The sequence below is a fragment of the Ochotona curzoniae genome, unplaced genomic scaffold, assembly GCF_017591425.1.
Source record: "Ochotona curzoniae isolate NIBS_2020 unplaced genomic scaffold, NIBS_Ocur_1.0 contig_430, whole genome shotgun sequence".
Lineage (NCBI taxonomy): Eukaryota > Metazoa > Chordata > Mammalia > Lagomorpha > Ochotonidae > Ochotona > Ochotona curzoniae.
Genome location: NW_024466219.1, coordinates 28,354,556 through 28,498,734, shown reverse-complemented (window position 1 = coordinate 28,498,734; position 144,179 = coordinate 28,354,556). Strand labels below are relative to the sequence as shown.

Below are 144,179 nucleotides of genomic sequence, written 5' to 3'. Positions count from 1 at the left end.
TTGAAGGCTCTTCCCTGTGCTCTCCATGCCAGCCCTGAGGCAGTCAGGGACCGGCTCCTGCTTACCACTTACCCAGGGATATTTTGGAACTTTGTTATTTCTTATTAGCCAATCCTATGCTACAACAACAATTCTTTGCATTAAACATCACTCAAACTACTATGTGGTTGTTCTCTCCTGGTTGGAACCACGCTGATATAAATTTGAGAATCATTCTTTTGGATCACTAGTTCCACATGATGTTAATAACAGTTATTCTGTGGTCAAGTAAGTTCAGGGCACTCTGAGTTAAACAAAAGGCAAATGGAACTGTCTATGAAGGACATTTCAGAAATTTAAAAAAAAAATGCTGCTGGGATGGAGGAGGACAGGGGGCTCCTGCCCCCAGAGAGATCCCAGCACCATGTTCCTGACTTTGACCTGGTCCAGTTCCAGTTGTTGTGGCCATTTGGGAAGTGAACCTGTGAATGGAGGCTATCTCTCTATCTCTCCCTCTCACTCTTCCCCTTTGTCTCTCTCAGTAACTCTGCTTTTCAAATAAATAAATCTTTAGGGGGTTAGCATTATAATAGAATGTGAACAGCCAACATCCCATATGAGTACTGATGCATATCCCTGCTATTCCACTTTTGATCCAGCTCCCTGTTAATGCACTTGGGGAAACCAGTATGATGCAAGTGCTTGGTCCCCTGCCATCCTCACAAGAGACAAAGAAGACACTCTTGGTTCCTGGCTTTGGCCTTGCTGTGCTCTGGCCATTGTAGACACTTGGGGAGTGACCTAGCAGATGGAAGACCAATCTCTCTGTATCTCTCCATCTCTTTGTAGCTCTGACTTTCAGATGAATAATGTAAACATTTTTTAAATAAGTAAATAGGAGCCAGTGCTGTGAAGCCTTCCTCTGTGTTGCTAGCACTCCACATGACTGCCAGTTCAACTCCCAGCTGCTCCACTTCCAATCCAGCCCCTTGCTGATGTTCCTGGGAAAGCAGCAAAGAATGGACCAAATCCTTGGGCCCCTGCACCCACAAAGGAGACCCAGATGAAGGCATGGGCTCCTAGCTTCAGATTGGTTCAGCTCTGGACATTGGGATCCTCTGCAGAATGAACCAGCAGATTAAATATCTATCTATCTCTCTTTTCTCTGTAAATCTACCCTTCAAATAAAAACTAAATAAATAAATAATAATTTTTTAAGATACATATGTTCAGAGAAAGGATTATTAGGAGTAGCATTCCCCAATCTTAACATGGTTAAGGTGGTAGTGATAGGTGGTGTGTTTTGTGTGTGTGTGTGTGTGTATGCACACTAATGGAGCACTGCCTGGGACTAATATTCTTAGATTCACGCTTCAAGAAATGCTGAATTAGTGTCATATTTACTGATTGGGGAAATATTTATTCTGGTTTTTTGCTTACATTCTTTAGATCCACTTTTTTGTGCCTTTCTATATTACTTCACTGTTCACTCTAACTTAAGCCTCTTCAAAGGAACTAGGCTTAACTTCTTGTAACTTGTGAAGGAATGTACCTGTGATCATTGCATGGATTTTAAAAAACATATAGAGGTAACCTAATTCTCTCCTGTGATGCCAGGTGTTCCACCCAGGATAGATCCTTGGAGAAGCACAGCATCACCTAAAGAGGGCACTTTTTTCTAAGACAGTGCTCTCAGCAACTCCAGGACATCATGTATCCTCTTAGCCCCTACATTTTATTATGAAATGCATCTCAATAGAAGGAATATTATAGTGACTCCCCTGCCAACCCAAACCTGGGTGCTGGCCTTAGGATGGCCACACCCATTTATCTATTCATTGCTCTGTCCACCCATTAACTGCTCTGATTTTTGATGCATTTAAGAATAAACTACAAAAGCATGTACTTAGTCTGGTGGTTAAGATGCCAGTGAGAACACTGGTGAACCATGTCAGAATAACTGTATTGGAGTCTGGACTCTGGCTCTTGACTCCAGCTTTCTGGGAGACAGGAGGCGATGGCTCACATGGTTGAGCTCCTGCCACCCATGTAGGAGATCTGGATTGTTTTCAGCTCATGGCTTAAGTTTAGCCCTGTCTCACCCACTGTGGACATTTCAGAAGTGGGCCCCCAAATAGGAATTCTCTCTTTTTTTTTGCCTCTGGATAAGTAAATAAAATTTACTTACATTTCCCTCTAACTACTTCATCATATCGATAATTAATTAGAACTCAATATTTGCTTCTTACTCTGGGATAAAATTTATATTAAACAATATACAAATCTTAAGTATGCATTGTATAACCCAGAAAATAATACATATATGTATGTATTCATATAACCTGAACTGATTTCAAGATATAGAACCATGACTCCAGAAAGTTCCAATACCCCTTGCCAATTGATGCTATTGTAATTTTTCTCCACCACATATTAATTTTTCTTATCATAGAACTTTATATTAATGGCATTGTGGAGCATGCATGTTCTTATTTAAGGCTTTTTTCCCTCTGCATAATGTTTCTGAGATTCATTCTTTTTGTTGTGTCTATCAGGGACACACTCTTTCTAATTGCCACATTGCTTCCTGTTATATGAATACGCTGATTTGTTTTTCCACTTTACTATTATAACATCATATATTCTTGAGTCAGCGATCATTGGCCTTAGATTGCATTTGTGAAAGATACCACTCTCACATGCCAGGAGCTATCTTGTACAAAGCAGGGACACCACACATAATTACTTGTAGAATACTGACACAGAGTGATAGATGATACATCAACTCTAGAGACAACAGAAAGGATGGAGGAAGCAGAATACTTTCATTGTACTTTGAGGTGCTTCTTTTTTTAACATTTACTTATTTTTATTGGAAAGTCAGATTTACAAAGAAAAGGAGAGACAGATAGATATTTCATTTGCTGGTTCACTCCCCAAGTGGCCGCAACAGCCGAAGCTGAGCTGATCAAAGCCAGGAGCCAGGAGCTTCTTCCAGGACTCCCATGTGGGCCCAAGGTCTCAAGGCTTTGGGACGCCCTCAACTGCTTTCCCAGGCCATAAGCAGGGAGCTGGATGGGAAACAGAGCAGCCAGGATATGAACCAGCACTCATATGGGATCCAGGAGCATGCAAAGTGAAGAAGACTTCAGCCACTAGGCTACCATGCCAGGTCCATTGAGGTGCTTTGTTTTTAAAGGAAGCCTCCTTGTTCTGTGTGTCCCTTTTCATGATTGTATTATTGCTGAGACAACTTTTTATTATTATAATTTCCATTGTTTGTATTTACCTCTCCAAATAACTATGAGCTCCTTGATAGCAGACACTGTTTATTTGGTGTCTCCAGAACAGAGAAACAGGTGTACAGTACACATTCAGCAAATATTTGAGTGACTGAGTAAGTGAGTGAGTAAGTGAGGAAAAAAGCATTTATTGAGTGACTTCTTTCCCCAAACTGCAGCCTCAATACTTATCTACACAATTTAGATGGTTTATAAATGTTGTTTCAGTTGTGTGTGCTTCAATTTCCAACTGTCCTCTCAAAATTGAAGCCTGGGGCAGCCTGTGTCTTCTGCATCCTACACAGGGCACATTTCTGAAAGCCTGATTTCACCTCAACGCTGGTTAGTCAAAGCTTGCCTTTGGTCCCAGAAGATGGTGAGATAATTGAGTTCCATCTATGGGTTGCTCCAAAATACCAGGAACACCCAGTGGGTGGAGGATGTCTTCCTTATTTTTGGGTTTTCAGAACCCAGATTTCCTGGCAGTTGCTGGCACTTGACAAACACTCAGAAGAAGGAGGAAGGAGAAGAGAAGGAAGCTGGAAAGAAAGAAGGAACCAAAGCCAAGCTGTGAAATTGTTTTGCCAAAACTTGCATCAGAACCCAGATCTCTGCCTTCCCAGTCCAGCTCTGCTGTTACTGGATTATTTGCAATTTTAACAGCTCAAATGTACTCTAAGATGGCATCTGTTTTCCTGTTACTGTTGGCGATTTTATGCCTAAGGCGGTTCTTTGCTTTGCTGCAGCTGTTTCCTCCACATACCTGAAATGCTAGCGTTCCAGCTGTCCTGATTGAGAGGCCCAGTCTGCAAGAAAACAAGGCAAATGCTTTGCTGCCTTAATTCTAGTGGGAATTTAATTTAATTAGCATCTGATTCTTCACAATGCACTTCTGACAGCTGTGTTTGTGGAGTCTCTGTGGAAGCAAGAAATTATCATCCATTGAAATCATCATCAAAGCTGATTTATCATCCTGCCACATCTTTCCAGCCTTCAGCACTGGGGACTTCTGTGTGTTTATTGCACACTTTATGAAGGTTATGGTAAATAATATTCAAGAAAAGTGTACCAGGATTTGCGGGGTGTTTAGTGCAGGCTTGTTCCAGTGCCTTAATAGGAGGAATCTGAAAATGAGGCTTTAGAGGTCTGATCAAAGGGCAGGTGTCTTTTAATGTTGGGTTTTAAGGACCACTAAGGATCTCAAATGAGAGAATGCCTGCCACCTGGGCAAAAGAAGGCCTCAGTAGCGCCACTCAGGGCCTGTGCCGTCATTCTACTCATTCGAGATCAGGAAGGATGTGCCTGGTGTGAGCTGGACTCTCCCTAGGGGCTTCTTAATGACCTGGAGCCAGATGGGGCAGCCAAGGGATTGCTTATAAGGTCTTCGTGTTTGTGTTCTCCCAAGTACAACACAGTACGAAGCAGCTGCTGAGTAAGTGAAGAAATGGGATGACACTGGATCTGTTACAGTCATTTACTAGCACTATGTTCAATAAATCCATTTTCTAAAGTTTACAAATCACATCAGAAGAGGGATTTCAGATGAGAAAGGTATTGACCACGAGCTGAGAAAGGAGAGCTCACATCTACATAAGGATTCGAGGGAAAAGCTCAAAGAAGTGGTGTTACATTGAGTCTTGAATGATCTCAGTGTATTTAGAAGAAGACATAAGAAGTGGCAATCCCAAGGACAGAAAATTATGTGAACAGAGATGCAAGTAAGATAATTTTTAAAAAGCAAGGAGCTTTGGCTTATGGAGATAGGAAAGGAAACATAAGTTGGGTCTAGACCATGAACGACTTCAGAGAAGTTAAAATCTTATTTTGCAACACTGGGATTTTTGAGGATTTTTAAGAAGGCAAGAGATCTCACTAGATTAGTGTTTCAGAAGAAAACCTGAAGCAGGAAGGTAAAGAAGACACACAGGAGGAGAGACTTCTCACGTCCTTTGTTAGTTACAGAGACTTTCAGTATTCCTTCCAGTAAAAGCAACACTGCAGAAACAGGTTTATCAGCAAAGCCTGGAAGTAGGATTGCTGACATTTCCAAGAGTTTGTAGAGTTACCACAAAGGATGGATTGTCAGGAGTTTGCAAAAATAGATTAATGGCTGAGAGTCAAGTTTACCCCTAAAGTACTGAGATTTCCAGCTTGGCTGACAGCAAAACTGGTGATGCCATTAAAAAAATAGAAAACTTGAAACTTGAAACGATATGCCGGTAAAAAATAAAAAATGTTTCTTGTTTGAGCATTACTTCATATGCCTAGCAAATATCCATTGTCTTGGTACCATTCCAGCTGTACAGAATATGAATGTTAGAATAAAAAAGGAACTTTACAGATGATCTGGTTTAGCATGTCTCAAAGTAAGTTCCTTAGACTTCTTGAAATGTTCCATGCACAAGTGATTTTACGACCAAATATCCTGGGAAGCATTATATATGGTATTTGATTTTTGGACCTGAATGATGTACATAAGCGTATTAAGCACTCTGAAAATCAGTAACAATAATGCTCGCCTCATTTTTTGTTTAAACAAACTCAGATCTTCCTGGTTTGTATAGAACTTGCTTATAGCCAAAATAACATTCTTGGACTAAAGCTATTTTGGCTCAAACTCCTTCATTTCATACGTTAGAAAACCACATGCAGAAATGACGTTTCCAAGGTCAGACAGCTTTTCAGTGGCCAAGTCAGGACCTAGAATCTAATTTTCATAACTCCTTATATAGTGTGCTGCCCAGCAGCTTGGCTTTCTAACTGCCCTGGAGGTGATCTGTGGAGCTTTTGTGAAACAGGCTCAGAGAGTTGGGGACTTGTTGCATCCTGTGCTGCCCTCCCCTGGCAGGAAGCTCCCTCTAAGCGGCTGGCTTGAGGAAGAGCTGAAGCCCTCCTGCCAAACCTCCCCAACCTTTCCAGGGGGTAAACCAAATTAGTTCCTGAGTGATCGAGAACCTCTGAGAGATCTCTGTACAGAGACAGAGCTCTTCAAACAGTCGGTGTGAGCCAATGTCTCTTCCTTTCGAGCTGATCATCACTGCCTCTGTCTTCTTCCTTGCTTGCTGTGCAGCTCCCCCCTTCTTGCGCTTTGTCTTCCTCCTTCCCATGGGGTCCCATCTCCTAGCTGAGGAGGCGCACCTTGGGGTACTCTTGGACCCCTGATCAGGTACTTATATGCTCTTGTACAATCCTCTCTTACTTTTGCTGCCTTAGGTGTGACATTGTATCTTACCAAGCTCTAACTTTCCTGGGGGAAACTCAGGGCCATATATGCATTTTTCACACAATGAGACATCCCAGGAGTGGCAGCTAAACTGAACCATCTATAATTCTGTATAACTGAGGGGTGGGAGGTGAAGGTGATGGTTTTCATTTTCCATAGAACCATACCTCTAGCAGGAATAAAAGCAGAGCCAATCTTCAGAATAGGCTTTAGCATATATTCTCCCTGTACAGTCTTCTGCTTTGAGGTACTGTCCGTAGGGACTGCAGAGGTTGAGTGGGGGAAAAGAATTTACACTCCTACGCCATTGAAGCAAGGATTTGAATAGTACATTCACATACAGGATCCCAATTTATTCTCATCCGTCTTAAGGAGGTCAGTTGTTTTGTTGTTATTGTTTTTAATATCCCCATCTTGAGGACAACTCTGTCTATGGTAACCCAGCTAAAAGCTGGAAAAAACAGCACTAAAATCTAGCTTTCCTGGCTCTGTGATAGTCTCTATGCTTTCCCTTTAAAACTCCGAGACATGTTTCCTTCCCAGATTCCAAGCATTCACTTTCAGGCTCCAGGGGTGGAACTGCAGGGCCTGTCTTCCATCCACCCAGGGTCTCCCAGCCAGCTTGATGGAGGATTTCTAATTCTTAGTTACGCAGTTCTACGTGATTGCAATTAATCTGTAAGAAGAGTGAAAAAGACCAGATACTTCTTCATAAACATCAGGATGTTGGACGTCATTTGGTGACCCTGAGGAAGCCAAGATAAAGTTTTTGCATAAGAATGTAAGTTTACGTGTGTTTAAATCTGTGCCATTTGAAGCAACCTGAAGCAGAGAGCTCTGTCCCGAGCATTGCATAATGGTCAGAGTGGCAAACTGGCCTGTGTAATAGCTCACTAAATATGGTAGTGCTAACTTCCTAAACAATTGCTGGACACCAGCTATATCAGAGTTTTCCAAAGAAACAGACTCAACAGATTTATTTCAAAGGATTGGCTCACATACTTATAGGGTATGGCGAGTCTGACATCATTCGGATAGGCCAGGAAGTTGGAAACTCAGGCAAGATTTGATACTATAATCTTGAAGTAGAATTTCTTTCCCTCCACAAAACCTCAGTTTTGTTCCTCCAGGCCTTCGACTATATTAGGCCAATCATCTTCGCCTGATTGAATTAGGCCAATGATTCAAAGTAATCCGTATCAGTCAGTTTTTGTTTGCCATAATGAAATACCTGATGCAAGAAGCTTCATAAGAAGTGATTTCCTTTTGCTTGCAGCTCTGGAAGCTCATTGCCCATTGGTTTGGCCCCCAGTGACTATGTTCCTGTTGGCAGAGCCCTGAGGTGACACACAGCATTGCTTAGCAAAGGACAAGGAATGTGTATGTCTATGTTACAATCACTAGGATTAAACATAAAGGCTCTACAATACATGCCGAACAACCACTGTCTAAAGGCCCCAACTCCAAGCGCCATAATTGGACTAAGTTCCAACCCTCTTAGTACCATGAATGTAAGACTTGGGTGGTCAAACTTCTGAGTTTAGGGCAACAAATATTCAAACAGAGCTTCCTATCTACTCAAAGTCAACTAAACTGTAAATGTTAACCACATCTACAAACAACATTTATATTAATGTTTCATTGAATAAATTGGAACTAAAGCCTAGCCAAGTTGACACATGAAACTAAACATCAGGTCAGCCAAAGAGGAAAAATGGCTATTTCAGCAAGTTACTTAAAATAAGCATTAATATTTTTGCACATAAAATTGTCACTGGGGGGAGGGATGATGCTGTGTCATAGTAGGCTAGGCTTCTGAAAATGGCACCATTATCCTGTATCTATTTCCTTTTGAGTAATTTGTGAGATGTTCTTCATCGTTTTTCACAGTGCACATAGTGCCCCTCCCTAAATTAAATTTAGATTAATAGTACCATGTTACTCACTCCCCTTCTACTCCCAAATTAAATTAAGACTTACAAGGACAACTTCCCACAAAGATGCTCATTATTTCTCCAATTTTGTCTGCAAAGTTGATTATCCATTTATCAGCTCTTGGCAGATTTACATAAGGTACTTGAGAAAGAAAAAGGTTGAAAGTGTGGTTGGGTTCATTTTCCTGTAGGTCTAGGAAATAATTATATCTTTCGGTTGGAGGTGGTACAGCTTGGCTGAAGACAGAAATGCATGCAAGGATAATTGCATGGCAGCAGCACCCCTAGCCTGTAAAGATGAAAAAGACCCAAGCAATTCTTGGCAGGCTGCTCATTCAAAGAAAGATGTGTAAGTGTTTTATGCATAGAGATAAAGGAAGAACTACATGTGTGCGTTTTCCAAAGGGCATCTCTGATTATTGCAGGCTACCTGAATTTCCACTCTGAAGGTTAAAGCTTGTGTGACTCCATCTTTGGAAAGAGAAACAGCAAACTGGACTTTCATTTACACACATTACATACACTGGAGTGGTGATATAACCTAAAACATCCATGATTAGAGAATTGTTTAAATTGGGGTTATTAACTCAAAAAACTTCCCGTTAGGTAACTTATCTAACTGGAAGTATTTCTGACTTGGCACGAGTTATTTACCTCTTTCGTAATAAATCATGGAATCTTGGAGGCTGCCAGAGAGTTGGGTAATGCATTTTCTCCATACACTGTTTAGCATCCATTAATTTATAAGGGACATAGATGATTTCTGGGAGGAAAAAGAGTCAAACTTATCCCAAAGTTCAAAGCCACAAAAATGAGTTAGGAGGGATTGAGAGCATATTGACCAAAGTTAAGCAGCATAAAAGTATAATAAAGGCCCAAGATGAACCTTACTAGCAAGGAGGGTGAGTCTATACTGGTGACAAGGATGAGGTCAGGATCTACAGTGTGGCTAGGGGAGTGTTGGTTCTGCTTATGGGGTGTGGTTAGGGATAAAACCCTTCCTACTAAGTCAATCTGACATTGTGCGTTTTAGGCAAAATAGTGATGGATGTGTGAGTAAGAGACTTAAATCACTTTCTGGGAGCCTAAACTTCTTTACTTTAGAAGACACATGACTAATATTATAGAAAAATATTCCCTTTAGTAAATTGAAGACCCTGTTGGCTGAATCAGCATGGAGCAAACACAGAACTGATAGCAGTGATAAATTAAATGCCCAGATTCAATTTAAAAGAGATGGTTGCCTGGCTAGACCTCCAAACAGTAAAGTAGGAGGCCTATCTACTATAGCTCTGCGATGTCAGTCTACCCTTGAAGGGATAAACTTAATTCCTGCTTTCCAAAACTATTGTGGTTTCTTAGATGAGCTTAAGCATCCTTAGGAATCCTTATGACCATTTATGAATGGAAATTATATGAGTTTCTCATTGTTATGTAACAAATTATCCCAACATTTAGAACTGTAAAATAATCAATATTTACTTTCTTACGTTTTTAAAGTCAGAAGTCCCAGTGTGGACTTGTTGGAGTGTCGTGAAGCTTTCATGAAGCTACAGGTAAGCTGTTGATTGGAGCTGCAGGCTAGAGGAATAACATCTCCAGGCATTTTCCCATGGCTGCTGGAAGACCTCAGTTCTCCACTGGCTCATCACTGGAGACAGTAGTTCCTTACCATGTGGACCTCCTCAAGATCTTAGGATGATGCTTTCCCAGGCACATTATCATGGAAATGAATCGAAAGTGAAGCAGCCAGGACTAAACCTGGCACCCATATGGGATTTAGGTGCTACAGGTCGAGGATTAACTTGGTATGCCATGGTGCCAGCCCCAGAATAAACATTTTTTTTCTTTTCTTTCTTTTTTATTTTTGACAATCTTGACATAATTAGGGTAAAAAGGTTCAAGCATAAAAGGAAGACTGGCAAGACAATTAGTTCCATATTGTTTCCTTAATATATCTGATGTAAAAGAAGATTTTAAGGGAGAAACCCCACCAGAATAAACATTTTTAATTCAACTTCCAGCAAACCATTTGCACAGGATTATTTAATTACTTATCTGTCCCCTGGTTCACTCCCCAAACAGTCACAATAGCCAGGACTGGGCCAGGCTGCATCCAGAAGCCCGGGTCTCCTAGAAGGGTGAGAAAGGTTTTTCCATTATCTGTGGCTTTCCTCAGCAAGAGAATGGAGTGGGCACTCGGGCACTCTGACATGAGATGGGGTGTCCCAAGTGGCATCTTAACTGCTGCATCAAATCCCCAGTCTGCTAGCTCATTTGAGTTCCCTTTTACTCAGAGCCACCTTCACTCACACCTCCACCACCTTCACCAACACCCCCACCACTACTACAAAACTCCTCCCCACAGGATCCCAGTTGATTGAAGTAGGAATTGATTACCTGATAAAAAGGCTTATTAGATTCTATTCCATATATGTCTAGAAAAAGAATGGAAGGTCACTATTTCAGTCACATGAACAAATGAATCTCAAAGAGCAAGACAGTGGTCCTCTTTCTCATGTGCCAGAAAGATGAGAAATGAAGAGCACCTGCTTAGGTATTTGCTGGCTAGATTGTTCTAGAATTCCTTGGTACCCATCTGTCCTTGATGCTCATAAGACACTTCATTGTCTTTCCCCCAAATTTATTTTTGTTCTGGTTAAATTGGATTTGTTTCCTATGTTAAACTTATTTTGTAAATAAGAACACTGTGTACTTTGCATTGGAATACTAGGTTATAAAGAGGCAACAGAGCTGACATTAAACCAATAACCATATTGACTCTCTAGTCTATCATCCATCTATCTGTCAGTAAAAAGAAGTATTTTCTAAACTGTCTCAGAAGGCTCACACCCCCAAAACTTGATTATGACCATGAAACTGGCTTTGCTGAAAGAGGCCTAGTGGAGGTGGCAGGAATCATTCACAGCAGAGCCACTGGTTGCAAGTGCTTAACCCCTCATTCTGCCTCTGCTTCAGGAGTCCTGAGAGCCCCACAGGACGAAAGACCCAGAAGACCAAAGACACAGGGATCCGCGCATGTTGCCGTAAGTTAAGCTGACACTTGCCACACTAACATTCTATTTCCGAGTGCCAGTTTTGAGCTCTGGCTACTCCACTTCTGACCCAGGAAAAATAATAGATGATGACTCAAGTAGTTGGGACTCTTGCCACCTATATGGGAGACCGGGACAGAATTCCTGCTTTCTGGCTTTGGCCTGGCCTGGATGTTGCTGTTGTCACCATCTGAAGGTTGAACCATTTGAACCATTTTGGAGTTTCCTCTTTGTACAACACAACCCATGTGTTCTTACTATATCCGATTAATCACATTTTATACTCCAGGCCTACTTTTGTGATTGATTTATTATCAAATTAATTCCGGAGAGCTGTGATTTCAATCACATGTGACTGTATAACCACTCCAGAACACTAAGCAATCATGATATTATTTCTCACAATTCTGAGGGTTGATTGTGCTAAACTGAATGGTTCACCTGCTTCTTATAGGGTAGCAGAGGCTTCATCATGTGACTGCATTTGTCAGAGCTGGGGTGGAGCTGGGTATGTAAAATGGTCTTTTATCCTGTCATGGATGGGAGGGCTTTCTTCTTGCCTCTCTTCACTCGGAAACCCAGTTTAAGCTTAAGAAAATGAAGTTTTTTTTTAAGACAAGCCCCAGGGTGCAAGTGCTTCCCTGCATCCCATCTGCTACCATTTCATTCTCCTAACCAAGTCACACAACCAATCCTAGAGGCAGTGTGGGATGAGCCCAACAAAAGCCTGTAAGACATGGTTTCTGTGGATCACCAAAATAACAGGCGATAAAATGCTATTATTCGAGTATTAACAAACATCTTCAGTGTTAGACATGCTTTCACATTTATTATCTCATTTTGCTTGAAAATAACCATTGAGGAACAAATAAATGCCACCCATGCCTTACAAAAGAAAGATGTTGGCTCAGAAATCTGGATGCCTAAAATCACACAACTGGTACATGAAATATCTGAAAGTTGAACTCAAGGCTCTAAGTCCTGTGATTCTGCAGTATCACCATCACCACTGACCCAACACAACTTGTGCTCTTTGGCCATGATTTCCATATTTAATCTTCCCAGGTTGTGAAAATTTGTTGGATTAAAAATGAGAAAACCATCCACATTTTAAAACAATATTCTTTCTAGAGATTACACTATGTGTTTATGTATTTAATTTGTATTGGGAAAATACACTTAATTCTAAAAGATTTTTATACAAATATTGTAACAAGGCTGTTAATAATGCTTGCTTACCATAAAACCAGTCCCAATTAAAATATATACCTTGTTTCAAACCCTGCTAATGGATTGGTTAGACTTTGTGGGTTCCCAACTGTATTCTGAGGGATAGAACTTCTTTACTGCACCCTAACCCCATGAGAAAGAATTTTAGCCCCAAAGTTCCAGGTCCCAAATTCTCTAAGAAATGTATACTACTGAGCCATAAATATACTATCAGAACTTGAGAGAGCGTCACAGTGTAAAAGATTAGAAAAATTTAAATTGAGAAAGTATCCAAAATTACATTATTGCCTGTAACTCTGGATGCTTGAGAATAAATTCTGAGACTGGGATCCAACCTGGTTCATAAATACTATCTGTGGTTCTGTGGCCATGGTAGCCAGTAGCCCAGGATCAGAGACCCTTTGGCGCTCCAGCCACTTCTGTCCATCATGGACTGGCCCCAGCCTTGTGGTCCTTCCTGGACGATGCACCACATTAAGGAACAGCCTTTGCTCTGTCTTGCTAGCGGGTCCCATACTCTCGGCCTCCAGCCTCCAGGTGACACTTCTCATCAGGAACTTCAGTGTCCTGGGCCTTTGATTCATTGCCTTCACTTTCCATGTCATTTTCCTGCAATGGAGGAAAATCGGGAAAAGCTTAACTCTACCATCCAATCCCTCTGAGCTCTTCTCTAGTAGAAGTACTGTGTTGGAAACTTCTGTGAACAGTCTCAGGCTTGCTACTCAGCTGCCTCCTCTGACCACTTCACGACACCCTGACTTTGCAGGACTGAGGCCAACAGAAGGCAGTGTCATGAAACAAGATGTATTAGAAAAAGAAATAATAAGACAATCAGGAGCAGGCACTTGGCACAGCACTGCATGGGATACCTGCACTGGAGGCCAACATCCTGCTAAAGTACATCCTGGGAGGCTTCATCGGGTCCCTGACATCCATGGAATGGGTTTCAAGTTGCTGTGTCCCTAATATCCATTTGAGAGATCTGAATCGAAATCTGGCTCCTGGCTGAGGCCCCAGCTGCTGTGGGCATTTGAGGACTAAATCATCTCCCTATGTCTCTCTGATTCTCTCTACTACCTTCTAAATACGTGAAATAAAACATACTTTTTAAAAATTAAAAATCAAGTCTTGGGCCCAGCACAATAGCCTAATGGCTAAAGTCCTTACCTCACACCCAGGATTCCATATGGGCACTGGTTTGTATCCCAGTGGCGCTACTTCCCATCAAGCTCCCTGCCTGAGGCCGGAGAAAGCATTCAGGGATGGCCTAAAATCTTGGAACCCCGCACCCGTGTGGGAGACCTGGAAGAAGCTCCTGGCTCCTGGCACAGCTCCGGCCACTGCAGCTGCTTGGGGAGTGAATCAGTGGACGGAATACCTTCCTCTCTGTCTTTCCTCCTCTCTGTGTATCTGACTTTCCAATAAAAATAAACAAAATCTTTTTAAAAATTAACAGTCAGTCTAACCATGGGAACTCACAGAAAGTGTAGTCCATAATTGCTAGAAAGAAAACTATGTCTACACTGTCTGAAGTTGGAACAATCACCATTTTCATCTTAGAGCTCCCGTGTCCCCATCAGGAAATCACATACCTTACACCGTATCCTATAATACTCATCTAACACATACTGGTATTTGGGCTGAGTGAGACCAAAGAAGGCTGCAAATCTTCCACCGAGAAATTCACATGCTAAAAGAAAGAATAAGTACTTGGGTAAAGTGAGTTAATAATTGAAGCTCAGCATCAGTTGAGGTGCTAAGACTTTTTAACTTGCTAGTGAGGGATGCTTGCTACAATTAACTTCGAGGCTGATGACAGATGTCAATGACCTTTGTCTCTCAACAAATTCTAGGGCTCAAAATAATTTTTCAAGTCTTGTTTTTCCATGGATCACAGTTAATCTGTTCTTTCCAGGTGAATATGTCAGGAGGAATTTTCAAATTACCAAACAACAGGTAAAATATAGGTCCTGAGCAATCAGAGCAGATACTTTGATCATCATACATATTAGTTGAGCATCAGCTGTGAAATATTTCAGATTATACTAGAAACTCAAATCAGTGTTACCAAGACCCATGTTAGAAATTTTTCTATTTATGAAGACAAACTTCTTAACAATAGTTCAAGGTTTCCTAATTGTGCCTCCAAGTACAATAGTGATTCTTAGAGTCAGGCAGGACTGAGGGTTTAGCATGAATGACAGGTGGGTTTTTAGATGTCTTCTGAAGATATTTCCCTTCAAATCACAAGGTCTTTCAATTCCTGCCCCTTCCCACTAAATTATAGAACATTTTGAGTCTCTTGATTTATTCTACCTTTTGTTCAGTGCTTCAAAACAATGCTATTTTTTTTTAACCTATGTCTTCTCTTGTTAGAGTATCCTATCCCTTTACTCTGTTTTGTTTTGTTTTTTACCATAAGTCTGATAAATGCATAGAAGAGAAATCTTTAAAATAGTAGAATAAATCTTAGGAGGCTTTCTTGCTTAGGATCTGTTAAAATTTGTAACTGAAAAAGTTATCAGAGTCACCTGGGTTCCAATTCTACCCAAAGTTTCTGTGAAGAGATCAGGGCAACATCTGCTGGTAAAAAATATTTATCCTTTACTGCAATTGAAAAGCCTTAAGCAGGAGGTATGATAACACTACAATTCTGTTTGGAACCCTCAAGGCAACTATCTTCACACTGATTCTATCCTTGCTGTTTCGTGTCAAAACTCAACACACAAATCACTATAGTTCCTGTTCTCCTGCTTACTCTCAACCCTATATGAAGTTCTCCTTTTTCGGCCTAATCTTTGCTGTTTGGAAGACAGAATTTTTCTGCCAACATATATGATCACGGTAGGATCCCTGAAGTAACTTCCAAATCATTAAACTCCAACCCTGGTGTAAAACACTTAATTCTTTCAAGGATAAAGTCATCTGATAAATCATCTCCTCTTGTATTGCAATGTAAAGACTCCAGTCATTTGCATGGTCTCCACGTTGACCTTAACCTCTCATACTTGTGGAGCTCCCTTCCATCCACATGCTTGGGTCTCCCAGTTTGCAGTCTCTTGGCTCCCCCTTCTCTGGTAATTGTGATCCCAGATTGTCTTGGTGAACCAGGCCATGTTCAATGGTCTGTATTATGAATTGACGATGGAGCCCCTTGAGAACAGTGACTCATTTTTCATTTGCCTTTGTGTCTTCGTGCCCAGCACAGTGATGGACATATCAGAGATACTCAGTAATATATTTTTAGTGAATGAATGATTCGTGTCAAAGAGCTATATTTTACATTTCTCCCAATTCTTGAGGTAGTTTTTATCTCATCTTATGCATAAACAAATGCAGATCTGATCATAGCACTCTGAAGAAAACCACCGTCAAGAAAAATAAGATATAATACTTTATCTGTTGTAAATAGCCACTTGTGCCATTCCGAATCCACTCTAGGAAGATTGTCAAGTGCTTTCAAAATGTGGGCCAACATCTAAACGAATCTACTGAAAAGCACTGGCAGAAAGTGGAAGGATCTGCCTAAAGATTTGAGTCTACACTATTGGGAAGGTTAAAGCACAGACTCCTCAGAACGCCACAGAATGAATTAAACCATTGGAAGTCCCATCTAACTATGAGGTGTATGGGTACATATTTAGGACAGAAAAAAAAAAATCTTAACAGTACTCACTGGAAAATGATGTGCGTGGCTCTGTTAGAGAGTACGAGGCGTGAAGGGGTAGGCGGGGGGTGTGGGGATGGGAATCTCGGATAAGGAGGGAGACCATTCCAGGAAGGGTAGTCGTATAAAAAAATAAATGCTAACACAAATCAATATGATAATGGTCAAGAACACAGTTAGTATGATCTCAGAGCGGGGGTTAATCAAAGTATTTTAAAAATACTGGCAAATAGATGGGGGGGGTGGGGGGGCGGGGAGTTGTGACTCTTATAGGGGGGGGGATAGGGGGGGAGGAGGGGGGGTCTAGATTCTAAGATTAGATCTAGTATATTAACTATATATGCGGGTGAGTTGTGGGGAAGGGGGGGGGGGGGGGGTTTGTGTGGTTAGAGGGGAACGGGTTGGCGGTGGGGGTGAGGGGGGGTGGCGGGGGTGTGGTAGGGGGGATGTATATTTAAAGGTTATCTATTATTGGGATATATTAAGAGGGGGGAGGTGTGGCGAGGAAATAGGAATATATTGTATACAAACTCTAGATATAAGGTAGATGGGGGATTTGGAGTATTAATGTTGATTTAGGAGAGAGCGAGGTTAAAGGGATAAATAGGTGTAATGTTGGGAGAGGATAGATATAAAGTTAGGGGAGGGAGGAATGGGGTTGTGAATGTGTAATTTGGGAGGGAGGGATGGGGAGGAAGAGAGAGATAATATAGGAGGGATTGTTTGTTTTATAGTTGGGGAGTGTTAGTGGAGAATGAGAGAAGATGAATAAAAGGGTAGGTGTTAGGTTGTATGTATTTGATTATGAGGTTGGGGGGAGAGGGGGGGAAGAGGGGGAGGAGAAGAAAGATGTGGAGAATTGTGAGCCATCAGCAAAATGGATAATTCTTCTGGGAGTAGTCATGCTGGAAGGTCCACTGTTCTCTGGCTGTAAATGCTGCAAATTATCTTTCTCCACTAGGAAATACACCACAGGAAATTAAAAACAAGACACCTGAGGACAGGCTTCCCCAGGCAATGTTTATTTGACTGGAAGGTGCCTAGTTCTTTTCAATGGATGGAGAAGATTGAGAGTTCAGCAGAAATTAGAGCTGTGATCTCATCAGCTCTTCAAACCAAGAAAGGACTGTTCAGTTTTGTACCAAATGGACGAGATTTATTAAGAATGAGAATGTGAACTTAGGGTCTTGAAACAAAAAATTCAGCAGCCTTTCCCCTACTGTATTGTCACTACAAAACCCACAACTTCCAGTGGAAAGGAGCCATGGTTGCAGAAACTTCTCAATATTCTACTTATAAGTAAATACTTTTGGGCCGGCACAGCAGCCTAGCAACTAAAGTCCTTATCTTGCTTGCGCCAGGATCCCATATGGGCACTGGTTTGTATCCTGCTTCCTATCCAGCTTGTGGTCTGGGAAAGCAGTGAAGGACAGCCCAAAGTCTTGGGACCCTGTGCCCACGTGAGAGACCCAGAAGAAGCTCCAGGCTCCTGGCTTTGGATCAGCTCAGCTCTGAGCATTGTAGACACTTGGGGAGTGAATCAATGGACGAGAGATCTTCTTCTCTGTCTCTCCTCCTCTCTGTATATCTGACGTTCCAAAATAAATAAATCTTTTTTAAAAAGAAATTTAAAGAAAAAGTACTGACTTTTCACAGACAGGGAAAAATTTACGAAATATACATAAAACCAGGAAGGACTTGTGTTCATAATATTTAAAGAACTGCTATAATTCAAAAAGTAAAGAACAAACACCTCATTAAAATATAGGCAAAGGATTTTAATAGACATCAAAGGAGATTTGTAGGTGGCAAATAAACACATGAAGAGATGCTTGTCACTGATCATTACGGAAGCACAAATTGAAACTGTGATAAGATACCATAATATACTTCTGACAATGACTAAAACTTAGAAGCACTAACACCTAGTGTTGGGAATTTGAGAAGCAACAAAATTTCTCATACATGTTTAGCGGCAATGCGAAAGGTTTCAGTGTGGAAGACAGTTTGGCAGTTTCTTAAAATACTTACCATATAAAGTTGCTATTGCACCTGTAAGAAATCTACACAAGAAAAATTGAATGCAGGCATCCATAAAGATTTTTTATGTGAGTATTCATGTCCATTTTATCTGAGAGCCACAATATCCAGCAACTGGTATATGAATAAACAATATGTGGTCTATCAATTCAATGGAACACTACTCAGCAATAAGGAGTAATGGACAACTAGCAATTGCAACATTATAAATGAGTCTCAGTGAAAGCATTACTCATTACTCTCAGTGAAAGCAGCAGACACTGCATAGTATATCATTCCATTTATGTTAAATTTTAGAAAACGCAAAGTTACAGTAGTAGAAAACAAATAGTAGGTGTTAGAGGTGAGGAGGTAAGGAGAGATTAGCCACAAAGGAGAAAAAGGATTCTTCCGGGGTAATGACAGTGTTCCAATAGGTATCACGACTGTAGCTGCGGTTACTTGATTATATGTACTTGTTAAACTGAATTAAATTCTATACTTATATTAGTTAATTGTATTATATTTAAATTATATCCCAATAAATTTGAAAATTAGGAGCTGAAAAGCAAGGCTTAAGTTTTAAAAAGTCTTATTTTTATTTTGTTTGAAAACAAAGAAAGAGACAGAGAGAGAAACTGCTTTTATTTGACAGTTCATTTTCCAAATGCCCACAATCACCAGGGCTGAGCCAGGCCAAAGCCAGGAGAGGGGTAGAGTGAGAAGTACTGCTATGCTCCTAAATCTGTGAAGTATGGGAAATTTGTTCATGTTATATGAATGAAAAAGAAGAAATTTAATACACTAAGTGCTGATATATTTTTAAATTATTTAGCAAACATGGTAGACAGCTGATGAATATTCACTTCCCTCTTTTAAACATGTAGAGATGTTGGATAAAATTAAACAAGCAAAAACATTAAGTCATAGCTGCATTAAGGAAGTGATTAAAGAGACAAATGAGAGCCTGGGGACAGGCAGGCATGAAGGGAAGGAGAAAAGAAGGGAAGAGAAGGAAAAGGAGGAAATAGCCTCCCAAAGAAAAAAAAATGGGACACCAAGCCTGTACTGTGTGGTAGTGTATGGCCTACACCCATACTGCTCCCACTGTATGAGGACAAAGGTGAAGTAGAGTGATCTAAGGACAGTGTAACCCGCAGAACTCAGCCAGAAAGCAAAACCTCCATGCAAAGGCCTTCAGTGACACTGTGTACAAGGAATCGCCACTAAAGCCAACCCCCCGTTGAGGACAAAATCATACAAATCTTCTGGCAAAATCATACAAACCACAGGAAGAAAATTGTCAGGAGAATACAGCAGGTGAAACCATCAGGAGGGTCCTCACCAAGAGTTATGAAAAACAGAACAGTGGAGAACTCAAAATGGGTGTGTTTCTTTTTTTTTTTTTAAGATTTATTTTATTTTTCATTGGAAAGGCGGATATACAGAGAGGAGAGACAGAGAAGAAGATCTTCTGTCCGATGATTCACTCCCCAAGTGAGCCTCAACGGCTGGAGCTGAGCTAATCTGAAGCCAGGAGACTCTTCCAGGTCTCCCACGCGGGTGCCGGGTCCTAAAGCTTTGGGCCATCCTTGACTGCTTTCCCAGGCCACAAGCAGGGAGCTGGATGGGAAGTGGGGCTGCTGGGATTAGAACCGGCACCCATATGGGATCCTGGGCGTGCAAGGCGAGGACCTTAACCACTGTGCCATCGCGCCGGGCCCAAAATGGGTGTGTTTCTACATAAAAAGAGCTACATGCGGAAGTAAAATTTCCAAAAAGAACAGACTAATTAACAACAAGAACATTATGAAGGATTGATGAGAAAGTTATATAGTTCTAATATCTAATAAGAATTTCAGAAATGAACAAAAAATGGAGGTGGTGATGCTTGAATCTGTAATGACTAAGAACTTTCTATAAATGAAGAAAGACATAAATCTTCAAATCTGATAAACATATACAATGCTAAGAGGGATAAATAAAAATAGAATCAAATATAGTCGTGAAAATGATAGAGATTTTACAAGTTTGAACTAGAGAAGGCAGACTGCTCATATAAGTCAAAATGATTCAACCAACACTCAAGTTCAAAGCAAAAGAAACCAGAAGACAAAGGATTCATGTCAAAAAGGACCCAATAATCAGCTAAACATTAACTGAGGAGTAAAATAATGACATGTTTAGATCTACCAAAACTTGCAGCTAGACCAACTCAGAGGGAAGAGTCATATGTAAGGAGAAGTGAATAAATTAGTAAAGTGAATGACATATATTAATAAGTATTAACTTTTTGGTGTTTTAAAAATATTTATGTATTTATAAAGTCAGAGTTATATGGAAAGAGAGAGGAAGAGAGGTCTTCCTTCTGCTGGTTCAGATGGCTGGCATGTCCACCGCAGTCAGACCTAAGCTGAAGTCAGGTGCCTGGATCTCTCTCAGGGTTGCAGGGTCCCAAACACTTGGACAATCAATCTGTTGTTGTTTTCCCAGGCCACTACCAGGGAGATGGACTGGAAGTGGAGCAGCTGGGACTTGAACTGGTGACCATATGGGATTCCAGCATTGCAGGTGGTGACTTTACATGCTGTGCCACTACTTTAGCCCGCATAAACACTAGCAGTGAGCATGAACTGCAGCAGTTGATCACACTGGGACACCTGCTTCCATACCAGAGTACTTGGATTCAAGGAACAGCTCTTGAATCCAGCTCCCTTCCTAATGCACTTTGTGGGAAGCAGCAAGTGAAGGCTGAAGTGCTTGGGTCCCTGCCTGGGAGACAAGACTAAGCTCTGGGCTTTGGCCTTCAGTCTGGGCCAACCCTGGCAATTGAGAGCACTGAGGAAGCAAACAAGTAGATAGAATGTTCCACTGTCTCGGGCTCTTACTTGCTCTGCTTTTCAAACAATTCTTAAAACACACTTTTGATGAGGACAATATAAATACAAAGCAGTATTAAGTAGTAAACAGCAACAAAGATACGAGGTGCAATCTCTTAAGTGTTGTTCTGTAATAGGCTGTCTAGTATAGGTTGGTAAGAATTTAAAGAGAACTAGAAAAAATAATGGAGTTGGAATGCATAGCTTCAAACACCATAGGAAAAATAATGCAACTGATAGAAGGTGAGAAACAGGACAGAAAATGAGCAAGGAAAAACCACAATCGGAAAAAGAAAATTGGCAATCACTCCAGTAAATCAGTAATCACAGGAAATGTAAATAAATTACCAGTCAGGTGTTAAAATGAAGACTAGCACAGTTGAAATAAAAATTTTTTTTTTTTACTGACAGTAAAACCATAATGGAATATGTGCTCATATAAATTATTATTTACATATGTTTATGTACATATGCCTACAATGCCAGATCTTAGCAGCAGAATGCTGAGGTTATACTTTGTCAAGGGCCAGAAGATGTGAATGATCAATGTTGTCTGCCCCAAGTTAGTGCCAGTAAATTACAGAAAAGCCTGGATAAGACACAGAAGACGTATTATCATCTAGCTTGATGCCAAAAGTAGCAAAAACACCCGTTAACTTTGGTAACATCAACTCTGCATCCTGAGCACAAGGCTGGAAAAGTATCTAGCATCAGAACCCTTAGAAATCAGTCAAAACATCAAAACATTTTTAAAAAGCAACTCACATAAATCCTCTGAACTTTTCTTTCATTGCTTAAATTGGTTACATCTGGTGTTGAAAATAGCACAAAGTCTGTTGCTAGAAGTTGCTTGATGTTTAAGTTAATAAAACTAAGCCAAGGCCCTCCGAAGCCCTTGCCCATGCTGACGTGGAAGTGTTCTCCTGTGTGTCTAAAGGGTGGAACGTGTTTGATTTGTGGGAAGGTGTGCCATATTTACACATTCTCCAGGAACTTAACTCAGCAGCTCTCAAACTTGGCACCTTGGAATCATCTGAGGGGACTTTTAAAAACAGGCAGTGCCTCAGAACTACTTAAATCCCAATGTCTGGATGGGACTTGAGCATAAGTCATTTTTGAAACTGCCCAGGGCATCCCAATGTGCAGATAAATTTGGGACCAGTGTTCTAAGAAGAATGGAAAAAGAGGCAACTTCCAAATCACAGAGACCTGTGTTTTGATAGTTGGTATGTAGTCAGAGTGCAAAAGCAGGTGACTTCCAAGACAATTGAAATTGACCTGTGATTTAGTGAGTTTTTGTATGGTCAAGGGCTCAAACAGCTGCTTCCAAGACATTGTTTTCCAAGAAGTATTTCTTACTTTCTGAGTCCCCTTCCAAATTATAATAAAAAATAACTTGAAAGTGAAGCCTTTACTTCTTTCAAGACCATTCAAATTCATATTTTCAATCCATGAAATACGAATTCACACCCTTATCTCCCATACACCTGGGTTACTTCATTATAGTCCAGATTGTTATCTGTTGGTGCTTAAAAATGCTAACCTCTGTTCTTCCTAACAGTGCTGTGCATTAAATAGACATATACACGTATCTTTAAATTTAGAGTGCTTTTAGGGAGGGAGAAATATGTAAAGAAACCAACTCAGCTCACAGCACATTTTGAATGTTTTTTCTGCAGATGGAGTCCTAGCTCACAGTCGATTTAGTGAATGTGTTTCTGCCACCTAATGGGCATTTGAGAATATGCCACGCAAGATTCATTTTTGTAACCACAGTGCCTGTGCAAAGAGGAAGATCAATAGTGAACAATTTAGAATCTACTTATTTTTGGTTTACAGAGGCCTTGGCAACATATATGTATGACAAATACCTAGAGATGGATGTTTCATGATTTTCCAGAGGTCCTGATACCACCGGCAACGTGTTTTTCATTTATTTATATTTGAAAGGCAGTGACAGAGACATAGGCAGAGAGGAAGAGAGAGAAAGAGAGACAGGAAGGAAGGGAGAGAAGGAGAGAGGAAGGAAAGAAGTTAGTCTTCTATCTCTAAGAGCCAGGCAGGGCTGAACCAGGCTGAAGACAGGAACCCAGAACACCATCCTAGTCTCCCATGAAGGTGACAGGGGTCCTAGTATTGGAACCATCACCTGCTGTCCCCCAGGGTGTACACTGGCAGGAAGCTGGATTGGGAGTGCAGAGTGGGAACCTGAGCCCAAGCACTGAGGTATGCGATGTGGGCATCTCAAGGAGTGCCTTAACTGCTGTGCCAAATACCCACCCTCACAGCCAGCTTTTTGCTTCAATTCAATTTGATTCCCCCCCCTTTGTTTCTTTTATGTGTATATATATTTTTTTTTTAAATTGCATTTCATTTTATAACAACGTTTCATAGGCTCTGATGTTCCCCCTTCCCTTTTCCTTGCCCTCCCCCCATGGTGGACTGTTCACCTTATTGCAGTATTACAGTTCAAATCCAGTCTTGTTTCTTTCATTGCAAGCATGTGCCATTCATAAAGTCCAGTATCTTATTGCCCAGCTGAATTCAACAGTTTCTTGGGGAGACCAACCCTGGTCTGAAGACATAGCTGGCAGAATATCGTTCCGACCAATTAAAAGCCATAACATAACATCAACAACAGTTTCCAACATTATGGGGTTAATTAACATTGTATTGAGTGACCGATATGTTAGACAATGTGAGTTCTTAACCACATCCTGTGACTACTTCGTTAACATTTCAATTATAATTTGTATACAACTGGCTTCTATCTATCTTAAATTGGCTATAGGATACTATTTAGCTGTCTCATGTCAATTTTCATTTTAGTTTTTAGTAGTTTATTGTATTGAAGCATAATTTTTACTGAACTTGGCAGTTTTTGGGATAGTCTAGACTGGCTTATACCTCCAGCAAGGGATGTGACACCAGTTGAAGCATAGAACACTTTTGGGAGGGGTGTGCAGAGAAATCCTTCCTACCCTAGTTAGGAGTAGTTTATTTTCGTGTCCTACCTAGTAAGGTATGTGAGTCCCTACTGATCGTTTCTTGTCTAGTTCTAAGCTTTCCTTGATGTTCTCTGACTATTCTAATTTTTTTTGTTGTTTTTTTTTGGGGGGGGGGCCTCCAGGGCGATGCTGATGGTCATTGAAAGAGAGGGTGGGGAGACCACACAGGAGCTAATTAGCACCATTAGCCTGCACTACCTCTGGCAGCCCCTTCCAGCTTCTGTCTTCTTTTTCTAAAAATCAAAATCTTGGTGAGAGTAAGGACAGGACATCTCAAGTCCCACTGCTCAGCCTCAGGGGTAGTGCTGCTCTGAGCAGCCTTTGGTACCATTTCTCTTCAATCAGTGGTGTGTGTGTGTGTACATGTACTTGGGGGTAGGGGTGTGCAAACAGTGACATAGAATCATGTGGGAAAATGTGAATTACAAATAAATAAAGGCATAAACAAGCAACAGCTGCTCCTTGCAAATTTCTGACAGAACATTGCCTGGCAGGTTTTTTTTTTCTAATTTATTTATTTTTATTGAAAGGCAAGTATACAGAGAGGAGAAACAGGACAATGTTCCATCCATTGATTCACTTCCCAAGTGGCTGCAATGGCTGGAGCAGAGCCGATCCGAAGCCAGAAGCTGGGTCTCCGTGTGAGTGCAGGAACCCAAGACTTTGGGCTAATCTCAATTGCTTTCCCAGGCCACGAGCAGGAAGCTGGATGGGAAGTGGGGCCATGGGGATTAGAACTGGCGCCCATATGGGATCCCAGTACATGCTAGGCGAGGACTTTAGCCCCTAGGCTACTGCGCCAGGCCTGCCTGGCAGTATTTTTTTTTATTGAGTACTGAACTGTGCTCATGCATGCAATTACCTAAACACCTACTCCACGGCGAGTGTTATCCAACATTTTCCACATCACAGCATATGATCAGCCTGGGAGCTGCAGCCACCGTAGGTCCTGCCCAGCCTGCCACTGGGAATAGCCTTTTAGGTAAACCATTAGAAGTTGGGCATTAGGGAAGCATGCTGCGTGTCCTTGATGACTGAACACTTTCTCAGAGTGCTTGTGGGAATTCATCCCCACTTCAGGCAAAACACAGGCAGCATTCAATACACTGGGGTACCAACTGCAGTCCTAGCTGCTCCACCTTTGATCCAGCTCCCTGCTGATGAACCTGGGAAAGTAGCAGAGGACAGCTCAAGTAGCCAGGCCCAAACACCCATGTGGGAGACCCTGAAGCTCCTGGCTTCTGGCTTTGGATTGGCCCAGCTTTGGCTACTGCACTCATCTGAGCAGTGAACTAGTGGATAGATGTCTTTCTCTTTGTTTCCCCTTTTCTCTGTAACTGCCCTTCATATGAAATATTAAAAAAATTAAAAAGCACAGTCATTCTGGAAAACTAGGAACTATTTATGAATACAATTTTAGTTAGGAGTACACCCACGAAGAACTGAAAACACCACCTCTAGCTTGCTAAGTATGTTTTCTACAATCTTGGGGAGTACAGTGACATGGAGTAGCTCAGCTAACCACAGTACAGAAACATGGTAACACTGCATCAGAAAGGCCAATCAAATCCTACTTTGCAATCCTACTAGGCAAAAGGCACTAAGAAACACAAGTAGAAACTGGATAGGTCAAGCATTATATATTTAATGAACTCATAAGGCATAAAACAATGATTGTGAATATCTATGTCATTTGAAAACATAGTGAAAAGAATTATGATTTTGCATTATATTATTTGTTATTGGCTAAGTAAATTAAAAATATCAAGAAGCAAAAAAATTCCACCATTTATAAGTAAAATTATTTATTTTCATAAATAAAAAGATAACTCATTATACAAATAACACCTTTAGCAGAAGTTACATGTTAGCTGTCACTGCTTGAGATGAAATGCAGTTAACACAAATTATTACATCTCTGTATAATCTTCACACAACTTCTTTACATTTGATCATTTCCCCAAATCTTCAATGCCAAGCCAGAAAGCATTATATATGATGGGATAGGATATTTCAATCACAAAGCATCATCTTAGCTGAGCCAACAGATTGTTTAATTACTGATTTAAAGTAATACCATGTTTACTGAGCTCTATAGAAGCACTGAGGATATTTCATGTTTCCAATTCATGTTTGGTGATAGAATCCACAAAAAATGTCAATGTGAAAACATTGTAACTAGGTTAACAGGCACTATTCCCTAAGATAAATAAATCCTATAGGTAGAAAACATCTGAGTAGTACTGCGTAGTTGTTAGCGAATAGCTTACAGCAAATGGGCTTTGTAACGGGCATCACACAAAATATGTGGAAATTTATTAAGTTATTTTTTCCTACAGACATCAAAATAAATCTAGAGTCCTGTTTGTTATTACTCCAGCTATTCTGGAAGCTGCAGCCTCAAATATCAGATATCATAATACAAGCAGCAATGAGCAAATCTGTATATTTACAAAAAAATCCCCACACTGTGTAGCTTTTCCTAAGGAGTGTCTCTATGAACTGTGAGCTACGATACAGTATGGAAATAGTCATTCATCTGAAAAACAGTGACTCAGAAACACATAATCTATTCATCCTTCATAATGAAATATGTATTCTTATGTCAGTATTTTATGCAGCTCTCATTTATTTCTCACAGGGCTGCTCTGTGGAATCAACAGTTTATCGTGTAACTAATCAGCATAGCACCTGGCACACAGCAAGCTCTCAATACACATTATTATTATTGTTTCTGTTTTGTGGACCAATCTGTCCATTACAACAGGAAAGCTAGCCAGCATGCCAGGAGAATAATCAAAAGGGGACAATCTTACAATGCAGGACAACTGTCATTGTGATTATGCCTCCATTATTTCCCAAATCTGCATATACTAATCTAATTCTTGGGATTACAATCTATTGTTCGGATTATACTGCATTTAAATTTGTCCTTTAAATTTATACTGTGGCCTGCAACCTAAATTAATACAATCCCAGAGGAACACTTGTATTAGAAAACCATATAAAAGCAAAGTATACTGAAACAGGCAACAGTGGCGTTTTCCTGTAACTTCTTTAACAAAGTTACCGGTGTAATTCAGGACAACCTGCCTCATAAGCTTCATTTCTTCTTTACATCATGCAAAATTTTACTTGAAAAAACACTTTCCATTCTCACTGTCTTCTTTTCCATAGAAACATTAGCAGCTACTACAAAGTTCTTTCACTAAGTAAAAAACCCATCAGAAAAGGTGCTTGTAAAAATCAACTAGGGTTATTGAAACAATGAAACACAGGGTTACAAGAATAGATATATGTTCCTGTAAGACTCAACATACCTATAAACACGGATTTTCAAGTAAATTACAGATTCTAATGTACGTAAGCAATTTGGTATGAAGGTGGTCTGTCTTTAAGTCACAGTTTTTCTACTAGAAAAGATAAATGACCGAGAACATTTCAAGTCTGTACTAAAACTAATAAAATGCTGAGGAAAAAAAAACTCTTTGTTAAAAAATTTCCTATCATTCCTTTTTTGTCAAATAAGGAGGAACATAACTTTTTCTTGTGAAAACATAAAAATATACCTGAATATGAAAACTACATGATTAGGTTCTGTGTCAACCTGAAATTATTACTACCCAGAGTTCAAAACAAGATCTACCCCAGTACACCCTTCAGAGGCACAAGAAAAACTTTCAAGTATTGTCCTGATTAAAAAGGAGAGTCTGGAAACAAAGCATGGAAACTTCTCCACTGTATTCAAAATCAAGAACACATAAACCGAAGGGAGGTTCCCTCTGAGTGAAATTCCGTGGTTCAAGCTATCTCGGTGTCTGTCTGACCTCCGGAGTCTGTTAGGATAGGTAGCACCCAGTGTCCTTCTGAGGTTTGATATCTGGTTCTTTCACAGGTTTCACATCGTCTTCTGATTTGGGTTTGGCCTAAGGAGGAAGAAAAACAGCTAAGCTCAGGATGTAAACATTAGATCTTTTCTATCTCAGGCTTTAAAAGTATGCTAGATGAAAAAAACACTGGGGTTTAGAAGGCTATTCTAGAAGCCACATGCTAATTTATTTTAACACATAATGTGAAGACAACATTTCACTGATGATGAAAACCAAAACTGGTGGGCAAAAATTAAGCCACTCTTTTCCCAATTCAATGTTCTTTCTGAAGAGGAAGTAAAAAAAACCTATGAATTCAAAACTTTCAAGTTTCAATGTAAACTAGTACAGTAATAGGCTATTTTAGAGGCCTAGCAGGATATTACAATAGCTCTTTCAGTGTAATGTCAGGAAAGGAGTTATGACTGCAAATATTATTTTGTTAGTTTGAGCCAAAAATTATCACTTAATCTACATCTTGAGTTATAACACCAAAATATACTTACATAAAAGTGAAAACAAACACATAAAAAGCATTCATTTTAGCCTTTAATTATTCATGGGATTTTGAAATGAAGTCAAACCTTAAAATGACCTACAATGTGCTAAACTGAAAACAGCATTGCTATGGCAACATACACATGATTTTTTCACCTAAGTACTAAACATGAATCATCTGTTCCTGCAGTATTCTTAAAAAATGCATCATCAAACTGAAGGGAAAAGATTGTGTTGAACACAACATCAAACCATTTTGTAGACAGTAAGAAGACATTTCTGAAGGCCCAGATGTCTTGTCTCTGACAGTGTTCTTAACAGAGCACACCAAGCACTGTAACCAACTACTTTAACATTCGGCAAATACATTTTTCTATTTAAATAGAGAAAAATATCAAAATGCTAAGTATCTTTGAAAAATTTTTAACTCTCATATATTTATGCAGTATAGCATGATGTTTCAATGTGTCCACAACTTATGCCGATCAGCTGAGGGTAATGTGTATGTCCATCACCTCAAACATGTATTATTTCTTTGTTGTCGGGTACACTCCAAATGCTTTGTACTAGTTATTCTGAAATATTTATCAACCATAGTTGTCCTCCTGTGCTACAGAACACTGAAAGTTATTCCTCTTATCCAATTGCACTCATCTGAACTAACTTTTGTGAATGGAAAAAATAAGCACATACACTGTCATCCTTGGGTCTCTTGGTGAGGTCAAAGGCGGCCAACGTCTCTGGTGTCCACTGAGTACTTGTAGGAGGAAATTCAAAAGGTACAGGCTCTACAAGGCCATAATTTGCTTTGAGTTCCAGCTGCGGAGCTTCAGTTGGAATTTTTTGAAAATAACTGTAAAAAGCAATTTAAATAGCAATTCATTCTTTTATTCAGTAACTATTTGAGTGCTTAATATATTCAAGATCTTTTGGAGGTGATAGCAATGTAATGATGAATGAGAGGTATTTCTGCTTCATGTACTCTGATGTAGGTGAGAAAGTTAAGAAACTTCTCAGTCACAATGAAAGGTAACTGAAGCTATGAAGGGCTATGAAGGATGCAGAATGCTACCATAAAATGGGCAATTAGCCCTGACCTAAGTATTCATTGACTATTCCCAAAGGAAGTGTTTAGAGGTGAACTCGTGATATCTAAGGAATGATAAAGTCAACACAAACAGACACAGAATAGAAGGCAAAAATGTAGAGAGAGAAGTGGGAGCAGACTAGATCTACTCACCTACACAAGTGGTAACTCACAGTGTGAAAGACACTGACTTAATCATGGGAAATGTTTTAAAAGTACTAGGAAGAATTGCAAAACCTCGTGCACCTGCTAAGTAGCTGAAATCAGACTGAGATGAACCAGACAGAGAGAGGTGAGCAGATCATGTCTCATACCAGAAAAACTAACAAGGAAGGATCCAGCGGCATGGCCTAGTGGTTAAGGTCCTCGCCTTGAACACGCTGGGATCCCATATGGGCGCCGGTTCTAATCCCGGCAGCTCCACTTCCCATCCAGCTCCCTGCTTGTGGCCTGGGAAAGCAGTCGAGGACGGCCCAAAGCCTTGGGACCCTGCGCCCGTGTGGGAGACCAGGAAGAGGCTTCTGGATCCTGGCTTCAGATCGGCATCGGCCGTCAAGGTCACTTGGGGAGTGAGTCACCGGACAGAAGATCTTCCTCTCTGTCTCTCCTCCTCTCTGTATATCTGACTTTCCAATAAATAAACAAATCTTTAAAAAAAAAAAAAAAGAAAGAAAAAAAAACTAACAAGGAAACACAGTTGACGGAAAACAGGCTGGTGTGAGTGTCCTAATGACAGCTATATGCTAATACTACTTCATGTTTAAACTTTAAAACCGCTTTAATTCTCATCAGCATAAGGAGAATTAAAAGCTAGGTTTTAGATGATTGAATTGATACCAATTTAAGCAGAAAGTTAGTGCTAAGCTGCAATACAATTAACATAAGTCTTTGAGGATAGAGATCAACAGAAATGAAGATACCACTAGAACTACCAATATTTTTAGTATATGTGCTGCCGAAACGAGCACAAGAATTACTAATATTCTTATATGCTTTAAGTATACGCCATTAATATTACTAAAGTGACACTAGGTTGTACTCACATAAACCCATTTTCTCTCTGACATTTTTCAAGTGTATTCTTCACAAGGTTTCCAAGCTTCCTGAAGAACAAGTGTCCCGACGGTTTGACTGTTGGTCCAGGTCCTTTGGTTTCTCCATATTCTTTGCACAGTGCTTCTGCTTTTGCATAAACTACATGTGAAAGAGACATAAAGTCGTGTGAGCATAACTAATCATGCTTGCTTATACTCAAAAAGCTTTATATCAGACATGAGACTTACTGCTTTTTACCCAGAATAATAGTAACACTAGTAAAAAATAACTGTAAAGGGAGAGTAGTTTTTATATGTTCTAGGTTTTACTCTTTTTTTCCAATCACCTTGACCCATTCCCAATTCCTTTTATGAACCAAGCAAGCCAAAACCCCTTCATTAACTACCCCCCAACATGCCTTATACTCTGGTGAGAAAACTTATAAAAAGAACATTACTGTGCTGGCACAATGACTTACATTTTTCTGCTTCTTGTAGAGACCTGATTGCTTCACCACATTTATCACTAGCCAACAAAGTCTGACCATGGTAACAGTAAGCCTGATGAAAGAAATACATTTTTATTCATTCTCTTTTAAACCGTTTTGATTCGTTGTTTGAAACATCAATGCAATCCTGTATCTCTACTCAAGTAAGCATTCCCTCATCTCTCTTGATATACAAGGCAGAAGTACACCAAGACTTGTACCAAAACAGTCTTTTAACCATGTCCTGAGTACCCAAGTTACTTGTTGAATTTAAAAACAAAGCCAAAAACCAAACCAGAACCACAAAGATTATTGTACTACCCCAGAGGGAGGAACAGGGTGGGTTCCGAGGTTAAGGACTAAGGCAGTTTCAAGAGAAATGTATCAGCTTGAAAGGTTATTTTTTAAAACTTTACAACAGTACAAGGATTTACGGAGTAGGCTCGAAAACAAATGATAAGAAATAAAAGTATCTACTCAGAACTCAAAAAGTTTTTTTCAGTTCTCTCCTGCAGTATTCAATCAGGAAAAGTAGGGTGAGTACAAAAGGCTGGTAAGGGACTCATTAGTGATCCTTCACCTGGCAAGGAGACACATTCACTGTATGTCACCTCTTAAGGTTAGCATGAGAAGTATCTCTCTCAGCCTAAAAGATGAGACAACTGAGAGAAATCTCATTCAATATGCAGAGTCTGAATGAGTTCTGAAGCAGACAGAAACTCTCTCCTACAATTCTACATTATCTCTTTCTACTCATTGTTCCACAATGGCTCCCTATCACTGCACAGTTACTGAGAGCTCTCCATTCTTTGCAAAATGCTAATGAAAAGTGCACTGAGATGAGAGCCCTGGCACACAAGGGACTGGCCAATCCTTTGCAGTGATTTTCTAGGTTATAAATACTCACATAAGCTGTGTAGAAGCACATTTTCAAGTGAAGATATTTTCTCCATTTAGCAGAGTATGCAGGCTCCAAACTGGATAAAGTATGATCTAAAGTTACATTTTAAAAAGCAAAATATAATTTCACCCTGATTCACTTTCAGTTAATATGTTCTGATACTAACTCAAGCACTTAGTCAAATAAAATTCTTTGTTCAAAGTGATTTATTTCCCCAAACTGTATTTTAAGCCACATAGTAAGATTAACTTCAAGGACAGCTCTTTGATTTGTTGGTTCTTGTAACTTTAAGAAAAAATTCATGTAACAACATTCAAGTCAGAAACATGGAAAGCCCTCATATTTCATCTACTCCCTCATCCATGAAACTTGTATAAAACACCCCCACGTAGCCGTCTGCCACTTTCCCAATTTACGTTTCATTGTCTTTGTCTAAGCTTTCATTTCCTTCATAAACTATGACCATTTCTTAAAAAAAAAAAAGTTTATTTGAAAGGTAGAGCAACAGGGAGAAACTGAAAGATGTTCTGTATGGTAATTCATTAGCCAAAGAAATGGCCAAAACAGCCAGATCAGGACCAGGTTGAAGCCCAGAGTCAGGAGCTTCCTCCTGTTCTCCCAGCTGAATGGCAAAGGCCTAAGAACTTGCTTGGGCAGTATCTTGCTGCCCTCCCAACAGGTAGCTGGATAAAGAGCAGAGCAGCTGAGATGTGTCTTGACGTGGGATGTGGGTGCCTTGAGGTATAGCTTAACCACTGTATCCTAAAACTGGCCTCCAAGAATTCTAAGAGCTGAGTAAAGACAGCCTGTTACTCTTTGATGTGATAAACTTGGCTCTCGGAAAAACGTAGGAACGGTTCTTATATTCAAACTTAAGGCAAACTTGCTTTGTATTCTTTAATAGATCCCAAATACCCACAAAATAAAATGCAAACTTTCCAGACTTAGAAATCAATCCCTGCTCTCACACATGCACATTTTCCCAATCTTGATTCCTACCCCTCATCAGGTGTTTCAGCTAACAGCAACAGTGTAAAGGTAAGGTAAGTGTAAGGTCCCAGGACACACTAAGTTTTTATCTCTGTACATACTAAAAAATGTTCTGATCCCATATGCCACATTTTTAAGGGTGGGATATACAACCCATTGGCCATGTAAGGTCTGCAAAATCATTTGGTTTGTGTCCTGCCAAGGCAACTGCAGTCAGGACAACAAATTCAGTAAGACTATAGCAGGCTAAGTTAAACTGATAATTTTATATGGCCTGAAAATATTACAAACATTCAAATGACCTTTAGTAGAAAAAGGGTTCCTAACCCCGAAAGCTTTCTAAAAAAATTTCTATTGATATTTAAAACTAAGGCTAAAACACAACCTCTCTCAAAAAAGCTTTCTTCGCTCTAGTCCATGTAGGTTGTTTCATTGCTGTAATGACTTACTTCATGACAAAATAATTTGTTCATATATTAGTCTCATACTGTGAATCCATTTTATTTTTCTCTACTCAGCAATTAAAACAGTAATGATCTCATGAACAGAAGCAAGCATGTTCCTAAAATAAGTGAATGCGAAGGATGACAGCTTAATGAAAGGGAGCATTTCCATTCTGAATCTCCCACCTGACAGCAGTTATGTTGTAAATTAGTCATGTCAAGTCTCTAGACTTCAGTTTCTGTGTAAAGATTATATCATTACCTTCCACCCCCTAAAATTTTTTTTAAAAGTTGTATGGTTATTCAGTATGACAGGTTAAGAAGTATACTACTGACTTATCCATTAGAAGTTAGGCAGCATGTTAACTGCGATCAGGTTACCTAGTTTTTATGTTCAACAAGCTAACTAAAATCACAGAAATACTGTTTTTCAATAATAAAATAATCTAAGGACTTTTATTTTGTTCCCTATTCATCCACAAGCAAGTAAATCTGAAAACTGAAAGTGTAATAGAATCTTAAACTCACCAGCTTTTTGATAGAAATTGGCTGTTTCATATGCCAAAGCAGCAATTAGTCCAGGTGCATGTTTTAATTCAATTGCTCGAGCAATTGTTACTGTAACCAAATACAACAAAGTAAATGTATAAATTTAATTCTATGTTTCCAAAATGTAACTATAAATGCAAAATAAAATCTGATGGTGTTTTTGGAATTTTCCTAGTGTGTTAAAAGTCGTAGCATGAAAAGTAACAGAAAGTACAGACATGAACAACAGAAAACACCAAGGTTTTTGGTTTGATATCATTTCTTTAAATAAATTATTAGCCAATTACTAGCTCATCACAGTGATTTACTACCATAAAGCAGCATGATATGGTAGGAAAAATACTTTCAGAGAACTGGAGTTTGAAATAAAAAATAAAAAGAAATTACATCATCACACTATTCCTATCACTTCTTGCCAGTGAAAAGCAAGGACTTCAAGGCAAGCTAAGACAAACAGTGGGAGATGAAAAATAATGAGTGTGGTATTCTGGGGTGAGTGGAAGTTTATGCTGTCAGAAATGGCATGAAGTAAAAATGTTCTTAAAAGGTTGTTTCTTACAGAGAATCAGGGCAAACACTAAAGATAAAATTATGCCTCACTATAAATTTCTCAAAATCTGAAACTCAATTGCAGCAAATTCTGATTTTTTCAAAGAACTAAATGCCAATATAGTCTTCCTTTAAAAAAGAAAATATTGCAACGTATCGGATACCTTCTTGAGCTTCAGCCTGACACTGGATAATATACGCATCTAGGAGCCGAGCCTCTAAATCCCTTCCCTTTTCTGCAGGTGTGATAAGTTTTGGCAGTTGACTTTCCTGAGGGAGAAAGAAAACAAAAAAGCCACATAGCATTTCAACCTGTTAGAGATGAAGAAAATGGAGGTTCTGATACACTTGATTTGAGGGCTTTGCAGAAATTTAGGGAAAAACTAAAAAAAGTACAAAAAAAGAACAAAGGTAAACTCACACAAAATACAATAATAGCAAGAAACCCAAAAATGAAACTTGGGTTATAACAGATTGCTTAATTTGTAAGCCACACCTCAATTTCACAAACTATTTAAATTGTAACCAAAATTTTCTTTTGCCTGAATTGTCCATTCACAATAATTAAAGACATAAAAAAGAAAAAATAACTCCTCCTCCCCGCCCCACCAAAGGCAGGACCACAGCTTCTCAAGCCCTCTGAAGGCACCAGGTCACTTGTATCTTATCATGAGAAAAAGCCAACGCTGGCCCCCAGGAAGGCTCTGATAAACAGCGGCTTAATCAAAAAGGGTGCAGGGACAATCTGGCTGGAAGATACATTTTTTCTTTCTTTCTTCTGGTTCCCATCACATCTTGGACATACAATGTCATCAGGCTCCTCTCAGCACTGCACACTGATGCTGAGCTCACAATCACAAGCTCAGCTTAGTGGAATCATGATTGCTCCTGGCAACTGCAGAATGGTAAAATAACGGTCACAGCCACCGATTTTTCTGCTTTACTTTTTCTTCTTTTTAGAAGAGACAAAAATGAGCAGCATATTACAGTCTGAATTTTCTAATTATAGGAATCAATGATGATTTTAAGATCACACCTAATATCCAGTAACTGGCTCCTCAGTAAGGTAATAAACGTGAGGAAAACACACACACAGATTTGGTCCTGTATAGTCCAAAGGTTCCCAATCTGCCAGTTCAACCAACCTCAAGTAGGACTACGTGAAGGGGAAAACCGTGTCAATGAGAACATGTGCTGGCTTCTTCCCTTGTCATTATTGCCAATGCACAGAACAACTATTCACGCAGCACTGAACTAGAGATGATTTAAAATATGCAGCAGAGAGGATGTGCACCTATCACATGCAAATTCCATGCCATTTTATATAAAAGCTTGAACATAGAAAGTTAAGACCATGGGATCAATCCCCTGAGGATACCAAGGGACAACTTTATTAGCTCTTTTCATATAATCAAACAGTTCTTCACTCTCTAAAACAGAAAAATGTGAAAATTATTTAAAAATTGATGCTTTTTTTTTTTTACCTTTAAGTGCTTAAAAATCCCAGCCGCAATCTTCAGGCTTCGGTGGACATCTTTTGCTTCTTCTTCTGTTATGCTTAAAGAAAGTGGTCACACTAGTTTAGAAGATCAAACCTGTTTGTGGTATTACAGCAATTAGTACTGTATCATAAAACCCAATTAGGCAATCATGACAGCCTCTTAACAGAAGGTCATATGCACAGAGCTGGAGACACCCCAGAGTGGAGCAGGAGGACAGGAGGAGGCTTGTATCCCAACGCTGGAGACTCCCAGATCTTCACCAAGGACTATATCCCAACTGCCAAGGAGACCACGGGGAACTGGAGTGACCTCACAGACCAAGAACTCTGAGGTCATCCATTCCCTATTGGATCTCCCACACTGGATGGAAGAAGCCCAGATCCTTCCTTACAGGATCTAATGTCATCGGAACAACAGCCAGGATCCCTTAGTGGTCCTCAGAACAACAGTAAACTTCCTTTGGGACTCAGGAGAGGAGTTTTCTCTGATCCTTACTTAATTCCAACTTTGGATCCCCACGCTCTCTGGCAATGATCATTAGGGTCACTCCAGAGCCCCCCCCCCCCACCACCACCCAAAAGAATTAGAGTAGATAGACAGAGACCAATAAGGAATGCTTAGAACAGACAGGAAGCAGTCAGCTTGGACTCACATATACCTTATTAGGTAGGACACAAAGATTAGTTACTCCTCACTAAGGTATTGAAGATTTCTCTACACACCCCTCCTAAAACTGTTCTGCGCCTCAATTGTTAACATATGCCTGTTAGAGTTATAAGCTTGTTTGGACTATCCTAAAATTATCCAAGTTCAGTAAAAATCATGCTTCAATACTGTAAGTGGTAAAATATAAAAATGAAAATAGATATGAGACAGCTGAATAGTACCCTATAACCATTTAAGGTGTATAGAAGCTGGTTGTATATAAACTAAAATCGAAATGTCAATGAAGTAGTTACAGGATGTGGTTAAGAACTTGCATTTTCTAACATATTGGTCACTCAATACCATGTCAATTAATTTCATGATGTTGTAAATTGTTGAAGTTGTGCTGTGGCTTTTCATTAGAGGGGATGATATTCTGCCAGTTCTATTCTCAGACCAGGGATGGTCTCCCAATGAAACTGTTGAATTTATCTGGACAATAAGATGCTAGACTCTATGCATGGTTCATGCCAGCAATGAAGGAAACATGACTGGATATGAACTGTAATACTGTAACAATGTGGAGGAATCCAACATGGGGGGAGGGCTTTTTGGAGGAGCTGAGGTAATCCCAGAGCCTATGAAACTGTGTCATAAAACGAAATTAAAAAGAAAGAAACAAAGAAATCCAGAGAGTAGAATATGGAAGAATTATAGGATATCAGCTTTTCCCCATGACAGTCATAAAAAAAAAAAAAACCAATTAGGAAATTGTGTTTTTGTCAGTTTCTCTTCCTTTAAAAAAAAAAAATCTAAATTTGACACTTACAAAGCAACAAAAGCACAGATACTTAAAGAGAAAATACTACACATGAAAAAAAAGCCTTGCGGCCCAGCGACGTGGCCTAGTGGCTAAAGTCCTTGCCTTGAATACACCCTGGATCCCATATGGGTGCCGGTTCTAATCCCGGCAGCTCCACTTCCCATCCAGCTCCCTGCTTGTGGCCTGGGAAAGCAGTCGAGGACACCCAAGGCTTTGGGACCCTGCACTCGCGTGGGATACCCAGAAGAAGTTCCCAGCTTCGGATCGGTGCAGCACCGGCCATTGTGCTCACTATATCTGACTTTGTAATAAAAATAAATAAATCTTAAAAAAAAAAAGTCTTGCCTTCAGGTAAAGACAGAAATGCCCTGCTTTCTTTCCAGCCATCCTATATATATTAAAAAGTATAAAATATTATACATTTAATATTTAGTTATCATTAACAACACATAAAGTGATAGCTGTTTCATGACCCCAGTCTTGCTTTAATCACCTTAATTTAGAGATAGCTTAATATCAACACTTACAAATTCACTTCATTTTTAAATAGTTGCATGTTATTCTCACATACAAAATACTGTGCCAGTTTCAAATTGTTGTACATACTTCAGCTATTGTAAGTTACACTGTAATCTTGCAATTCTTCAATTCACAAAAACACATTTTCACATGCTTATAGGCCTTCCATATTTCTCTTTTTGATTGCCTAGTCATTGTCTTTTACTATTTTTTTTCAACTGACTTGGTAGTCTGTTGATTTGTAAGCATATACACTTTAGAAACAATTTACCACATGCACTGCAAGGTTTTTGACCAATCTTTTCCCTTTTTTCATTTGATAATTATAGGTAGTGAAATATTAAAATCCCTTCCCCTATGATTTCTTGCTTTGGAATCTTCAGAAAAGCCTACAACAAAATAACCTCTACCCTCCTTAACACTATCTCTGTAATTGTAGCAGTTAACCCACTAACATTATGAGGCAATTTCTTGTTTCTCCAAAGTACCTTTTAATCAACAGGCTAGACATTTTAATAATGAAGTACTATATATTTGAAAAGCAACATATAAACATATGCCCCTTCCCTTTTAACTTACTTTTCTTTTCCAGCCAGTCTTGAAGCATACTTGGTATACCATAAAGCTACATTAAACCCCATGGAAATCAATTCAAAGACAGCATCCTGCTGGGCACTGGAATTCAAAATACAATCATTAGATTCTGCTGCTGTATCAAGATGCTGAACATCAAAATCAAAACGATAGAACTGTATGTTAACGGCATATACAAAATGAATTTTATGTTTAATAAAGATGGGGAGACAGAATCCTCAAGTAATTAACAATGAATGGCTACATATAATGGCTCAGTATTTTACTACACCATTTCATAATAAACATGGGATAAGTAACTCCTGAAATTCACTAGACACAAAGCAGCTTTAAAAACACAGGTTCCTGGGACTTCAATCTCTAGACAGAAAGTCTAGAAGGTAGCCCGGAATCTGTGTTCTTTGGAAGCACTTGGCTGAAAAAAACACTAAGCAGAAGCACCTTGCTGCTACATGCTGTTACACAGCAGTAAATATAAATCCAATATCCATGGCCTTCTCACTGTCCTGTAACCCCTTGTCCAGGTATTTCAACTATCTCCATACTCTTCACTCTGTTTATATAAAACATTATTTTTAAAGCAAATGAGGAAATTAATGGGTGTGTCAGAAATTCAGTGGTGCTTTTAAAAGATAAATTTCAAAAAAAATTAGGTCCACTGTGAACTTTTTTCTGTTACAATTTCCAATGAATAATGAAAAAGCTTTGAAGCTTTCAAGAATTGAAGAAACAGGTAAGGGAAGGAACAAAATAAACACTGTGAAACAAAAGTGTACAGAGTTAGAGATCAGTGGACTAATTAGCCACATCTGAATGATCCCAGGTCAAGATCTGCTCAGCTTGACCTCAGCACATTGTAACCAGGTGGGGTTCACAATTCCCAAACCATTTTTCGTGTGTTGAATCTAGGTAAAAAATCTGCATTGATTATCTCAAAAATTTATATAATCTGGGAGAAACAAACTATGTTTACTTAATGTTGAGTACCAGAATTTAAGTTAAATGCTTTAATTTCCTGAGAAGAGAAAATGTTGACCATTCCTACACATTTCTACCTCAAACACAGAAGCAATGAGTTACACGCTAGTTACATTGTTAAGAAAACTAGCTTCAATGTAGTGTTACATCATCATTGCTTACCTGGGAACCTGTCCTTGTAATGTATCAGTCCACTTGAAATTCTGAATATATCGTAACTTGCTTTCTTGAGTAGATCCATCCAATGAATTTATGAAACCTTTAAAAGGATTCAAGACAATCTGGTTTTAGAATATTTAGTGATCTATTCAGAAACATTTTCAGGGGCCAGTGCCATGGCATATAATCTAAACTTCTGCTTGTGGCACCAGTGTCCCATGTAGGTGCCGTTTTGTGTACCAGCTGCTCCACTTCCCATCCAGCTCCCTGCTCTGGCCTTGGAAAGCAGCAGAGGATGGCCCAAGTGCTTGGGCACCTGCTACCCAGCAGACCTAAATGGAGTTCCAGGCTCCTGGCTTTGCCCCAGCCTAGCCCCAGCCATTGTGGCTGTTTCTCTTTCCCCCTCTAACTCAGCCTTTCCAATACAAATAAATAAATCTTAAAAAAGAGAGAGAGAGAAAAAAATATTTTGAGACATTTACCTCTTCAGGTTTGGGTGAAAGCTTTTTTTTTTCTTTAGACTTATTTATTTTCCTTGGAAAGGTAGGTTTATAGAGAGAAGGAGAAACAGATCTTCCATTCACTGGTTCATTCCCAAATGGTCACAAAGGCTGGAGCTGAGCCAATCTGAAGCCAAAAGCTAGAAGCTTCATTCTCACACATGCATGCAGGGGCCCAAGGCTTTGGGCCATCCTTGCTGCTTTCCTAGGCCACTGAAGCGGCCAGGACATGAACTGGCACTGATATGAGTAGGACCCCCATGCTTGTAGGGGAAGGACTAGCTAATTGAGCCATCTTGCCAGGTCCCGGGCGAAACTTCTAACTCGTGTTCCTTCTCCCATCCTAACCTAACATTTAATTTTCAGAACATCACAAAGACGATATGTGATGATTGCATTCTCACAGTTCTTAAAAGTAAGCATACCAAAGAATATAGCCTTAAAAAAACCCAACTATATAGAAGTCGACAGAGATAACTAACCTTGTAAAAGTGAGAAATACAAATCTGCTGCATTCTTCATCATTTCTGGATTACAGCTTAAATCAGTGAACAGCTCAAGGAGTCTTGTTCTGGATGATCTCAACTCACTTCCAGGAGAAAGATGAGATTCATAAGTACAATTACAAAGAAATTATGTAAAAATACCCAATACGTTTCAACATACAAGCTATCCAGCACCACACAACCTTCCCCACATACTGTTTCTAAGCTATTACCATGTGTACCGGAATAACTTCAATTCAGTCTAAAAAAGATAAATTAAGTTTCTAATTGCAATTGTTTTTAAAATTGTACTGAAATAAACCCAATCCAATCAGGGTAAATCACAGATAATATCATGTAATAAAAATACAAAATTTTAACTTAAAAAATCAAACTGCACATATCTAAGACAGGGAGAGGAATTATGAATACATTTAGCTGGGTAACAAAAGTGCTTTGAAAAATGAAAATGTAATCTTAGTTTAATACTAGCATCTACTTAAATTTCCAAACTAGACATTAAACAAAGTAATATGTGTTACTAGGTGAGAAGTCATATCAAAAATGACATTGCATTTTGTAATTCAAAACACACATGAAAAACATATAAAAACAGTTGTCTTGAAACTGCCTCATCTCCATTCACTTTTGCTTCTCTGCAGCAATAAATACAAACAAATCTACTAAAAACAATCTACTTTTCCTTCCTGAAATTCTTGTCTCCCAGGACTGCATTAACATTGAATTTTGCAGCCATTCCTTTCATCTCTACACGTTTCTTCTTTATTTGTTTTTTTAATTTAAAGGAGTTTTTTTTTTTTAAAGATTTATTTTTATTGGAAAATCAGATATGCAGAGAAGAGCAGAGACAGAGAGGAAGATCTTCCGTCTGATGATTCACCCCATAAGCTGCCACAAAGGCTGGACTGCACCAATCCAAAACCAAGAGAGCTTTCTGGGTCTCCCAGGTGGGTGCAGGGTCCCAAGGCTATGGGCCATCCTCAACTGCTTTCACAGGCCACAGGCAGGGAGCTGGATTGGAAGCAGGACTGCAGGGATTAGAACAGGCACCCAAATGGGATCCTGGCATGAGCAAAGCAAGAATTTTATCTGCTAGGCTACCACACTGGGCCCTCTTCTGTATTTTAATGTGAATTTCAGAAATCAGACTACATGGTCAACGACCGAAGACAGCTGAAATGGGTGGTACTTAACTGAATCTAAGCATCATGAGCGTAGTCACTGCATACTCAGAATTTATATTCACCTTAAAATTATAGCATTTGGAAAAAAAATGTTACTTTGGAAAACAGCTAATTTAGGTTCTTTACTTAACAAATTACAAATCAATTAAGGTACTTCCCTATCGCTACAGATAAACAGCTAAGTTTGGCTCAAAGCCTGGGAGTCAAGATCAGGGTTGGCAGACTACACCCTGCAGCCTGTTTTTGAACAGGATTGCTCAGCCCTCAAACTGAGAATGGGTGTCACATCTTTAAAGAGATATGAGTAAACAAAGAATAGCAGTAGTCCTGTATGTGATCCACAAAGCCTAAAATACTTACTATTTCACTATTAAAAAACAAAAAACCTTACTGACCTGGGATTTAAAATAACACACCAATGTTCCTCTCTTTTGCTTCAAACCACGTCTTCCCACATATGCAGCAACACTCCTCATTTTCTCTGTACTGTTCCCACCAATGTTTGAATATCTTCTGTCTCCCACACTTTGAATCCTTTTCAATCTCCCAGGGCAAATCTGCTAGTCAGGCCACTTAATTCCTGCCTTGAAACAGCTCTTTCATTTTTGGTCTCTGCGAAACCGTTCTTCTCACTATCCTGAGAACCAAGGTTTTTCCCAATAGAAATCATTTCCTCCTTTTCCGTCTACCTACACAGAGATGCCTAAATACTTTCTGTAAAGGTTAGGACAGTTAAATAGTCTGGGCTTTGCAGGCCACTATTCAACTTTGCCATTGCAAAGTGATTGCAGGCAGACATATGTAAACAAACATGAGGCTGCCTTTGTTCCAGCAAAATCTTACTGATAAAACATGCAGGGGAACAAGCATTTGGTATTCCTTGAGATGTCAGTGCTTCATACTGGAGTGTCCATCAAGTCCCAGCTCCACCTCTGATGTTAACTTCCTGCTAATATGCACCCTGGGAAGAAAGAGCAGAAGACTCCAGTATCCGGGTTGCCACCACCCACATGTGAGACCCAGACTGAAGTCTTGAATCCTGACTTTAGCCTGGCCTAGCCGTGGCTATTCAGCCTTTTGGGTAGTGAACTGGAGTATGGGAGATCTCGCTCTGCTCTCTCTGCCCTTCAAATAATTAAAAAATAGCAGTGAATAAGACCTGTGGGATGTAGTCTGCCAAATCATATGGGACCTAAGCCATTCAATTTATTTATATGCTGGCTCAAGTTCACACTCTTGTATAAAAATGCTCAAGATCATTTTAACTCAGGCAACTCTCCTGCTCTGACCTCAGTGAATTTACTAGATGGACAATTTATAATGTTCATATATTACTTTATGAAATTAAATGATTGCATTTAATCATAATATATAGCCTAACTCTCTATTGTGATTGCTTTGGCCTCCCTGGGACTTGTTTGCTCATCTAAAATTGAGGACCCTGACCTAGGTGACTGCCAAAGTTTAAATAATCCTTGATCGCACTTTACCTAACATTTAAGTACATAAGGAGTCTAAGGTTAGGGACAGAGTTACACACTTTTGGATAGCTCACAGAACCTACAAAATACCTTGATATAAAAGTGACCCAACCAGTTTTGCTGAGATTGACTAAAACTTACTTGCAAATTTTTGAAGCAGGAGGCCCAGTGATTACACTGTAGTAGTTAAAAGACACAGGTGCTGTGGCTTTTAATGGGTTCCTATGAAACCAGTGTGTCATCTTCGCCAGATGTTTTCTATGGACAAAAATATATAAGTATAAATTAAAGAAAACATTTTAACATTCTAAATAGTATAGGACAAGTAAAAGATTATTACAGAATACATACATCCTGTATGTAAAGCATAATATATTTTTTAAAGATTTATTTACCTTTATTGCAAAGTCAGATATACAGAGAGGAAGAGAGACAGAGAGGAAGATCTTCTTCCTATTGATTCACTCCCCAAGTGGCTGCAATGACCGAAGCTGTGCCAGTCTCTCACACGGGTGCAGGGTCCCTAAGCTTTGGGCTGTCCTCGACTGCTTTCCCAGGCCACAGGCAGGGAGCTGGATGGGAAGCTGGGCTGCTGGGATTAGAATCGGCACCCATGCGGGATCCTGGCACGTGTAAGGCGAAGACTTTAGCCACTAGACTCTTGTGCTATGCCCTAAAGCATAATATTTTTACCGCAAGTCAATTTTGCTTAATAGTCTTCCTATGGTAACCCATGCTTAGATCAGGTCTATAAAAAATAGCATTTGGAACTCTGCCCTCAGTAAATTCAATGCTAAATATATGAGAGTATTAAGAGAAGGAAGCCCTGGTGTTTCACTGCACAGTAGGGGAAATACACATAATGACAGCGTACTGTGCACTTTTGAAAAAACATACACACACACAGAGCTGTAAGACAAAATTTGAAGGTTTTCATCACAAAGAAAGGGAGTTTGGGTAGACAAGTGTGTTTACCCTGATTTGGACATTATGTAACATATTGAATATCTCATGAAAATGCACAATCTCCATATGTTAAACAATATGCAGACAAAAATATATTCTAGAGCAGTAAATTTAACGTTCAGAGCAACCACTGAGAGGAGATGTGTTAAATGCAGGCCCTAATTCCACAGGCTAAAACAGAACCTGAAATGCTGATGTAGGTCCCCAGATTCCACTTTGTAGAAGCCAAATGCTAGGTGTGGTTAAACAGCTTCATGGGACAAGTATACAGGACCAGCTGAATGCAATTTCCAAAACAGGCTCAAGCAGGGACTTGCATGTACAATGCTGAGGTGACGTGAAGGCATTAAGTTACTCTATTTTCCCACATTAGGTCATGTCAAGGACTGGTTATAGTGTGTCCCATAATAAAAACTATTGTCAATAAGGCAACTAATAATCACTATATTTTCATAATAAATAGCACAACATTAACATCTATCATAGAAACATTAACATGTGAAAAACTACTTTAGTGAAATGACAACTTTAAAAAAAAATAAGCTACCATATCTTCAAGTCTTTAAAAAAAAAAAAGATGTACTGTATGGTCTCTTGCCAACTTCCCCGCCCCCCCAAAAAAAATCCCAAGGCAGGCAGGGCAGATAATACAGGATAATCTAGCCAAAGAACCAACTACGTTAGCTGTAGCTCTTCCAGGAACTCATACAGAAGAAGTTCTGTTCAAGTTTACTTAACTCTTTACGTGACACATTTTCAAAGTTACCGTAAGTGGTATCCTTACTGCTCAATTTGTCTTTCTAGGGGTCCTACATATAGGACAAGGGCCTACAACGGGTTAAGTTAAAGGCTTTACACACGGTTGTCAACAGAAATATGTGGGCTACGTGGTCTACCAAATAACAGAGTTAAGCAACTTCCTTATATTTACTCATTCATGACAAAACCAGTTTGTGGGAAGACCCAGGGTTTAACGAAGAGAATGCATCCCATACTCGGTGACATTGCCACAGGTTCATTTATGGCTCAAACGCTTAGCAAGTCCTTTTAGAAAGCATCCTCTAGTGTCTTGCACATTGACAGGGCCGAGAAGGCACCTACACACACCAACCGCGCCTTCCAGATAATCCCGCTCTCTGCGCCCAATCTTGTCCAGGAGGATTTTTTTTTTTTTTACAAACACTTCTGCTAGGACGGTCTCCCACTTTCTTGATGCAGTATTCACTCCTGCCTCACCTCCCACCTCCTCAGCCCGCACCCCGAGTTCTAGGGAATGCTGCGGATGGGGGTGGAAGAATGCTGCCAGACCAGCGACAGGTGCCACGGTGCCCTCACAGCAACCACCACACTGGGACTGAGACTGCAGCCTACCCCGCCTCCACAGGCCGACTCAAAGTCCCGACAGGGAGCCCCAGCTCCCTAGGCGCCAGGTCCCCCAGAACCTACCTGAGCCCAGCTCCCGAGCTCACTTCCTGTTTACCAGCAGGTCTCTTCCCAGACCGCTCCGTACAAGGCGCCGGGCGGTGACACGCGCATGCGCCCAGCCCCCCCTCCCTGGGCGTTTTTTGGGAAGGCCGACTATCGCCCCTACCAACGACGAATCCCCAAACACTCCTATTTAGATCACAGAATCAGCTCTCCAACTGCCAGGGGAGCTGCGGGGAGGTCTGGAAGACTTAGTTGCTAATGCCACTGGTCACGGGGATCAATACGGTTTTTCTTTCCTTTGTTTCAAGGCATCAAACCACCGTCCCGAGATCTAGGGAGATGCGTGGAAAAGGGGGTGATCCTATTGCTAGGGCCTCCCAGGGAGAGGGAGAGGGCAACAGCCTCCTGACGTACTTACTGGAGGATGTCTCAGAGTCTGTCAGCAGTGCTTCTAAGGAAACGTTGTGCCGTAGTCCGCAAGCCAGGAAAGGAGGGAGTCGGTGAACCGAGACTACTCAACTAGACAGGAAGCCAGGCCGGCGCCGGGACAGTCACGTGGGCCGGCGGCCATGACAGCTACCGAGGCGGAGCGCGCGCACGGCCCGGGGTGGCGAGCGGCCTCTCTCCTCAGCACGCTGTCCCTCAGCCCTTTGGGATGGCTCCTCCCTGGTCGTCCCCTCGTGGGCTGCGACCCCAAGCTCTCAGAGCAAAGGGCAGCGCTGGCCGGGCCTTCCGAGCCGAGGAAGGACGCGGCGCTAGCGATGGCGGCCCCCGGTGGGAACGGGGCGGCCTCAACGTGACGCGGAGCGGGGCGTGGGAGGCGGGCCCGCGGGGGCGGGGCGGCCGCCTCGGAGCCGCAAAGTTTGGCTGTGGCGGCAAATGGGCTTGGGCGGCTCCTCGGCGGGTGGCGGCGGTGACCGTAGCGCTTCCTTCTGGCCCTGTTAATGTCGGGGCCAGGCCCGGGGAGGATGGCGCCCTAGAGCCCGGCCTCGCTGGGGCAGGGGCGGGAGGGTTGATACGGGGTGGGGCCCGGCCATGTCGGAGGTGACCCGGAGTCTGCTGCAGCGCTGGGGCGCCAGTTTGAGGAGAGGCGCCGACTTCGATTCTTGGGGCCAGCTGGTGGAGGCGATAGACGAGTATCAGATGTGAGTGACTAACGGCGGGAGCGGGCCAGACCGGCTGCCGTCAGCCGCCTTCTCCCCATCCCCCCCCATTTCTGTCGGCGTCCCTTGTGCCCCCCGTGGTTGCAGCCAAGGCTTCCCAGGGTGGGGCCCCGCAGCCCCTGCGCCGGGGTCCCCCCACCCCGGATCCGCCGGCTCGGGCGTCTGCATCTCGCCCTTCTCTCGCGCTCTGCAGCCACAGGACCGGTTCCATTCAACAGGTAGCCTTCTTGGTCCGGGCTGCCGCCCCGCTTAGTTGCTTCGCCTCGGCTCACGGGGCTGCCCCGTTCGCAGCCACTTTCCGCTTCTCCTCCACCTCCCCCGTGGGGGTGTTGGGGGCGGCTACCCCTAAATTTCGCGTCTGAAACCTCTGAAGAGCCCTAAGTGTGCTCTCCGCCCACGTCTCCGGGATGGGTGGCCTTGCCGTGTGGGTGTCTTTCTCTTTTCATGTGTGGGAGAGGAGGGAGTTGGTGGCAGTCGAGGGGACAGGGATGCTCCCGGGGAGCTACGAGGGCCAGGGATGTCTTTCCTGCCAACCAGAAAGGGTCCCCTGTCGCGCCCCTTCTCCACCCTGTGTCTGAAGAACCCTGTTTTCACAGTTCCACCTCGATTTCGTTTCGGTTTCTGGGACTGTTATTTGCTAAGGCTGATGAGTCCCACCCACCCCCTCGCTTGCTTGCTTTGGGTGGAGTCCTCGCAGGATGTGAACCGAAGAGAGCAGAATGAATTCACAGACTGCGCACGGGAGCCACCACTCCCTCCCAGGCGCCCTCCTCCTTTTCCTGTGTCTGATGTATAGCCGCAGGGTACACGTGAGCACCGTTTGCCCTGTTTTCACATCAAAATTTAATGATTCCCCCCCCCCCAAGTTAAAAGACAAAATTTATGGTTATATAAATTCTTGCTTTTCTTGAACGTTTTACTGAACGTGGGAATGACCTAGGTAAATGTTACTGTTTGCAAACTGTTGCCATTAATTCCCTGGTTCAAAGCAAGTTATCATTGTTTGAGGTTCAGTGACTGTGGAACCATGCAGGAGTGAGATCCTTGTACTCCTCGTCTCCTGTTGTCTTCTGGATGGAATACAAAACCTAAACTCTTGTCCTGATAGTTGTTTTACATCTGACCTTGAAGATAAATTAGATGCATAAGGTGTTCTTTAACTCCATCTCACTGACTTTGAATAAACAAGTTTCCAAAAGCCAGGAAACAGCCATGCTTTGGGCCTTTTTGCCATGTGTAGTAGCTACGTGGGTTTGTTCTGCACTTTGACGTAATTTTGGTTGCTCTTGCAGCCATCGCGTGAGTATAATTATCCCCTTTTCACAGATTGAGGAAATGGAAGCTGAGGCTAAACCGATTCCTCAAGGTCAACAATTCCACTGAAATCTGAGGGTCCTTATTATTTAAAAAAAATTCTACACTTTTTTTCTGCTGTGTAGTCCTTACTATGTTTTTTAGAAGAAGCATTGATGGAATTCCGTAATTGGTTTGGACAGATGGGATTGCCTTCATTACTGGATATAATATCCTTGCGTAGTGTAGCAAGGTTGAGAACACCTACGGACTCCTCTGTGATGGTTAAACTGATTAAGTTGGCTCACCTGTGACGTGGTGGGACCCAACACCTGTGGGCAGCCGACCTCCCTGGGGAAAGAGGAATACCACATCCAAGGAAAATATCGAAGGAAAATTGAATGTACAGACTGTTTGGAATTTATAGGAATATCTGGATTTGGGTAATTGGTAAACACAAATCCATTGCTGAATCTCAGTCTTAAACTTTGAATTTCGTGATTCAGAATCAGTTTGCAAATTCAAAACCACAGTTTCAAATTTAAATAAAAATATGAGAGCGCTTCAGAATTACATGTAAATACGCTCGTTTTTGGTGCCAAAAAATGAAAATCATGCATAATGTTTTATATTCATTACCTTTATGTTTATTTGAGGATTTTTTTTAAATATGAAAGACAGGTAACTTACATTGTTAGTTGATCTGCATGGGTGACATGGGTTCAATACTTGGGCCATCTTTGACTAATTAGGCATGTTAGCAGAGAACTGTATTGGAAGTGTAGAACCTAGGACATAAGTCATTGCTCTTATGGGATGCAGGAGTTGCAGGTGGAGACTTAACCCTCTACACCACAACAGCAGCCCTACCCCTCCTTTTAAAAATTTTTTTGGAGAGGTCGGCTTGATGGCTTTTCAGATTAATTTTCCACTTGTAGCACTGGCATCCCACATGGGTGTCAGTTCAAATCCCAGCTGCTCCAGTTCTGATCCAGCTCTGTGCTAATGCACCTGAGAAATCAGTGGAGGATGGCCCAAAGCCTTGGGGTTCTGTACGTACATGGGAGATCTGGAAGAAGCTCCTGGCTGCTGGCCTTGGATCTGCTCAGCTGTGAACACTGTGACCGTTTGGTTTGGGGAGTGAACTATTGGATGGAAGATCTTTCTCCTTTCTGTAAATTTACCTCTCAGATAAAACTAAAGATTTGAGGGGTTTTTTTGTTTTTTTTTTTTTTTGAAACTTGATTCAACAAAGTTAAAGCCTTTAGAGTAACAAATTGATACAAGGTCTTCTCATGTAAGTCAGTATTTGAAAATTTCTTTTACTCATTATTCCTTAAGACAGCAGGCAGTATGCCATTCTCATGAAAGGGAACTGTGTCTTTCATTTAGTGACCACATGGCCAGTGAAAATAAAACATCCGTTCATACAGGTAGAAATTTAATTTCATTCTTTTACACTTGTCAATTCCGTTTTGCCAATACCATTTACTGAAAAAACTATCCTTTCTCCAGTGTATGTTCTTGACACCTTTGTCAAAATGTGGCTGGCTGTATGTACATGGATTGATTGCTGGCCCTCTATTCTGTTACTTTTCATTCCTGAGGCTTTATAGGATGCTTTGAAATCAGGTAGTATGATGCTTTCAGCTTCACCTTATTGTTTAGAATTGTTTTGGCTTTTCTGGGTCTTTTGTGTCTCTGTATGAATTTTAAGATTTTTTTCATTCTGTACCGAATGCCATTGATATTTTAGTAGAGATTACATTAAGTTTGTAGATGGTCTTAGGTAATAGGAATATTTTGACAATATTAACACTGAATCTGTGAGCAAGGGATACCTTTTTTTTTTTTTTTTTTAAGATTTTATTTTTGTTAGACAGATATACAGAGAGGAGGAGAGACAGAAAGCTCTTCCATCCGATGATTCACTCCCCAAGTGGCCTCATCGGCCAGAACTGCACCAATGAGGAGCCAGGAGACTCTTCCAGGTCTCCTGTGTGGGTACAGGGTCCCAAGGCTTGGAAGCAGGGCTGCCAGGATTAGAACCAGCGCCCATAAGAGTTCCCGGCACATGCAGGGTGAGGACTTTAGCTGCTAGGCTAGCACGCTGGGCCCTAAGGGATATCTTTCTATGGTTTGTGTTCCTGATGACTTCTTTTATTAGTGTTATTTGACTCTAATTGTAGAGACTTTCATTTTGGTTAAATTTATTTTTAAAAATTAGAATTTTTGATAGCTACTGTGAATGACATTTCTTTCTTGATTTTTGTCTCAGCAAGGTCATTATTGGGACATAAAATGCTACTAGTTTCTGTATGTGGATTTTATAACTTGTTACTTAGCTGAATTAATTTACCAGTTCTAATATCTTTTTAGTGGAGTGCTTAGGTTTTACCATGTACAAAATCATGTTAACTGCAACCATGAATATTTTGATTTCCTCCTTTCCAGTTTTAGTGCACTTTATGTCTTTAGCTTCCCTCAATGCTCTTGCTAATATTTCTGTTACTATATTGAATAAGTGTGTAGAAAGTGGACATTCTCATCTCATCCTGATTTCAGGTTCAATATATCATGAAAGTCACCCATTTTATATTTACAATTTAATATTTTTTCAGTTTAAGAAGTTATACAAAAAGATCTATTATGTACATTTGCAACCTCTCCAAAATGCCACTTCGGCCCCAGGTGAACCGTAATGTTCTGTTTCCATAGATTTTTCTAGACATTCACATACTTTGTATCATTAAATGTATGCTTTTCTACAACTGGCTTCTTTCATTGAGCATAATGGTGTAAGTATCATCTGTGCTGTAGCATGTATCAGGGCTTTGTTGCTTTTATTGATGAATAGCGTTCTGAGTACTTAGGCCGATAGATCAGGTTCCTGTCTCAGAAAAGGGGCGAGAGTGCCTTTAAGAGTGTGCACAGTGCCTACTGCTTCCCTGAGGCTGCCTTCAGCAACATTTAGTTTTATCATGAGATCAGGTTAGACAGGATTGTCAGTTCCAGCACTCTTACAGTTTTATCCTTGCCTCTGGTTGTTAGCTGCTATTCTCTTCCTCCTCTGATTAAATATGTGGCTTATTGGAAAGAGCCACTTTGTGCCTAAAATAGCAGGCACCCACAAACATCCCTAGCAACTTCTCCCTTGGGTCACCCTCTCCTGACTTCTGGGACAGGGGCTTTTACGCTTCAATAAATCTCACTTTGTTCACCATTCTTGTCTTCCAAATGAGACACTGATTAAATGATGGAACTTGAATTTTAATTGTTACTGTAATACAATATGTGAGACAGGCAAATTTAGAAAGAAAAAGGTATTTAGTGTACAGCTCAACTAGGATTGAAGGTCCTAGTCCCTGCAATAACACAGCTCTAGGGAGGCTTCCTCATGTCATGGTGGACCGCTATACCGTAAGGAAGAGGAAGCCAGAGTGAAATTCAGGGTTCATGCTCAGGCTTTCATAACAACTTACTGTTGGAGGGCTCAGATATCTTAGCTCCCAGGAGTGAGCACCACCTTAACCTCTTTTGAGGGCTGTGACCTCTGGATCTCCCACCGAGCCTCACTTCCAAGTAATTCTGCACCATTACCTGATACGCTGTAATACCAAAGACCAGGCCTCCAACACAGATCCTTCACGAGCACATCCAAACCATAGCAGAACCACAGCTTTCAATAATACTGCCCAGAACATTCGCATGCAAGTCTTTGTGTGGACATGTAGTTTCCTTTCTCTTGGGTAGGTGCTAGGAGTTTGGCCATATGGTACATCTGTGTGTAACATTTTAAAGAAGCTGCTTAATGATTGAACTCATGCCATTTACAGCTCCACACTGCCAGCAGTTGTTGTCATTTTGGTTATAACTGTTCTAATAAGTCCATTTTGTACCCTCACTATGGTTTTAATTTACATTTCTGATGACTAATGTCGTTAAACATTTTTTTCATATGCTTATATTGCCTCTGTAAGTCTTGTTTGTAAAGTGTCTATTTAAATCTTTTGCACTTTTTAAATTGTTGTCTTTTACTTAGTGAGTTGTAAGTGTTCTTTATATATTCTGGATATAAGCCTTTTGTTTATTTCTTTATATGATCTGCAAATATTTCTAGTTCCTAATTTTTAAAAACAGGATTCTCTTAAATTCAACCCTGCCTAGATTGACTTCTATTATCAATAAGTTATGTAGAGAATTGTTCAAATGTGAAATTTGTGCCACCCTATGGCTTCCCTGAGTTCAGGCCTGTAGAATTGGTGTTACTGAGGTCACACAGGCCTTGATTTCCTGAAGAGTTCACCTTGTCAGTGAAAGGCCAGCAAGAGTTGGAAAAGAAACCATGTACACAAGGACAGTGGCTGCGTTTGGTTCTGTTAGTGGCTTCTGTGTAGAACCATAAAAGGTTAACACCACTGGGAGTGACATTTTAGGAAAAACATCCAGTGGAGTTTCTTTGGGAGAAAACAAAGAAATGGATGAAAGACTGATGAAACTCTCCTGGCAAATGCTGGTGTGTGTGTGTCTGTGTGTGTGAGAGAGAGGCGGGAGGAAGAGAGAGAGGGAATATGAACTTCCTGCATTATGATAAGAGGATGTAAACTTTTCATAGATTGGATATAGGCCATTAAGAACAAAGAATTTCATGCCTGATCTTTACAGATAATGATTGCACAGTTTGTTTTTATTGAAGCGAATATCACATAAAATTCAACATTTTAAATGTATAATTGAGCAGTTCTTTTGTATTTTCACAATGTTGTTTAACCATCATTAATTTTATGTAAATCAATTTTAATTTTTAAACATTTCCATCACTCCCCAAAGAAACTCCATGCTTGATGTCAGTCACTCTCACTTTACCCACCCAAGGGGTGCAGGGTCTGAGGTTTTTGGCCATTCTCTGCTGCTGTTCACAGGCCGCAATCAAGGAGCTGGATGGGAAGTGAAGCGTCCAGGACAAGAATTGGTGCCCTGACGCCTGGAAGTGGAGGACAGCAAGTCAAGCCATCGCATTGGATCCTCGCCTTCTCTCTTTATAGCCACTAATGTGGTTTTCAGTTCTCAGCTTACTTATGTTGGACATTTCATAAAAATGGAATTATGTGTGCTCTTTAGTATAATATTGTGGTTCATCCATACTGTAGGATATTGTCAGTATTGCCTTTATTTTAATGATAAAATAAAACTTCATTGAATGGATATGGATTTGGCTTCTCCATTTATCACATGACGGACTTGTTTTTACTTTTTGGCTGTTATTAATAATGCTGCTGTAAACACTTGTGTACAAATGGTTTTGTTTTGTTGTTTTCTTGAATTTGAAATTGCTGGATCACATGATAATCCTGAGTTTAACTTTTTTGAAGAATTCCCAAATTGTTTTGCGTAATAGTCGACATCATTTTAAATCCCACCAGCAATGTATGAGGGTCCTAATTTTTTCCAAACTATCATCTTCAACACTTTATTATGCCTTTAATACGTTTTTCTTTATTGACTAATTGTCCTGGGAAGGGTGAATTCAAGCTCTTGTTTCCCAACTTAAGAATCAGACAACAAAACACAGATAAAGGTTAGCAGAAGAATATAATTATTATCAAAGAGAGAAAGCAGAGTGTACTCTCAAAGGAAGTGTGGGCACACACAATAATGAACTCTGCCCCCAAAAATTTGGGGTCATCTCGTTCATTGATTTGGAGGCAGAAGGGGTAGGTCTTTGCATAGGATTTTCTAGGATATAGCAGAGATTTCCAGAAACTTGGTGACTGCCTGTTTTCTGGGTGTGTGTGTAAGTGGAAGTAGGAATGTCAGCGATGGCAATCCTACTGTGATGATATTGTAGGTCATCATAAGGTTTACGATAAGCTACCATGTAGGATATTTTCAACTGGTGCTTTGCCACAGTGAAGGTAATGGTTACTGGTTTGGGGGAGAGTTTTAGAGACAGCCATGGTGGCGGAGAGGGGGCTGATGACACATTTCCTTCAGCTCTTTCTGACGCTGCCTTCTTAGTGAAGTATAATGATATTGAGCATGTTTTCATGGGCTTGCGGACCGTGTGTGTCTTTGGAGGAGTGCCTTTTCAGATCTCTTTCTAATATTTAGTTGTAAGAATCAGTCTCCCTCTCCCCCTCCTTTTTTTTTTTTTTTTGTCTCAGTAATGACATTTGATCCTCGCTGTTGAGCCTAAAGAGTAATGAAATACACCATCCTTGAAAACTCCTCCAAGGCCTGACTGCTGTTTTTAAGTATGACAGTAATTGAGTAAACAGTATTTCTAGTTTATGACTGGTGAAACATTTTCTTTGTTTTCCATAAATGTTTTAAAAGTAGATTGTGACTGGCTTATTTGACAAAACATAATAAATAAATGTCGTGTTTTCCTTGATTTTTAAAGTAATTTTTTCTTTTTAATGTTTTTATTATTTCTAAAGATTTATTTATTTTCATTGGGAAGGCAAAAAGATCTTCCATCTGTTGGTTCACTTCCCAGATGGCTGCAGAGGCTGGAGCTGAGCCAGTCTGAAGCCAGGAACCAGGTGCCTTATGCCTCTTCCGGATGTGTATAGGTGCAGGGTCCCAAATAACTTGGGTATCCTCTACTGTTTTCCCAGGCCACAAGCAGGGAGCTGGATGGGAAGTGGAGCAGCTGAGACACGACCCGGGATGCTGGTGCTTGGAAGTGGAAGATTAGCCAGTTGATCCATTGCACTGCCCCTTTTGATTTATGATAACTGATGCACCCAGTACCAAAAAAATACAGATGACCAAAACTGAAATTTTGAGATTTGATTATTGTTTATAACCTTTGTCTATGCCTCTGAGGAACAGTTTACCTTCTTACTACCTCTTGAATTCTGTATTGGGAGAGGGTTAAACTTATGATTTTATAAAAAAAAATTTGAAAGTATGTCATTGTGAAAATTAAAAATAATAAGGGAGGATGGGATGGAGAAAGGGAGGCTAGGGTGGCAAATATTGTACCCTTAAAATGTATGTATGTATGAAGTATATGAAATTCTCTTTTACAAATAAAAAATTAAAGTATACTGAAGAAAAACAAAAAGTAGATAATGATAGAATATTATTTCTTTGTCATTGCCGTAATGTTGACTTGGATTATTCTTTTTGGCAAACCAATGATGGTCTGATAGAGTATCTTTGATTGATGTTATTGTGGCTCACGTGGAATCTGGCAACTAGTTACTGGTTTGTTACAGAAGAAATCCATGCATGCTAAAGAAAGTTGGATTAGATTCTCTGAGATTCTTTCCAGCTGTAGGATTCTGTTTTTACTGCCTACAGCTGAAGTTTGTTCCAGTGAAATGGTATGGAAAATATCTTGTTTTCATTATCATTGTATAAAGATCTTCATTGTAAAGGTAATATAGATTTATACTTTGAAAACAGAACATAAATTTGTACTTCACTGTTTTTGAAAAGCTATAAATTGTTTTACCTTGTTGCAGTTGACAGTTTGCTTTTCTGCAATGATTCTAAAAATGTTTTCTTCTTACAGATTAGCAAGACATCTACAAAAAGAAGCGCAAGCCCAACACAATAATTCCGAATTCACAGAAGAGCAAAAGGTATCATAAAATAATCTCTGCAAAGGTCAGATTCCAAATGAAACCGGTTTTGTCAAACCTTTTAAGCAAAAAACTAACCAAAACTGTTACATTTAAAAGAATAATACTATGTGTGGCCTAATACTACACCGTCATTTAGAGACAATGTGTGATTTCTGTCCTCAGCCGTTTAGGCTTCAGTTAACTTTGGTGGAGACCATCTGTGCTTTTGTTGAGGAGGGGAAACTCAGACTAGAGTTTGTCTAGAGCCACTTGGGAAAAATAAAACGATTCAGAGTAAATGCATTCCATTTCAATATTTAACTCTTTAATAACTTGTCAACTACCTCCTCTCAGAATACATATACCCAAATACCAAATAAAACCAACACTGAAAAAATTAGTTCAAGAATTTGACATGAAAATTCTGTTGGTTCTGGGTGCAGTAGCCTAGTGGCTAAAGTCCTTGCCTTGCATGCACCGGGATTTCCATATTGGTGCTAGTTCATATCCCAGCTGCTCTACTTCCTTCCCAGCTCCCTGTCTGTGTCCTGGGAAAGCAGTCAAGCATGGGTCAAAGCCTTGGGACCCTGTACCTGTGTGAGAGACACGGAGGAGGCTCCTGGCTTCAGATCAGATTTACGGAGAGAAAGAGAGGAGGTCTTCCATCCACTGGTTCACTCCTCAAGTGGCTGCAATGACTGTAGCTGAGGCCATCCAGAGCCAGGAGCCAGGAGCTTCTTCTGTGTCTCCTCTGTGGGTGCCTTCCTCTGATACTTTCTCAGACCACATGCAGGGAAGTGGAGCAGCTGGGATATGAGCCAGTGCTCATAAGATCTGGCACATGCAAGGTAAGGACTTTAGCCACTAGGCTACTACCCTAGGCTAAAAAATAAATAAATCTTAAAAATATTTTTTTGTCAACAAGTAACATAAAATTGTAGAATCTTTCAATGATCCCTCTTCTACTTGAATTTACAAAGTTTTTGTATAAGTGGAACTGGTTTGATGGGTTATCAGGCTAATCCTCCACCTGCGGCTTTAGCATCCCTTTATGGCACGAGTTTATTTTTATTCTGTTAGTTATTTGAAGATTTATTTATTTTACGTGGAAAGTCAAATTTACAGAGAGAAGGAGAGACAGAGAGAAAGATCTGCTTCCAGTGATCCACTCCCCAGGTGGAAGACAAGTGTTGTATCAGGACATGAACCAACAATGGGCACTAATTTAAGCCCTGTCTGCTCCACTTCCCTTCCAGCTCCCTGTTCATGGTTGGGATAGCAGCAAAGAACTGCCCAAGGCCTTGGGTATCTGCATCCATGTGGGAGACATGAGAAAAGCCCATGGCTTTCAGCTTTGGATCAACCTAGCTGCTGCTGTTGGGACCATTTGGGGGGTGAACCCCCAGATGGAAGATCTCTTCTTTCTTTTAGAAAAGATTTTTTAAACAAATTTTTTTGTCAAGTTGAGCTTTTAAACTGGTTATGAAAACTGGAATACTTTAAAGAATACTAAAAGAGTGAGAAGAAATGGGAGGAAACAGTTACCACCCTAGTTGAGAGTATTTTGTCTTAAGTCAACTTTTGATCTTGTACATAATGAAAAAAAATGTATCTATCTCTCTCATCTCTTCAAAAAAAAAAAAAGGTAGTATGAAAACTGTGATGACCTAATTTACTCCTGTTTTTCCTCTTCCCACACACAGGGGAGTGGGAAGAGTTTTTACATACTTTTATAATAAGTGGGAGCAAATCTGCATCAATCTGTAGGTCTCTATCTGACCCTTGTGTGTAGGAGTTTGAAAAGAAAAATTCCCCTGGATGAGGGTTAGCCATATTTCTTGCACAAGTTAATGTATTTGCATCTTAAAAATGTTTAAGATCTACATTATCTAGTGTCCTTTTATTTTACTGCCCAGACATCATAATGCTATAATTTAGAAGGGTAGGGCACTTTTTTCTTTTTCCTAAATAATTGCTAGCATCCACAGTAGAATTATACCACCTACGGTTTTAGCTCTGGAAACTAATTAGCACAGAGGAAATGACTGCTTAAGGAAAGAAATGAGGCCTGGTTAGTACTTGGTTGGGAGAAATGAAAATTCTGCATACCTCTGAAAGATTTGGGACTTAGCACACCTTTATTTTTATAAACAGAAATTCAGATCATCTGAATAACTAACAAGTATGTTGTGAATATGGAAATATAATGAAAACTTAGAGAATTGGAAAAATTCTTAACAGCCCCATATTTTTTTCCAACATCAGATTCTTGCAATATAGGAATATTGGGTTTTTTAATTCGCTTGTTTCTAATAGCAAAATAAACATTAAGAAAAGGATTATCCCCAAGTTAGATTTTCAACAAGAAGAACCTTCAGTGAAACACTTGATTCCTCTCATCAGCAGAGGTGCTATCACATTTAAAGTGTCGGATTCCTTGGGAATATAGAAAACCTAATTGTGCTTCTCCCTTGGAAATGCCATAGAAAGTCCACAACTGCTAACATTCAAAAATGTAGTGCAAAGGCGAACAGCTCCAGTAAGCGCTCTAAAGAAAATCTTGCTCTAACTTATTAAAATAGTATATGGTATAAAGTATCAGTTTAAAGCTTTTGACTAATTCAAGCAAAGGACTATGAAGGGATTGTAAATAACGACTTGTCCATTGACCGACCATCATCTTGTACAAACACTTATCTATTTCTTGAACGTGTAACATGGGATAATTCATTGACTTATTTTAGTATTTTGTGTGCCTTAGATTTCTGTTTTAAATCATCCTTTTTTGAGCCTGAGGTTTCCTATGCATATAAGTATTTAGAATAAGTGAGTATAGCTTCAGCTGCTCCAATTAGATATTTTCTAGTATTAGATTATCAGGAATATACCCTTGTGTAGACGTTAGACCTTTGCTCCCACTAGAAATCATTTCCTCACCAGATTTAATGGATATTTTTCATCCATTCTTCATGACTGTACTTCATTGAATTTGAATTCTCACTTATGACACAGTAAGTTAAAAGAATTAACATCCTAATTTATTCCTTTGCCAACGTATTTCAATAAGATAATAAATGACCTTCAAAACAAACCATGAGAAATTTTGCTTCCAGTTTTCAGTCCGTTTCTAAATCTGATAGTTAACCACTAATGTTGGTTTATGGGACTGTTAGGACTTATGAAGCTAGTTGCAAATTATTACAGCAAGAACCTGAAAATATTCAATTTCAACTAAGATATTTCCATTGTATTGTTGTAATTAACATCATGAATGGACTGTCTCAACTGATGTCCCTACCGTGGGAACTATATTACTGCCTTGTTTGACTATTTCCTAACTTTAACAGTTCACTTTCCCGGCCTCTAAAAGGCTTATGCTTTATTCAGTGTTCTTCAGCATTGTGACTGTTTACTGACTACACTGCTGTTTTTCATAGATATCAAGAATAAACTGGTTTGAAATGCCACAACTTAAGAGTTGTGTATCCTCTCTTGGCCCTGGCCTTCATGCGTGAGATGAGGGATTAGAGAACCCTAAAGGATCCTAAAAGGTACCCCAAGTCTTCCATCTACTTCCTTTCAAGTATTCTGCATTACTTCCTCTCCTGGAGACTTTCCGAGGTGGTTATTTATAATACCCAACAGAAGGCATTTGTGAGTAGAGGGAGAACTTGTACCTGCCTGTCAATTCCTTGGGTTTGGAGAAGGATCCCAAAATTTCTATGTTTTATTATGAATATGAGGCAAATTGCATATATTTAAAATTTTTCATTAAAAAATATTAGTGAAGAATTAACAATGGAGCCAAAATATCTCATACTAATATAGAAGCCTTAGTTGAATGTCATAAGAAAAAAATTGTCAAAGGTTGGAAGTTACCATAGGATGTAAGACCATGTCTTCTAGAAGTGTACTGGGGAATATTTCTATTGAAAAGTTAATAAATATTTGAACAAAGATGGTTTGTGATTCTTACAAGCTTTTAATATACTAAACTGTATGCTGAATATTTTAAATATTTTATATATGCAGCCCTTTTTTTTTTTTTTAATTTAATTTTGACAATCCTTACAAATTTAATTGGGGTAAAAAAGGGTCAAGGTCTAAAGGGGGATATAGAGGAACGATGCCCCACCCAATCTCCCGCCCACCCAAGTCCGAGGAGGGGGTGCGTTCGAGATTCTCGATCACGTGGTTCAATTAGTTCACTATCCATGGGTCGTTGCCAGTTCGCCCACCCCATATGATTGTGGTCATTGAAGGATGTTCGTTTGTCTTGACACCGTCCCGTCTAGGGTCTCCATTTGCCACTCTCTGCTGCCCACAGATGGCTGAGGTTGTTGCTTGATTTGTTGTCTTTCCCCTGGTTAGGACCTCCCGCACGTCGGTGTCTGAAATGGGAAGCTCTCGAAGAATTTTGAGGTATTCCCAGTCCATATTCCTGCATGTTAATAGTGCATAGGGTCTTTCACAGTCCACTGCCCGGACAGCTGGGGGCTGCAGTTGCTGGGCCGGTTCTGTTCCACCGTGTCTTTTACGTCAGTCTGTTCCACCTGACGCGTTTGTCCTGCATGGAAACTAGATAGGGAGTTGCAGCCCGTCGGGCGGCCACAGTAGCTCAACAGGCCCACTCCTACCCTGGCTTGCAGGATATATGGCATACTTATAGCCAGTCTGTCCCCGAGGGGTACCCTTCTGTTTTTTTTGCTTTACAATAAGCCCAACAACCTCACAACTGGTTGTAGCTACTCAATGGGAATGGTCAGCCTAGCGGTATCACCAATTGGTCCCCACGAAGGTGCACAGGCGCTGTGTCCCTGCCTGGTCTAGTCTACCCCCCACCCAGCTCCCGCTCCTCAGTGTAACTTGCTGTTCAGCTAGGGAGCCTCCCCTTTTTCTCCTGTCAGCTCTTATGCAGCCCTTTTTAAAGGTCATTTGCTTTTGGAGGTCTACTTGCCCCCTTTATAGAAGATTTGATTGGGTCTAATGTTCTGAAAACATTATGAGAAATGTTGATCTGAGCTGTTAGTTCTGCAAAATTAAATGAATGACAGACTTGGAACCTGTCTTGAAGAAGACAGTTATTTTCTTCAACAGAGGAAGATGGAGAATGTTCCTTATCCTGAGCACAGTTATTTATACTTCCTAGTTTGAATTGTATTCTATATGCTCTTGTTATTTTCAAGGCTTTTTGTGGACATGGCAAATTTTAGAATTTTAACAACCATGCTGTAGTTTGTAGGACTTTGAAAGAAGCCTTTAAAAGGTACCAGCCATATTTCCAAAGCCTTCTCTGTTACCATCTAGCTCACAGTGAGTTCTCAGAAGATGTGTGTGAGGAGTAAATGCTTTATGGATTTTAGGTTACTGATGTTTATTAACATATGGTCATTTTAAGACACATCATGAGTTTTGAAAAAATGTTTTTACTATATGTATTTAAATCTAAGTAACCCTAAAATATAACTTTAAAGCAGTTATTAATTTCTTTAAACTTTAGTAATTGCTGATGATACCGAAACTTTGTATGCATTTTTCTAGTCTTAATCATCTCAAAAGTCTCTGGTTTAGAATAAGAAAGTTTATGCTTCTTTCTTGACCCTCCCTCATGATTAGTTCACTTAACTTTCGTTTCAGTTCTCAAATAGTTTTGTTATTATAACAACTGGGGTTAGTAGCCACCTGATTGTTACCAAAGGCTTTCATGCCACTCCTGTGGTGTAGTTGACTTTCTCATGTACATTTTTGAATAGAGCAGAACATCCTTTCTCATGATGCTTAAAAAGGTTTCCCTGTTTTGAGTAACATTTCGTGGTAATGAGAATTTCAGAACTTTCTGTCTTTTGCTCCTTATATAATTGTAGTGCATTTTAGCAAAATTGATTTTCCTCTTTAGTTGTCTATTTTTTAAGCTATCTTTTCCTTTAAGTCATCTTTTAAAATGTCAGTTTTCTTAACAATGACAAAGTAAAATAGCCAGTATTCTGAAACAGCATTTTCTATTTCTGTACTATATTAAGTTATAATCAGTTAATCTGAATGAAGTGGTCTTGGGTCTTTATAAACAAACATTTGCTTTTACTATTTAGTCTTAATGTATGTGTCAGTACATACACTCATGGGAACTCTTACACTTTATAGTCATTTTTCTAAACCATATATTTATTTTAAAAATGAAATAACTATAGTAGCAAGTTCTAGGTTTTGACATCAATAAATTCTATATTTTTAAAAAATCTAATATCACAATTGAAATGCTAGTGTTCCACTTTTATTTTAATACTGAGGTTGGGTGTGGCTCCTTAAAATAGTTATGAATAATGCCTGCTGGTCTTTTGCCATAGTTCAGCAGATCACTTTATAAAAAGTCTTTTTTTTTTTTTTTGCTTCTGTTGAAGTTGAAGAATTGTTGAAAATGATTGAAGCATTTTATCTTAAATTTTGAAAGCATAAAATCAAATGGATTTTATAGTAAAAATGGAAAAAAGCTAATATCTTAATGTATTAATTTTTTTAGAATACTTTTAAAAGGCACAGAAAGTGAGAACTAACAAGATAAGAGACAGACAGAGATCCTTTATGCACTGTTTCACTTGCCTACTGTCTGCAACAGCCAGAGCTGGGCCAAGCTGAAAGCAGGAGCTAGGAGCTAGGAGTTCAACTCCTGGCTTACCTCACAGGTAGTGGGGACTAATGCCTTTGCGCAGTTACCTGCTGCCTCTCGGGGTGCACATTAGCAAGAAGCTGACGTAAGGACAGAGCCTGGACTTGAACAAAAGCACTCTGGTTTGGGATTAGGCATCTCAGTCTGAACACTACACCAAATACCCACATCCTAATTAATATTTTTACAATATTTGGTCATTGACATAACTCATTTTACAGAGAGAAAATATATTCTACAAGTGGAATTAAAGGAATATAAAAAGTTACAGCTGGCTGTTATTATAAGTGTGCTGCTTGTATATCTTGCTGTCGTTGATGTCTAGTTACAAGTACTTAGCCTTTTTGTGCATCAGTTTTCATGCCTATAAAATGATCATATTTAGCTCATAGAATTAGAGTGAGCATTAAATAAATGCTCGCCAGTCAGGAGAGCACATTCGAATGCTCAGTAATTGTTAGCCATTAGTAGTATTATTGCTATTACATTTACAGTTATTATTTGCTAGTTTCATCAGTGTTGAGTGGTATAGTTTGAACAATTTTGGAGATGACAGTTTTTTTTATAGACAAGACTGGCTGATTTCTGTACACAACACCAGCCCCCAAAATGTCATTTTCTTTTTGAATATTTCATCATGTAGGCACCACAAACAATGTATGTAATTATTGCACTTCTGGTCTGGATTTATTTCTAATAAAATATAAATATCCCTTTCAGGAGGACTGGAAAGTCTTGAAGGGCATAATTGATCTGCCTCAATCCCATAGTTGTTTGTTGTGTGTATCTCCTCGTTCCTGCCCGGTCATTCATGTTGTTTTGAATACTTTTTACCTGGACAGTTGCAATAACTTGATTGGTTTTGCTTTCAGCCTTTTTTAATTTCAACCTATGTTTAGTTTTACTATAGCTGTCTTCTTAAAGGACAAATCTGAAAGTGTCTTTTAGTTCCGTGGCTGGTTCGTGAAAGCCCATTTTACGGAGACCCATACCTCAGTCCCCTTTAAAACTTATCTCCTTTTGAATTCAGTTTGGGACATCAGACAAGTGAGCCATGATAATTTTTTCTTTTAAGATTTATTTATTTTATTGGGAAGGCAGATGCACAGAGAGGAGGAGAGACGGAGAAAAAGATCTTCCATCCACTGATTTACTCCCCAAGAGGCCACATTGGCTGAAACTGTTGATCTGAAGCCAGGATCCAGGAACCTCCTCCAGGTCTCCCACATGGGTGCAGGGTCCCAAAGCTTTGGGCCACCCTCGACTGCTTTCCCGGGCCACAAGCAGGGAGCTGGATGGAGAAGTGCAGCTGCCAGGATTAAAACTGGAGCCCATATGGGATCCCGGCATTTTCAAAGCAAGGACCTTAACCACTGCGCTATCGCGCCAGGTCTGAGCCATAACAATTTTCTAAACTCCTTAATTTTAGAAATTCAATGACTGGGGTTGTTGAGGTATAACTTCCAATACAAGATCTTGTTCTGTAGCGTATGGATTGAGTTTTCTTGTGTTCAACTGATTCTGTCTTATCTCACATAATACAACACAAGCTGATTACAGGCAAGGACTATGCCCTAATATTTATCTGCTATTTTAATCACTTTTTAGATTTATGTATTTTTACTGGAAAGTCAGATTTCCAGAGAGAAGAATATTTAGAGAGAAAGATCCTCCATCCACTGTTTCACTCCCCAGGTGGCCTCAACGGCTGAAGCCGAGCCCATCCATAGCCAGAAGCCAGGCAGGAGCTTCTTCTGGGTCTCCCACACAGACACAGGGCCCCAAGGCTTTGGGCCATCTGCAACTGCTTTCCCAAGCCATAAGCAGGGAGTTGAATGGGAGCAGCCAGGACACTAACCAGCTCCCATACGGGATCCCAGCACATGCAAGGCGAGGACTTTAGCCACTAGGCTACCGTGCAGTCCCTTTATTATATTTTATAGCTCATTATGTTATATAAAATAAGCCTGGCCATAAAATTTATAACTGTTCATTACATATATTGATTTTGCTTTGCATTGCCTATCTCATTTAGCAAGTAAGAAGAAAAGCTATAAAATAAAGCCATCACTAATGTAAACTTGATTTAGAATTTGTTGTATAGCCTGCTCGGTCAGGAGAGGAAATATATGCACCTTCCCCTTTATTGCAGCTCTGGGCTTCCCTCCCATTTCTTTCTCTAGACACTGCAAGATGCTAGAAAGAAATCAACTTATTGGAAAGAGTTGTAGCTCTCTTGTCAATAAATATTAACTTGATTTTAACAACTAAAAGTGATAAGAATTTGGGCATTTATTTATTTTTCCTACAGAAAACCATAGGCAAAATTGCAACATGCTTGGAATTGCGAAGTGCAGCTTTACAGGTAAGTGGTTTTCTCCTTTCCAGTACAAGAGAAGTAAATTATTCAGAACTACCTGGTGAAGCATTGGACATTCATGCCAAAACTAGTACTGTCTCAGAGGGATTTATTATGTCACTTCTTATATTATATAGTCACATATTACTAATATTGAATGATTTAATTTGTATTGTGAATTGTGAAGATGAAAGCAACCACTTTGCGACTTTTCATTTTTGGCCTTAGAAGCAGGAAATAGACTTTTTTTTTAAGATTTTTTTTTATTATATTTCTGATAATCTTTACATAGTTAATTAGGGTAAAAAGGTTCAAGAGCTACAGGAAAATGGGTAAAACTATTATTTCCACATTGTTTCCTTCAGGTATCTGAGGTAAAGGGGGATGTTAAGGGAGAAGCCCCACCGTTTCCCACCCACCCCAGGTCCCGGATGTGGGGCATGCTCCGAGGGTCTTGCTCAAATGGTTTTGATAGGTCAGCAGTTCTGAATTGCTGCCAGTCTCACCACTCCAAGCATGATGAGGTCATTGAAGAATCCACTGATTGACATAGTCCATCACAGAGTCTTCGTTTGCCCAGCTACCAACACATAGCTGAGGGTGGTTGATTGACTTGTTCTGTCCTCTGTCTTTTCATGGTTAGGGTTCTGAGTCCAGCAGTTCGATAAGAAATAGATTCTTTTTGACCAGTTCTTATAGCTTAAGAGACATAGACAGCAGTGAAATAAAAATGGTTAATGTGCAAATTTTAACTTTAGTCCACACAGTCCCAAGAAGAATTTAAACTGGAGGATCTGAAGAAGCTAGAACCAAGTGAGTTTTATTTTATATTTTTAGTGCTATTCATTTAAAAAGCAGCTTATTATAGGTATTTAGCAAAGATGATGATTTATTTCTGCTAAGGTCCATTCCTTTGTAATCTTTTGGGTGTTTTTAAGATGCCTGTGTGTTTACAGTAATTGTTTGATTTTCATCTCTTATTATATATAATATATGCTTATATATTATGTTACATATAACATGCTTATATATTGTATATAATAAAATATGTATATATTTTGTATATAATATAGAGATTTGTATATAATATAAATATATATTTATATGACAGAGATATAGAATATATATTGTATTACTATATCATGTATTATTATGTATATATGTTCTATATAATATAATTTTGTATAATATAATTTGTATATAATGTTATATATTATATCATAGTTTTTCTCATATTATATATATATTAGATTTTACTTGGACTAAACATATATTAGCCTTTATTTTGTCTTAATCACTTTAATGATACTCTAATTACTCAGACATTTACATGGATATAGTACAAGATATAAATGTGTAGTCATTGATACTCATTTACTCTACATACCAATAGAATCTAAAGTACAGCTCTTGGAACTGTACTACGAAATATTTCTTGTCTCCATTTTCCTTTCCAAACAATTCCTTCAAATATCTTGTTGGTTAGGATGCTGCCAAATAAAGGGTTTTTTGTTTTGTTTTGTTTTTTTGTTTTTGCTGGTTCAAATAAATGTTTTCTTAGGAGAAATGTTTGCAGTATGGACAAAGGCACAGAGTTGAATCTAAAATTGAATGTAAGTCAATATTCTCTTCATTGAGACAAGTTCACACACCTTAACATTTTCATGTTAGTAGAGAAAAGTATCCTTTATCTACCTTTTACCTTTTATGTCTACATAAGTCGTAAAGTCATACCACTTTGGAACAGAGAAGCAAGCTAAGTACTCAACTTCTTTCATTTTATCATTGAAGAAGGAGATACAGTGATTTGCCCTGTTTCACTTTGACTGTTAGTAGCTGAACAGGAGGGCCTAAACCTCAGGATATTGGTCAGTCCAGCTCTGTTCACACCAGGACAGTCCTTTGGATGTTTCTGTCCTCTGGGTAAGAGACTAAAGATCACATTTGTCCCCTGTAGATGGGAGAGAATGTATGTAAGTTCCGTAAGCTACTAATTTCTAATTCTTGTATAGCCAGACTGATAGACATGATTGAGGTAGTCAGAATGGCGCTGTAGGTCCAGGATACGAAAGGAGTTCTCAGTCTGCACTGAAGGGTATCTGATTTCTGTTTGAGCTGGTAGAAGAATAAAAAATAGGACATTTGTTGTGACTGTGGTGGCTTTTCCACAATGGTTAGGTGATCGTATTTCATCTCTTCAGAACACTAAGAGTTATGATTAACCATGTCATTTTAATACTTTTGGTTACTTTATGTAATCCGGATCATGAACCTTTTGTTGCAAGAAATACAATTTTAAAATCAGAAACAGAAACAGCATTTCTTGCTTATTTGCAATGTGTAGAGCAACAGCAATCACATAAAATTTCTTAAATATTTTTTAAAATTGTATTTTTTTATTTGAAAGGTAGAGCTACAGAGAGAAGAGAGAGAGAAAAAAAAAAAAAAGATCTCCCATCCACTAGTTGACTCTCCAAGTCACCACAACAGCCAGAGTTGAGCTGATCTGAAGCCAGGAGCTTCTTTCAGAACTCCCACATGAGTGCAGGGACCATCTTCTGCTTTCCCAGGCCAAAAGCAGGGAGCTGAGTTGGAAATGGAGCAGCCAGGATATGAATCAGTGCCAATAGGGGATGCAGGTACCACAAAGGGAGAGTTAGCCTACCATTCCATGGCACCAACCCCAAAGCAAAGATTTTTAACTACCATATTTTTCACTAAAAGGGCATTAACATTGGTGTAGGTTTAGATTTTAGGGGAAAAAAAAATATGTATTTGAGAGAAAAAGAGAGATTGTACTCCCTTCTGCTGGTTTGTTCTGCAAGTGCCCAAAGTAACTGCTGCTGGACCAAAGCCAAAACCAAGACCTAGAACTCATTCCATATCTCTCACATGGATGGCAGGGACCAAACACATGAGCCATCGTTGCTGCCTCCCATTCCAACCTGCCTCAGACTATGTATTAGTAGGAACCTGGAGTTGGGATCAGGTACTTTATTCAGGTATTCTGGCATGGGACACAGGCATCGGTAAGTGCTAGATTGAATGTCCATCCTTGTAAGGTTGTTTGAGCTGTAATTTCACGTATCAGTCAGTGCACCCATTTAAAATGTATAATTCAGTGCTTTTTATTATACTCTTAGAGCTATGTGACCACCACCATGATTGATTTTAGGAATATTCATTACCCCACAAAGACACTCTTTAACCATTAACTGTCATTCATTTCTCCATGTCCTACCTCCTCCAGTTGCCAGCTCTATCACTGAGCAATTTACTTTCTGTCTAAGTTTACCTATTTTGGTCATTTTTGTAAATGAGATAACCATACAGTCTTCATGACTGGCTAAATAACAATTATTTAGAGAAAAGCTTAATGACAGCTGCAAAAAAGATTGTAACAATAGTTAGGTTGTCTTTTTTAGGTTATTGTTTTGAGAAAAATTGCAGGTTCAGTTTTTAAATTATAATTATGCTGTTTTCCATTAATTTTGTCTGTTTTTGTTTCCAAACAAAATTTAAGTCCTGTAATATTTATTATAAAAATTCTTGATGATTTCTCTGGTTGCCTCATAAGATTTTTAATTGATGATAGGTTACTGTCTTTAAAAGAAGCAGCTGTATGCTGAGCACTGGCTTAGCCCTCTCCACCTTGTTTTGCCGATTACTACATTGGTACTTGCCTGAGGCCTGATACTGCTTCAACATCTGGAACGTTTTAGGGTCTCGTAGGGCAGCCTGTGTTCTTTTACTGCACTCTGTTACTAATACCGTGTCACTAATGATGTCCATCCTAAACAGCATAGTTCTTCTGTTCATTATCCTGAGAGATCTTTGATGCATATGTTAAGCGAAGAGTGAGCTAAAATCTGCATCAGTCTTCTTTTTCAGATTTATTGTTATGTATTTGAAACGAGTGTTGGAGAGAGAAGGAGAAAGATCTTTCATTCACTTTCATGTACCCCAAATGGCCATGACAGGGCTAGGCCAGGTTGAACCCAAACTTGTTTTAATCTTCCCTGTGGGTTTCACAGGTCCAAGTACTTACACCATTTTCTGCTGCTTTCCCAGGCCTGTGTGCAGGGAGGTGGATGGGAAGTAGAACAGCTGAACTTAAACTGGTGCCATATGTGACGCTGGCATCACGGGCAGTGGTTAAACCTATTGTGACACAGTGCTGGCCCCGAATCAGTCTTATATTCCTCATTTCTTGTTGTTTTTGTTTCTGTTTTAAAGATGTGGGGCTGAGAATGTAAAGGAGTTATAGTATAGAAAGGGTTTCTTTAATTCCTTTAGTTGCATTTGAATTTACACTTTCATTTGAACTTCTTCCTGTTTTGAACTTAGAAAATCTTTAATTTGCTATTGCTTTTTAAAGGAACATAAATGTGTATACTGTATCAGTATAGTGTATACATTTATTCACGAATAAAGTATACACTTATAATGTACTATTTTAATCAGAGTCAGACATTTTGTACGAATTGGTATCTGACTTCATAAAGCCGGTTTGGTCGAACTTGCCCTCAGTCAAGCTCCTTTTAAGGAAAGTTAGTAAAAGTAACTTTCAGGATGTTGGACTTAGTTGGTTCCGTTTGCTAATATATTCTTCCTCCAAAGTTTTTTTTTTTTATATCTCTTGAAACTAAGATCTGACATTCATACTAAAACTAAATAAATTTTATTTAATTTTCAGTAAAAACAACTACTGCTTTCTTGAGCATATTTTCTCAGCCACCAGTCTGTAAAATTCACTTCTAGTAATAATACATCCTTCAAATCCTCAAAGAAATTTCACTTTTCTCTGAATTTTCTCTTCTGTCATAATTGACCTTTACTTCCTATCCTTGGATATTTCGTGTCCAGTGTCACCATCTGCTCTGCGTTATTGTTACTTAGCTTTCTTCCAGTCCTAAAAAGATTGCGAATAGCCTTTGCAGTTTATGCAGAGGCTAATTCAATGCTTTGTATATAGTATGAAATTGGAAAATTTTTGTTAAGTTGAATGTTTTTAGGGGATTTTCTTCCATAATTTAAATGACTTTTCAGATGGGACACGGTTGTTCTTTTTGCCTACCACAAAAATGAAATGAGTCAACCCCAAAAAGAGAACACATTTTGACATTTTTGTGTGTTGTTTTTAAAGTGTAAGCTTTGGAAAGGGCAGGTCCGTGCTCTGTGAGAAGGAAGTACTGCATTTGTACTCATGAGCCCATTGTCAGGAATCTGCCAGGAATGGCCCTCAGTCCCCTGTGGACTTTGCATTCATGAAAATACTTTATGGGCCCAGTGTGGTGGCCTAGTGACTAAAGTCCTTGACTTGTGTGTGTGGGGATTCCATCCAACTCCCTACTTGTGACCTGGGAAGGCAGTAGGTGACAGCCCAAAGCCTTAGGACCCTGCACCCTTTTGGGAGACCCAGAAGAAGTTCTTGGCCTCAGATTGGCTCAGTTCAGTCCATTGATACCACCCAGGGAGAGAACCAGCAGATGGAATATCTTTGTCTCTCCTTTCTGTATATGTGACTTTCCAATGAAAGTAAATAAATCTGAAACAAAAAAGAAAAAAGAAAACACCTTCTGAGAACTCTTCTATGTCTTCTGAAAATATCACTACTAATGTTCATGGAAGTAAAACTACTTTAAAAGCTTGTGGAGAGGCTTGTATGTGGCACTGTGGATTAAGACACCAACCTGCACACCATTTGTATGTGGTTGTCAGTCACAGCTGCCCCACTTGCAATACAACTCCTTACTAACATGCATGGGAAGCAGCAAAAGATGGCTCAAGTGCCACCCATGTTTGAGACATAGATGAGGTTCCAGGCGCCTTGCTTCAGCCTGTAGTCATTTGGGGAGTAAGCCAGCAGATGGAAGACCTATCTCCTTTTCTTTCAAATACTGAATTAATGTTTTTTTTTTTTTTAATGAAAAAAGGATCTCTTATGCCGTAGTTGGTTAAAAAGAAAGAAGCAGCAACTCACTGTAGTTACAGAGCTTGAAAATGGATCTTTTTTCTTCTAAAATTATTCACAGGACTCTATATGTACAAGCAAAATAGAGACTGTTAAAAGTGCCAAACAGATATTTCCTTTTCAAAGCTTTTATACCTCAGAAAGGAAAATGCAATTTAATTCTTTTGTTATAATACAAATAAAGGAGATGATTTTGGTAACTGATACGGTTTTCAACCTTTTTATTTGTAGTGTTTTGCAGATATTTTTTCAGGGTTGATTTTTTTTTTATTTTATTAAAATATGTTTTGTGGTCTGAATGACAAATTTTTGTCATCTGTTCTTTCTATCCAACAGATAGTAAGTGATCAATTGTTATAATTGATTATTGAGTTGAAATATTAACTGGTAATTGTTAATTGAATTAACAAATTTAGAACAGATCTTGTGATCTAAAAAAGAAAGTGTTTTTTAATGAGACCTGCAAAAGTAGGGTTCTAGCCATCTGGATAATAAAACTTGTGGAGGGAATGAATTGTCATATCATCATGCAAGCTAATATTTTTATGGTGCTTTTTTGATACATATGCATTAATTTTCTCATCAATTTCTGAAGGAAGTATTTCTGTTTTAGGATTGGGTTCAAATTGGTCTTGTGAATGTTCAAGTTCTTAGCATAATCGTAAGGCTAGGACTTGATTTCAAAGTTTCTAACTTTCCCATTCTGCCACATAACTTGCTCTTCAAACTTCAGTCATGTGATTCGCTTTAGTCCCTCAACAAGCCAAACCTTTGATTGTCGTTGCTCAGGTGTATTCTCTGATACCTGAAAAGCCCTTACCCTAGAGCTGCTGTGGGGAGTTCCTCTCATCCTAGGTCTTGGCTCAAATGTCTTCTAATGGTGTGCACACTGCATCTGTCCTTGCTCTTCCACTCAGTCCTGCCCCATTCGACCTACTGCATGTACTGTCGTCTGTTGATGTCCTTCATGACAATGAACACAACCATGTATTGTTGTGTTTATATGTTTGGCTTTCCCATTGTCTGCATACGTATGTAACCATGTAAGAATACATAGTTATTTATGTGCATATAATAAATTTTCCATTAAAGTGATATGAAAATAATTACCTTGCTGCTTCAAATCTTCCTTTTTTGGTGATGCTGAGAGGAAGTCTTCTCAGGACAAAGATGAAGGTGTGTTCATATACATCTGTCTCAAGGAACGTGGCGTATGTAGAGGTGTTCTCTTTCTTGGTACTGTGGATCTCACCTGGCACCTCATGCACATAAGAACCATTCTCTGATCCGTTTTCCATGAGGACTCTTGAGACTCTGGATTTGACTCTTCCCTAAAGATGAGACAAGTACTCTGAAAATACTAGAATGTGGAGTAAACTACTGGAAGCTTCATTTTTATAGAACAGTGATAGACAAATTCAGTACGGCTTTGGAATAATAGAACAGCTGGAGATTTTAAAGCATATGTTAATAGGCATAACAACATTAATTGGCCATTTAATATATAACTTTTTATTCTTTATCTCTTTATTCTAGTCTTAAAGAATATTCTTACATATAATAAAGAATTTCCATTTGATGTTCAGCCTATCCCATTAAGGTAAATTTTGAAGCATACATATTTGTTTTCTTATTTTACATCTGTTTTTCAAATATTTCAAGTGTTTCTTTTACATCCATTTTGATGTCATGGATATTATTGGTATTCCTGGGATAAACAGGGATATTATTACTGCCATGTCAGCATTCTTTACGTCAACATCTCACTGTGAGACTTTACTAATATTTAGTGTATTGGCTCACTGTCATTTCTATCCTTTTTCATGTAGAAGAATTTTGGCACCTGGTGAAGAAGAGAATTTGGAATTTGAAGAAGATGAAGAGGAGGGTGGTGCTGGAGCAGGATCTCCTGATTCTTACCCTGCTCGAGTTCCTGGTAGGTGTCTCTTCTTAAAAATAGGCATTGCTTGACTTAATCCAAGATCACAGTGTTTGCTAGTGGTGAGTAAAACCTCTTTTAGAGCCTGTGCAGTCCTTTAGGTAAACAATTTTCTTGGCTGTCCTACTTGCAGTAGCTTTTTAATAAGCATAGTATAAAGCTATCTAACTGGCTATGTCGGGGTCCTCAGATATCTAACTGGCTCATGTCCAGGGATTCAGTAGGCATCAAGGACTTAGCACAAAGTTGTATGCACAGCTGTGAGTTACCACACTGAGGAAACCCATGAACAAATTAGCAAAGGGAAAAGGCACGCCAGTGAAGACCAGGAGAAATCAAGTTCAAATCTCAAAGAATTCTAACTCAAGGGAATCACAAATATAAATGCAACTTGTCTTCTAGGGAAGTTCCTAAGAGATTCCATGGCCAGGGGTTTTCTTTGAGAATGAACCTGTTGGCATTGTCTGCCTAACATGCATTGACGTCCCAGACTCCAGAGGAAAGCAAGTGTTCAATATAGATCATATTGCTTGCACAGTTTAGGCACAGTGACCATTCCTATCAACGAGTGGTGGGAATCCCCAGATGCCACCAAAAGGCTTAGCTGCAAATGGGCCTAAGAGCATAGCATTCTCAGGCTTGTTGTGTGTTTTTCTATGTATTATCATAATTCTCTTGTTAGTTATTAGTCAAACTTTGAGGGTTAACACTGGAGCAGGAGAATGGATATGAGCAACTGCCTATTTCCTCCATCTTGTTTTCGGAAAACAAAGAATGTACTACAGGCTTATTTATGAAAGATCTCAGTGAAAGTTCTTACCTCTGCAAATAACCTAGACAAGCACCCTAGGTGACTGGCCTCTCCCGGTTACTGTTGTGTACTGCTATATTATTATGTTGTACATAGTTTTTATTTCTGGTAAGGTAATTCACTTCAGGAAGCATAGCAGTGTAGTATAATGTGATACATTTAAAATAGCCTCTAGAAACTTTATGATGTAAATGTAGTTTGTCATCTAGATCACTTTCTTCATAATTAGAGTAATATTCCAGTACTTTCAATAATATTAGGGGAGCGGGTATTAGGAATAAGAACAGTAGGGACTTGAGCCAACAGATACCTGAGCTTTTTAGTTTGGTCTCTGTCAAATCAGTAGTTCAGTGAACTCACTTTGTTACCTAAATCAGTCTGAACCTCTTTTGTTATAAAATGAGATAATGGTAGTGCCAAACTTATAAATTTACTGAGATTAAGTAAGGCCCTAAATATGAAGAGCCTAGCACTAATGTTCACATGCTAATGAATAAGGTGTGAAATGCTGATCTGGCTGACAAAAAGCAGTAAAAATAGGAGATAGCAATGTAGCATAGTAAGTAAAGTTGCTTGTGACGCCAGCATCCCAAAAGGCCACCAGTTTCTGTGTCAGCTGCTCCACTTCCACTCCAGCTCCCTGCTAATGGCCTACGAAAAGCAGTGGAAGGTGCTGTCTGGGCCTCTGTCACCCACATCAGAGACCTAGACGAAGCTCCTGACTTCCTCCTGGCCCAATACTAATTGTTGTGGCCATTTGTAGTGTGAACCAGTGAGTGGAAAACTCCTTCTCCCTCCTTCCCCACCGCTCTCTGCAACTCTGCATTTCAAGTAAACAAAAACAAAAAACCTGAAAATGACTTGACCAACTTTTTTATAAAAGAAAAAAAATTAATTATCTTGGCTTACCTTTTTTAGTATTAATTCCTTTTCAAATTTTAGAATTTCTATTAAGTATCTGGCTTAGGTCAATCTAGGAATTCATTTTTTTTTTTAAGACTTAGTTTTTTATTGAAAACTCAGATATACAGAGAGGAGGAGAGACAGAGAGAGCTTCCGTCCGATTCACTCAAGTGACCGCAATGGCCGGTGCTACGCTGATCCGAAGCCAGGAGCCAGGAACTTCCTCCAGGTCTCCCAAGTGGGTGCAGGGTCCCAAGGCTTTGGGCCGTCCTCGACTGCTTTCCCAGACCACAAGCAGGGAGCTAGATGGGAGGTGGAGCTGCCCGCTGGGATTAGAACCGGTGCCCATATGGGACCCCTAAGTGTTCAAGGCAAGGACTTTAGCCACTAGACCTCCATGCTGGGCCCGGAATTAACTTTTCTAAAGTTATATTTGATGGTGTTCATTGAAATAGCAATTACAAATTTATGAGCTGTTATTTTTATAGCTTCAAAATTTATTGCAAATATTGAATAGTAAAGTTGTTATAAAAAAATAAGTCAAAACATTATGAATGAAACAGATAGCTAAGAGATAGTTTTAAAAGACACAGGCCTTCTTTTCTTTTAAGATTTATGATACTTGAAAATAAGAAAGGGAGAGACAAAGGCACCTGAGGAGAACGCAGGGCGTGAGCTCTCCTGTGTGCTTCTCTGTTTCTCTTCCTTAAAATTTACATATATATGTATATTTAGATGGCAGACTGAATTGGTAATACTAAATGCATGAATTTAGTTACAAATATGATAAATCTGTAACAACGAACACTAGTGCAATGTGCACACAGCTACACAGAAATGCGTAGTAGTGCTTAGCCTGTATTTTTGACCTGTGATTTTAAATCTGTCCTAAAAATGTGGAAAAGAAATTATTCTCCTTGTTTAATTTTCAAAGCAGCAAGGCAGTGTAAGGACCAGTTCATCTCACTGAAGTCCCACTGCCTGTGACAACATCTGTACAATATCATATAAATATAAAGCAAATCAATTTGCTTAAAGCCTTGTCACAGTGTTTACAAAAGGCATAATCCTTGGTACTTTTCTGAGAAGGCATGCCTCTGTAATGTTCTGACCTAAGTAATTGCCCATTGCTATTTTGGGGGTAGTTACTGTCATACTATTGCCCATTTTTTGCTTTAAAAAAACTTCATTTTGTTACAATGTGTGATACAAACATTTTAAAAGAAAAGATAGTAAGAGAAGAGATTGTCTTCCTCTTCTACATGGGAAAACAATGTCTTACAAGATTCCACTGGCGTCACTTTGCGCAGAAGCCAGAACCTGATCCCTGGACTGGTGTTCCTTGACAATCCTGGTCCTTAGGGCTCCATTGCCCCTGCCTCTTTAGCCATACCAAGAGGACCATTCCACGTGACAGGAGCTGAGTCTGTGCTAGGAACTTCATTTCTGTCAGTATCCTTTTGGAGCAGAGAAGTTGCAGATGAGGGACAAGGCTGCAGGTGCTCCTCCACAGGAGGGAGAGTGGCTTTCGCTGGCTGCTGGTGGTCGGCTGTGACACACACGGCCCCACAGGGGGACGCCTCCCTTACCCAAGCCCCTCTCTGCACACTGCTGATGGCTGTGACATCTGCTAAGAGCCTGCCTTGTTGCTAGGTGAGACAGTTATTACGGTCCTTGAAGCATTCTTGATTGAACAGGTCTTTGTTTAACAAACGTAGCCACTCAGACACTCTTTTGGAGGAAACTTTATTGAGATCCTGGAAGAGTGTGACTATGGATCTTTTCATGGAAAAGCTCAGAAAAACCTATGCTACTGCATTTTTCATAAAGTCTCAAAATTGTTGACTCATCCTAAACAATCTATCCAAACTCCATTACCTAGAGGTAGGTGTCTGTAAGTGAATCAGGCAGACACAGTGGCATAGGTCTTAGGTCATATATATATATATTGATTATTTAAAAAAAAAAGATTTATCTTAGTGTATGTGCTGCCAAATGGAGAGAGTGGAGACAGAAATCGTCCTCTACTGGCACACTCACCAAATGGCTGCAACAGATGGTCTGCCAAGCTGAAGCTGAGAGTCAGGAGCTACATTTGGGTCTCCACCTTGGTGGCAGAAACCTAAGCACAGGAGTTGAACTGACAGTCCATATGAAATTCCTGGCATTTCAAGAAACAGCTTAACTCTCTGCATCACAATGTCAGCTCCTTTAATTTTTTTGGGTGGGGAGTGCGGGCATAGGGCAAGACTGTGTATGTAGAGGCTTATCATCCCTAACCCATTAAAATCAGTTCACGCAATAGTGGAATAATGCCTTTATTCTTTCCTGTTCCTGCATTTTTTTGTATTGTCTAGTCTTCTAATTGTTTTTTTAAAACTCCAGGATAAAAACGTAGCACATTTTTAAAACTGTTTTTTCAACTTTATTAAATTTACATTGCCTGTTATAAAATTCACCTACTATAAGTATATGACCCAGCGACTTTTGATAAATTTTTATAGAGTTGTGCAGCTGTGACATTAATTTAAGCTTAGAGCATTTCTGTAACCTCCCAAAATCCCTTCTAAGACTGGTTGCGGTCAGTCAAGCGGAATGTACTTATGAGTGCAAGAAGTTCATTGAGTCCTGTCTGTGCCTGAGGTACTTCAGTCATTAACATCAGGAGAAGACATTGTGAACTGGAGACGGTGGAGCAGTGTGTTTGCAGTGTGTGTAGTTTGGGGTGTGTAGACAGCACAGGATTACTGTCAGCTACTGGGTTGTTCAGTTTTCAAAAGTTGAATTGCTGTGTGGAACAGATCTTAACTATATAACTTGTTTTATGTTGCATATTCAGTAGTACTGATTTCTGAGAGAATCATATAGAATGAGGAATAGAGAAGGAAAATTAGACTAACATTCAATTATATACATAAATATTCAATTATACATTATCTTGTCAGTATTTTATCAGATAGTAAAGGATTTGTAAGTTGTGGTATTTGATTTCTCAAACTTTGCTATGATTTGACAAATTATTTAAAAATCTTTTTCTTGTTTCCATTCTGCCACTTGAGATGTAAAATACATTCTCTATATGAGTACATATGAAGCATTTTATTATGTGATTTACAACTCAGCTTCCTAGAGTGACTTTAATTTTAGCAAAATAAATTTTTGATAATGAACATGAGACACAGAGGTACAGACTTAACTATAATTATTGGAAAAGAATAATAGCAAATGTTTGAGAATTGTGGAAACCAAGAATTTGTAACACCTGGCTAGTTACTACGCCAGTTAAAAGCAGGCTATTAAGAACAAGACTATTTCCTTTCTGTCTTTAAGATATTCCATTGAAATTATTGGTAGAGCTAACCTTTATTGCCATTTCTCTGTTTACCAGGTACTTTATTACCGAGGTTGCCCTCAGAACCAGGAATGACGTTACTCACAATCAGAATTGAGAAGATTGGTCTGAAAGATGCTGGGCAGTGCATTGATCCCTATATTACAGTTAGTGTAAAGGGTAAATAATTGCAAATACGTTTACTTCCCTCTGGTGAATTTTATAATGGTGCCTCTCTTTAGGGGCAGTTAAAACCTCTTAACAGTTAGTTATTTGAGAGGCATAGAGACAGAGGGAGAGACATCCCACCCACTATTCACATCCCACATACCCTAAATCACTGGGACTAAGTTGAGCCAAAGCTGGGAGCCAGAAGCTCAATCTAGGCCTCTTATGGATAGCAGGGACCCAAGACTTTAAGCTGTTGCTGCTGCTTTGCAGCATTGTCTTAGCAGGAATCTGGACCTTGGGCCAATGTACTACACTTGGTCTTAGCCAAATGCCTAGAGGCGATGAGCCCAGGTACTACAGTGTGATATGACACAGAGCCATCTTTACTGTTGGGCAAATAGGCCACCCTAGGACAGCATTTTCTTGTGGGTGAGCTCTTCTTACATCTGTGATAAGTTACTTTAATTTATTCTGTTGGGAAGCCAAATTCCTGGAAGAGATGGACACATCCTCCACTCAACAGTTTTAAGAGATTTACTAAAAAATCTTCCTGTTTGTAACTTATACTCACTTTTGTTTTTTCTTTTTAAAGATTTCATTTATTTGAAAGGCAAAATAAGAGGGTGGGGGAGATTCAGATCTTCTATCCACTGGTTCACTCCCCAAATGATCAGAATAGCCAGAGCTGTGCCATGCCAGAGCCAGAAGCCTGGCTTCCATCTAGGTGTCCCATGGTAGCAGCGGGAGACCAAGCTCTGGGGCCGTGTTCTGCTTTCCCACATACGTAAGGAGGGAACTAGATCGGAGTTCACCATAGTTGCTTCAGTCAGTATTGGATACCAGCATCACAGGCATCACTTTAATGTGCTGCACCACAATGCCCGCCCCTCACTTTCGCTTTTGAATTTGTCTTCAGATCTATCATTGTGTTTTTTTGGATTCCATCCATGGTGTTGGCTGATAACACACACACAGTCTTAAACAGCAGACACAGACTCCAGGATACAATTAACAAACTTTCCCTCCCCTGACACAGGTGTGTCCCATTGTGCAATATAGTATTTACATTGCAGATTTTTAATGCACACAAAAACATAGCAGCCTATTCCTCAAGGAAAATAAAATTCTTTTCTGTCAGCTCTTGAGATCAGATTCTGCCTTCTGCCAGATTTCAGTTGTACCTGGTCCTGTAAGAACCTCCCCTCTCTGCGCAGGTCCCATGTACCCTGCCCAGCTTCCCCTGTGTGCCCCTAAGCACACCACAGCTCTTCAGTGCCTGCCTCTGCAGATGGGGATTTCATCAACAGATCTTCTCTTAGCTCTCTCCCGGGCCCTTTAGGAAATACAACATTTGCAGTTTGTTTGCAGTTTTGGGCCTGTGTGTTTGAATGTGTTTAAGCCGGAATCTCTTTCTTCTCCCCTCTCTAGATCTAAATGGGATAGATTTAACTCCTGTGCAAGATACTCCAGTGGCTTCAAGAAAAGAAGATACATATGTTCACTTTAATGTGGACATTGAGCTCCAGAAGCATGTTGAAAAATTAACCAAAGGTTTGTGAAGATAAATAACTGGCTGCTTATGAACCAGCTCCTTGTTTCCTTCATGTTTGCATGTGCAGGGACATAACATTTTAAGCATTTCTGGCAAAAGCAAATTCATGGAATATTTCTTGATAAAACATACAATTTAAAAACATATAAGGCAATCAGGAATTACATTATCTAGCCGTATAACATTGTTACACAGTAAAATGTTTTTAATGCTAAACTGGATTTCATCTTTAAGGAGGAACAGAGGCTTTGTCATCCTGAAGAGCTGGGCATGCAGGGGCTCCCAAGGCTCCCTGCTGACCCAGTCTGTATGTTGAAGACTCAGCTTTCTGTTCAGTTGACTATACCGCTTAGAAAGGTACCCTGACTTGCACTCAGTTGTCAGGAAGATAGCAAAGGACTAAAACGAGTTGTTAGAATAGTGGAGTTGCACTCCTGAGTTGAGCCATTTTTAGGATTATCTGCTGCTCTGTGAGTCTGCCCAGTAGGAATGTCCCATTCCACAAAAAGCCAGCTGCAGAGGCCATGGACCACCTGACATTCAGTTATGGTTTCTGGAGATGTCATACTTCCCAGGAAGCTTGTTCATATGTACAGGAGCCTTTTGAAATCATTGCCTCAGCCTCTAGAATACTGAATTTATTTTACGTGTCTGCCTCCTCCACCAGCCACTCAAAGTCTTACTTTTCTTTGCTTCTGTGGGAGCAGGGCTTCTCAGATGGCAGCTCCAGAGTGCAGTACCTGGAACCATGTTAGATACCAATGCTAAGATCCCAGCCTAGACCTGAATCAGAAAGGGAGAGGTGGGCCTTGGTAGTCAGAACTGTTCTTGGTGTTTCTGATAAGCACCAAAGCTCAAGAGTTGCTGTTTTAGGAACAGTATGCAAATAGGAGCTGCTTGGTTATGTTGGAGAAATCTCAGTATGACATATGCCTTCTGAATAAAAATACTAGTAGTATTTTTCCATTTACTTTTTCCCATTGCTGTGAGAAATGTTTCTGATGTGAAAGGGAGAAAATGGGGTTTTTGTGGGCTGACTTTTCTGTTACATTCTGTTCCTTCTTAACTACTTAGATGTACTATAGGGGTTGGTGCAGTACAAGCTGCCTGCAGTGCCAGCATTTCATATGGGTGCATGGTTCTAGTCCCAGCTACTTTACTTCTGATGCAGCACATGGCCTAGGAGAACAGTGAAGGATGGCCCAAAACCTTGGACCCCTGAACCCATCTGGGAGATCTGGAAGAAGCTCCTGGCTCCTGGCTTCAGACAGACCAGTCCAGTCCTGGCCATTGCAGCTATTTGAGGAGTGAACCAGATGATGGGAGATCTCTGTCTCTCCCCCTCTTGGTAACTCTGGCTTCCAAGTAAAAGAAATAAAATTTTTTTTTAAAGATTTATTCTTATTTTTATTGGAAAGGCAGATATACAGAGAGGAGAGACAGAGAGGAAGATCTTCCGTCTGATGACTCACTCCCCAAGTGAGCCTCAACGGCCGATGCTATGCCGGTCCGAAGCCAGGAGCCTCTTCCCGGTATCCGACACGGGTGCAGGGTCCCAAGGCTTTGGGCTGTCCTTGACTGCCTTCCCGGGCTACAGGCAGGGAGCTGGAAGGGAAGCAGGGCTGCTGGGATAGAACCGGCGCCCATATGGGATCCCGGGCATGCAAGGCGAGGACCTTAACCACTTGCGCCACCGCGCCGGGCCCAAAAAATAAAATTTTTAAAAAGAATTGTACTATATTCAAGATTTGAATATTCACCATCCCTGCCTTTAAACTTAGTTACGTGGTTTTAAGTGATACTAACGATAATGAAGACTTTTTGGTTTTCAAGCATTTCAGTTTTTCAATTAATCTTCCTAAAATAGTCTCACCTTTAAAAATATATGTATATATATTTATTTTAAAGGCAAAGTTAGGGAGCGATAGAGAAAAAGATCTTCCATCCACTGGTTCAGTCCTCAGTTAGCTGCCATGGCCAGAGCTGAGCCAGGCCAGAGCCAGGAATGAAGAGCTTCTTCCAGGTCTCCCACATAGATGCAGGGCCCCAAGGGCTGGGAGCTGCTTCACAAGCAGATGAGTAGGAACCTAGGACAGAGGTAGAGCAACCAGGACTTGAGCTGCTGGTACAAAAGTAGCACCAGCCACTAACTTTTCTCTTGTAAATATAATTTATAGGGCTACACAAACCAAGGAGACAGGAAATCCATGATTTACTGATGATGCAGATGAATAAAAATTCAGCTTCCTCAAAAGGAAGGAAACATGCTTGGACTTTTGAAACACCTTTATTTTCACATGTGTTTAGACATCATACACGGTTATGCTGAAAAATGGTTTTCATAGCTGAGAGGTCTAAGAAATGTGATCTATTGTCTTAAAATCTCTGAGGGTTTTAAATGAACAGAGACTTCTGTAGGAGGGAGAAGAGAAGCCCCACCTCTCCTGTGGATGGGCAAGTCACCCACCTAGGGGCGAGAGGTGGCCCTCCCTGTGACGTCTCCGGGTGTGCCGGGTAGAGACTAACCGGGCCCCTCTCCCTCACCCACCTGCCATTGTCTCTTGCGGGAATGGTTCTTCTTCCCTTCTTGGCCAGGTGAGGTGCTAGGCTGTACTGCATTTCGGGATGTTGAGCTTCTCATCACTTCAGAGTTTTGTCACCACTCAAAAGCATTAGAGACATGAAGATTATCTTTAAAGGCTAAGATCCAGCAGCTTTCTGGAAAGTGTAAGGTATTAACAAGTAGCCAGTTAAACGCGAGACCCTGACTTCCATCAGTTTCTGTGCCTTCTTCAGAAACTGTTCTTGGCACACTGCGGATGAGGTTGTCTACTTCCAGCTTTTTTCCTTTGGGGACCTAGAACTGCTCTGAATTCTTTGTTATCACTAGCTCACTGCAAAGTGGAATATTCTTGCCCTAGAGTCCCTTTCCTTCCATAGTATGCTTTACACACTTGCAAAAAGCATTAGGAAACCCTTACCACTTTACAACTGAACTAGCATCTGACTAATGTTTGAACTCTGTAACATCCCCCAAATCGACTTTATTTCAGGGGGAAGAAAAGTGACTCAGACCTGAATTGTTTTAGGAACTGTTAGAAAAATGTCTTTTCCATTTAATGAGGTTTTACGGGTATTACTGCTAACACTGAAGTGTCTTGCGGTATTTAATATTTTATATTCTTCTGTGGTTTACATACATTCTTGGGTCAGTATAGATCAGGGAGTATTTGTGTACTGTGTGAGTGATGTGGAGAAAGGGCACACTACTCAGTTTGGAGTAACAGGCATGTGTCACTATCAGTGTCTGCTTGACCCAGGTTACGCTGTGTACTTAGGCAAACTGTGGTTTGTTGATAATGCTCCAGGTGACCAATAAAAAGCTTACTTACACATAAGAAATGTGTGGTCTTTGCTTCTGTGGTCTCTTATATTTTCTTTCAATTGCTGTAGGTGCAGCTATCTTCTTTGAATTCAAGCACTACAAGCCCAAAAAAAGGTTTACCAGCACCAAGTGCTTTGCTTTCATGGAGATGGATGAAATTAAACCTGGGCCAATTGTGATAGAACTGTAAGTGATGTGCATATAGTATCTACTCATTTAACGATAACTAGTACGTCTTTCTTCTTAGAGCATGAATCCAGGTGTAACCTTAGACTAGATCAGTCATCAGCATATTTTAAATAATGGTCTTTCCATTGTGGTTACAGATACAAGAAACCCACTGACTTTAAAAGAAAGAAATTACAATTATTGACCAAGAAACCACTTTATCTTCATCTACATCAGACTTTGCACAAGGAATGATGCTGACATGAATAACCTGGAATTTCTGTGGATTTTGCCACTTGTTAGAAACCATCACAGCTCTGTGTAGCATGTTCATCCTTCAGAAATCAGAAAGCAAGCCGTACCTGTGCCCACGACCCAGAGTCCACTGCAAAGATGCACCACAAGATTCAGTCTAGCACATCACTGACGTAAAAAGACTCCTTTGGATACAGGTGTATTGCAGATTTTAAACCATATTTTTACTTTTCTATTAATTATGCAATTAATAATATGTTTTGTAAGTTACCACTACTTCTGCCCTGCTTCGTGGAAATATACTGTTGTGGGTAGGTTTGCTTATCTTCAGACTTAATACAGCAATAAGAATGTGCAAGAGTTTACACATCTGTTCACTGTTGCTCCAATATGCTCTAACTTAGGTTGAGTTAATTTCAAACTTTGGGTTGAGGTGGGTCGAATAACATGAAACTGCGTTGAGGGCAAGTGGACCAGTTACACTGAGGTGGTCTGGAGATGACAGGCTTGCTCCTGCGAGGTAGCCTGTCTTCACTCTGGTCTGATCGCTTAGAAGCAGTGTGCCTTGGCCAGATCGGCATCCCTTGGCTGTGAGTTTTTCCAGATGACCAGGTTGTTATTCTGAAAGTGAGCATACTTTTAATCATGTTGATTAGCTGTTCTTCTGCGTCACATTGTTACTCTTTCTGATAACTCCAGGGTCAACATTGGAACCATCTCAGAAATACAAATTTTTACATAGGTTTACAATGTCTTCCAAATCATGTAATCTAAAATAAGTCAGTTGCTAACATGATATTACAGGAACAACTGCTGTTTTTTCTGAAAACTGATTGTAAAACCTTAAAACCTGCATACCTCCTACAGTGATGAGTATGCAAAATCTGGAAAGATATTCTATTTTTTTTAAATATAGCTAGATAGGATTGCCATTTGTTTCCTATTTAGATATACTGAATGTTGAAATTCATCCATATGAGAATATGTAGGTCATTGGCTTGTTGTAATTTGCCTATTTACATTACTGTTGACTTCACAGGGCATAAATAAAACTTTCATAGTACACATGAGGTGGCTATTTGATATACAGAACATTAAAATTTGTGGTGAGCGTTCTGTGGGTTAGATGTAGAACCTGCATACTCTAACATTCACTATTTTAATAAACAATGCATGAGGGGAATGCAATTTCAGTACTTGGCCTATTTTTAAACTAGTATAATAACCCTAGTCATGCCAGTATGTTTGCTTTTTGAAATAAGTAATCATAATTAGTTGTTTTAGCCCTTGTACTTCAAGAAATCTACTCTTTACTTGCAGTTGTCTGTTAGGTCAGTTCTGTTTATTAGTTTGATGTTAATAAAAACTATATGAACCTCAAAGAATTCTCAGCCAAATTCAGTTGTGTGTCTTCTATTGATTGGATTAATTCTAGATTCTAGAGTGATTCAGTACACAGTAGCTCTAACAGGATGAAGAATTTGCCTTAAGGAATTCCTTTTGTCCAATCTCCACACTATAAGCTCCTCAAGGACCAGCAGGAGCCAGGTTTCCTCTGTGGCACGCACAGTTCCCAGGTGCTTGGCAGCACGCTGTACCCTGTAGAGAACTCAGTACAGGTTTAGTGTTGTCAACCAGCCTTAAAATAATTCCTTTAAATCCTATTAAAATGTAGCCAAATGAATGTTTTCTTTTCCTCATGACCATAAGATATGTAATCAATGTGGTAATTATTTATATGTAAAGAAACATCTGCTGTCCTTCACTTAAGTATGGTTTATGAACTACAAATGCCTTTCATCACTTATTAAAGAAGCTTACACTGACCATGTGTGAGTGGTTTAGCTTTGATTCAGACCTGAATGAAATGATAAGGAGTGACTGTCTCGGAGCAGCTGGCACAGAATGCTCCACATCCCAGATTGTTTGCTTTCCAATCAGCCATTTCTAACAGTCGCCACAACTGTGATAGAAATGGTTTTACATTGAAATACTGCTGCATCATAAATGAGACAGTTTTAACAACTAAACCAGAAACAGTTAACTGGAGATGATCTGAAATAGCTGTAACTTTGCAGATGGCCAAGTCTGACTTAACTGAGGATTGGTGTTCCCTGTGCCATGTGTACATTAACAGCTTGCTTAGCCTTGAGCCTTCCTATGGAGGTGGTGCTGCATGGTGAAGGAGACAGCCGGGGACTGACTCAGAACTGCTCAGGTAGGCCACATCGCAATCTCTTTCTAGCTTACTTATTTTTTAAATGAAATGAGACAGAATTAATTAACAGGTGTTAGAGGAAAGAAATGGTCTAATTTTGAGTGAAACAATAGAATTTATCTTGCCTGCTTGGTTATCTTCCTGGCATACATAATCCACATGTAAAGGCCATTTAAAACTAGAAGCTATTAACAGCATTAGTTTGCATCCTAAAGAAATAATGATATATATTCCGAAGTTGTCTTTGTGACTGGATCTTCATTTATCAGGGTTGGGCACTTTGCTTCTGCCAAGGATCCTTTGGGTATTTCTGTTATTTGCAGACCATGCAAGTTATCAACTTAAAAATCATGCTGCTCTAGGTTTACTCAATTTTGAGTCCTACCTGTAGCTGTCTTAAGGCCAGACCAAATGGACTTGGAGGCTTTATGCTGCCTGTGGCCACAAGTCCCCACATCTGATCAACATCATTAGAAATGACCCCTGCTTTTTCTGTGGAACTTTCATCTTGGATTTAACTTTTTGTATTGCTACTATAGGGGAAGACATGTAGATTTAATACTTTCCCTAGAGAACTTATTCCCTAGGAAATTTGAAAGATTTTCTTTCTTTCAAAGGTTCTTAGCTTTCAAATTACTGTTTTCAGTAGTGTAGGATAAAGAGATGATCTGTTTCACATTGAAGCTTTTGCACCATTTTAGAGTAGTGGTAAAATTTCAAAATAGGGGTGATGCTCCAAGTACAAGAACAGTCTAACAGTACGCAACAGCCTCTGGCTTTGTTTACTACTCTTAAACTTGAAATGTGCCATCAAAATTCAAATCGGGGGCCGGCATTGTGACACAGAAGGTTAAGCTGCAATCTGCGATGCCACATCCCATATGAGTCCCAACTGCACCACTTCCAGTCCAGCCCTCAGCTAATGTGCCTGGGAAAGCAGAGGAGGAAGATGGCCCGCGTGCTGCAAGAAGCTCCTGGCTCTGGTCCAGTTCAGTCCAGGCCAGCCCAGTCTCTGTGGCTTTCAGGGAATGAACCAACAGATTAAAGATCTCTTTCCCACTTTGTTTCCGAAACTCTGCCTTTCATATAAATAAGTTTTTATTTTTTTTTAATTGAAAGTCCATAATGTCACTAAAGAGTTAGTTCTTAGAAATATTTTTAAAGGTACAACATAGTAATGAGTATAAGAGTACGGTGTAATTCCAGATTCTTAGGTGCATTTGTTTTTAAATAAAGTACTAGTGGGCAAACATGATTTTGCAGCAGTATGGTTGCTGACCCAGAGCATTCTACAACCTGTGTAGTTCCAAATCATTCTTTATCATTGTATTATACACTTCTGATTTTTCTTTCACATTCCTTGAAAGTCAGTAGCAAGGCATAGGAAAGATACAAGCTGTACATTTTTGAAAAAGCAGTTTCCTTATCTTATGGGCACATATATCATTTTCTTTGTGTTATGAATCTTTAAAAGAATGGTAAAAACAGAACATAAAGCAAATCTTCACTATTAATGTAAATTCATACTCAAAAAACATTTTCCAGTGGGCAATAAGAAAGTAAACAAATGCTGTACAGGTGGCACCAGTAATTTCATTGCCATAAAATGTAGAAATGACTTGTGAGCTTACAGATGACTCAGGCTGGGCCTCCTAGAGCGTGGGCTGCTACTCAGCTACAGCTGTGGGAGCCCAGGTTTACATGTGTGCTAAATGATGCAGTCTTCTGACAATCCAATGAATCAACGGACGCTTAGAATATAGTAATAAACAAGTTTTTATGAACTATTACTACAAAGAACTTGAGCAAGAGGGGAAAATAAAGTTTGGTGATCTTTTAGTAAACACTTTTAGTGTAACAGTCTTTGTGACCAGGTTTTTTGTTTAAAAAATCAATCTTATAAACACCATTGCTCTGTATTCAACTGGTGTACACTAAAAATAGGATAATGGAAATACACGTTCTTAAAGCATTTCCACAGGAAATGTTCATATTTTTCATGACATTGTAAATCATTTAGCAATTACATATGCTACATTAACTAAAACACAGGTATTCTTTATTGCACATTTTAAAGTCGAAAGGATGTTCTAGCTTAAGAGATGAATTTTAGGGGAGAAAATGGTATTCTTGAATTGTTTGGCTCAAAAATGCACACTGCCAAGGCAGCACAGTTCTCTATAAACCTTTTAAAACAAACTTCTGGATTCTGAAGTCACTGAACTCCTTACTGTAACGAAGAGTGCACAGTCCGCTGCTCCCCAACTGCACGTCAGAGGTCACAGTTACGGGCTCTGTTTTAAAGCCTGTGAACAGTCCTGGCTACTGCTTTGAGAAGCAGGTGGAGGCTCCGCTCTGGAACCTGAAGGCAGTAAGTCTCTTGCAGCAGCTGATGGTGCATAATCCTGGGGTGGCGGTGGTAACCTGGTAGCAGGAATCAAATACTCTCTTGGGCCAGGAGGACCTGAAGGTCTAAAGGGTGGGTGTCCTGGTATAAATTCCCGAGGGTCAAAAAGCAGATCCGGTTTTCCAGGTGGAATGCCTGGTGCATATTCTCTTAAGCCTAGTGGTGGACGCATAGCAGGAACTGGAAAACACACAGTGACACAGACAGGTAAGAACACATTTAAATTGAGATGGTTCTAGATAATTCTAAATTATTAGTACGTTAATATATTATGACTTTCTCAGGACCCTAGAACATCTAACTTTGCATATGAGGCATTCTGAGGCTCAGCAAGATGCCTGTGGCCAGCCAACCTGCCATCAAGCAACACAGGCAGGATTTAAAACATGGTTCCACCTAGCTCCAGATTGGAACTATTTTGTCTATACGGTTTTGCCTTCCTTGCCTCACAGAGAGCTCTGTGCTTTGAAACATATATCATGCCAAGGAAACAGATTATGAAATAAACATTTAACTGCAATAAAAGTTCATAAAATGTACTATCAGTTTATAACTTACGCAGTAGGTTACCATGAATCTAACACAGTGCTCTGCTGAAGGGAAGTTCTGCTATTGTCTCCTTTGTATCTGACTGCTACCAATGGATGAAAAGCTTTGTACTGTTCAATTCAAGTTATGAGACGGGTCTTTATCACCTTTCTGTAACAGCCACACCAGTTATAATTCTGGCTTTCTAGAAAAGGACCCCCTCTCTTCGTCTATCCCTTCACAGGATAGCTGCCGTGAAGCTGAGTACAGGGAGTGCAGCATCTCGTGGGTTCTAAAATGGAGGAAAAGCCAAATGTGCTCAGCTTTATCCTCACCGTGCAAAGCCCTACAACAGAACTGTCCCAGCAGGGACGACAGAGAAGGTGACTGTGCTTCACCACTTACTACAATGAGTCATCATACCGAATGGTGGAGGCGGTCGAGGCACAAAAGGCCTGCCCAGCTGAGGAGGTGGTCCATATCGAATGGGTGGTGGTAGAGGGCCTATGAAAGGCACCCCTGGGAAAGAAGGGGGTCCTTTTGTCACCATATTAACCTGCAGGAATAAAAGTAAAGTTTTTAAATACTCAGATGTGACAGAGAAAAGCACTGATATCAGTACAAGCTCAAAGTCTAATGAAGTAGGTACCAGGGACCTGTCCAGCAAGCAAAACCTGTGCCCCAACACCAGGCTACCCTTCCCACTCGTTCCACTGGCACTTAGGTTAACAGGATGTCACAGGCCAGCAGTGACAGTGTCACTGTAATTTGCAGATAAAAACGGAAGGGAAAGCAAGAAAATGGACGCTATTAATGGAAGTGATTCCTAACTTTTAAAAGCCATACAATACTTCCATTTCTAAGGTTATCTTCCTTTCATAATAACTCATTATTTCTACAGTAAGTGCAGAGCAAGGAAAAAACACAACTCTTTCTCCACATGCAGTAACAACTACTAGTTAAGTACGTTCAATTGGCCTTTCCTATAGTATCTTGTCTGGAAACTGACAATATCTAAAATTATTATCTTCTAAATGGAAGGAAACAAAGAGTTAAATAATCTGCTTAAGGCCACACAGCATGTAAGAGGTCAAACTGTACTAGATAATACCAAGTTAGACTCCAAGCCTCTGCTCTTTCCACGGCTTCTCTCTCTCAAGGGGTCTCCACTCTTTGAACTTCTCTACTTCAAAGGGGCCTTGGATCTTCCCAGGCAACCCGTGAACAAAAATATCTTTTAAGGAACGTATTACTGGATTCATGCACTGGAACGGTTTTGTACTTTCCAACAAAAACAGGAAATACATATAAATTTTTTTTGTTTATAAATATATATCCTGTACATAAAATGTAGAATATATATTTGAATATTATAAATAAAATTACATGTGTAAAAGGAGGTATAATTCTTCCTATTTTCCTGTTTTCACTAATCCTCTAATATGATGATATTAATCACTGCATATGGAAAACTGGACTACAAACTCAGACTTTGATTTCAATGTAGAGAAGCAGTGCTGGGGTCGAGAGGGCTTACAGCTGTTACAGCTGTGCACGTGACAGGAGAAACACTGAGCTGAACATTCAGGTCATTCCTAGGAAGTAGTTCCATGGATAAATACATATTTTCTCATTTTAGTTAAACTTTCAATATTCTTCAATTATCAGTGTATAATTTCAGATCATTCAAAATAGGAATTGCCTAAATATAAATTAAGGCATTCTTATGTAATATATTTTCACAGGCAGCAATGATTAGTTATGCAGTTTGCTTAAGAAAACTTGTCCCTGGGCCCAGTGTGGTAGCCTAGTGGTTAAATCCTCGCCTTGTAAGCACCAGGATCCCATATGGACGCTGATTATACTCCTGGCAGCCCCGGGTCCCATCTGGCTCCCTTCTTGTGGCCTGGGAAAGCAGTGGAGGACAGCCTGAAGCTCTGGGACCCTGCAAGTGCATAAGAGACCCGGAAGGGGCTCCTAGCTCCTGGCTTTGGACTGGATTGGCTCCGGCCATTGCAGCCACTTGGGGAGTGAATCTGCAAATGGAAGATCTTCCTCTCTGTCCTCCTCCCTGTATATCTAACTTTCCAATAAAAATAAAATAAAAAATAAATCTTAAAAAACTGAACTACATTAAGATACTGAAATAATAAATAAAGTTGTGATGCCTTTTCCCATCTTTCGTTACAATTATAGCAGGTGTTCACAGGTTAACACTAACCGAAACAAGAGGAAAAAACCAAGCAACCAACTGTGAGTCGCAGTTCAGTAATACTCCCAAATTGAGAAGAGTAAATATGGCCAAGTGATTTAAAGCAAGTCAAGGAGAAGAGTAAGATGAATATTGCCAAGTGATTAAAGCAAGCAGGTTAGTGTCATGTTTCAAGTTTTCCTTGCAGAAACAAAACAAAAGCCTCTAAGTACTTACTGCTACTGGATGCTCAGAGGCGGTGCTGGGAGCTGAGGGGCCTCCAGGCTCCTGCGGAGCAGTGTGTGGTGTTGGTTTTTTTGTTTTGTTGGGTTTTTTGTTTTCAATGAATGAGGTAATATAGACAGAACACACAAACAGGAGATGAGGCAAAGACAGTTGAAACGAAAGTTAAAGGTTTCTGGAATGCCTACATTCCAAGTGCTTACCTTGCCCTCGTCCATCCCTTTAGTAGGGGAAGAGCCTCTGGAGCTGCTTTTTAACACGGGTGTCGAGCCAGATCCTGGGTCTGGTCAAGGAAAGGAGCCGATTCAATCTTGTGCCCTCTGGGAGGGAGCATTTACAAATCCAGCCCACTTCCTCCACAAAGTTAGAGCCTGTGGCCACTCGGGTGCTCTTACCAGAGGCAGGGGGTTTCCCAGGCACCTCCGATGGCCACCGAGGACGAGGGAAAGGCCCATCCATTGATCCTTGAAAAACAAATAGAGCCCTTGCATGCATTCTTCATAAGACATAAACCAACTGTGGATAGACTGGGTTCAACTCTACCTGGGAAGCAACATTAAAACAGTTCTCCCAGAATCTGTGAGGGGAAAATCGCTTAAATGAATTAAAATTATTGCCTTAGACTGAAAGACAGCAATAAACTCTGTTTATGAGCAGCATTGGTCCTGGACTCTCAGCTATAGTTCATGGTAATTCTATAGGCCAGTCTTCTTTTTTCAGTCTATATGTAATCTGTTTTCACATATCAAAGTATACACATACTTAAGAATCAAAATAGGGACCAGCATCGTGATGCAGTGGGTTAGGCCATGGCCTGTAACACTTAAATCCCATCAGAGTGCCAGCTCTGGTCCCGGCTGCTCCACCTCCAGTTGAGCTCCCCACCAATGTGCCTGGGAAGGAGCAGAACGTGGCCCAAGCCCCTGCAGGCCTGGCCCAGTCAGTCATGTGGCCTTTAGTGGGTGAAACAGTGGACAGAAGATTCTTTGTAACTCTGCCTTTCAAATAAATAAATATGCCTTTGAATAAATTCCAAATAGACTTACAGTATTTCGTATTATATGGGAAATCCAAGTATGTATGCTGCAGAAGCTGGAAAGTTCTAAAACTACTTCTGCAATATTTGTGAGAAGAAGCCTATCAAAATCTATTTAAAAACAAAATTTTATATTTCCCAATAAAAAAAATTAAAATCAAGAAACACCACCATGATGGACATATGACTGTTCCTGAAGGACTACCCAGTGTAATACCAGAGGGGCAATTAGTACAGGGAAGGGAATGGGAAATCCCAGAGCCTATGGAAATGTATCAAAAAATAATTTAAAAAAAAAGAAGAAGAAGAAAAAGAAACAACACTAATGGAGAGAACTCCAGGAAAATAGAAATATTTTCTGTTCTAACACAGATTTTGCAGTAAACCTTTCACTTTGACAATTTAAGACATTTTCTTCTCTACACTGATCACATTCACATTCTACAGTGTTTACAACTAGAATTCGTAAATATTTTAAAGCCTCTTGAGACAGTTACGTAAAGCACATGTAAAAGCTCACCAAATTCACTTCTAGGCGCGTCTCTCCGACCGAGGGTAGCTGAGAGGGGCCTCGCGGGTGGCTCCGCCAGCAGTGGAGGGGAGTATTCTCCACCACTCACCGGGGATGTGCCGAAAGAGCCGTTCTGGCTCAGGGGACCTGGAGAGGACAGTGCCTGTTACCACTTTAGGACAGCTTTTTCTTTTCTGAAGTTCTCGGGGTTACTTCTAGGGCACGGAACTAGACTGATTTACACATCCTTTACATCAGAACACAGATTGCAGCCCTTCATGAACAGTTCCCTACCTCTCCGCGGAGGGTTCTGTGGATGTGGTCGTCCCGGCATGGGCTTTACAATCACAGGTTCTTCCTTCAGCATTGCCATCTTCTGAGACATTTCCAGTAATCTTTAATTTAGGGAAAGAACAGACTTAAATGTAAAGTATCACTTCCCTATCAGATGCCTTACAGCAGAATCTTAAAAACACCAACACTGGAAATGCAGATCTCAACATCACGTACTTGTGTCTCAAGTTGGCAGCTTCCTTTTTCTCTTCAGCTATAGCTCTTTCTGCAGCACGGGCTTTGAGCTATTTAGAAAAAAATATTCAAATTCAGTTGTGGCAGATTGGCCACAAAGTATAGGAAAGAAAAAAGAAAATCTTACCCAATTTTCATGAGCTTTTTTCTCATGAGTAGCAATCTAAAAAAAAAAAAAAAAAATAGAAATTTATTAAAATAGTCATTAAGGTGGTCTGTGTTAGGTATAAAGAATTCTGCACCTGGAATTATTATTACCTGGTTTTTAAAAGAGCGCTCCGTTTTCTGCAATTCTTCCTCCATTTCCTCAATTCTTCGCCTAACAAGTACATTCAGTTATTCTTATCAGTTAAAAATGCAATTCACTCAAACTTGAAATAATCTGACCGTGTTCCCTTTACTCTAACTATACTTTTAAACTTTGACAGGTGCTTAAAAGCATGTTTACAGAATTCAGTTCAAAATGATCAGAACACAATTTCTTTATTCATTGCTTAACGGCTATAATTTTGAATTGATAAATCATAATTTCCTTATTTGTTCCTCAGTATGTTCTCAAATAATCCAACTGGGAATATCTTCCTCCGTAAAGCTTTTTTTAATTCAGTTATATCCACAGAAATTTCTGAGAGCTCTGTATGCCTATTGGTTGTATCAAACAGCACAGTCACTTTAATGGGTTTTAAAACGTCACAGAGAATTAGTTCAGAATTACATGCACTTCATTCTCCTACGGCCTGGCTAGCTATACGCTTATACTTGCTAATATCAGTACACAAGTTTACATTATTCATTAAAATTTTTTTCTCCTATGGTAGACGAGTGTATTCAGACCCTTCATCCTTTGTGCTGCTGTGCGGCTTTCTCCTGGATAATGTAAAACATGCCAACACTAGTCATTAGCTACTGACAGTTTTAGAAGCTGAACTCACTTGTAAGTTTTTACTTCTTCTGAAGCCAAAGCCGCCTTTTCATCTGCCGTTGACAGCCGCTGCTCCCTGTCTTCCCGCTCGTACTCTTCCTGACTCAGCTTCCTTAGAAAAAAGCCAGTTGTCAAAGTCTAAAATGTTCACCGCAATGATCACGTGCCTTGTCGGCCCCTCAATCAGAACCACCCAGGCATTCTACAAGAACAGACACTGTCAGCAAGACCCACAACATGGGATTATCGCAACAGATTGTAACTGTGCCATATGTATTTGTGTGTGTGTATTTTTTTTTCCAGGGAATAAGCACCAATATTCTTAATCTCAGCAAGATTAGAAATTACAGAACTGAAAGGTAACTGAAATTTTGAGAACTCAGTAAATGGCTAGCAGATTGGACAACTGACACTGCTAACACACTGGTATATAGGTCAGAAGAAAACATCCAGAACGAAGCAAATTCAGGAAGTAAGAGACATACAAAATTTTTTTTTATTTAGCATATTTCAATGGAATCAGAAGAGAATGAGGCACAACTACTGAGAGAAAAATGTCCCTCAAATTCAAGAGATCATTATGAGTCCAAGTAGCGTACATGTGTGACAGAGACAGATGCTGCGGTTAGATACTCCCAACAGACTGCCACAACACAAAAAGGGTAAAGTCACGCAGGGCAGCTAAGGCTAAGTGACATTCAAAAAGAAAAATTAAGAATAACAGATTCCTTAAAAGGACTTGAAAACAAGAAGATAATTAGTTGATCATCTTTAAAGTGCTAAAATTAAGTAACTGCCAATGTTTTTGACTGTTTAAGATTTATTTATTTGAAAGGTAGAGTTACAGAGAAATATCTCCCATTCACTGATTCACTTCACAATGGGGTGGGCTGGACTGGGTCAGCCAAAACCAGGAGGCAGAAACTTCTTCCACATCTCCCAGGTGGCTGCAGAGGTCCAAGCACTTGGGCCATCTTCTGCTGCCTTCTCAGGCACCTTCCAGGGAGTTGTATGGGAAGTGGAATAGCCAGGATGCAAACTGGTACACATATGGGACTTGCCGTTACAGGCAGTAGCTAAACCCACTATGCCACTGTCTGTGACACTGGCTCCTAACCGCTATAAGTTCTAAAACTCACAGGGAGATGCATTAAAAATGGAATCAAAATCAAGACATTCTCATATTAATAGTAGCTCACAAAATCAGTAGAGGATGTTCTTCATGTGGAATAGAAATAATCAAATAGAAGACTAAAGATGCAAAATGAAGTGCTAGGAAAATTATAACTGTAAACTAAGTGAATATTGATGGGATATCAATGCAAAAAGCAGTAAAATCATGGAGTATTAAAATACAGCACCAATAAAAGAACAAAGGAAAGAGGAGTGTCCAGCCTAACAGGTAAGATACCTGCTACTCCACGGTGACTGCCAGGTTCAAGTCCTGGCTACGGAGCTAATTTTAGCTGCTTGCTAATACAGACACTAGAAAGCATCAGGTGATGGCTTACGCAGTGGGTTCTTGCCATCAAAGTGGAAGATCCATATCAGGTAACAAGCTTCATCCTGGGCTAACCAAGGTACTAAGGGCATCAGGAGAGTGAACCAGCACATTAAAAGATCTGTTTCAGGCCCGGTGCTGTGACCTAGCTGCTAAAGTCCTCGCCTTGAATGCACCGGGATCCCATATGGGCGCCGGTTCTAATCCCGGCAGCTCCACTTCCCACCCAGCTCCCTGCTTCTGCCCTGGGAAAGCAGTCGAGGATGGTCCAAAGCCTTGGGATACTGCACCCATGTGGAAGACCCAGAAGAGCTCCTGGCTCCCAGCTTCAGATCGGCGCAGTACCGGCCATTGTGGTCACTTGGGGAGTGAATCACCAGACAAAAGATCTTCCTCTCTGTCTCTCCTTCTCTCTGTATATCTGACTTTACAATAAAAATACTGATTTGTTTCTTTTTGACTCTAGTATTAAAAATACATTATGGAACCAGTGCTGTGGCAAAGTGGGTAAAGCAATCACTTGCAGTGCTGGCATCCCGTGTGAGCACCAGTCGGAGTGCTGGCTGCTCCCTTTCAATCCAGCCTCCTATTGGGGAGCCTGGAAGAGCAGTGGAAGATGGCCCAAGTCATTGCGCCCCTGTACTCACATGGGAGACCCAGAAGAAGCTCCTGGCTCTTGGCTTCTGCCTGATGTGACCCAGACCATTATAGCCACTGGGTAGAACACCTCTCTATCTGTAACTTTTCCTTTCAAATAAATAAAACAAATCTTAAAGAAAGTATTTAAAAATTTTAAAAATGCATTACCGTAACAGATCTAAGTCATGAATGAGCTGAAGCCCAGAAGGGTAAAGCTATTCATCTATATCAGACTTTTTTTAGTTTAGAAAATTATTTATCTGAAAGGCAGAGAGATATGGAACAATTTTTCATCTACTCAGTTACTCCACAAACACCTGCAGCACCTAAGGATAGCCAAGAACCTGGAACTCAATCCAGGTCTCGCACATGGGTGATGGTCCCAACCACTGGAGCATCACCTGCTGCTTCCCAGGTGCACAGTTATTACAGAAAGCTGGAACTGAAGCAGAGCTAGGAATTTAGCTTGGGCACTCGGACATTAGAGGCAGGCATCCCAAAATGCCTACTAACTGCTATGCCACAAATCTGCCAAAATTGCAGCCTTCTTAGTGAAGTCCAAAATATATGCTATGGCCTTCTAGGATTTTATATAAAGTCAAGTGAAACAACCTACAGTTATCAAGTTTAGCAAGGTAAGAGTAAACAAGCTGTGAGAAAGAAAGGAGGAAAAAGGAACACAGAACATGCCATCAAGCAGAAAGCAAGTACCACTCTATATATTTCAACTCATACATGTTCAAGAGTTAGATTATAAGAAAAAAAAATATTGCTCCTTCAGTTTCTGTGCTTATCTATTTATGCCACAACTGACTCCGGAAAAAAATGTTAAGATGCATAGACATTTGAGTAAGCAGCAGATTGCCAAGTGGAAATAATAAAAACCCTTGTTTCACTGCAAAGAAGACAGCACATGTAAATACAGAGAGGTTGCAGTGTATGGAGCAGCAGGAGGGGCTGCTGCCTGGTGCAGCTGCAGAGCCGCTCAGGGCCAGCTGCAGAAGTGTCCTCCTCCTGCAAGGAATCTAGAGCTGATTCTGGAAGGATGAGAAGGTGCTTGGCAAACTTTAAGTGCCACAATGATATACAGAATAGAACCATAGAGGCTATACAGGGTTTGACCATGGGGGACTGACAGAAGAGATGAACATTCAGATGTTTTTAGGGTGAAAAATCTTAAAATGAACTATAAAAATGTTCCAAAAGATCCCTATCTCCAAACTTGAAATGTAAGTCTTAGAGGATTAATACTTAAATATGCATCCCAAACAAGTAGTTCCATATTTGAAACTTCTGACATCACTGCTATGTGCAGTCTGAGTATCTGACTATAATAAGTACATCTGATACTTTCACTAACTATATATTCCTTTTATGTAACTAAGAACCAGCTAATACAAATCATTCAGGATTTTCAAAGGCTATATTAAGAGCTACCAGAACAAATGCAACAAATCAGGATTACATAACTGACCATGAAAAAAAGAATTAAGTGGTGGACCCAAAGAAAGGGTGTGCATCACCAAAAGCAGCACTGGGCAGCAGGACTGTGAAGCCACTCCCTTCATCCGAATGAAGGGCATTAACTTCTGCACGCTGGTCAGAATGGAAAGAGCATTCAAAGTGAAGGAAAAACAAAGCAGAAGGAAGAGAGACTAAGTACAGCTGAAAGAGCCTATAGATCAATTCAAAGATGAAACTGTACTAGCATATCTACTTAATCATAATGGCAATATCACTGTTAATGAAGAACAATGGAAACCGTACTTTTGCAGGGCCATCTCCTTCTGCTGGTAGAGTTCACTCAGAATCTCCACTTTCTGCTTTAGTGTTTTGCACTCGTCTTCCAGTTCAGCTTTGGTAGACTGCAAGGAACTGTGGTCATCTTGTAATTTCTTAATTTGGTCTATAAAAGATAAACAGTTGATGTATGTATGCTCAAGGACTTGAGGATTTGGTCAAGGGGGCAATGCTGAGAGGAGTAGGAAGCATGCAAGTAAGAAACCCTCTACATCTTTCCAATACAATTTTATGTCATTCCAACATATGACAGCTTCTTCTCAAAAAGTAACCTACCTTCCAGGTTACATTTAGTGGACATGGAGGCTCTCAGCTTACTTTGTAAAAGTTTTAGATCTTCTTCGACTACTGATATTGCAGTCTGTGTCTAAAAATTGCAAAAGAAAGATTCTTAAAAATGAGGCACAGGAACAATTCATGGCTAGTTGTGGGGCTCTAAGAAGGGCTGTACCCGAGAGACGTCCATCATCTGCTTAATCTGATTCTTCATCTTCTCGCTCTGGTTGCCTAAAAAGCAAAAACTTCCTGTGATTTCCCCTGTTTGCTTTTAACTCTAAATTTTCTTGATTTCTCCAAAGTTAGATGATTATCATGTTTCAACAACGAATGAAACAATCAGTTAACCAAGTCAAGTGAACTTGACTGACTCCTAAGAGAATTACAAGCTTAGATTCACAAAGTAAATTCTCAGTTTGTACAATGAAAATATTATTCGTGCCATTTGTGAATAAGAAGAAATGTGTGAGATAAAGTCTTTCTATCGCAGACCCAACTCCACAGTGGCAAATGTATTATCCAGAAAGATTCACACCCCTTTTTCCAAAGCGTTTGGTTTAAGACAGTATGCAGGCAAGATCCAACTTGAAAGATAATGTCTAGAAATTTTCCTCACCAGTAAACACTTCTCCCCTCAAGTCCCAGCACACTCTAACTTTTGTCATTGGTTTATGGCTCAAACCACCTTAATACCTTTAAAAACAGGAGGTAAGCCTCAAAATCAAAGAGCTAGAGATGAAGTGTATCAAAATCATATGTCATTTCCGTAAGGCTGAGAAATAACTTCTCTCTACTCTACAGTGTTTCAGTATTTAGAAGCATAAAACATAAAGTCCTCAATTGCAAAGGAAAATAAAATCAACACTGCTTACAAGCTGTTTTGCTACCTCCATACCCCATCAGCCTACATCTGCTCAATGCAAATAGACATGTATATAAATTTAGTGACAAGTGTCTACAGTTTGAAGAAATCCAGGGGCAGCATGTGGAACAGTGTAAGCGACCACTGACACCAGCATCATGAATCAGAATGCTACACTGAGTGTCAACTAATCCACTTCTGACTAATCCACTACTGTGCCTGGGAAAACAGAAGATGGCCCTAGGCCGCTGCCACCAATAAGGGAGACCAAAATGAAATACATTTTTGTCTTCTGGTTGTGGCTCAGGCCAGTGCAGCCATTGAGAGTGAACTAACACATGGAAACTGATATCTCTCTCTCTACCTCTATCATTTTGTTTTACAAGTAAATATTTTTTTAAAAGATGAAATGCAACCAGCTGAAAAGCAGCATCGGTGTACTTACAGACAGAAAAGCAAACAGAAATCCCACCTCCCCAAGATGATATTACCTCCTAGTTCTCCTTTGGCTAATTCATCTGACTCATTTCCTCCTCTACTTGGACAATCAGATGCGGATTCACTCTCTAACAGATTCAGCTGTGTAATGCAGTTAGTCAAAGCCTGCAAGAGAAGCAAACGGGGTAGAGCCCCTCAATTACATTTAGGCAGATTTTGTGAGAGTTCCCGAGCATTAAGCAGGCAAACAAACTTACATTGACATCACCATCTTTGTCAGTAAGAGCTACTTCCGTATCTATCTTAGATTTCTCAAATGATTTGATTTGTTCACTGAGTTCCGCATGTGATTTGCTCCAATCTTCAATTTCCTGCTGCAACTGAAATACCAAAGCACACGAATTCCTACAGGTTAGGGCTCTTGCATTACAGACACTAGGGCCATGTGGATGTGACAGGGACAGAGAAAATTGTGTCCCCTGGCATGTCACTGTGGGCTAGGAGTGAGGGGAGGGTGACCCTACCCTTCCAAGCACTAATAAGAATATCAGAACTATCAAGTTATTGCATATTTCAGAGAACTGCGGCAATGTCAAATAAATCACTTCAAATAGGAAAGGACAAACACGTCTCATTGTCGCCTAAGTCCAGACTCCTAACAGTAACTGTTCAAGCAAGCCATGGGATTACTAATTTTTTGGTTTAAAAAGTCCATCTAGTCAACCCTTTGGAGCTACTCAAGTTAGTAAGTTGGTGCTTGACAAGATGAAGACTAAACACTCTCATGGCTGCAATGAATTGTACATAAGAACAGAAAATCCAGAACAGATGGAGAACATACACATGGACCAGTTTGGGAAGCATGGTTTAAACTGCATATCCAAGAACAGGGTTCTTCATGAATATTTCATTATCTTAAAAACAGTTCCAGGAAAGAAATTTATAAGACAATGACTTTCAGTTCTCTCGATCATCTATGACGTGAATTTTGCTTACCTGTTCTTTTTTCTTTTTAAGCCTAGCATTTTCTTCTTGAACTCGGTGGCATTCAGACTTCACCTTCTCTTCACTAAGTTTAGCTTCATTAAGGGCGATCTGAACCTAATGCAAAGTAACCTCTTAGTGAATTAATTCCAAAGGGAGAAAAACGGTCATAGATGTAGTTTTTTTTGCATACATTTTGCACAACTAGTTTCTGCTCAACAAAACTAAGACGCAGTATTAATACTTTTACCTCTGAAAATTCTGAAGCATTCATTGAAATAACATTCTTTAAAGTCTCTATAGACTTCTTGTTTTCCAGTATCTGTCATGTGGAAGTAGAACAGAAAACATGAATTAGGATTTAACTTAAAATTCCAGGGTATATGCTTCAATGAACACACACTAACAAAGCTTATCTTGAGCCACCCTTTACATTACAGGAAGAGCAGGAGATTCGCTTGGTCTGGAAGGAAACTCAAGATTAAAAAGATGAGGGAAAATAATCAAAGGTGTAAATATTTCATGGCTTCTATCAACTTTGTCTGGTTATGAAATAATGTAATATTGGCTCTCCAGACAAATAGAAAGTAAATACATTTTCATGTAGACAAGTTCAAATTAATGTTTTTTGTTAGTTTGTTTTTACCCTAGGAGTGAAAAAAAAAATCCCAAAGTCACTTCAAAAATTCTTGTCTAAGAGTTAGCATTGTGGTAAAGTGGGTTAAGTTCCTGTCTGTAACACTGGCATCCCATATGGCCGCTATTCCAGTTCTGGCTGCTCCACTTCTGTTCCAGCTCTCTGCTGATACCAGAAGCTGGCCCAACTACTTGGGCCCCTGCCACCCATGGGTGGAGACTTGAGTAAAGCTTCAGGCCCAGCCATTACAGACCATTTGGGGAGTAAACCAGTGGATAGAAAGTATCTCTCTGCTTGTCCCTCTCACTGTAATGCTGCTTTTGAAATAATTTTTTAAAAGATTTACTTATTTTTATTGGAAAGTGAAATACACAGAGAGGAACAGAGACAAAGATCTTCCATCTGCTGGTTCACTCCCTGAGTGGCCCAAAAGGCCAGAGCTGAGCCAATCCGAAGACAGGAGCCAAGAGCTTCTTCTAGGTCTCCCACGTGGGTGCAGGGTCCCAAGGCTTTGGGCCATCCTTGACTGCTTTAACAGGCCACAAGCAGAGAGCTGGATGGGAAGCAGGGTCCCTGGGACACAAATTGGTGCCCATATGGGATCCCAACGCGTGCAAGGTGAGGATTTAGTCGCTAGGCTACCCTGCCGAGTCCTAAATAAAATAAATTAAAAAAAAAAAAATACTCTTGGCTGGGTCTAGCTCAATGTCTAAATCCTCAGGTTGCAAACACCAGGATCCTATACAGGTGCTGGATCATGTCCTGGCTACTCCACATCCCTTCTACTCCCTGCTTATGGCTTGGGAAAGCAGCAGAGGATGGCCTGCCCAAAGCTTTGGGACTCTGCCTTTGCTTGGGAAACCTGGAAGAAGCTCCTGGCTTTGGATCCACTGTGGCCACTTAAGGAGTGAACCAGAGGATGGAAGATCTTTCTCTCTAGTAAATCTGATATGCCTTTCCAAAATAAACAAACTTTAAAAAAAAAATTAACCTGACTATATTAAATGGTAGAATTTGAGAAAGATCACATAAACGTTACATACAGAAGAATCCCCAATAGCCTATGATGACGTTAGAGGTGAAACCCGATTCCCTGCTGTTTATAGATCCAGATGTGCACGATCACTTCCTTCCCAAGAATGCAGGAAAGAAAAGGTTGAAAAATAATCATTTTGGGGCCAGTGCCTCGGTGTGGCCGGTTAACACCAAGTTTCACCTGTGGCACCAGCATCCTATATAGGCACTGGTTCAAGTCCCAGCTGTTCCAGTTCCAACCCATCTCCCTGCCCTGCTAATGGCCTGGGAAAGCAGCAGGGATGCCCCGAGTGTTTGGGCCTCTAAACCCACGTGAGAAAGCCAGAAAAAGTGCCTTGCTCCTGGCTTTGGAACAGCCCAGCTGCAGCTGTTGCAGCCATACTCAGGAAGCAGAGAAGATCTCCTTTTCTCTCTGTAACTCTGCCTTTCAATTTAAAAAAAAAAGGGGGGGGGATCATTTGAAAGGAAACACCTGGCAACTCCTACCTCAGCTGGATGATCATGCTCAAGTGGGATGGGGTAGCCAGGATGGCAAAGTTCAATTCACATAACGTACAAAATAGTTTCAATGTCAGTTACAGTAACAGCAGCGGAATGCTTACCAAGTTCTGATTCATGGCATTCTGTTCTCTCTCAGATTCTAACATAACACGAAGATTTTTAGCAGTGTCATCCAGAATTTGATTACTTTCTTCAAGACGCTTGATTTTATCCTACCAAAACAAAATACTTAGTAATACTTACTCATGCCATTTACTTTCGATTTTAGATTACAATCTTAAAAGATGAGATTTTTTTTACCTTAAATTTAACTGCTTCATCAGAGAGAATTATATTTTGTTTCTTGGTTTCTTGAACATGTTTCTTAGACTCTTTGATCTACATAAAATCGAACATTGAGAATTCAGGTATATTATAGCGCTACCAAAACTTGTTTTCAAGGGAGTGACCCCTTACATAGGGAGGCACTAATTTGTAACTTAATGACTGCTTAGGATTTGGACAACTGCAAGGCAATAATAAGAAAATACAATTTTGAAATATACTAATTGAACTATAAGACAGGTGGAAATATATTGAAACAATGAGGGGAAATGACTGAAAGAACACCTTTACCTTTTTTTCGTAATCAGACAATTTCTGTACAAGCTCTGCATTTTCTTTCATGATATTTTTCACTTTCTCAGAAATCTGCTGTTCAGTGACTAAAAAGGGGGAAAATCCTTAAGATTACTATGATCAATAATACCCACACACACATACTTCCCACATGTTACCTGGCACTATGAGGAAAAGAATTTGCTCAGGCACATTCATGCCTTTAAAAAGTACTTTGTGGGGCCCAGCGTGGTAGCCTAGTGGCTGACATCCTCACCTTGCTCACGCCGGGATCTCATATGGGCACCAGTTTGTGTCCTGGCTGCTCTCCTTCCCTTCCAGCTTCCTGCCCAGGACCTGGGAAAGCAGTCAAGGACGGCCCAAAGCCTTGTGACCCTGCACTCTGGAGACCTGGAGGAAGCTCCTGGCTTCAGATCAGCTCAGCTCCAGCTATGGTAGCCACTTGAGGAATGAACCAGCTGATGGAAGATGCTTCTGTCTCTCCTTCTCTCTGTATATGTGACTTTCCAATAAAAATAAATAAAATCTTAAAAAAAAGTGCTTTGTGGATGAGTGTTAAGTGGGTTAAGCAATCACTAGAGATACCTACACATTCCATATCCAAGTGCCTGGACAGAGTCCTGTCTCTACAGATCCAGCTTCCTGCTAATGCGCTAGGGAGACAGCAGACGGTGGCCCTCAGACTTGGTTTCCCACCACCCATAGCGGTTACAGGGATGAAGTTTCTGGCTCATTTAATCTGACTATTATCTTATTGTAGGAATTTGGGGAATGAACCAGCAAATACGTGTGTGTGCCATTCAAATAATCTTTTGTTAAAAATAATTTGTAGGATGTGCATGTGGTACAATCGGTTAAGCCACCACCATATCCCATATTAGAGTACAGGTTCACGTCCTGGCTGCTCGACTTCTGCTCCAGCTCCCTGACGCTAATGCAGCAGATGATGGCGCCAATGTTGCAGCTACTGCCGTCCACACTGAGGACCCACAGGGAGTTCCTAGCTTGCAGCCTCAGCCTGGCCCAGACTTGGCTATTGCAGACATTTGGGGACTGAATCAGCAGATGGAAGAGTTCACACTCTGCTTCTCTGTTACTTTCTTTCACATGAATAAATAAATATTTTTACAAAGCATTCTAGGGGCTGGCACAGTGGCTAAACAGGCTAATCCTCCACTAACAATTCAGCATCCTATAGGTGCTGGTTGAGGTGCCGGCTATTCAACTTCTAATCCAGCTCCCTGCTTTTCACCTGGGATGAGAGCAAAGGACAGCCCAAGTCCTTGGGACCCTATGCCCACATGGGAGACCCTAAAGAAACTCCTGGCCCCTGGCTTTGGATAGGCTCAGTTCCAGCCATGGTGGCCATTTGAGGAGTGAACCAGCAGACAGAAGATCTCACTCTGTCTCCCATTCTCTGTAAATTTACCTTTTAAATAAAAAATTTTTAAGATTTATTTATTTTCATTGCAAAGTCAGATTTACAAACAGAAGGAGAGATAAACATCTTCCATCTGCTGGTTCATTCCCCAAGCAGCCACAATGGCCAGAGCTGAGCCTATCCAAAGCCAGGAGCTTCTTCCAGGTCTCCCAAGTATGTGCAGGGTCCCAAGGCTTTGGGCCGTCCTTGACTGCTTTAACAGGCCACAAGCAGGAGCTAGATGGGAAGTGGAGCTGCCAGGATTAGAACTGGTGCTCCTATGGAATCCTGACACATGCAAGGAGAGGACTTTAGCCACTAGGCTACCACACCAGGTCTTTCAAATAAAAAATTTTTTAAATCTTTTAACATAGTAATCTATTGCTAATAACAACAGGGGTGTAAACTTTTTGAAATCTAAAAACTCAGTGAGATTCCATCAATATATTTCAGATCTGAAAGATAGCAAAAAGTTAGAGCTCACTTCACAAGTACCCTTCTTCTCAGAAAATGGGATCACTTCAAATACACCATTTGCAAAAAACAAACAAAAAAAGCAGCAGCAGAAAATTCAAGCATATTACTATTCACTTCTTCTCCTCAGGTCATCCATGTAAGCAAATAGTTAACATGACTAAAATCATTAGCACAGGCTTGTAGTTCACATATAAGGAATCTGAATTACTCCAACATCCAGAGCTATCCTGCACCAAATCAAGCTAATTGCCATCACCCAACTCCTCATCACCTCCAGCTATTCCACTTTCCAAGCCAGCAAGCTAGCAAGAGTAAAATCCTCGGGAATTGGGTCAATCTGACATCAGAAGTCACCATATAGATCTACTCCTATTTCACCTACAACTCAATACAAAGGAAGAACAGTACAACAAAATAACAAAATAAGCCAGAAAACTTACCTTGATATACTTTATTTTTTACCTAGAAGAGAAACAAAATGAATTGGTATAAAACATTTTACTAACAGAATTCACTTCCTGATGGTCAAAATCTTAGTCAAATGGAATTTAATAATGGTTTGGTTCAGCGTAACAATTCAATGAGATTAAAAAATAAGGTCAAGCAACAACTCAAACCCCAAAAACAATTTTTGATTGATAGAAACACTAAAGTATGTTACTTTCAGCCAAAGATGTTTAATAATCTATTAAGTGAGCACCAGTCTTAAGAAGTAAGCACCTATAACATTGTATATTGTTGCTGATGTTATGTTGTGGCTTTAAATTGATCGGGATGATATTTTGCCAGCATTGCCTTCAGACCAGGGATGGTCTCCCTAAGAAGCCGTTGAACTTATCTGGACAATAAGATGCTGGACTCTATGCTGGGTATATGCTTGCAATGAAGGAATCTCAATTGAACTTGAACTGTGGTTACACAACAAGGTGGAGGAATCCACCATGGGTGGAGGGCTTAGAGAGGGGTGGGGGGAATCCCAGTACCTATAAAACTGTATCACATAATACAATGTTATTAACAATAAAAAAAAAAGAAGTTTCCCTCTAAATATGCATAGCAAAACTGATGGTAACATATGGCCCTATATTTTTTCCCTTCTTGCCAGCTCACTAAAATAAATTTACTTTCAATTAAAAAAAAAAAGAAGTAAGCACCTAACTTTATTAAAGTAGATAATTTTTTCACAATAATACACTAATGCTTTATTTACCCAAAGGGTTTATCTGACAACCCCCAAACAGCCAGAAAGAAGTCTAGAACCAATGATTTTCAAAAAGACTCTACAGAAACAAAATTAAAGATAAAATTTTTATCTAAGATATGCCTCTAATTCTCCAGAAGAAAAAAATCATAGAAATCATACTACAAGTTGGCTACTTACTCAATCTGGAAATATCCAATAAGCTAAAACATCAGACCTTCTCAGATCACTAAAATCAGTGGTTATAAACCTGAAAGGTTTCAAAAGTTGGATTGCTAGAGGAAAACCAACAAGAGAAGTGTTGGGCTGGTGCTGTGGTGTGGGGAGTTACACTACCCCCGCAGAGCTTGGCTGGGTACTAGCTGGAGTCCCAGTTACTCCACTTCCAATTCAGCTCCCTGCTAATGTGCCTGGAAGAGCAGTGAGGATGGCCCAAGTGCTTGGGCACCTACACCAAGTGGGAGACTCAGAAGAAGCTCCTGGCTTTGGCCTGGCCCAGCCCCAGCTATTGGGGCCATTCGGGGAATAAACCAGAGCATGGGAGATTGACTTATTCTCTCTTTCAAATACACATAAATCTTACCAAAAAAAAGAGGAATATCAGCTGACATCCTCCTTAAAGGGAAAAAGATGTGGCATTTCCCAAAGATAGCAATGAATTACATGATAATAGAACCAAATCAGTAATTAATTATAACAAATTATAAGCATAACTAAAATAATTAATTATAACAAGTTATGATAAATATAAGCATAACTAAATTTCTCTGTAAGCGAGGATATGAAGAAATATTCAGACCATGGCAGAAGACTCTATGGCATCTCAGTATCATCATAGTATCTACATTCCATTTACAATAATGTTGTTAGAGGAAAATGCATTCAGAAAACTGCAACACGGCAAGAAATGACTATTCATCTAATGTCCTAGCCTTGCTAATTAGAGGGAAAGTTTCCTTTGCTCCCTTTCTTCCCATCAACATGCAGGGGAAAGTGAGAAAACGCTAAAACTAAAGACCAAGTGCCCCAAGTCAGACGCTGAGGCTGGGAAGCAGTGTCAGGACACGAAGCCACAGGAAAACCCAGAGGCCGGGCCGTCTGCTGTGGGACCAGGGAGAAGGGGAACTGTGTTTTCCCTTTTCCTGTCCCTTCCTTTTCATGAGGAACAGCTATAGGTCAGAAAAGTCCCGAAGGAGAACAAGCAGGAACTTTTCAAGAGAATGTTTCTTTTCAAGCAATTATAGACCCAGCTGTACAAGATAAATACAATTACATTTGGTATAATTTGTAAAATTGCAAAAAAAAAAAATACTTAGATTTGGAAAGATTGGTATTCAGTGCTTTTGGCAACTCCAACTGTTAAGATTTAACTGAAGGCTTTTTATCTACAAAACTCCTCTACACTGACAATGTTTACCAATCATGTTAAGTATGACATATAGTGGCATACAGACTTCCTTACATAGTTCAAAAAGTTCATGGAAAATGGAATTAAAAGATGAGCTTATTTTGGGGTGAAAAATCTGAAATCCATGCATGTGTGATTTCTTTACAATGTTCACAGAAAATGTATCTTATGAAAAAACCATACATGAATTTTTAAATATTTTGTAGTAAAATATCTATTTCTTCAATTTTCTAGAAATTTTCCTATACAAGCAAAAAGTTACAAGAATTTCTATCATTTTATCGGATTTCCTTTAAGTACTTTCTCAGAGTGTGTGTATATAACAAAGCTTATCTGCAGTCTGAAGTCTTGGAGTTTACTTTTATCCACTTACTATTGAGAATCTGCTGTACCCCCAATGTCTTCAAAATAAACAAGGCCATCTAACAGCCTGTTATACAGATGTGCAATCATTTACATTTCCCTCCTAGGGGTTATTTAGGCTGTGTTTTCACTCTATAAATACTGCTGCACTGAACTCCGGTATAAGATCTTGAACAGATTTTTAGACATGACGTTACAGGATGTAAAAAGGATATGAACATTTTAAGGCTTCTGATACATATTATTAAACTATTTTTGAGGATGGCTGTATGAATTACCAGTTCTATTTGTAGAACACACACATGCACTCCTACTTCTTACAACAGTTTCATAAAAGGATTTATAAATTGAAGTTTTTCCACTGAGATCATATGCATCTCATTTGCTTTCATCTTTACCAACATAAACATTACACCAAATTAGTATAGTTCAAAAGGCTAGCCTGAATTTATAAGCACTCAGCTGTCAGGAACTGAGAAAAAAAAAAAGGTTAGATTCATGCATCAAAGTACAGGTTAGCTTAGTTTACTCACCACGAGGATGGTTCTCCAGAAGAAAACAGCAAAGGAAGCAATTCCCAGGAAGGCAGTGAGAAGAACAGGTTTCCAGGGCAGTCCATGAAAATCAGGTCCCGGCTGGACCCCATCGGGCAGCGTGGCAACTAGCTGAAACAGGTGCATTGCAAAGAATGAGAAACTGTAAGGAAATCTGCAGTGAAGTATTCCAAAGTGTCGTCGTAGAAATTCTAAACCAACATCAGATGACCAATCTCCTCCCTCCCCACAGCCTCGAAACTCCTCCTGCTTCCAGAAAGAGCGAGTACAAGCAGCCTCCTGCTCCTGCTTGGTCTTGCCTGGTGTTTTGGAGTCCCTTGAGTCTAAGTCCTTTCTAACCGAGTACACTCGAGTCCTTTCATACTGCAGTGCACGGGCCCTGCCACACAACGCTAAGACATCATTAGGGTTCCTCGGATTGAACTTTGGTGTTGGGTAAGTTGGCTTTAGTCACGCAAAAACAAAAACAAAAACCACCTAAGGGAGAGTGACTTAAACATACTATAGAAATAATCAATTTTCACGGCTGCATATAGAACCAGTATGGCGACAATAACACCAACGATGTGTTACTCCTTGTAAGATCTTTAACCATAACTTCCACTCTTCTGGTTTGAAAAACAACAAGAAATGCTAAGTTCAGACAGTTGGAGGTGACTGGTCTACCTAAACTTTGGAATTTAATTGTCGTCTCTAAAGCTCCATGCCTTGATTCTAACCACTTTCTCAAAGACGGGAGTTAAACACCTGCCTGCCACACACTGCTTTCACTACCCTAAGCACACCCAGTCCCCAGCGATGCCCACAGGGCAAAGACCGGCAGGGCCGCCATGCCCTGTGTATTTTGACCACAACAGCAGACCAGAAGGCAGCAGCAGGATCTATCGCTTTAAGTGCTCCACCATAAAATGGACTGGTGATAAAGGCTTCTTCAACGGACCCAAGGCACAGCAAGCCACGTCCTGCCCGGCCTTGGGCCGGACGCACGCCTCGGCCCGCCAGCCAAGGCAGCCACCCACTCCACTCGCCACTCGTCCACCCGCCGGCCAGAACCGGGAATCCCGCCCTGGGAACGGGGCCGTCACCTCCAGGAGCTTGGCAAACAGCGCTGCGTAGAGCACCGACAGGGGTCCCAGGAGTTCCGGGTCCCCCTGGGAAGCCGCGACAGAAGGCACCGTGGCGGGCACCGAGTCCATGCTGGCGGCGACGCTTCCCTGCCGACAGGCTCCGGACAGCCCCCCGACAACGCTCCGCCTCGGGAAAGGCCCCGGCTCAGGGGGGCGGTCACCGGGAATGAACTCGGCCTTCACCCGGCCACTAGCACTTCCCTCCGGACGCCTCCGGTGGCACACGTCACCCGACACTGCTCCCCGGGCCGCAGTCGGCGTGCTGACGCGGAAGCGGGTCCGCGGGGGCGGAGCCAGAGTGGAAGAAACCAATTCCGGGGGGGGACGGGGCAGAAGCGCGAAGGAAACCTGCAGAACCCCGGTCTCGGCGAAGCCAGCGGCCCCTCTGCGGAGTGAAGACGCCAGGGGAAGCTGCATGGGAGAGACGCTGTGGGCGCAGGAGACCCCCCAGCGGGTGACTGCGCTGGCACACCATGCAGTGGCCCCACGTGCCCAGACCCTGGAAGTGATGCCTCCCGGCTCCTCTCCCGAGGGCCTGTAGCCCGGCACGGCCGCCGGGTCCAGGACAGAGACCTGCCTTCTGCCCACGCCCGCCCACGGCTCAGTTCTTCCTCCCAAGTTCCCCTGTCCTAAGCAGTCAGGCCATCATCACCACTATATCTAAGTGTTGTAACGAGGCTTGTAAGGTTACTGACTTAGATTATAAATGTTTGGGAGGAAAATTATCGTTGGGGTGAGAAAAGCGGTATTTGTAGATCGTAAAAAACATGCCTTCCAGTTCCATAGGGCCAAGTTCAAAAGAACAAGCAAAACCCTGAAACAAGAGCCTGGCTGGACCCTGTGAAAGTCCAAAAAAGTAGACCATGAATCCCAAAAGGTAGACCATGAGACCGAGCAGAAAAGCCAGGAGGCAGCTGCGTTGCACACCTGGCATACAATAAAAATCAGCGGAAGAGGCATATTTAGCACGGCCATATGGAAAATGGTTCAAGAATACAAAAGGGGAGGGGGTCTTTTTGTCATTGTTTACAAATATCAGAAGCCTGAATGTAAAAAATAAAGACAAGTACTAGGGGGGAAAATGGGCTTTTTTTTTTAATGTATGAAAAAATGTATGTGCACTAATATGGTAGAATTACGTCTTAATATTCAGAGGCCATAAAAGAAAGCAATTGTAAATTTGATGACTTAAAATTATTTACCCAGCTCCCTATAACCTCCCCCAATACATACAAGAGCAAAATAAACACAATTTGCCATTGACAACCTGAGGGAACGATACATGTAACATATTACAGACAAAAGATACAATATTCCTGAAATACAAAGAGCTTTACAAACACATGAAGATGACCAGCAAACCTAAAGGAAAATGGGCTGAAGAAATGACTTGTAAGCATATAGAACACAGAAACATCTGCTTCGCTCATCAGGAAAGAAATACAAATTGATTCTACACCAGGTATCATTTCTCACTCAGGTTGGGAAAATCCAAACAGCTGACAACAGGCTGTTGGAGAGAGAAGGTGAGGCAGACAGCCTCTCTTCCAACATGGCTATCATCACACAAAACGACACAACTTGACATGAATGAGAACTGAGCAGCCTCTCCCAGAATTACCTGCCAATTCACCTGCTGACTCAACCATAGCACTTCTGAAGATATAGCTCAAAAACAATGGCAATGCAGCAAGAGAAAAATGTTGGCAAGATGGGCAGAAGAGGATCTCTACGTGTCTGCCTGTCACTCTGCCTTGCAAAGAAACAAAACAAAAGGATACATGCACGAAACTGTCATTTCAGCCCTATGTGCAGCCTTATTTATTGGTAATAAGAAGATTGCAAGCAACCAAAATATCCATCAAAGAACTGCTGAATGAGCCAAAGTATATCACAAAGCTGTACGTAAGAGGTAAAATAGTTTTACATACAGCTAGGCTATGTTTCCCTAGCTACATAAATAGGATCGGGCAGGGTATGATTTCTAAAATACATCTGAAACAAGATACAGAAGAAGTATGTTTGGAATACTACTTTTATCTAAGCAAGTCAAAGAGAAAAACAAATTTTTTTTAGAGTCTCAAGGTAAAATTGTGATGCAATAAATTACATGCACTCAAATGATCCATTGACTTGTGAAGCCATCGTCATAACTCAGATAATGACCATTTAAACTCCCGAAGTCTCCTCAAGCGCCTTGCTAACCCCAGTGTCTCTTGTCACTCCTCTCGGCGCCTCACCCCCAGGTGGAACCGTGATCATGATGGTTTGTGTTTTCCAAAGTTTTATATACGTGGAAGAAAACATGAGCGATTCTGTTTTCTCTGGCTTCTCTCATTCATCTGCCTGGCTGCATGTACATGTGTATCTATGTATAGAAGTTGATGTTTTTCTTGCTAAGTAAAACTCCCTTGGAGCAGGCAGGACTAGCACTGACACTTAGAAAGCTGGTGCTGCAGGCACTGGCTCGGCCCATCGTGCCACAATGCTGGCTCCGAGACATGGTTGTTTTTAGATGTAAATTTTTTATCTGGTGACAGTAGACTTCTGTGTTTCTGATCTTGGGGAAAAATCATTCATTCATTCAGTATGAAATATGATGTTGGCTGTAAGTTTACGTTTTTCACCCTTGGGGCTGGCATTATGGTACAGCCAGTAAAGCCACTGCCAGCGATTCCAGGGTCCCACATGGACAACAGTTCAAGTCCAAGCCGCTTCATTTCTGAATCTGCTCCTTGCAATTCACCTGGCCAGGCAGTCCCTGGGCTCCAACACCCACATGGCGGAAGCAGAGGAGGCTCCTGGCTCCTGGTTTCAGCCAGGCACAGTCCAGCTCATTGTAGCCATTTGGGAAGTGACTCAGTGGATAGAGGATCTTTATCCCATCTTTGCCTCCTTCTCTCTCTCTTCCTATGACTCTGCCTTTCGAATGAATAAAAAAATAAATCTTAATTTTTAACCCTTTTATTGCTAGCTTTTTGGCTTTTAGATCATTATTCAATGATTTTTTTAACCTAAATACTTTTTCTGTGTTTACTGAGAACATATAAAGTATATTCATCTTGAAGAACCAGTTTTGGGTTTTGTTTTCTCCATTTTTCTTTTGTTTCCACTTCACTAATTTACCTTCTCAAAGATCTTTATTACTTCTTCTGCTCGTTTGAAGACTAATTTGTCCTTTTTAACCAGTCTCTCTCTCTCTCTCTCTTTTTTTAAGATTTATTTATTCTTACTGGAAAGGTAAATTTACAGAGAGGAAAAACAGAGAAAATATCTTCCATCTGGCGGTTCACTCCCCAAATGGCCACAATGGCCAGAGTTGAGCTAATCTGAAGTCAGGAACCAGGAGCTTCCCTTCAGGCCTCCCACGTGGGTACTGGCACCCTAGGACTTGGGTCATCCTCTGCTGTTCCCAAGCCATAAGCAGGGATCAGGATGGAAAATGGAGCAACCAGCTTACCAACTAGCATCCATATGGGATGCCATAGCTGCAGGTGGAGACTTAGCCTATCACGCCATGGACCCAGCCCCTGCTTCATACTATCTTAGGAGCACAGGTACTTAGGATACTACTATTCTCTTAATTAACTGACTTTTTTGTCATTAGGAAATAAATTCCCTTCATCCCTAGTCACATACTTTGCTCTTGAGTCTTTTACATAATTCTAGGTTATCTTCTTTGCTGGCTTATTAGCTATATGGTTTTGCTATGTTAGTAGTTGCTTGAGGGTCTATAAAATACATGTTTATTCCACTCCACCTTCAAATGACACTACATGCCTTCATGTCTTGAATAAGAAATTTAAAACAGTGACTACCATTCCTCATCTTTTTGATCTTTCTATTATTTTACAACTTACTTTCAGGTGTTTTTCTAAACTCCACGTTACATTGGTAATATTGATCTTTAAATAGCCAGTTGCCTTTGTAACACACGTAACAAGCAAGCAGTCTGAAATATTTACCCACAGGGTTGCCACTCCCAGTGTTCTTCATACCTATGGACAGCTTTAGGATTCCCAAAATGTTATCATCTTTCTTATCCCTAAAAGACTTCCTCTAACATTTCTCAGGGTTCAAATGTGTTGGTGAGTTCTTTCAGCTCTTGTGTGTGAGAAAGTCTCCACCTTCATTTTTGAATGGAACCTTGCTGCATATGTTAAGGTAGGCCAACAATATTGCTCTTAAGGTACAGGGAAGATACTACTCTATTCTCTCATTCCTTATTCCTGGCAAGAAATCTGCTGTCATCTTCATCCTCTTCTCTGACTACTCTTGTTCACTGGCTCAGAGTAACTTGACCTTGCTATATCTTGGTATCTTCTCTATGCTGCTCGGGGTTTCCGTGGGCCTCCCAGACCTCTGGTTTTCTACTTTTCCCACACTCGGGAAATGGGGAGGGCATTGTTTCTTTTAGAACACCTCTTCTCTTTTCTTCTAGAGCAACTCCAGTCTCGCAGCCGTCTCCACATCCACCAGTCTCTTCATGTGTAATGCCTAACTTGTCAATAATCCCATCTTTTGTGCCTATTCTCTCAGGAACTGTGTAGTTTTCATTGCTAAGTTCCAGTTGGGGTCTTAATCTCTCAGGGCAGACATGAGTCTTAGCAGCTGGGATGCTGCTTGGGGGTATCCACATCCAGTTTGGGGTTGGACTGTGGGTTCAAGCAGTACTGTGTTGGGTAAACATTCCTCAAGGCTAGACAAAGAACAAGAAAATGAGGGGAGGGAGGGAAAAAATGGGAAAAGAGCACCTGCCAGCCTGTCAAGAGGACTGGGAGACCCATGCATTAGCGCTCACCAGAGTGAATGGCTGTACAGGAGAGCCAGCCAGCACGTGACAGGGTGCTCGGCCTGCGTGTCGGCAGGAAGTCAGCTCCACAGAGCCATGCATGCACGCACACAAGGGCTGCTGAAACGTACCACCAAGAGCCAGCAAGGAAGCTTCACACACCGCTGGCGGAGTAGGAAACGGGGCAGCTGCTTTGGAGAACTGTTTGGCAGGTTCCTTTTTAAAATACATATATATGTATTTTTTTTTTTAATTGAGAAGGCAGATTTGCAGAGAGAAAGAGAGACAGAGAGAAAGATCATCCATCTACTGGTTCACTCCCCAAGTGGCTGCAATTGCCACAGCTGAGCTGATCTGAAGCCAGGAACCAGGTGTTTCTTCCAGGACTCCCATGCAGGTGTAAGGTATCAAGAGTTTGGGCCATTCTCTACTGTTTCCCCAGGCCACAAGCAGGGAGCTGGTTGGGAAGTGGAGCAGCTGGGACATGAACTGGAGCCTGATGGGATCCCAGTGCTTGCAAGGCGAGGATTTAGCCACTGAGCCATTGTGCCAGGCCCTTGGCAGCTTCTTGTAAGAGAAAATATAAGCCTACCATCCGAGGAGACTCCTACATATGAGTCCCTTTGTATTGCCATCAAACTGAAATTCCACAATGGGAAAAAACTAATATGTTCTTAAATATGGAGGGACATCTGGCTGTGATATAACACTAAAGGAACTGGGCCTGGAGTGGTACCCTAGTGGCTAGAGTCCTTGCCTTGTACACATTGGGATCCCATATGGGTACCAGTTTATGTCCTCGCTGTTCTGCTTCTCTTCTGGCTCCCTGCTTGTAACCTAGGAGGGCAGTCAAGGATGGCCCAAAGCCTTGGGACCCTGAACCACGTGGGAGACCTGGAAGAGGCTCAGTTCCAGCCATCATGACCACTTGAGGGAGTGAACCAGCACTTCTCTCTGTATATCTGCCTTTCCAATAAAAACAAATAAAATAAATCTCTAAAAAAAAAAAAAGAGTGCAGGGATCAATGTTGTGGCATATCACACTAAGCCTCCACATCAGAGCCACGGTTCAAGTCTTGGCTGCTTTGCATTTTGATCCAGCCCCTTCCTATAGCACCTGGGTAAGTGGCACAAGATGCCCCTTGTGGTTGGGTCCCTGCAACCCATGTGGGAGATCCAGATGGAGTTCTGGGTCCCTGGTGTCACCCTGGCCCAGCCCAGGCTAGCGTAGCCATTTAGGAAGTGAACTAGGGGGAAGAAGATCTCTTTCTTTATGTGTCGTTCCCTCTCTGTCACTCTGCTTTTTGAATAATTTTCTTTTTAAATGATATAAAAGTAGAGGAACATATAGCCTTATAAGATAGGTGCTTTCACTGTGGGAAATGTTGATATGCAATGATCAGGGCTGTATCAGAAGAGATGACTGCAATGAGTGAGAAATTTGACAAGCAGTCCTCTAAAGTCTCTGCTGTCAGATTCCACTAACTATTGGTCACCTATTAATCTGTGAGTCTGACATCTGATACAACTTTTCTGGCTGAGTTAACACCCTGTTACTCCCAGACACACCAATATCCATAGCACTTGATACTTCACTTAGACTGGTTCATACATAGTTCCATGTCCCCAATTTTCACACATATTTGACAAGCCCTTTTATGAAAGCTTTTCAAACATTAGAACTTCACCTTATACTTCTTAGAATTTTTTATATCAGGCACAACATAATGTATGTATTGAGCCATTAAAATGCTTTATTGAGGAGGCCAGTGCTGTGGTATGCCAAGTGAAGCTCCACCTGCAGTGCTGGCATCCCAAATAGGCACAAGTTCAAGTCCCAGCTGCTCTATCCAATCCATTTCCCTGCTGGTGCACCTGACAAGATGGTGGAGGATGGCCCCAAGCGTTTGGGCCCCTGCACCACACAGAAGAGCCTGGAAGAAGCTCTTGGCTCCTGGGAACTAATGGCTTTGGACTCTGGCCATTGTAGCCATTTGAGAAGTGAAGTGGCTCTCACTCTCTTTTTCCTTTCTCTTTGCCTTTCAAATAAATAACCAAACCATTAAAAAAAATTTTTTTTGGAGGATCCCTTTCAACAGAGTGCTTAATAGCTTTCTGCCTCGCTACCCCACTCTTAAGTCTATATCTTTCCCTTTCACCCTAACTATAGACCATGCCCTATACCACAACCGTGCCTGCCAGCCCAGGCCAAGATGGCTCTATGACCATATGGAAATACAGCAAAGACAGGATTGCTCCCGCAGCTGGAGGCTGTTTAATATCTCAAGTGGTGATGACTAAATTCTGAATGTGGAAGCTACCTTGATCCCTGGGCATATCACTATTCTAACTGCATGGATCACACACATCTTTACCAGAGTGGCTGTCACCATCACAAACCCCTATGGTATAGAAAACCGACCTGGCTTTCTTTTGTCACTCTCATTCTCATGGCCTTTCCAAAGAATTCAGCAGGACATTCAGTGTCTGAAATCTGCCCTCTCATTATCCATAGGAGCATTTAGTGAGGGATGAAATCCTATAAAACACCAGGCACTGCACCAGACATTTTAGATCATCAAGTCATCCAATCCACATATCAGCTTGATTGGGTATTATCTACTTTGTTCAGATGATAAAGCTGAAGTTCAAAGTGTCAAAGGTTAGTCTTTTGCCCCAGACTTCTAAATAATGACTTTGGAATTTGAAAACAGTCACCTTGGCACAAAATCAATATACTTTACAAAACAACAACAACAGAAAAATCCTCTTGAAAGAACAAAACCTAGAGGAAACCACTCTTGTTGAGGAGGATCATTTCTCAGCAGTCCCAAGGGCAACTTGGCCTTCAGCTTGGAAAGCTTGCTTACTGTAGCCCTCAATTTTCTTAAGACAAATCATCAGTGGCAAGAAATACCACAAGGGGGAGCTAAGTCCTAAAAAGCTTAGACCAACAGAAGGATTTGGATGACGACAATCTTTACAAAAAGATCAGTTTAAATACATATTCTATTTGAAGTAATTCTAAGAAATATTTTTATTTGTCCCCTTGCTGCTTCACACCTTGCAGGGATTTCCCACCTCTGACAGTCCGACACCATTCGTCGTGGTTTCCCGGGAGCTGCCCCAGCCTCCCTCCAACAGACTGCTCCAGCTCCACATTTTAACACCACCAGCTACTCATGCCTTCCCTGCACCCCTTCTCTTCATGATTCCATGTCTCACGCTTCCCCCTTCTTCCTCCCCTAGCCTGTCCACTCCACAGGAAACTACTCATCAAACTCCCATTTGAACTTCATCTCTGCTTAAAATGTTTGGCAGTTAACCTTGAACTGCCATCCTTTAAACACAACAAACCATTGCATGCAATCTAACATTCTACCACCAGCTAAACACATTGCTGTCTGCCCACATCACATGTCATTTCAAAGGAGCTATCTTTACCTCCAAGCCAGCCTGAAGGGCTCTGAGGGGCAGGAATCATGCTTTATAGATGGCCCAGCCCTGCTACCGCAAAGCCTGTTGGTGGGCTAAACTTAGACAACAGGAAAGTCACACACCTGTGGCTCATTTAGGAGGCCAGCTTTAAAGGAATCAGGTGTCATTATCAGATAGACATTTTACCCCGTGCTCAAAATCAACTTAAAAACTGTTAATCATCAATATGTTGGTTGAAGAAATTATGTTAAACTTACCGTGTTGCTTACATAAAGCAAGAATGAATATGTGAAAAGAACTGCATTTTCCACAGGCGTAGCACTTGCTGACTCCTCCTCCTTGGTCTCTGGCTGCTTTTGCACATCCACAGCATTCACAGGAGTGCCTTCCGTTGCAATCAGCCCTAAGACTGAGGGGAGAAAGGATATTTTACTTCATGCTTCAGAATGAGAATTCTCAGTTTAACATTGAGTGACCACTAAAGCCCAGTCACAGGACCTAGAATATGTGGTTCTCCTGAAGACAATGGCACCAAGAAGAAACCTCCAAATCCCAATGGGAACCACCATGCCCACTGATAAGAGAGTGAACACATCTCCAGGTCTCCACCCCACCAATCCCCTCCATTACTCCCTGCCCATGCAACTGCTGTGGGAACAAAACTTGCTCATGGTCATTGAGAAATACAGAATGTTGCACTCGTTCCAAAGAGAAACAGCTAAGTTTACCAATCATTTGATTTAGTGTTGATGAAGTCATGTATAAAGAGTGTGTCTTGCTCACAGATTGCAGGTGTTTGATCCAGCATCGGACTCCTGGCAAGGGCTCAGTGACTGCCTTCTGAATGGATGAAGAAGAGCTGCACAAAAGGGAACGTAGCAAATGCCCAAAGCCAGCAAGTAGAAGGCTCACAGGGTAGGGAACTGGCATGGTGATTCTGCAGACAAAGTACAAGTCCAGCTACACCTCAGAGGATTGCCAGAGAAGGGGTTGGTAGGGAGGGGAATTCAAGAAGTTATGTGTGTCTGGTGCACATTTTGTAAACGCAAAAGTCCAACACACAATCAGTGAGAAGTTGGTTTTGTTGTGTCTAATGAGGCAACACTTGGTAGTGACCCATGACTTCAACCACTGGTGAGGTTTTCCCCATCAGGCCAGGATCTCAGCATGTAAGAAGCATGAGGGGCCATTTGCAGAGACTTCTCTGTAAGAGTCATGAGTGTCATCTTGTGATAGAACTAAAGGAATGGAACAAAGAGTTTGTTCTCGATTCTGTGAGCATAAATTTCTTGAATTTTGAGCAAAAGCAGTAACAAATCTTAATGGCATATGATTCATCTTCAGCAAACAAATCTTTTTAGGTTAAAAAAAGAGAGGGATGATTAGAAGTAAATAATTATGGGTCCAGCATAAATCCTCACCTTACACGTGCCGGGATCCCACACAGATGCTGTTTTGTGGCCCAGTTGCTCCACTTCCCAACCAGCTCCCTGCCTATGGCTTGAGAAAGCAGTCAAGGCTGAACCAAAACCTTGGAACCCTGCAACCACAGGGGAACCCTGGAAGAGGTTCCGGGCTCCTGGCTTCAGATCAGCTCAGCTCCAGCCATTGCGGCCACTTAAGAGAGTGAACTAAAAGAGGAAAGATCTTTTTGTCTCTTCTCTCTGTAAATTTGCCTTTACAGTAAAAATAAACAGATCTTTAAAAAAAATACATAAAAACTAAAGAATTACGTAAGAATGCAATCTCATGTCATTCCTCCTCAAATTAGCTAAATTCCTCTGTGTGCTGACCCCTCCTACCTTGTGTGTGTATTGGAACTGTGTGTGAGTGTCTGTGTGTGTGTTGGGAGTAGGAGATGGAGTTAGCCCAGTGCTGAGACAGTTAAACTTACAGACAAAACCCTCTCAAAACACAAAACACAGTAAGGACGTCATCACATCACCTTGCTGAACAGACCAAACAATACCATCAGCTGTTTCTGGTGTGCTGGTGGAATGAAAGGAAGCTACACAAACATGAGACAGCAGCTGAGTACATGATGGGGGCACTGCTTTTCTTTTGTACTTTTTAAAAAATGGTTTTGTTGTCTCCCACTGGATGTAGATCATGAGCTATCAAACTGGACTATTCCACACTCCAATTTCTCTATTGCTTTTGACAAGGATAGAGGATATGCTTTGGATATAAATATCTCCTCAATGCATTTTTCTTTACCATGTCCAGAGAGCAAGTAAAAACATTATAATAATAAATGAAGGAACTGGGCCTGGCACGAGAGCCTAATGACTAACTCCTTGCCTTGCATGCACCAGGATCCCATATGGTACAGGTTCCAGCTCTCTGCTTGTGGCCTTTGGAAAACAGTCAAGGACGGCCCAAGGCCTTGAATATCCTGCACCCACATGAGAGACCCCAGAAGAAGCTCGGGATTCATGGCTTCAGACAGACAGGCTCAGCTCCAGCTGTTGTGGCCATTTGGGGAGTGAACCAAAAGAGGGACAATTTTTCTCTATGTATTTCCTTCTCTCTGTAAATCTTCCTTTCCAATAAAAATAGATGAATCAAAACAACAACAGTAACAACAGAACTGAGCAACTTTGTATTCTATTTGGTGAATGGAGAGAAGGTGATGAAGTGGAAGGAAAACAGAATTTGGGAGTTTCTGAGCAGCAGTTCTCAAACTCTAGCCTACAGGGGTCACACCTTCCTGCAAGGCCTGCTGAGAGCTTCTGGTGCTACTGCTCTGGTTAGCTCCAGCCTCCAGCTTTCCCCCTGGCCTGGCTGCAGGCATCTGGAACAGGTGGATGGAAGCTCTCTCTGACTGTCTTTCCTTCTCTCTCCATGTAACTCTGTTTTTCAAATAATTTTTAAAAATAATAATATACTGGAGGTTGATAGCTGGCACAGCAATTAAGTTACTGTTCTGGACACCCACATTCCATATTAGAATGCTTGTTTCCAATCCTACCTACTTGGTTTTCCGTGCAGTTAACTGCTCACGTGCACCCTGGGGTGCAGTAGATGATGTCTCGGGTTCTTAGGTCTCAGCCAACCACATGGGAGATCTGCACTGATTTCCAAGTTTCTGGCTTTAGCTTGTAATATCACAGAATGGTTATCGCAGGCTGCTGGAAAAATAAAAATCAGCAGACGAAGATCTGCCTCTGGCTGCCTCTTTGTCTCTCAGGGTGTGGATTAACAGGAAGCTGGAGTCAGGAATCTGAGCCAGGCATAGGAACCAGGTATTCCAATAGGCACTGTGTGCACCTTAACTGATGGGTCAAGTGTTTGCCCCAAGAATAATCTTCTAGATTAAAATTACCTACACAGTTAGAGACAAACACTGGTTTATTAGCTCAGTGGTACTCTTGTCTCTTTCTTGCTTTTGATTATCTTATAGCCTGCTTCTCTCCTAAAACGTTCTACAGTTTTTCCATCGTACGCAGCTGGATTCCCGCCCCAGCCCCAGCACTCCCAACTTCTGCCAGCAACCTCCTTGGCAGTTCTGGAGAACATGCATCTTCTTTACAGTGGAAATTAGCAAAATTCACCTGGACCTGAGTCTTCCTCAGGACTCGGTGGCTCCTCCAGCTCTGGCTTTTCTGAGGTACTTGTGTCCCCAGGCACGGGTTGATCCAAGCCACCGGGCTCTTCAGGAAGCTGCACAGTAAGGTCTCCCACACTCTCCTGTGGGAAGCCAGCCTCAGGAGGTGGTTGTATCTCTACAGGAGAGAAGGTACTGGTTTAGCCCTGCTTGAGGACACTGCCCATTCAGCTGATCCCATCGGCCCAACCTCGACCCCCATCACAATGCTGCCCTCCACACTCAGGCATTTGGGAGAACAGTTGAGGAAGCAAGACTTTCAATTCCTTTGTGCCTTTTTAAGGATAGCTAACCTACATGACCTTTAATCCAAAGTAGTTCACAAATGAAAATACTTAGGGTAAGGATTACCACAACTTCCCCAGGCAAACCAACACAGAGATAAGTGTACAGACAAGAGCTGCTGTCAAGAGCATACGTGTGAAACACCTGTCTCACACAGAAATAACATGAGCTGTTTCATACACACACACGCCTGTCGCACAGAACTGGTGCAGAGGAAGAGGCTCAAGCCAAAGTCCAATAGGATTTCTTTGGACACTCATGTTTTATCCTGATCATTCTTCAGAATGTAGGATTTTTACTCAAACTAGATCTACATTAATTAAATGCAAAAGCATCCTTCTCCCCAATCCTAGAAAACAAACCAAAAAAAAAAAAAAAAATCAGAGCGCCAGTGCTCAGAGCTGTGGTACAGCAGCGTAAGGCAATACCTGTGATGTCTATGTCCCTTGTGGATGCCAGTTTGAGTCCTGACAGCTCCACTTCCAGTCCAGCTTCCTGCTAGTGTGCCTGGGAGAGCACCAGAGGATGGCCCAGGGCCCCTGCTACCAGCTGGGAGCCCTGGATACAGTTCCAGGTTTCTTGCTCTGGCCCGGCCTGGCCCAGCCCTAGCATCGTGGCCATCCGAGCAGTACACCAGCAGATGTCAGACCTCTACCTCACTCTGATGCTCCCTCTCTTTCACATAAATAAATAAACCTTAGTTTAAAAAAAAAGAAAGGAAGAAAAAAACAAAACAAAAAATACTCTACGGGGACATATTCTGCAGGGGCTCTGTGCCCCCATAATGTACCATCTATCTCAGTTCAAGTACCCCAGTCTTAAAAATAAGGGTTCAGACAATAAGACAATAGAAGTAGGAAGCCAAAAAGCTATGTCACAGTCTTGCCTTGGGGTGGATTTGGCAAACACCTGTGTGGGTCAAATGCTGAATTAGAAGGCTCCTCCTGCTTCTGCTGGCAGAGAGCCTGAAGGGAAGACCCTTAGGCTCCTGAGAGGCAGCGAAGAACTTGCCACACACAGGATAAAAGGCAAAGGCATTGGGCCCGGCACGGTGGCACAAGTGGTTAAAGGTCCTCGCCTTGCCCGCCCCGGATCCCATATGGGCGCTGGTTCTAATCCCAGCAGCCCCGCTTCCATTCCAGCTTCCCTGCCTGTGGCCCGGGAAGGCAGTCGAGGACGGCCCAAAGCTTTGGGGCCCTGCACCCGCGTGGGAGACCCGGAAGAGGCTCCTGGCTTTGGACCGGCATAGCATCGGCCATTGCGCTCACTTGGGGAGTGAATCATCGGACGGAAGATCTTCCTCTCTGTCTCTCCTCTCTGTATATCCGCCTTTCCAATTAAAAAAAAAAAAAAGGCAAAGGCATTATCAGTCAATCCAAACCAAGCTCTGCAAAGCCCTTGCGTAAGGGCCTGTGAAACCTGGGCCCTGCTAACAGGCCTACTTTGTGCATCAGCTTTTCTTGTTGGTTTTTAAGATTTAATTATTTTTATTTGAAAGGCAGAGTTACAGAGATATAAGGAGAGACAGAGAGGGACTAACAGATATTCCATCCTTTGGTTTATTCCCCTAAATGGCCACAATCACTAGAGCTGGGTCAATCCAAAGCCAGGAGCTAGTTGCTTCTCCAAGTCTCCCATGTGGGTGCAGCGACCAAGGATGTGAGCCATCCTCTGGTACTTTCTCAAGCACATTAGCAGGAAGCTGGATCAGAAATGGAACAGCCAGGACTCAAACAAGTGCACACACGAGATGCAGGCACTGCAGGTGGAGGCTTAAATTACTGTGCATGGCACTGCACCCCTACCCATTTAGCTTTTTGTAGCTTTCTGCTGAAAACGTTAACTTGTATCAGCCATCCTAAAGGAAGCATAGTCAGAAATCCTTTTCTATGTTCTAACTCAAAAGAGAGAAGGCAGGAAGGGCCATGGGGGCCTCCATGAATGGGTTCTCTCCTTTAGGTACTTGGAAACTGTAAACAGAACTTTACAAACAAGAAATGTGCACTGTAGAGAAACAGCACCCACCACCAGCCCAGCCTGGGTCCCCAGTCCGACTCTCCCAAACCAGAGGCAGGTCCCTTACCTTCTGTGGGTCCTCCCCAGCTTTCCTCAGCAGGTGGGGCTGTTATCAGCGGGGCCGACTCCTCCACCACAGAGTGCTTGTACCTGACAAAATAGATCAGGTCTTGAATATCATCCAGCACTGCAGCCTCTTCAAATATGTTATTTTCCTTCACTCCCAGATCTCTATTTTCGGTCACTCGAGCATCAAGCATTTTCTCAGCTTCGCTCAGAATGTGCGACTCTGAGACACGGAAGGCCTTATCGAGGACTTTTTCCACATTATAGGGCAGGCTCTCCTGCTGGACCGACTTCAGCTTCAATGCCATTTCATGGAGCATGGCTTCCAGCTCCCGGACATCAAAGTACTTCTGGAAGCGTTGCAAAGACTGCTCGTCTTTAAAGAAGCTGCTTATTATGGGCAGGTCCTCAATGCGGCCACCTGACCCTAGCCCGGGCCCTGCAGGCATCTGGGGGCTCCCCGGGAACAGGTCATCTTCAAGCACCTCAGAAGCAGAGCCCTGGTTTTCCTTATCCACAAATTTCTCCCCGTCCTCAGCATCCTCTTCAGAGCCTGTTTCCCTGCCGACTTTCTGTGAGAGCTCTGTGCTCTTCGGCTGCTCCTGGGGGTGGTCTTGCTTCAAGAAAGCAGCGTGTTTTTGCTGAAACACTTGGCCTGACTCTGGAGGCTGAGTTTGGTGATCAGGAAAGTCATTGACTTCAGAAGAGCTCTGAGCTTCCTCAGCAACCCGCGGCCTTTCTTCCTTTGCCAGGCCCATCCTGCTGGGTTCCCCACCCAGCCCACCTACTCCTTCTGCCGCAGGTTCACTTTTGCTTTCAGCCTCCGGAATCATCTGAGTTTCTTGCTTGTTTGCTTGAGCTTGGGGATCAGGCTTAGCTATTCCTAAAACTACCACTTCAGGCACCTGCAGACTGACATCGAATATCCTGTCCTGAGTCGCAAGACCTTCTTCCTTAGCCTGTCTTGCACTTAGAGCATTTTCATCTTCCAGGAGCTCTTCGAATAGGTAGTTATCCTCTTCAGCACCTGCCTTTTCCATCTGGAAGCCTGGTATTTGTGCACCAGCAGCTGGGTCTGTCTTTCCCACTTCCTGGGTGCCCTGCACCGTCTTGTGATGAGGCAACTCTGTGTGCGTGGCGTCCTCTTGGCCCTCATCCCCAGCGAGCTTCATCTTCTCTTTCTCCTGCATAATAACAGCAGCAGCGCCATCACCGTCTTGTTCCCAAGAGACATTTGTTCCCAGAACAGGAACCTCTTCTCCCCATTTTTCTGGAAAAGGCACTCCAACTGGAGAGCTGGAGGAGTTGGCTTGATCCTGTATCTTGGCATCTGGGTCTTTAAATTCCGCCTGTGGATGTTCCACCGACAGTGAGTGAGGCTCGGGTAGATTCATGGAAGCCTCTCCTTCCTCCGGATCTCCCACAGACACACTGTGCTGAGCATCCCCCAGGAGCGGAGCCACCACTGAGGATTCCTCCTTGCTCGTTTCCTCGCTCCTTTGACTCCCCTGAGCACCGTGTGCAGATTCATTGTCAGCACCACCTGTCAGAATCTCTTCCACAGTTCTCACTTTGTGGGGCGTGTCTTTTGAGATACGAACAGTTACTTCATTTAAGCCATCTTCTTTGTTCTCAGAGGTTGATTTTAATATGTCTTTACCCTTCTCAGGGTCTGGCAAAGAGCTGGGCTCGCTGACTTCAGCAGGCCTGTACACAGCCAACCCATCCTGCTCTTTGTTTTCTGAATCAGCCATCTCTTGCTTCAGGGCCTTCTGAGATTCCTGAACTTGTTTCCCTATCCCTTCCAGGTGAAGATCAGGATCATTTTCTGAGTCCTTTCCAGGACTGCTGTTGGGTACTTGTGCACTCAAAGGACTGTCTCCTACAACGTCAAGGGCAACAGGATCTGGTGGTGGTGGTGGTTTCTCCTGCTTGCTCTCTGGGCCTAATGTGTCATCATCTTCTTTCCTTTCTTCCTCTGAATTAGAACCCTCTGAATCCCTCAGACCTGGTCTTTCTTTGCCCCCTGTGACAATAGAGAAGAGAGTGTCGCCCCAGTCCGTCAGTATATTCGTATCGTCGTTTCCGAAGTCAGGGGGCAGAGTCAACTCAACCTCGTGCTCTGTGCTTGCAGGCTGCTCTTTCTCTGTTGAGTGTTTCTCAACTCCAGACATCGCTGGAGTGCTGTCATCTTCTCCACTCGTGAAGGTCAGCAATGGGAGCGTGTCGAAGTCTTCGCTGTCATCCTCTTCTTCCTTCTCGATGGTGTAGTACTCTGCATCCAGCTCCTCATCAAAACCATCCTCCAGGGACGTGACAAGCCTTGTCGTCTCATCATCAGATACCAGCGCATCAGCAGTGGAGCCAAACTTGGTTTTCAAGTCCAGACTCATCTCTTTCTTTAAGAGCTTATATGCATCCATTTTCTCCTGTCCACTAGAAGCCTGAGAACTGTTGCTGGTTTTGTTGTTCTCACTTTTTGGCCCTTTTAACGGATCTTGTAACATTTCTTCAAAAGGTTCAAATGGAGATGGGTCCTCTTGAGTGGCATGCGCCTCACTATTTGAAGGAACAGGGTTCTTCTGAGCCACAAATGGATCTTCAGGATCCTTAGTGTTTTCGGAGCTCATGCTTTCATTTGTCTCTGCATTGGCTTCTACTGGTTCAGGTTCAAGTCCACTTTCCTTGGATACTGTGGGAACTTTTTCCCCAGGGGGAGACATATGTTTCCCACTTTGTTCTAAATCTCCAGTTGCAGAATCATACAAGTCTAAAAATCCTAAAAGTTCTTCTATGTTATAATTATCAAAATCATCTTGTCCCCCATCAAAACAGACAAAATCTGTCTCCTGTAAGGGAAAGAGAGAACAAGAATCACATGTCACAGAGGCAAACTCTAGACTTAGGTTAGTGACAGAGATGCTCTCAAATTCATGACTGGCTCCAGAGGGGACTTCTGGGCCATTCACGGGCCCACCTGGGGTGGGAAGGCTGGACCCCACCATCCCTCCGGGAGTAACATTCACAGCTTCCTTTCGCTCTCTTCATCAGGACAGGAACGACTCCTGTGGCTGGCAAGCTGGCCCCCTACCTTCTGTTTGAAATTTGCTGGGGGAAAGCAAATTTTTTTTATAAAGATTGATTTATTTATTGGAAAGTCAGATATTCAGAGAGGAGGAGAGACAGAGAGGAAGATCTTTTGTCTGATGATTCACTCCCCAAGTGAGCGCAATGGCCAGTGCTACGCCAATCAGAAGCCGGGAACCAGGAACCTCTTCTGGGTATCCCACGCTGGTGCAGGGTCCCAAAGCACTGGGCCATCCTTGACTGCTTTCCCAGGGCAGAAGCAGGGAAGCTGGATGGGAAGTGGAGCTGCCGGGATTAGAACCGGCGGCCATATGCCGGCGCGTTCAAGGCGAGGACTTTAGCTGCTAGGCCACGGTGCCAAGCCCAGGAAATGCAAGTATTTTGCTCCTCCATGCTGTCAGAGGGACTGCAGTTGGGTAGCACTGTCTGGGCCTGACTGGGTCTGTCTTGCTCTAGACTGTAGTGTTTTCAGACCTGTTGTTTCTGCTCACTTTTAGTAACTCCAAAGGAATCTATCTGTAAATACCGGGCGACATATTTGGCTTCCACCTTCCCAATACCTGAATCTCTTAATTTGTTACGAGCACTATGAGAAAAAGTGAGGTGCCATTTCTTGCCCCTCTCCCCTGAATCCCAAAATCTACGCCTGACATTCTGGAGCTCTACAGCACAGCAATCTGCCGAGAAGTCGAGCAGCATCCTGGTGCTCTCCCAAGGTGTGATGCACACTATGTGGTTTTGTTCACCCAGCTAGGTAACAGCCGGTCACCTAGCCATTCTCTAGATATGGCTGCAGGGATTTCTAGCTCATATTTTCCTTGGATTGGACACCAGCTTAAGAACTACCACAGTGGGCCCAGTTGATCCTCCCCCTGCAAGCACCAGTATCCTATAGGGCCACCAGTTCATGTCCTGGCTACACCATTTCCCATCCAGCTCCCTGCCTGTAACTTGAGAAAGCAGCAGAAGGTGGCCAAAAGCCTTGGGACCCTGCACCCACATGGAAGGCCCAGAAAAAGCTCCTGGCTCCTGGCTTTGGATTGGCTCAGCTCTAGCCATTACAGCTATTTGTGGAATGAACCAGCAGATGAAAGATCTTTCTCTCTGTTTCTCCTTCTCTCTGTGAAACTGCCTTAGGAAAATCAGAACTACCTTACTGAGACGCAAGCACAAAGAAAGTAAAAATGCAAAAGGGACAGAAAATACTCTCAAGGGTGCTCCCTGCTGTATTACTGCCACCATAGCAACCCACACACAAGGTGCAGCAGGATATACACCTTACTGTAAATCAGGGCTCCAGGCAATCCTTCAGCTCTTCTCCTGGGACTACTTATAAATCTAGATTCTCCCTTCCCCCTAGTGGTAAGCAAACTGGCATAGAAGGAGCCATAAACTGGGCAAAAAGTTAAAAATCCAACAAGGGCAATTTTCTTCTCCTAACTAAACCTTGCCAATATTCTGCAGAGACCTGTCCATTGCCAGAGGAACACACAACTTTCTCTTTCCACCACAAGCATTTCTTTGTTTTTAAAGATTACTTTTACTTTTGAAAGGCAGAGTTACACAGAGAGAGGAAGAAGGAGAGACAGATATCTTGAATCTGCTGGTTCATCTCCCAAATGGCTATAATGGTCTGGAGCCAAGAGCTTCATAAAGGTCTCCCACATGACTACAGGGGCAGAAGCAAGGATCTTCTGCTGCTTTCCCGTGAAGACCAGCAAGCAGCTGGACTCAAAATGCTGGGACTTAAACCAAGGCTCATATGGAGTGTCGGCATTGTAGGCAGCAGCTTAACCTGTTATGCCACAATGCCAGTCCCCACCACATGCATTTCTGTGCTGTTTTCTAAACATGGAGGGAAGCATGCAATGGGAGGGATAACAAGAAGATAGATTCCCAAATAGGTGAGGTCTCTGTCCCCTTGAATGGCTACCTCACCCTAATGTCCCAGAAGTCTCTTCTTCAGGAGCAAAGCTCAACAGGCAATGGGGTAGTTCCATGGCTCCTGAGGCCATCAGGGAATTGCAAGAAGAGCAATAGCTCTGCTGCTTAATCCACACTGCCAGTCTCAGCAAAGAACCACCATAACTGCTGGCCTGGTCTGCCAGGTTTATAAATGTCTGCTCTGTACACAAGTTTTTTGCTTTGTTTTGTGCACAGGTTTTTAAAACGAAGATGGGAACTAACTACTTTAGAAAATAATCAGCTGCAATGAGGATTCAGAACAGTCTTCTTAGTCACAAAACCATTTTAAGCCAGCCCAGCGCCGTTGAGAGCAGACATGCCTTATAGAGCACGCAGTCAGTGTTTCAGACTCAGGGCTTGGCCTCACTCAGTACTCCCAGAATCCCTCTTCCAAACTATAATATAACCAAAATCCCTTAAATCACTGACATCAACAATAAGAAAATCCTTGCCAGACTGAACCCAGGATACAATTTAGGGCTAATGAATTTAACCTGATTTCTACAGTTTTTAGATGCCCGGTTGCTATTGAGAGAGTAGTTTTCGAACAGAATATATTCTCCTTTGTTTGTTAAGTTTGTTAATGAAGTTATTTCTTTCTTAAATTTTTTTCTTCACTTTTTTCACATAGTACATAGAGAAAAAGTCTCATATATGAGCTTATAACTTTGCTATATAACAAGGGCATTTGCTTCACTTTATTAGACGAGCATCTAATTTCAATATAATCTTAAAAATTCTTTTCCCCACAATTTGTATTTGCTTAATCAATAGGCAGAGAGAAAGAAAAACAAATAAAGGTGTTCCCATCTGTTGGATCACTCCCCAAACGTTTCTGGGGCTCCCCAGCAAAGGCCAAAGCCACAAGCAGGGAATTCAATCCATGTCACCCACGTGGGTGTCAGAAACCAATCATCTGAGCCATCACCTGCTGCCTCCCGGGGTATTCACTAGCAGAAAACTGGCATCAGAGGAGAAGCTGGTGTAAAACTCAAGCATCCCAATGCAAAACACAGGAACCTAAACTGGTGTCATAATTGCCAGGCCAAATACTCAAGCCTTCCCTTTAATTCTTTTCTAGCTTTTTTCCCCTTTTTTAGAGGGATTCCTCTAAAAAAAAAATCAAAATTAAGAGCTGAGACACAAATGTTAGATTTTTTTATTTCCCTGGTTAAAATACATTCAAATTTTCCAAAATTCTTAATTAAACACAGCTGATGGATTTGTAAGAATTTGCAACTGAGAACAAAAAGAAATGCAAACTTACATCTGCTGGAATTCGCAGTTCTTTTTCAGTATATTCATGGACAACCTTGATTAAATCCTTTGGAAAATATCCAAAAATTCTCCCAACCTATATAAAAGAATTGTTAAAAGGTAAAACATCAATCAAATTCTATATAAGACAGATAAAAACATGACACTTCTCAGCACTGACAGGAAACCTATACATAGGTAGGTAAGAAGATACAAACAAAATGAATACATAATTGATGTTATAATTATACCGTTATCATTATTTCAACAAAAATTGATCTAAAACTTAAAGTTGTTTCTATATTCAGCTTGCTTTCAGGTACAAAGGATACATGGGCATTTAAGTACATGAAATTTGATTTTAGAAGTAGATAAAATATCTGCAAAGGAGAACATTAAATATGAATAAAACTAGGCAAATTAAAGCTAACTTGAAGCATAATTCCAAACACTTCTAGAAGTTACCTGCATATTTCACAGTACCGCTTATAAACTAATACTTACAAGTCTTTCTTAATTAATAAACTACAGCCATAAAAATTAGTAAGTAAAATGAACATACAGTTTCTGATGTGTTTGACCATTACAATAAGGGATAAATATTTATTGATATTATGTGTTATACTTTCTCAACAACTATATTTACAGGCACTTCAGGAGTAGACAAAGTTACAAAGCAAAACATACTAATGTCCACATCAGGCTTCAGCTTCCTGCCAAATACATCCTCGAAAGAAAGTGTTTCATCTCTCAGCACAAGCATTTATTACATGTGCACTTTCAGGTGTATACTTAGCATCTCTGTCCTCTTGAGAAACACACTCTCACTAGCCACTGCCCCAATCATTAAAGGAGATTGAGAGGTAAATCAAATATACAAAAGAAAAGAAAAAGGCCATCACATCACCAATACATGAATTAAGATGAATTAAGAAGTGAGAAGGTGGGGCAATTAAACTGGCAAGTCAAGTCTGGAGCTCTAAACAGTTAAAAAAAATCATTTAAAAAAAAAAAAAACAGAAACCTACAGAATAAAAATTAAGAATCAGATATAAAAATCATTTTAGAGATTAGGAAAAGAGTTATTTTTAAAAAATTTTTTTAAGATTCATTTTATTTTTATTGGAAAGTCAAATATACAGAGAGGAAACTCTTCATCCATTGATTCACTCTCCAAGCGGCTGCAACAGCTGGAGCTACGCTGATCCAAAGCCAGGAGGCAGGATCCTCTTCTGGGTCTCCACATGGGTACAGAACCCCAAGATTTTTGGGCAGTCCTTGACTGCTTTCCCAGGCCACAGGCAGGGAGCTGGATAGGAAACGGGGCTGCGGGGATTAGAACCGGTGCGCATGTGAGATCCTGTAAGGACTTTAGCCACTAGGCTCCTGTGCAACGCCTTATTTTTTTGATTTCATAAATGTAAGGTTCATGAAATGTGAAGGGAGATACCCAGGAAACAAGAAGGGAAACACCAAAAATACAACTCTCCCTTTTGAGGAGAAAAAAAAAAAAATAAAGACATACTTATTAATTCAAAAAGCCTAATTAGAGAGAGACCAGGCCAAGGTCACGAGTCATGATCTCCGCCCTAGTCTCCCATATGGATGGCAGGGACCCAAATGTCTAGGGCATTATTTATTGCCTTGCAAGGCCCATGATCAGGATGCTGGATCAGGGTAACCTGCTGTGCCACAAGGCTGGTCCTTGAGGAAGAATGTACTAAGGGAACAACTAGAAAAGAGAAAGAAATCAGAGACTCCTGGATAAAGCAACTGTATTTGAGTTTGCTTATTCTTTGTCAACTGAGACCACGGGTTATACAAGAGTCCACATTCGGAGTCAGTTCAACAGTGCAGTGCACTAAGCCTCCAGCTGAGATGCTGACATCATATACAGATGGACCCTGAAGTCCTGGATGCTCCACTTCTGATCTAGCTCCCTGCCAGTGTGCCTGGAAAAGCAGTGGAGAATGGCACAAGTGCTTGGCTCCCTGCCATCTACAGGATCACTTCGGCAGCATGTATACTAAAACTGGAATGATGCAGAGAAGATTCGCATGGATCCTGCATAAGGATGGTACTCAAATTTGTGAAGAGTTGCAGGATTCTGGATTTAATCTGGCCCAACCAGGCATTTGTGGGAATGAACCAATCAATGAACAATCTCTTTGTCTCTGTAGTTCTTAAAACAAACAAACAAACAAACAAAAACTTGCAATTTATATATTGGGTAGTAGCCCATTTTCTATAACCTGACAAATCAAACTCCAGAATCAGAGGCTCTCATGATTAGAAGTAATCTTTGGGCCTAATTTGGCTTCCACACAGCATTCCTTCAAAGGTACTAACAAAGAAAATAAGAGTACAGTCTCCAGAGAGCCAATTCTGCATGTGCTATTATCAGCACACACCTAACTGCCACTACCCATAAGGAAGTCTGTCCCAAGGAAGACAGATAAGCCCTGGGCCCTTTTGTTGCAGAGGCTGAGATTGGGCAGGGAGCTAGGGCAGTAAGCATGCTAATCATGATGCAAAGCAGTGAGCACACATACACAGAACAAACAGGACAACACCTAGATCACCATCTGACAGCAAAGACCTCCCCTGACTGGGTGCTGGGGGCAGTATTACACGAAGGGGGAATGAGGGCAGTGACCCAAAGAGATGGACAAGATTTAGAGAGTTGAAAATGGTCAAGAGCAAAAATGTGTAAGAGGCAAAAGCAAGTCAAGTTCATTTATCCCAATGCTCATCAAAAAGGTGCAGGGAAAAGGGATGCCACAACTCCAGGACAAATGCCGCTACGGCACATGGAAAAACATTCCCAAGCCTAAAGATGATCAAGAGATCTCATTTGGTGGACTCAGAAAAAAAAAAATCGGAGTAATTCAACAAGGGCATCACTCTAAATATCAGAGTAGCACTTTCCCAGTTGGTGTTTCATGATTCCTCCTTCAGACCTTGAACACCACCAAGATGAATCTATTTCCTCTACAGGACCTTCTCCAACCTTTTCTGTTACCCGTGTGGTGTTTTATTAAGGCTGAAAACATTCACAGCTGGGACTGGAAATGTCTGCAAATGGGGACAATTGTAAAGTCATCAAGGACCCTCACTACTAATTTAAAGAAATAGAGTCCACATGTCCCACTTTTCAGAAAGCAAAGAACAAAAACCCAAACACCACTGAACAGGGCCACTCTTGGGGAACCTTTGCACCAAAACATGGAAGCATGAAGCAGCTACCGACTGCCAGGTCTGATACCAGGACACTTATCACGCTGGCTTGCAAGAGGCTGTCAGCTAGGGAACCTGCAACCACCAGCATCTCAAAAGCAGGAATAGGATGTCCTAGAAGTTGCAAACAAATGAAGCCAAACAAACAAACAAAAAAAAAACCAAGAAGGCATACAGTGGACACATTTTGCTTTACATTAATACTATGAAAACAAAGAAAAACAAAGTCTATTAGAGACCTGCATGCCTGGGTGCAGCAAAGCCATTGCCTGTAATGCAACATCCCAGATTAGAGCAATGCTCAAGCCCCAGCTGCCCAACTTCCAATGCACTTCTTGCTAAAGTGCCTGGGAAGGCAAGGAAGATAGTCTAAGTGGTTTGGGAGACGTGGATGGAGTTCCTACTTTTTGGCTTCAGCTTGGACCAGAAGTGGCTGATGAAGCTATTTGGTAGTGAAGCAGAGGATGGAATGTCTGTCTCTATTAATCTGCTTTTCAAATAAATGACTGAACTGAAAGAAAGAAAGAAGGAAGGAGGGAAGGAGGGAGGAAGGGAGAGAGAAGGAAGGAAGGAGAAAGAGAGCAGGAGAAAAAGAGGGAGGGAGGGAGGGAGAAGGAAGGAAGCTGTATGCCTGCACCACTATCTCATTTGTAGGTTACAGGATTAACTCTAAAGCAGGGAAGGCAAGAACTCTCAGGTTTTCACCATCCCAACCTTCAATGTGTACAGAGCGTCCTGGAACTGGATGCGGAGGGGCAACAGTGAGAATGAGTCCAGCTGCGTTTCAGAGCCCTCTGCTGAGGACCTGCTCTGAGGCCTGCCTAGGGACGAGGTCTCATCTTTTAGCACAGTCTGTTAGAGAGCATAAGTTAACTCCATCAAAGGCCTCAAGGAATCATGGTCACTGAAGTCTACAGTATTAAACAACATGACAAAAAGCAAGAAAATAAAGTATATCAAATTTTCTACTTACACTTCCAGCCCAAACTTCAGGTGATCCCCCTGCCAGCTTATAGTACACATACACAGGGTCACCTTTTTTAAAATTCACAAAACGACAGTCTGGGCCTGTGAAATCGTCGAGAGCCTCACCCCGGTACATTAACACTGCATACAAAAACAGGAAAAAAAAATAACCAGATATCAAATTTAATTTTCACAATCCATATTGATGTATAGAAAACTTAAGCATCCCACTGTAAGTAACCGTATTTTTCTAATACTCCCTCAGAATGCTTTTCCATTCACATGCTTTGAGTATCTAGAATCCTCAGCACTTTACTGCTTACAACATGACACCCTTTGCAATGAGCTAGGGAGAGGGGCCCAGAAGAATGCTGGGAAACAAAAAGTGATGTGGCAACCCCACACCTTGCTGGTCTCTAGACAAATCTTTGATTCCCTTGCTAACCTAGTCCTCAGTCTTCTCTGTTTCATAATCATATAAAGCTTCGTTTTGCAAATGGATGAATTCAAGTGCTAACTGGCTTAAGCCTGGCTACTTGGAGACATAATAGAGAACTGGGAGGAGAAGAGCACCCAGGGACACCTAAGGGGTCAATTAACTTGAACTAATCACTAAAAGGCACTAACTTAAAGTGGCTGCAATTGCTACTATGCAACAAGAAACATCACCAACTTCATTTGGAGACAAGCTGTTCTCTCTGTACAGTATGGGAATAAAGAAACGGGACAGGATGTCACTCCCTATTATGAACAGATCCAATCACAAGGCAACATGTTCCTACAGTAAATACTGTTGACTGTACCCGCCAGTAAAGATGTTTCAATACAAAGAAGAAATGCCATTAGCTGCATTTTTCTATAAATAAAATAAAAACTGGGCATTCCATTTGGCAGGGATCAAGCAGAAATGATGAAAACAGACCAACAGATACCTTCATGCTTAAAATGCAGGACTTAAATCACACTTCATCTAGAAACTGGTTGGAGCAGTATTTTTCCATTTGTTGACCACATCCATAGTTTCTGATGTAAGATTAAATGGACAATAAATGCAATTTAATAGCAGAAACAAGGATGGAATGGAAATTATTACTTTTCTTCTAAAAGCCAATTAGCAATAAAAGACAATTAGACCAATCTTAAAAAAAAAAATAGATATGCAAGGAACAAACATTTGGAAGGGACTGTTTCCTGAAACTCAACTACTACTCTTTCCAGACATGTCAGCACCTTCATTTGGAACTGGGGAAGAAGCCAGCTTGAAGACAATGAAAACTTGTAAGATTGGGAATTCTACAGAAATTAGAAATGCCGATGCTTCTGTTCGCCCTCAGGCTGTCAGGGGTCGGAAGGAACCCAACGGAGGACAACATACTGCACATTCGCAAAGCATTCAGGAAAAACCTTACTCAACACTTGGTACAGAACAACACCGAGCCAGGTAATGCCTGTTGTGTTTGCTTACAACTGTTTGGAAACCTGCAGCCTTTCTCAGGTGGCACACAGAATCCAGCTTTTCCAATAGACATCTCAGTATCGGAGAAGCATCAGAGACATTACTGGTTTGGAGGAACCCAAGCAGGATAGTGCTTGGAAGTAAAGACTTGCAAACACGTGGCCATCTCGAATGGCAAATGGACATTTGGTAATGTTCCAAGACAGAAAACAGAAGGAAAAACCAGGGTGCTATTCCTTTACGTCAGCGGGAGCGTTATTTCTAGGAACCCCTTAACACAGATAAGAGATGGCCTCCTTTCTCCTGTTCAACTGCAGTGATATAAACCTTCAGAGTATCAACTCTTAGAAAACGAACCTCAATACACACATATAGCGTAGGCTTCCTGGCCCTTTTAGAATGAATGTATTTTTATACCATTGCTTATGATTTTTACAAGCCACCATGACTGCAGGATGGTCTGTAAGTTACAAGGTTAAGACCTGTCAAACGCCAAGGAAGAGATTCCCGCACAACCAAGGCGAGTGCCGGTTCTGCTTACAAGGCCCTTGGAGCATTTATAACGATGATTACAGAAACGACCTTCTGCATCTCGGTCTTCACGTTGCTCTCTCCCCATCGCCCATCTCCAAGCTGGGACTGGGATGTGAAGCGGAGCCTGCCGGTCCCAGGTGGCCGGTGCGGATCCTCGGCCTCTTTCCAGAGCCACGGACTCTGGCCTGCCTGCTGCCCTGCCTGGCAGCTTGCAAGGACGATTCCACGCACAGAAATAACAAGGCTGGAGTCAGAGTCCTACAGAAACCACTGCGTACCTGCCCTCCCGGCTCGTCCCAAACCAAACATCCAAGCCCAGCTCCAAAGGTAGTACGAACTCAAACCCCAGATAAGAAGGACGCAGCACCAATTAGCCCTGGCCCAGGAGCCACTTTCATGCCACCGGGAACACACGCACCGAGCCCTCAGCGCATCTGCCCAATTGCTGCACCACCGAGATCCTGGTGGCGAGGGCAGGAAGCACTCGGCTGCAGCTTAGGGATCTCGGGGTACACAAGCCCCTCAACCTAGAGCCCGGTCCCCGTACGGCTGTCCCTGAGGGAACCAGGGGTCAACCGGACGCCCCGCCCGGGTCAGCAGAGTGAAAAATAAAAACGCTGGCAACAAGTGGGAGGTGCAGCCCCCCGCCGCCACGTTGGCTGGGGGCAGAGCCGATGGGCGCAATTGCCGGCTCCCAAAGGCTTGCCCATCCCTGGGCTCCGCCGGCCCGGGCTGCGACCACCTCCCCACCATCAGCACCACACACATACACCGCGATGGGTCCCCAAGGCTCCGGAGCCGGGACCCCGCGCAGCCCGGGCGGAGCCACCGCCCCGCCGAGCCTCGGAGACCCCGGGCGGGCCGCCCGCCCCGCGGCGCACTCACTGCTGCATTCGTCGTCCGCGCAGAGTTTGTGCTCCGAAAAGCGCCGATCGATGCTCGGGTCTGGCTGGCCCGACCCCGGCCAGGGCGGCCCGAACACGAGCAGCCAGAAAAGCAGCCCCGGCGCCGCAGCCATGTTGTGGTCACCCCGGGGAGCCTGTGACGCGGAGGAGGCGGCCGGGCGGGCGCGGCGGGCGGCGCCGGGGCGGGGCGCGGGGGCCGGGTGGGAGGTGCGGCGCGGAGGGCGGCGCCCGAAGGGTCCGAGCGGTTCCCGGCCGACACGTCAGCAGGGGCTCCGGCAGGGGACGCGGCGGCGGCCGGAGCCGAGGGCACCGGCGGCGCCTCCTCAGCCTGAGGCCTTCTCCGCTCGCTGCCTTGGCAACCGCGACTCTGGGTCTCCGCGCTCGCCCAATCGCGGGCCTCTGCGGGGTCCGGCTCGCAGCGGACCCTCCACGTGCCTGCCTCGTTGTCAGCGGCCACTGAACGCTTGCCAAGTCCTTCCCGCGCCCTGTCGCGACCGCGGGGTCCGCTCCATCTCGAACCGGCGCGCTCCACCGGCTCTCGCCCTTGATTGCTGCTTTGGGGCTTCCCTACCGCTGGGTCCGCTTCGAGGCTCCATTTGCCAATGATTCCCAGGGGTTCGCCGGGATCCCCACCCTGTGACCCCCTTAGATTAGGAAAGGGGAAGGAAGGTGGAAAGTGGATTGGGGTGTACATTAGAGCTAGGGACCAGCTGGGTCTCTAAGCGGAGCGGGGGGGGGGGTTAGATGGCAGGCGAAGATTCTTTCAGATCTTGAGGATTGTCCATTAGAGAGGAATCCCTCGAGTTCCCATTTTATGCTTACCATTCATGATCGAGACACCGAACCAAGCTCTGTGGTGGGCCAGGGCCATGCAAACCCTGGTTTGTGTCTGAAAGAACCCTCAACTTAGTGGAAGCCCAAGGGCCTGAAAATGAGGAAGAGTGAGCAGGAGAGCAGAGAAAGGTAGTTTACTGCGTACTTTCCGTCTGTCCAGTTGTGAGTCTATGTGCTCATTCCAACTTCACACAACAGCCCTTTATAATAGATTTTTCTGATGCTATCCATTTTAGAGATGAGGCCGTGAGTCATTCCCACACCTAGCGAGGGGTGGAGCTAGTGTTCAAACTCAGGTACTGTGTTCCCTTGCTAATCACTAGTTTGTAGAGCCTCCATCAAGTGACAGGCCATTTGTGCATCTCCTTTCCGATTAGTGGGATAGTTCCTCCCAAAACTCTTACATAAATGCGCGTCTGTATGTTCCGTTTACAAAGGGGAAGGGACAGAAGCAGCTGAGTCTGAGGAAGAGTGGCTCCAATGCTGGCTGGAGCTCTTCACCTTTGTCTGTGTCCAGCAGCTTTTCATGACGGGGAACCACCAACCCATCACTTGATCTCCTAAACTTACTAGGTTCCTAAAAAGCAAAAGGGAAGAATATGGTCTCTCCGTGGAACCCATGCAGTTGAATGGAGAAGAAGATGCTAGCGAGGCCTGCTTTTTGTCCACAGGGTCCGTGAGACTCCCACTGCCCCGGCAGGCTGCTGTTGGCTGGAGAGGACCTGGCTGCAAGATCAGGCACAGGCACCCTCCAGGCCTTCATCTGGGTGCCCGTCATTCTTCCTCTCTTTTGCTATGTATTGATTTAGTCATCTTTGACAGCACACTGAAAACCCAACTCTATATTTCTTCTCTCAAACCCTGCTCCTTTTGGTCTTCCCTATTTCTGACAGGAAGCTGAATGGAAATTTGGTTTCCATCTCCCATGTGCCTAAGCCAAAAGCAAACCACCCTAGAACTCTTGCTCTCACATCCCAAGCCTCAGAGCACATGGTTTTTACTTCATTCAGGTTTTGATCCATGGTTGACCCACAACAGACAAGACTGTGAGAGCTGAAACAAACAGAAATCATCTTATCATGTACCATAAACCTGCCACGCTGCCTGCCCAGAACAGCCAAAAGACCTAACACTGAAGCTCCTAGGAAGAACCCTGTTTGTTGACAAGGGTGAAACTCCCGATGTCTAGAGAATGGTGTGAAATATTTTTTAAGGGATACAGTTTTTGTCCAAGATGGGGTGACAGATTTACCTTTCTGCATTAAGTATCTTCAAAACTTAGCAAGGGTGAGCATTTAGCCTAGGGTTAAGATCCTGTGTTCTGTAAGATACATGGGTTAAGTTGCCCATGTCCCATATTACAGTGTCTAGCTCTGCTTCCTAGCTCCAGCTTGCTGCTAATGCGGATCCTGTGAGGGAAGTAGTGCCAATTCAGGTAACTGAGTTCCTCTCACAGCCTCTCTGGTCACTGCTTGGGCCTCAGCCAAACTCCAACCAAACTTCTGGCTTTTGTCCAGTGAACCAGTGGTTGGGAGTCTTTCTTGTCTCTGGCTCTAACTACACCTGGAAAATATACAAAGTTAACAGTTTACTGACATGAAACCTTAAACCATGTGGGACTGTAGAGTTGAGCATCTGAGGTGAATGCCATCATGGATCCAGATTACTCCAGGCCATGCCCATGCAAGGGAAACTTGAATAGGGGGCTTTCTCGATTTAAGGAGACAAGATCTGCAGCATACACAAGAGCTGGGGCTTGGGGCAGAGCTGGCAGGGGGCTTTAAGAGCTGGCCAGGCCGCAGCACCTGCTTTGGGGGGAGGTCCACCTGTGGCTTTTGGTATTGGCAAGCCGCACAACCTTTCATCTCATCTGTCCTCAGTGCACAAAGTTCATGATTAGACCACGAATGTCAAGGCCTCTCTGCACACAGAAGATAACATCTCAGAGTAACGATGAAGACACAAGGGACATAGCTATCGGCACTGAATGAAAATCCTCCTCTGGCTCATAAGAGGGATCCATTAGATGAAATACAAAGAGAGTTCCAAACCCAGGATTGACAAACTTTATGTCTCTAATAAGCAGAAAGTAACTACAGAAGATGTGACAAATCTGCACCCTTCAGCAACCCTTACAATAGCTGAAAATCAGGGCTGGTGTCATATAGCTTCTAGGTGCTGTTTTAGATTTTTTTTTGCTTGTCAACCGTGGCCTATCACAGGTGACCAGAAACTTGAATCATTATAAGGCAATCCCTCGGAAAGGTTTATTGAAATACATTATTTGGTTGTTGTATTTCCCTCTAATGCCAAGAATAAAACCTACATTGTTTTGTTTTGTTTTGACCTCCTTACCCCTGACCTCCTCCCAAAGCTTAACATTCTCTGTGAGGAATGTTAGTGTCTATGAGTGTTTTGGCTTCAGGATTGTAGACTTCATTCAACATTCCATGACCTTAAGCTAGATAAATTAAGACTTTTCTGGCTTTCTTAAGGGTTTTCTTGGCTCTCTTATTAATGCTTATTATTTACATTTTTTTAAGACACTGTATACCAGGCCCAGCACGGTAGCCTATTGGCTAAATCCTTGCCTTGCATGCTTCAGAATCCCTTTCAAATAATTTTTAAAAGTAGGTTAATTAGTTTTTTTTTTTTAAAAAAGGATAATATGCTTAAAGAATAGTAAGGAGACCTAATCTTACTAGAGTGAAAGGATCCTATTAGCTTAAAGGGAAAAAATTGAGTGACAAAGATGTATCCATTATGAAAACTCTTTAAAATCAAGCACAAGAACTTAGACTTAAATAGAATAAAAACATAGAAAGCTGTCAGATCAAGGGGTCATGTAACTGATGCAGAATTTAAAGAGGTGCCCTGTTGTGAGAGCCAGGGAGAAAGCCAGCCAGGGAGAACAGAGGTATTTGTTGGGAATGACCAATAAGGTTAAAACCCTCCTTTAAAAAATTGTGTCAAATATTCTACTGGAAGTGCGTCATAAACAAGGTAAGATCTTCTACCAGCATGGCCTATTTGTCCAGTCATGGCGAATATTATTCCAATTTCTGCCACACCCAGAAAGAAATTCAAACATCTAAAGTCTCTACAAGCATATAGATTTATATAAAATTTCCTGTTTCCGGTTCTGCCAAATTTACCTTGGCACTATTTCAACTGAAGTCAAATATTTGATGCTTTGAAACAAACGCAGAACAAACTCCAGGGTGTGGTTTGTGCAGCTCTGTCTCCACAGCGCACACTGCTTTTGTGCAGGTAGTTTTTACACAGGAAGTATTGCCTTACCATGAGAACAGCAAAGGCCAGCAATGCCGTCAGAGTCAGGAAGCCTAAAGGTGACAATGGGCAGGCAGTTAGGATTCAAGCTTTCGATTCCACATCTATAATGTTGGGGCTAAAATTAAAACTACAGTGTGCTTTTAAAATAGGAGATATATAAAATGATTATTTTTGTTTTCTGTTGGAACAAACAGCAAAATCTCTGGCTGATACAGACAACTCAAGGGTTGATGGTGAAATAAGAGTCTTAACCAGTCAATGGCGTCATCACAAAGGAGCTACTTTGAAGGCGGCAGCAATGCTGCAGTTGTTCTCACTAAAGAAGAAACCCGGTAACATCCTTTTAGGCCACGCTGGAAAGAACCAGAGCACCTCCTGAAAGTGCCGCCGAGTGCTGAGGAAAAAAGGGCTTTTTGAGGATAACATCTCGGTCAATCTAACACTGAGAGATCAAACAAGCCAACTGCACCTTCAGTGTTTTCACTGATACATGTGATATAAAATTAGAAATAGGGGGCTTCAACATCATTGGAAAGACTGTACTCAAATGTGCACACTGAGCAACTACATACTGAAAAATAAGAGTTCTCTCTAATCAGTACGAAAGCTTGTTTCCGTCTAGAGTCGCATGGCGTGTAAAGTGGTATGGAACTTATAAGAGGATGGAGGAATGACATCAAGCTAGATTGATTACATAGAATCTAATCTGAGCCTCATATGTCTCGTTTTTCTCACAGCTTCCTTAGGACAATGCTGCCAACAGAAATAGAACAAAATGCCAGCTACCTATGCAATTAAATTTTCAGGAAATCACAGTTTAAAAAGTATGACTCATTTAACCTCACACATAAAAATATTATCATACCAATACTAAGTCAGTATGAAGGTTCTGAGTTACTTCATCTTTGTTATTTTATATGAAGTCTTTGAGGGGTCTGGCATGGTAGCCTAGTGGCTAAAATCCTCACTTTTCATGCACTGGGGTGCCATATGGGCACCAGTTCTAATCCTGGCTGCCTTGCTTCCCAGCCAGCTCCCTGCTTGTGGCCTGGGAAAGCAGCAGAAGGCCCAAAGCCTTGGGACCCTGCACCTACATGAGAGACCCGGGGTAGAGAGGCTCCTAACTCCTGACTTAGGAGAAGCTCAGTTCTGGCCATTGCAGCTACTTGTGGAGTGAATCATTGGACAAAAGATCTTCCTCTCTGTCTTTCCCTCTCTCTGTATATCTGACTTTGTGATAAAAATAAATCTTTAAAAAAATATGAGATCTTTAAGTTGGGGAGATAAAGCAGGTTCTTACATGTGCAACAGCTTGGGATTCCTTTGAGGGGCTTTTGCTTTTGTTTTTTTTTTTTTTTAACACTGATGTTTTAATCTTTTTAGTGCATATGTAAAGGTCCAGAATATAGAATATTTTAAACCACACATTCTTTGTTAACTGATTGTATTTAACAGTAATCTTGAGCAGTGCACTTCAGAATGGGGAGGTGCTACCATTCCATCCAGGAATTTGGAAAAGCCTATGGGCAACTTTTATCTTTTTGTCATAACTGAGGATGCTACTAAAATTCCATAGCCAGAGCCAGAGGTATTATGTGTTTTGTAGCTAGTATGAATATCCAACCCAAAAAATCCAACAGAGCTCTATTAAGAAGCATTTGTGTGACCAACTATGTGTTCTCTGGCCCCATCCAGAACTGTAATTGTGTTTTATTCCCACTATTGCTATCCACTGCAATGCCATTTCTTATTTATTTGTTTGTAAGTAATAATAAATATGGTTAAGCCACTCATGAGAAATAATAACAGCAAGACTACTAAAGAAACTTAATGATGATGCACACTTGTACTTTTTAAAGGCTTCATATGAAACACCAATGAAATTAATAGCTATAACAACAACCACAACCACCACTACCACCACAACAACAAAACTCAACTTTTGATCATACATACAAAAACTTGGGGTCTTTGAAGTAATTTTGATCATTCTTCCTCTCTTTTGTAGAAGTGCCAGAGGAGTTTGGTCAAAAGTATTTTAAGCCTTACCACACAAATTTAAGCCTTGCTTATAAAAAATAATGTACCAGTATGTGGTATCAAATTGGGTGCTGATTGAACATAGAGTTCCTGGCTCTTGGCTTTCCAGTCCTTACTTTCTGTGTCTTTGGCTACATGTAAATGTGCCTACACTGAACTAAGATGTGCCATAAGTAAAAAATATACTTGAATTTCAAAGACTTCATATATTCTAATTTTTTAAAAAAAGATTTTTTTTGAAAGTCAGACATACAGACAGGAGGAGAGACAGAGATCTCCCGTCTGATGATTCACTCCCCAAGTGGCTGCAACTGCCAGAGCTGAGCTGATCCTAAGCCAGGAGCCAGAAGCTCCCTCCAGGTCTCCCTTGTAGGTGCAGAGTCCTAAGGCTTTGGGCTTTCCTCTGCTGCTTTCCCAGGCCACAAGCAGGGAGCTGGATGGGAAGTGGGGCTGCCAGGATT

The 144,179-nt window shown here is 41.4% G+C and overlaps 3 protein-coding genes and 1 non-coding gene across 14 annotated transcripts; 2 read left to right on the top strand and 2 right to left on the bottom strand.

Moving 5' to 3' along the window:
• Positions 1–26,068: 26,068 nt before the first annotated feature.
• On the bottom strand, positions 26,069–46,709 carry BROX (BRO1 domain and CAAX motif containing). 3 transcript variants are annotated; one of them, XM_040985723.1, is made up of 13 exons: positions 46,384–46,709; positions 43,717–43,833; positions 40,887–40,993; positions 39,908–40,004; positions 38,753–38,848; positions 36,169–36,241; positions 34,849–34,954; positions 34,115–34,204; positions 32,160–32,245; positions 31,244–31,325; positions 30,774–30,924; positions 29,337–29,496; positions 26,069–28,202 (listed from the first exon to the last, which is right to left on the bottom strand). In XM_040985723.1, exons 2-13 carry the CDS (start codon positions 43,815–43,817, stop codon positions 28,116–28,118), a joined length of 1,236 nt encoding a protein of 411 aa, XP_040841657.1. In that variant the 5' UTR covers positions 43,818–43,833; positions 46,384–46,709; the 3' UTR covers positions 26,069–28,115. The 3 variants fall into 3 exon arrangements, with proteins under 3 accessions (XP_040841657.1, XP_040841654.1, XP_040841656.1); XM_040985720.1 differs by having other exon boundaries at positions 46,388–46,709; XM_040985722.1 differs by lacking the exon at positions 46,384–46,709 and adding an exon at positions 45,988–46,355.
• A 21-nt stretch (positions 46,710–46,730) lies between these two features.
• On the top strand, positions 46,731–85,340 carry AIDA (axin interactor, dorsalization associated). Of its 2 annotated transcripts, XM_040985724.1 has the most exons (10): positions 46,731–47,114; positions 55,951–56,020; positions 64,978–65,031; positions 65,784–65,838; positions 72,536–72,599; positions 72,829–72,935; positions 78,041–78,163; positions 79,583–79,705; positions 83,160–83,277; positions 83,418–85,340. In XM_040985724.1, the coding sequence occupies exons 1-10, from the start codon at positions 47,005–47,007 to the stop codon at positions 83,512–83,514; spliced, it is 921 nt and encodes a 306-aa protein (XP_040841658.1). In that variant the 5' UTR covers positions 46,731–47,004; the 3' UTR covers positions 83,515–85,340. The 2 variants fall into 2 exon arrangements, with proteins under 2 accessions (XP_040841658.1, XP_040841659.1); XM_040985725.1 differs by lacking the exon at positions 78,041–78,163 and having other exon boundaries at positions 46,815–47,114.
• A 2,096-nt stretch (positions 85,341–87,436) lies between these two features.
• Positions 87,437–137,663, bottom strand: MIA3 (MIA SH3 domain ER export factor 3). Of its 8 annotated transcripts, none has more exons than XM_040985712.1 (29): positions 137,531–137,663; positions 134,663–134,796; positions 130,463–130,549; positions 124,145–126,992; positions 121,724–121,894; positions 118,427–118,578; positions 108,792–108,923; positions 105,727–105,748; positions 103,387–103,475; positions 103,072–103,149; positions 102,873–102,983; positions 100,849–100,920; positions 100,611–100,715; positions 99,872–99,994; positions 99,668–99,779; positions 98,490–98,545; positions 98,315–98,405; positions 98,006–98,144; positions 94,109–94,210; positions 93,435–93,495; positions 93,304–93,339; positions 93,159–93,226; positions 92,943–93,043; positions 92,658–92,795; positions 91,497–91,565; positions 91,305–91,384; positions 91,096–91,146; positions 89,091–89,223; positions 87,437–88,319 (listed from the first exon to the last, which is right to left on the bottom strand). In XM_040985712.1, the coding sequence occupies exons 1-29, from the start codon at positions 137,661–137,663 to the stop codon at positions 88,018–88,020; spliced, it is 5,796 nt and encodes a 1,931-aa protein (XP_040841646.1). In that variant the 3' UTR covers positions 87,437–88,017. The 8 variants fall into 8 exon arrangements, with proteins under 8 accessions (XP_040841646.1, XP_040841647.1, XP_040841648.1 ...); XM_040985713.1 differs by having other exon boundaries at positions 91,290–91,384; positions 118,427–118,572; XM_040985714.1 differs by lacking the exon at positions 91,096–91,146.
• Positions 132,455–132,561, top strand: LOC121160134. The gene has a single exon (XR_005884495.1). It is a non-coding gene; the product is annotated as a U6 spliceosomal RNA (small nuclear RNA).
• Positions 137,664–144,179: the final 6,516 nt, after the last annotated feature.

What these genes read in the sequence shown, in the direction of transcription:
- MIA3 (XM_040985713.1), bottom strand. Translation starts at nt 137,663, where the DNA reads ATGGCTGCGGCGCCGGGGCTGCTTTTCTGGCTGCTCGTGTTCGGGCCG. An exon ending in TCTGGAGAACCATCCTCGTG is followed by an intron (nt 105,749 to 108,791) that starts GTGAGTAAACTA and finishes TTTCTCTTCTAG; the next exon opens with GTAAAAAATAAAGTATATCA. An exon ending in AAGGAGATGGCCCTGCAAAA is followed by an intron (nt 94,211 to 98,005) that starts GTACGGTTTCCA and finishes CTTTTTTCTAAG; the next exon opens with GAAGCTGAGTCAGGAAGAGT.
- AIDA (XM_040985724.1), top strand. Translation starts at nt 47,005, where the DNA reads ATGTCGGAGGTGACCCGGAGTCTGCTGCAGCGCTGGGGCGCCAGTTTG. An exon ending in GCGATAGACGAGTATCAGAT is followed by an intron (nt 47,115 to 55,950) that starts GTGAGTGACTAA and finishes TTCTTCTTACAG; the next exon opens with ATTAGCAAGACATCTACAAA. An exon ending in GTTCAGCCTATCCCATTAAG is followed by an intron (nt 72,600 to 72,828) that starts GTAAATTTTGAA and finishes TTTTTCATGTAG; the next exon opens with AAGAATTTTGGCACCTGGTG.
- BROX (XM_040985723.1), bottom strand. Translation starts at nt 43,817, where the DNA reads ATGACACACTGGTTTCATAGGAACCCATTAAAAGCCACAGCACCTGTG. An exon ending in TGTGCTTCTACACAGCTTAT is followed by an intron (nt 31,326 to 32,159) that starts GTGAGTATTTAT and finishes TTCTTTCATCAG; the next exon opens with GCTTACTGTTACCATGGTCA. An exon ending in CAGAGAGAAAATGGGTTTAT is followed by an intron (nt 29,497 to 30,773) that starts GTGAGTACAACC and finishes TGCTTTTTACAG; the next exon opens with TTATTTTCAAAAAATTCCAA.